Source organism: Aphelocoma coerulescens, chromosome 3 (assembly GCF_041296385.1).
Source record: "Aphelocoma coerulescens isolate FSJ_1873_10779 chromosome 3, UR_Acoe_1.0, whole genome shotgun sequence".
In the NCBI taxonomy this organism is placed as follows: domain Eukaryota; kingdom Metazoa; phylum Chordata; class Aves; order Passeriformes; family Corvidae; genus Aphelocoma; species Aphelocoma coerulescens.
In genome coordinates this window covers 50,681,527-50,811,133 of record NC_091016.1, presented here as the reverse complement: position 1 = coordinate 50,811,133, position 129,607 = coordinate 50,681,527, and the positions used below count along the sequence as shown (strand labels likewise).

Genomic DNA, 129,607 nt, shown 5'->3' with positions numbered 1-129,607 from the left:
TAAGAATTTTATTCCTATCCAAAACTGCCACAGACATAAACCCATAGAATCTGCATTCTCAAAAGTCTCTTTGGTAGAAGATGGCATCTTTGACGTTCTGCTCTTTCCATTGCGTAAGTCCCTAAGGACAGTCTCTGAGAGCTTCTGAAGGAAACAAGTTATATAGAGTTCTGAGAGCATGCCATGGGATTTGCAATTAGCCTGGATGCAAAGATCTTTGTTCTGCATCTGAATTTCAACCTTTGTTAGCAGTGCCTGGGGAAAGGCTTGTATGAGCTTCTGGGTATGCGCACCTGGCACAAAGGGGGTCCTGGTTTAAGGTGAGGCACCCTGGGCTCCATTGCTAGGGAAATTATGACAAAAAGGGCAGGTGGCTTTTGCCCCTGGGAACCCCTGCACTGTGGGATTGGTTGGAACCAGCCCTGCTGGTTTCCTAATGCCAGTACCACGATACTTCTGTGATCCACTTTGTATGGATTAAACACTCTCTGGAAATGAAGCTGAAGACGTGCCCAGTCTGCATGGAGCGGAGCTGAGCCTGGCAGGAGTGACCGGTGCCCTTGCTGCAACAGCCATCGGGTGACTTTCCAGAAAGATTTTTAAAAAATCACTTATATAGACTTGGCCAAATAAAAAGTCATTTCATGGGGTGCACAAAGGGTAGGCCCAAATCCACGTGAGTGGAAGGTGACCTTTTAGCCCGCTTGCTTCAGTTCTGAACACTTGTGTTGGAGGAGGCATCACATCAGCCTCGCTCCCTGTGCCCGCACAGGCCGGAGCAGGAGCAGTCACAAACAGTGTTACTGCTCGTGTTGCGTGAGGAGCTCTGTTACTGTGCTGGTGCTCTCTGCTGGGGCAGGGGAGGTTACCTGCCCCTCACAGGAAAGGTTTGGTGGCGGGGGGAGTGTTGTACGTAAAAAAGAGGCAGTCTGAGCCCAAGGTATTCCCAGAGAAAATGCTTGTCTGTGCAGGATGGTTATTTCTGTGTTCACCTCTGCATCCCACCCCACTGCTGTTTTATCTCTGGGAAATGTCCTTCCCTTTCCCAGCAGATGGACTTGGCTTCTCTTGTGGGTAGGATCAGAGTCATGCATCCTGTTGGCAGCTCTGCTTTCTTTGACTGGGTGCCCTGGAGCACGAATTTCCTTAGGAAAGCCAGAGATGGCAGCAAGACAAGTTTCCTGCCCATTCCCTTGTTCCAGTTTCCTCCTTTTGGCAGAACAGAATTTTATTTTCTTTCTCGCTATTATTATGGGCTGCGAAGAACAGCTCTTAAATTAGCCCCGAGGAGGTGGAAAGGTAAAGGAATCACTGTGGGGAGTTTGGTCTGATGCAAGTAATAAGCACAAGCTCTACCTGATTTGACTGATGAACCCTGTCATATGCACAGCCCTCTCCCCAGTTTGTTTTTGTTGTTTTAATTAACTTTTGGCAGCCATGCCAAATGCAACTCCTGCGCCTTTTCCCAACCACTGCTGCAATGTTACAATGAAGTTCTTTGGCCACAGCTTGGTTTGGGAGGCTTGGGTCCATCCAAGAAGCCTCCTGTGAAACTCAAGGCCTGTGTGAAGGTGCCTAAATATCCCACAATAGTGACCCATTACCCCCCCTTCCTAAAACACTCCTGCTCCATCTTCTCCCCACTGCTTTGAGCAGCTCGGCTGTTCTTGCCATTCTTCTTCACTTCTTCAGGACACTTGAGCACTGCTTGGCCAGAGATGTTCCTGCTGGACATCTGCCAAAGGGAGAACTTGCACAGCACTGCGGGGGGAGCTGGGAAGGGCAGAGTTGGGCTCTTCAGCCATCCCATGTGGATGTGCATCTGTGGAGATACAGAGCTGGCACGTGTGACACTGTGTTACCAGAGCCTCTGAAGGCTGTCCCTCTCTAGGGGATGCTTCTCCTCAGCCTTGGGGACTGTGGAGCAGTTGCACTGCTCCACGTTGAGAGGATGGATGCCCTGGAGCACCTAGCTGCTGGGGAGGGGAGGGAAGGCAGCACACAAACCCCTTCAGTGCCCTGTAGCAGCATTGGGCAAAACGAGATTTAGGTCACCTGCCTGGGGAGCAGTTTGCTCTCTGCTGACTGCCTCTATCACACAGGCCTGAGGTGCTGACAGAAGAGCAGGGCAACTTTTGAACCAGAAGTATAAATTCACTTCAGATCAGGTGTTATGGTTTGCTTTCAATGAGGGAAGGGAGCTTTGCAACCACCCATTTCTACAGAAATCTGCCCTAAGAAGGTAGAGCTGCTCGTATCTTCCTGGGTGCTTCAGCCTTTGCATAGAGCCCCAAAGAACAGCAGCCACATCAAATCTTATCCACCGCTGATTTTCATTATCAACAAGAAAAACTGGGTTAAGCTACCTCAGGCAAAATAATCCTGCAGCCTGCTGCAAGGCTGTCATTGCTAGAGAGGCTCTGTCAGCTGGGAAAGGGCACTGCTTCCGTGCAACAATGAACCTCATCATGTTAGAAATCGCTCCTCGTTGTTAGAAAATAAACAGTCAGAGGAAATCCTTTCTTACTCTCTTTCTGTTGCAGTTTTGTCCCTTTCAGGTAGCACAAAAGCCATTTGGTTTTTTGCAGCACAGAATCAGAGCTGGTTGGGACCAGTGGTCATAAAACCAATGAGACAACAGGTAGGATGAGCACATGGGGAGAAGAGTAAGGTCTGGCTGGTCTGGCACATCTGGTGGCTAAACCTGATACAGAGGCATGAGGCTGGGTCCTACCCACAAAGCTGCAGGACAGCATTTCCAGCTCCCTGGGGTTTGGGCTGTGGCTGGGCAGCTCCCTTGCAGCCCAGTTTTGTTTGGCACCTGCTCTCTCTTGCTAAGAGGGAACCTGGTCATCTCTCCTGTAGGCTGCTCTTTGGGGAAACAATGAGGGAAGGGTCCATCCCAGTGCCCGCAAGATGTTCATGATGCGTGATTTACCACTGGGCTGCTGAACCACCACCCTATACATGTTTCCACTGAAATTTGGTGGTGATGCTACTGGAAAAATCATGAGAGACAGATCATACATGCTGGCCTGTGGGAAAAAGTTCCTGAATTTGTTTTGCTTGTCACATGAGCAATAGAAAGCTATTGCTGGCCCCCACTGAGTCCACTTGAATGTCTGTGCTTGGTGTGTGTTTGTGTGTACTTGCCCCAGGCCAGGGGCTTTTTTTGCTTCAAAAAAGCAGCTTCTAAAATCACTATAGTGCACCATGCCTTGAAATTGGCTGCTGCCATCCCAGGCAAGAGAATGCTGCTGTATATGGATGATTTGTTCAAACCATCTATGGCCAGTTTGTTGCACTGGCCAAGACCCCTGAAAGGGCTACAGATGTTTAACAGCTGGTCTCAGTCCTACTGAATACCGTTCAGATACTCCAGGGTCACACACACACCAAGCCCCTGGCTGCAGTAACAGGTTTTCTTCATTAAAAGTGCAAGTATTTCTTCTGCTTTAGTAAGTTTATTAAACATGACTTGCAGTATTGAGTAGCACTGCTTGCTCAGCCTGCCTGCAAACTGTGGGTGATCAACCATTACCAATTTAGTAAGTACTTGACATTACCTGGTGTCTGGAAAGACAAACTGTGGAACTCTGCAGTGGCACTTTGGAAATTGCTTTATGGAACAGAGAAATGCTCTACCTGCTCAATATTAATCATAGGATAGGAGTGGAAAGAAAAGGTGATTATCTGAACACTGAAACGCTGTGCTGATGTAATGCTAAGCTACTTGTTGGGATGTCTCTCTTCCATCCAGTATCAGAAGTAGCTGTGGGTTTTAGGTGGTGGTGGTTTGTTTGGCACAGTAATGGAGATGACTAAAAAAAGATTAATTGGGATGTCAAGGAGAAGAACAGCACACATACACTGGAGGAACACCAGCAGGTACAGAATTACATTTTTTTTTTACAAGTGTTGGATGGAGTCTTTCCTCTGTGGCTGGGTGAAGATACAATTGCTTATGTTTGCAGACCAGCTTTTCCAGTCCATATGTCCAAGATATAACTATGCCCTTTAATTCACGTGTTTGTCTTTCTCTCCAACAGTTTCAATCTTAAAAGGCTTTGGGATACAGATAGTCTAGTAGGCAATGAACTTTTCCAGTTCCTGAGAGTGATTTGCAATTTATTCTGGTGTGACTGCCCGCAGGTGCTAATCTTATTCACAGCAAATAAATGCCTCTCCCTCCCCACTTTCCCTCAAAACTTTCCATTTGTTGGGGATTATTATTTGGCATCATTGTACCTGACTGTTTGTAAATTGTGTGTGTCCAGGAGAGATGGAAGAGGTTTGCTTTGGTGTTTCCCTAAAGGGGTTGAGACAATGTTGTGATCTTAAATCCTGCCTTGTTGCCCTTGGGGAGTCTGAATCTGGCAGGAGGAATATCTAACCTTTCTTTTAAGGCTGCAATCCAGCCTTGAGTCACGGAAATAGAAAAAGGAGCATATTTTGGCTTGTTGCACCTCGGTGTGCTCACACTGCAGTTGGTACCAGCTGCCTCCAGGCCAGTGCAGGGGGCAATGGCTGCACTGCAGGAGGTGAGACTGTCTGCTCAGGGAAGGTGATTCTCCTCCAAGTTTGTGGATTGCCAATTCCCCATGAAACTGAGAACCTCCTTTGCTGCTGCTCTTGCTTCTTTGATGAAGGACAGACTGCAGATTCCCAGGCAAAACCTGTGACAGGAAACATAACCTGCAAAAAAAGCCCAGGTAAAATACATGAATCCCATGCCAGCATCTCTGGTGCAGGTGTTCCTGTAGAATTCTGTCCAAGCCCTCACCTGGGGAAGTGGGAATATCAGAGAAGCGAGAGAGGTTTCTGGCTTCTCAATTCTCATCAGCTTTTGTGTATTGATTTCTTAAACTCATTCCCAAAGACAAAACTGACTGTGCTGTAGTCTAAGGAAACTGCAGCACGGAGGCTGTGTCTGAAGAGAGGGGAGGTGGCTTTGCCTTGCAGGGTCTGATGAGATGCCGTTCATTACTGCCTGTAAAGTGCTTTGTCAAATCTCAGGTGAGGTGCTTTAGGAGAGTCTGTGCTTTGACTTGGTGACAGCTGGGGGTGTCCTTCTCTGCAGTGTCTGTGAGGTGGCGTTTTTATTCTCTCTGTTCCTCTCTGGGGACAGCGGGACAAGTGGAATAGGATATTAGAAAACACTGCAAAAGGGAATGTTAAATTTGGCCTAATTAAGAAACATCAAGTTGTTGGAATTATTAATTGCAAATTCTCTTGAGAATAATTTCATGGGAAATTGAGTTACTGCAGGCCCTGGACTGATCTGAATGGATGGCAATGTTGTGAATGACAGCACCAACGTAATGCGTGTGTCTGTGTCAATCAGATCCTGGATTTCATAATTTCATAAATTAAATTCCTTCTTTTATTCAATTAGTGTGTTAAAGATGATTTGCATTGCTTATTGTACCTCTGATGGTGTGGCCTGATTAGACACAGTGTCAGCTCTGGTCACAGCACATCCAGGGAACAAAGTGCTGTGCTGCTGGGGCGACTCTCCAACCGTGACAGGGAACAAGGAGAAATTATCACTTGGTTTATGGCACAGCTGAACATCTCATCTGGCGTGTAGCTGGTCTCACTGCAGGGGCTTGTAATCCTCTCCTTAGGTCCCTCCTGTGTGTGCCTATGGAGCGATGCAGGGAGCCACCTGTGTGTGGCTGATCCCGTCTTGGGGAGCCCTGCCACCCGCCAGGGTGTGTTTGTGCCGGTCCATCACCCTGAGGATGCACCTACTTGTTTCCAGCCTCTGCACTCATCTGGGATGAGCCAGCCTCCACTCTGAGCTGCAGGCACGCACTGTGGTTTGATTGCTTCTTGAGCCTGGATGTGACGTCTCAGAGCAGAAACTGTGAGTTCCTCCCCTGCTGCTCAGCAGTGACTGTTGCAGTGCAAAAAGTACACAGCAAAGGAGAAAAGGAGTCTGTTCCTTGTGTGAAGGGTCCAGACTGTCTTTCAGACCAGTGTTAAGGGCTGTCAATGCAGCTGCTTACATGTTGAAAAGATTTCTGAGATCTTGGCTGTGTTGAACAGCCAGAATCTCTTGCGCTCCCCTTTTGTGATACTAAGCGACTTCAGAAAAATAGTCCTCTCCTAGGGAAGGGGTCCATAAAGAGATCAAATAGGTCAAGAGGCTTGTTGCTGGTGGCTTCTGTTAATGTTTTGTTTTCCCCGGAATTCTGGCCTTTTTTTTTGCACAGCTTAGGTGCAAACTAAATTTCTTCATGTGGAAAACACAAGATGCTATGAAGAAACACCCTGAGCAAATCAGCCACGGCAGCCCGACAGATCCCGGCCAGAGGTCAGTGTTGAGCCACACTCACACACCTGGGAGATGCCGGGCAGCCCGGTCCCAGCGGAGCCTTTGCAGCCACGGGGAAATGAGGGACACAGCCCAAGGCGTGGGGGACATCTTTATTGTGGCTGTTGGCAAAGACCGACTGTAACTCCACTCACGTGTTCTCCTGAAAGGCTTCTGCTCCCCTCGTGGAATAAGGTTTAAACCAGGTCCTAGCAACTTGCTGACTTGGAGCTGTGAAGCAGCGGCCATCTGCAGATCACATGTGTCTGGTTTTGCCTGCAAATGCCACTAATTTGGCGTGCAGGTCACGGGTTTGGTGGGTGCCACTGGTGGTACAGGCAATTCTCGCCAGGAAGAGCCAGAGCAGTGACGACAAAGGGCTGGTTCTGTTCAGCAGAGATATTTGAGAGGTGGGACAGCTCTCCCTGTCCTTGTGTCCACCCTGCTCTGCCCTGAGGTGGCTTGGAATAATTGCTTTTTGGGGTCAGGACGACACGGGGCAGACAGTGGTCCCCTTTCCTATGGCTGTGTGCAGACTACACTGAAAGGCTTTTTAAAGTCAATTCTTTCTAAAGAAAATGCCCTTGTCCCCAAGGGCTGGATAAAGATGGTAGGTTTATGATTCTAATGGATTCTTAGAGTGTGAACCTATAATATATCTTGCAGTATATTCTCTACATCCTTCCACTTACACACCCAGAGCATGACCAAACATCTTTCCCACCTATTTCAAAAAAGAACAAGACAGGAAAAGCAACCGGTAATATATCTGACTGTATTTCAAAGTTGTTGGTTGTAAACAAACTTTGTTGAAGAAATAAAATCACATGACAAGATATCAGAGTGATACTATAAATCCATTTTGTTATTGTTGCCACACTTCACATTTTTGGAACTCGGAGTTTAGCTTATGGTGTACAAAACTTGTAAAAATTTATTGCAAGCGTGCCTTTGTGTAGAACAAAACTGGTGTCACAAAAGTAGTTCCCTGTCCCATGCAGAAACACAGTTGTGTGTCTCTTACTGTGAAGAGGTCACACACCTGCATTTCCTGAAAGACTTGGCTGTTATAAAATTGCTCTGAGAAGATTTTTTAAAAGAAAATATAAAGGAAAAAAAAAAAAAAATTGCAGTGTACACTTTACCTCTGGAATTTATGCTTTCGACAGAAATCTTTAGAATTATAAAGAATATGTAACTTTGCAACAGAACCGCAGTTGCTGATGGTGTGAGCACAGCCCAGTGGTCTTGAAAGCACTCAGCTAGCTAGGGCCCATCTTCACTTTTGGAACTGTCACTGCATTTGATGCACACATTGAAAATAAATGAAAACAAAATGTCAAGGGGGAGACTCCTTCTCCGGAATCCCCATTGTTCCTGTTTCTACCGTGGCGCTTCCACAGTCGGTAGCTTCCATGCTGTGCTGACATGCAGCAGTGCTGTGACTCCAAGGCTGATGACTACTGAACATGTATAGTCTAAGGAAAGGCATGGAGTGAGGCCAGGGATGTAGCTAAAGCAGGGTTTATGTTACTAAATCAGCTGCGCAGACTGGTTATGTTAAACATCAGCCTTTTCTTTTAATCCAAAGGCAGCAGGAGAGGGGGGGTATACATGCTGGAATGATGAGAGTTAGAAGGGATCACCTGGCTCCTCTCCCTCCATGTGCCCAACCTCTGAACTTTCCTCTGCCTTCTCAAACCCACTGTTGCCCTTGAACTCTTCCTTGTGTCAGGCCATGCTGATTAGCTTCACCTTTACAGGATCAGAGTAATCTCTGGCATAAACCTGAGTTTTGTTTTCTCTAATATCACCTCCAGACCATGGGATCAAGCTATTTTTTTATTTCAGTACTGAAATGCCAGGCAAAGATTTAGCTTATATCTAGAAGAAAAAAGTAAGTCAGAAAGACCTGCAAACTGTTTTCCACCAAATGAGCAATTATATTTCTAGAGACATGCAAGTTGTTCAGCAGTCACGTTTTGCAAATGCCTTGACACAGAATATTTGAGAACAAGACCACAAAGTTACTTTGACACAAGTGGGTTGGGGTTCTGGACAGCTGAACCTAGTGTACTGTGCTTTGCTTTTCAATTTCTAGGCTTTTCGGGGGGAACTAGTGGAAATAGGTCAAAATGCTCTGAAGTCTAGAGCACGCTGTAAATACTTGAAGCGTGAAAGCATTTGCCAGAGTGTTTATTTTAGAAACACGGTTGCCAGGGCTGGGAGCAAACTGCAAAGGCCTGGCATCTTCCCTTCCCTAGAAAAACTTCTGAGACCAGCTTGACTATGAAGTCTGCTTGTCCAAGGAGCTTGGATTGCAAATTGCAGTCTCGTATCTCCCCAGCTTCTTTTTACAGTCAGGTCCTGCACATCATGGTCCCACAGCACGGCATGACAGTCTTCTCCCACTGGGTTCCTCACCCAGGGCCCCCAGGCATCCAAGGTTGTTCAGATACAGCAAATGATGCTTTCGTGGGTAAGGTTTTTGCACTACACATCACATGGACTACCTTGACATCCAATACAAGCAATTATTACTTCAAAAGAGTGATACAAAAGGGATTTACCACTTAAGGCCTTTTTGTGATACCTAACAGCTGTTCACCAAACCCATCAGAGTTAAGGGGCCTCAAAAAACAAAGCAAAACACAAACAAATCCCCAGACCCTGTCAAAGGTCCCTGTATGACAGCAATCCAGAGCTGAGGAATCTTACAGCCACTCCCATTGGAGCAGTGGGTGTGGTGCTGCTGAAACCTCTTTGGGGTCCATCTGAACCTGCTAGGGGCAGCACAAATGGGGCAAAGCAGACAGCACCTTCACAGTGATTGCAATCAGAACAGGCTTCAGAAACAATACTCTGTTTCATCTGAGATTTGCAAAATAGAAGAAAGGACCAGCAAAGCAATGCTACAAAAGTAAACTGAAGGGCCAACCCTGTGTTGTCAGCTCTTCCAGACTGACCAAGAACCTGCAGGATGCTTTGGATGTGTTCTAAATGCACAGAATGAGGGAAGCAAAGGAAAAGTGTGGGGCAGGAAGCTTCTCCAGGGCTAGATTTCCAGAGGGACAAAGCTGTCACTCAAAAGAAGAGGAAAAGATCCTTTTTACAAAACACAGCTGTTCTCAACTGTTTCCCAACAGTGAAGTGATGATACAGGCATGCTTCGAGTTCATGATGCATCTGGAGTAAGGTAAGTTTAGGAAGAATTGTGACAAGAATGAATATATATCAAGTAGCACTGATGACAGGCTTCCTTTTGAGCAGATGATGTGATGTGTTGGTGCAAGTATCCTAGTTAACAGCAGGCCAAATATATACCTGTTTTGAGCTTAGAGTTCCTTGCCTTTGTGAAACTGTAAACAGGCCTTTGACACTTGAATGTTTTTCTCAGCCAGAGATGAGCTCATTTTACAACCAACCAATCTTACATCAATCCGAGCAGGAAGAAAGTGCCATGGCAAACTCCACAACAGAGGTGGATGGAAGACTTCATATTCCATCTAAGCCTCAGTGATTTTTCTCAACTCAGTAATTATTTGTCTGAATTTCACACTGTTTACTGGACTACTGCAGACCTTCAGATTTTCCATTTATCATTTCTAAATTCCTCTAGGCTAGTTGGGCTCCTATGTTTTATCAAATTTTCTCTTACCTTTAGTGCAACTTGGTTTTGACTCATGCCAGCCTGTATGAAGGAACCTATGCTAAGTCCCACAGCCCTTAGGGGGGAATTATATTTGGCATTCTTTCCTTTCTAGTGTGGAAAAGTGCTTTTGAACAAGAACCAAATCACTGAAAACACCAAACATGGCATTAATCAGCAGGAGTGCAAACTCCACAGTTTCGTCACCCTTATTATCTGTGCTGTGCCTTGGTGTGTGGTAGGAAAGGAGAAGCTTTCATAAGCTAATGCTGTCTCATGAGTGCTGAGGTTGTTACAGCACTTTGCAATCCTTGCTTGGAAAGTACCAGAGATGCACAGAATTATCAGAGCAGCATAATCCCCACCTCGTCAGTGGAATCAGCTCTCGCAGGAGGGGACTAAGGCATGGAAGAATGAGATACTGGAGGCTGCTTTCACTACTTGCCAGCTAAAGACAGACTTCTAAATAAATATTAGAAAAAAAATAACATCTTCAGAAAAAATAAAAGGTCACAGAAATACAGCTGGAGGTAAAAAATGGGAATGCTGTTTTGAGTTGCTAAATTCAATTTTCTTTAGGAATTATCTGAAGAAAACAAAGTTGTACTTCTATATATTATGTTTCCTAGACTACTTGTATGTACATAGAAGGGTTGGGGATAGAGAACAGAAACAGAAAATGGAGATGAGATTTCTTTAAATTGTGCCCTCTTGTTAAGTGTACAGATGGGCTGAAGTAAAAAGTGGCAGAATTCCTGCAAGCCCTTGAAGCATTTTTCAACTGAGACAACAGTGGAAACCACTTCCCAGTGGCTTCTAAGCTCTAGCGAGTGCTGTATTACTCACTGGGAAAAGAAATGTTTTCCAAGAATGGATCGTGGCATGACAGACATTTCCTGAAAGTACTGTGCATAGAAGGTGGTTGGTATGTCTTACTGATGGTCTTGGTTCTTTGAAACAAAGTTTGCATACCATGAACAAGTAATTATCAGTTTTCAGAAGTACATGTCAGTGAAAATTCAAATCAGCAGGAGAGAAAGGAGCTGTGCTGTGCTCCCTTCACTATTTCAGTGTCAAACTTTTTTCCTGAAAAAGTTTAGAGCCATTCCTCTGTGACCTGGTTGGCATCTTGACTGCATTTTACCTACTGCTGAGTTCTTAGATCTCTTACCCAGATTGTCTTAAGGCTACAAACAACCCAAACTATCATTTCACAAGCTATTGCACAATTAGACACACACGCACTATAACGAGCATCCTTGCACTACTTTGAGACTAATGTTTTTCCCCCCTTTAATTAGGGAAAAGCTTTAATGTTACAAGCAGGTGGGGAACCAAATCTGAGTAAGCCAGTTTGCAGTAAAGGAAATAATCCTACACAGGCTGAGCTGCAGTTGACAAACTTTAGCCTTCAAAAAGTTATTCTATATCTTCCTTAATTACTTTGCCCTGGTTGTAGTAACAGAAAAAGTGCAAGATGCTTTTTCAACAAGGAGAAATCTTAACTTTCCCCAACCCTATCCACTTCCAGTCAATAAAAGGAAAAGATGAGGGGGAAGAGTCAGCTGTAGATATAGACTACACTTTGGTGGCTTTTGCTTGTTGGCTTTGAGAGCCAAAATTCAGGCATTTTGTACATATAAATATATATAAATATTTTTGCTTACTTATGGAATGTTAGTGCATGATTAGAATACCAGTTCAAAATGATGAGGGATGGTTAAGGCTAAGAAAATGAAATTCATTGCAAAGCTATAATTTTGTCTTCATTTTTCTCCTTTACAAAGGAGACTAAAGCATCTTCCCTGTAATAGTCAGCCACTGTGTAATCCCCCGTCAACACCAATTCTAGGGAAAACTACTCAGGACCAAGTCCCTGAGGCAAAAAGCTAGGACCTCATGATTTGAGCTCAAGTAATCCACATAATTAACAGCATACATTAGTGAAAAATTAAATATTCTGAGGCCTCAGGCCTACTGTCACCTAAAAAAGAAAAGGCATTTTCTGTATGGGCTGGCCTAGATCCAGGCCTTTAAGCATACCTAGTTATGTAACAATTGGCCAAGGGCTCCAGATTATCCCAGGGGCCTACAACACAGCTGGAGAGCGGTCTGCCTACTCCTCAGAAATGCCAAGTGGCTCCAAGGTGGTCTTGGAAACCATCCCATATCAGCCGGGGCCATGGGTATCCCTGCACATACTCCAGCATGGCATGGGAGTGCAAGGAAGCAGCTACTGCTCATTGAAACCATCCCATCAGCAAAGCTCCAGCCAGACTTTTCCTTACTGCTCCAGTTTTAACTACCATATAAATTTATGGGATATAATGAGCTAGTAGCTACTCTTCCGGATCCAATATAGGCTGGCATTGTCTGAAGCAATGAGAACACTCTGTGAAATTTCCTGAAAAAAGAAAACTGTATGTTTCTATTGCTGGACATTTATTTTTCATGCTTCAGGCTAGCTGCTGTCTCCCTTTGAATACTTACAAGACTGACAAGAACCAGCAATCAAACACACTCAGTCTGAAGAGGGGTGGTCTCAGTTCTCTGCAGGACCAAGAAATTTTGAACGCATCCTTGGGTTCCTGTGCAGATTGGCATTGCCAAGGGCTACATTAATACAAACCCACCCCCTTCTTTTGTGGTTAGGAGGCCTCAGTACACAAAGTTTTGTCCTTTCTCCCATGTTTCCTGGGTAGAGACCATGTGGACTGAGAAGTGAAAAGGATGCTTAGGAATCCTGCTGCTGTTCACTGTGCAGCTGGCAGGCAGAGCAGGATGTGTGGGACAGGCTCCAGGCTGTAGCACAAGCAGAACCACCATGGAGTTAGCCATCCCCTTCTCTCCTTGCAACCAGGTGAGATCTGCCTCAAGGTCTACTCCAAACAGTAAGACTTTGGTGGAAACAGAAAGGTGTCACTGCAAGGATATTCCATGGGCTACTCATTCATTTACTAACCCCTGCTGGATTCTTCCTCTGTTGTTATTTACATGGTATGCATTTGCATGTCACAGAATGATGAAATCTGAGGACTTTCCAAATTCATGTTGGTTACCCTCTATCGCCTCTTGTCAGATAGATACATGTAACCTGGTTAGATTTACAGTGATAAATCAATCATTCACTCCATTCCTCTTGAATCAACTCGAGTCATTCTTTGGGAGTAAAGTAAAAATTTCAGGCTTGGGGTCCTCTAATCAACATGGTTTTCTGCCCTGTAAGTTAATGCAATTCTGTTTGTGTCCATCACTGCTAACCTTCAGAATACAGAGTTTTTGGATGATTGAGTTGTGGACTGAAATCAATAAAGTGTAGAGGGCAGGGTAGTATTTCACCTCAGTATTGATTCCCTTGTTTCAGTCATAACTCTCTCTTGGCATTGTTTTCTGAAACTCTGGTGGCTTTCAGATTCCATGAGCCCCAAAACATGGCCTTGGCCACCAGCTCACGATGATGCTTGTCCTCTACAGTGTCACTCAGAACAGAAGAACTCTTTGGGCTTGCTCTGTTTTAGCAAGGTTTAAGGTTGGTTACAATTGGACTTCTTTCCTTTTGTAGGACACAATGCTACATTATTTTGCTAAACATGTAATCTGCTTAATTGCAACTACTGTGACAAGCCCTGAACTCTACCAAAAAGAATTCCTACAGAACACCCCACAGTGATAATGGGAAACACGTGGCTATTAGTGACTTATTTTTTTTCTGCCAACTGTGTGCCAAACATTCTAAAGTGGACCAAAAAGGTCTTGACAGTTACCAAAGAAAAAGCAAGAAATTATTGTTCTTAAAACCTTAACAGTCCATTACATTAGCTTTTTAAGCAACATTTAAGATACAGTTGAAATCAAGAAAAAATATAGTTGATATATTCTGATTTCTCACCTGTACACTGACCGTGGCAGTTAAGATGTGAGGCAGTATTACTTACTGGTTTACTCACTGTTAATACTTACAGTATTAATCACTGTTTGTGTATAAAATGTTTCATCCTGGTTAAAAAAGAAAATCAATGTAATATATTTGTCATTTTAAATTCACTAATGTATTTGGTTTCTCCTAATTTTCCTGTGTTCTAACTGGGATCAAATTGTTTTATGTTACATTAATAAAAACAAAGGGGAAAAATAAACCACAGAAAGAAAAAAATCATGACTGGTGCTCAGTTGCTGGCTGCCTGCCTGTGAAGGTCGTGTTTGTCAAGATGCCTGCTGCAGTGTTCCTGTGCTGGGCTGCTCCGCCTGTCCCGCCGGAGGACAGCAGCGACGCCTCGCGGGATGGCAGCCGTGCTCAGCCACAGCCCACGGTGCAGCCTCATGGTGCTCGTCCCAGAACTGAGTAACTCCAAGGAAGGTGGAGAGTTTCTTGTAATACCCATCTAGGACTGTTGAGCTGTGCCAGCTTCTGACAAGCCCTTGGCCCAAGAGGAACTTTACAAGATGACCCTGTTCAACAAATAGCACTAAGATGATGGCTAATTTATGTCTGTTTTGGGTGTACAGATTCCCACAGGGCATTCGCATATGCAATTTTGGGTCAGCTTTTCCAGTGGCACTTTCTGCACTATATGTTTACATCCAGCTGATACTAGGAACAAAGTTTGCACCTCTCTAGTGGCATCACTTGGCATTTTTGGATGACAGCACTGGTGGTGTCACAGGTTCCTTGCTTTGTCGCTCCAGGTGTAGTATCTTCTGCTTTCCCTCCAGCCCCTGCCTATGCCACCAAGAGCAAAGCATCAATGGGAGGGTGAGGTGTCCTCCAAGCCCAGGAGCTCCTTTACAAGTCTTTCACCAAACTGTGCACGGCTGTACCTTGTCACGTGGTAGGCCTCTGACATTTTGTAGAGGATGTAGGCATTATTTATAGCGATGCTTATGGCAAACCAGAACACTTGTTGCCAGGTCTTGTTTGGTTTGTGAGAAATGAAATACCTAAAAAGCCAAGAAAGGAGAGAAAAACATTGTTCAGCCAAACAATTGCAGCTGGAATGCAAGAAATCACCCCACACAAAGACCCTGCAGTCCCAAAGGGGAAGCAGACATAGGACTGGATGCCTGGTTCAAGTATTATTTTAAGAAATTTTGTACAATGTGTTTGATAGTCATTTACAGCTGATTTTCACATTTCTGGTAGTGTGTAAAAGAACAGACCTCCTGTCTCTCAGACGCAAACTTCAGCAACACTCTCACCTCTGTATCACTCCATGTAAATAAGAGTACTGATAAAGATTCCTCGAGCTCACCCATGACAAATATCCTTGTGATGGGAGATGTAGGTCTGAATCCCTTCAATTTGTAACTAAAAAAAGCCTCAGTCACATTACATTACAGTTTTGGGAAGCTTGCTGATGCTTCTCCTCATGTTTATTGTGAGCAAAGATGATTGCTGCTGCTGTCAACAGTAGGTGGGAGGATGTGGGGGTAGAGCCATAGCATACACTGCTGGTAGGTGGAGCACAAGGCAGAACTAGAAAGGACTGACATCTTTGTATTTAGGTTCTGACTAATTCTAGGACTGCCAGAATATTCTCTCTTCAGTCATAAGATTTCCCATTTTCCTACTTTCCTACTTTCATTTTTTTAGCAACCATTTAAAACTACTACCTCAGCTCTTTTCTGCATTGATTTCCTCAGATCAGATCCCAACATCGTTCTCCAGCGACCACCTCCTCCTCTTTCGTATGTTCTACTGAATTCTTGCAGCCTTGCCCAGAATCGGCTTGAAAAACCTGTGCTGCTTTTTCTCTCTTTTCAATTTTTAGTTCTTGAAATCTTCTGCACCTCATTGCTATTCCCATAGCCAAGCTTCACCACTGCTATTCTTACTCACTTCTCTTCCTCCCTGCTACATTAAGAGCCAACACTGCTACATTAAGAGCTAACACCAACTGGAATTCAGGAGCTAGAAGTTCTGCATTCTGCTCTCTCAGATCATGTAGATCAGCTTTACATGCACAACTGAAAGTCTTCCTTCTTCTGGCTCCAGGTGACGCAAGTATCACCAGGATGGATTATCAACTAAACACCATCTACTGCTACAGGTGAAGAGCTGAGCCAGCCTGAGAGACTTGTGGGGCTGGTAGACCCTTGTTGAATTCTCTATAAGTATGCTGGCTCATCCTCCCATCACTTCTTAAAAGTCATTTACAAGATGCAAAGGACCTGTGTCTCAACATTTCTTTTTTTTTTTTTTGACTGCTGGATGGGTAGATAGAGCCAAACCAATACCAGCAATGCAGTTCCTGCTTTGTGCAGAGCCAGCATCTGATCTTTGACTTAAACAGAAGTTTTGACAGAGACTCAGTGAAAGCAGCATTGGGCCCTCAGATGGAGCTCAACATGAAGAACTCAAACATTGCAGCAACAGAGAAGGTGTGAAAGAAGTACACACACACATGCACATCTTCTTACTTACTTGCTGTATTTATCATCATATTTGCAGATATAGCTAAGGTGAGCAGCAAAGGCTTCAACTGCCAGTGGGCATGGAATTTCTCCGCTTTTTCTCTTAATTATAACTCCTGCATCAATTAGAAACATAACAGTTTTAAATTGACATCATAAGTCTAGCAATTGAAAAATATGTTTTCTATATATGGCTTATAAAATAAACATTATTGACAATGTTTCCCCTAAAGCTGGAAACTTATCTGTAACAGAGATGCTAATTTGATTTCTTTTCCCACAGGTAGTACATTGAACAAGTGGAAGGGGAAGAAGAGGGATAATTTTTCAGTTGAAAATGACAAAATGTTAGACACAGACATCTTTCCCATACATTCAAAAAAAAGCACACATTGCTGTAGTCCCACAGTAGCCGCCTACAGACAGTATTAGTCTCTCCTCTTTTGGATCACAAGAAGTTGTGGTCTCCTCTAGAGCAGTGACTTGCTGTCATATGCTTTGAATTCTGGAGGTTCCAAATTAGTCCCTTGACATTAAATCCTTTGCTTATCTCCACCCATGGAGGCCAAGAGCATTATTACCTTCTCTTCACTGGGGGCCGACTGACACAGAGAAGAAAATACAGTAAGAAGGAGCCAACTGTCTGAACTCAGTGAAGACAGAAGTGATGCTGCGTCTCTTTGAAATGAAAAGCAGCCTGGCTCCTGCTGTGGGGAGCCAGAGCTCAGAAGTACTCTTAGGTTGCTCACTGGCACTTAGTATACATTTCTCTGCCTGCAAGTGCTGCTTCCTGTCCTGCTTGGTCATCTGGCTTGGTAACTCAGCTCATCGTGGGGGATGGCCACCCTGCCTACTGCAGAAATCTGTGGTAAGGCAACAGGCATCATGCTGCAGCCACCTACCAACCACTCTGCACAGACAAAGATGTGGTGCTAGAGCAGGTTACTCCAAAACCAGGCCCCATTCCCTCATGTGGTCTTTGTTTGACCTGGCTTTATCCAACACTACAGCAGTATTTTTAAGTCAAATGATCTCCTAAGAAACTCCCCTAGCTCTTTTCTCATTTATTGCTCCTATCCTTCTTCCCCCTTCCTGGGGAAAGCTCCATGTAGGAAGGAAGGGTGAGTAAAACAAACTTATAGCATAGGAGTCTGTTCCCTAACTTTTGACCTTTTGCCCCCACATACCTCTCCAGGGTATGGACCACCACTTACTCCACGGCTGTGGCACCCTGACTAGTGTAGCGCCCTTTTCTCTGGTACAGCACTATTTTCTCCAGGTCTAGAGAAGTACAGGCTTGGTTGCATCCTTTCTCAGTACAATTCTGGGCTTTCTCATTTCTCAAGCTTTCAAGAGAACTTTCTTTGCCTTCCTTCTGGCCAACTCTTTTACAATCAGCCCTAAAATGCTACTCACGTTTTGATTACAGACTTCACCATCTCATTCCTCCAGCTGGAAGTCTCATTCCATCCATTATCTCTGTCAAGCCCCCTGTGCTGTCCTAGCTGGCAGGCTCTATTTTGAAGCAAGTATGCAACACATACTAAATGTCATGTTACAGCTGAGCCATGCAGAAATTTATTTGGGGTGTTTAAAGCCTGATTTTTCCAGAATCCAAAATTACATCACTTCTGAATTGTCCCATACACTCTCCTTTCATCTCTGCCTCCTCAAGCTTGGTGGAAATGTAGCCCAAGGAGGGGGGGGAAAACCAATCAAACAAAGAAATTCTTCATTACATTTATGTAATTATTATAGTGTGATTTTGATTCTTTTAATGAGTCCTACAAATATCTGGCCAGCATGAGGTAAAAAGGACTGATACACCACCAGCCTGCTGCATTAGTGCTGCAAAATCACTTGCCATCTCATCAGGGCAGGTCAGGGAAGGGCAAGTATGTTCCTGGTACAAGTGTTACACAAAAAAAAAAAAAATCCCCTTTCTCCTCTTGCTCTCTTCTCTTTCTTCCCCTTCTCTTCCTTTGGAGGATTTGTATCTCCTTTGCAATTTGCTTTGTATTCATAATCTTTAAAAGAATGCATTGAGGTGGCAGAACCATATACTCTCTATCACTTTCTATTATATTCCCCATAACATTCCCCTGTTTTGAGGCTATAAATAGCTTTATAGGCATATTATTTTTAGCCTTTCCAAGCTTGTTTCGTAGCCGTAACCCACCTTCCCCGGAAAGACAAGTGGCAGAGCTGGGTCCTTCCTAGCTGCAGGTCTCTGTGGCATGTGGTCCCGAGCCAGCTGACTCATCAGTACATCCGATGAGCCACTTCCCCTCCTGGTCCTCCCCCAGCACTGCTGTGTTCCCATCCCTGGCAGCACTCCAGGGAACACACCACCTGCACTGCAGCCACAGCCTGCCTTTGCTTCCATGTTGGAAAGCGTGCTGACTGCTAGCCTCCATCCTGTCACCATAGAAAGGCATCAGCTTTTGGGTTTGGGGTTCTTTTAACCCATTTTTCTTTTTAATTTAAATTTTTAAGCTGTATCCTCATCGAGCAAAGCTTGGGAAATACTACCTCAAATGAAACAAGCCAAAAGGCAAAGGTTTATGTGTTTGTTTCCTCAAAGCACTTATTCTAAACCTATCAAGAATCATGCTTTTTTAAAAATGGGAGTCTCATTAATACAAGCACTTGCATCCATCTTGGCAAACCCTGAGATTTCATAACAATATAAAAGAAGGGGCATTGCATGATCCAAGTGCTATATGGCTTTTTATCAGGACTTTGATTTCTTACAGTTCTTTGTCAGAATTGCCAATATTTAGCATTGTGCCAGGTCTGATGATTGAGGTCTTACCATCGGGGTCCTCTGGCCCCATCCCCAATCTCACCATACCTGGACACAACCTCCTCACTGTAGTCTCAAAAAGGACACATGGAAATAATAAGTTGAAACCCTAAGCTTACCCATCCTGAAACATGCTTTTTAACATTATGCTTCTTTCTCCAGACTTTCCAATTCTGGACCAGTCTCCCAAGCTTTTTCAGGAAACTAGACTGTTACCAGTCACCCATCACTGCAGCTTCTCCTGGAGTAAGAACCACACACGGACTCTTACAACTGCTTCATACAATTATGATGGTTCCACAACACCTTCCACCTTCTCACAAAGTCACTTATGAGATGCTAACATGCCATTTGTAGCTCTTTATTCCTTGCATATATGGCCCAAGGTTTGTTTTCTACTCTTAGTTATTGACTGTTTAGCTCCTACGTAGAGCTAGTGAAGAGCACCTGTGAAAGTTCTTCTCAGAAAGAAGCTACTTCTTAAAAAGATCTTGGGTTCAATAGTTTTTTTGCTGAAGATGTTATTCTGGTCTTCCTACTGTGCAGCAAGTGAGGTTGCTGCCTGCTCCATCCTGCTACATGTGAAAGGTAGTAAAGACTGCAGTTATTTCTGGAACACAATAATGGAGATGCTGGGGAAGTGGGCATCAGATCTAGAGTGAAAAAACCAAAATGCAGCCTTGTCCCACAGATGGGGAGATTTGGGCCAGCACATAGATGACCTGCTTGAGAATAAGGTAACTTTTTATTCTATGGGTGTCCCAATCTCTTTTGAATTCTCAGTTCCTCTGTAATACAAGCACAAGGAAAAATTAAAGCTTAAGGACAATTAAAAATCCAACTGGATTTTGTTCTAGGCAGAAACTACATACTTGATAGATAAGTAAGCAGGACATTTTTACAAGACTAAAGGAATGAGACTCATCCTTGAATATCTGAGATGATGCATTATGACATGCTGGTTTAAAACATCCATAATGAATAACATGCTACATCTAAGAACAGTATTCATAGATCTGCTCTGACAAGTGTACTGCCCTCCCGGTGCCTCTGGCCTGGGTGGGATTTGTACTCCAAGTACAAGCAAGATTTCCCTTCTTGACTTTCCTTTAAATTGCAATAAATAACTATGTCCACCTCTTTTCTCATCCTAAGTGTTCTTCTGACCATCTCTTACCTTATGTTTTTACTGTTTTCTCTTCGTGGCCTCCTCCAGCCCGTACACATTTACACTCAGCCAAGTGCAAACACACACTGTGCATCACCAGACAATCCCACTGGCAGCAGTCTCTGTTCAACTACCCCGTGTGGGTTTTAACTCCCTTTGTCCCGACCTCCTCTCCCATGTAACATGTGCTCAGCAGATCTGTGCTCCAGGCCTGCCTCAAGGAGCATAGGTTTCTCCTCTTCCTCCTCTATATTTATATGCCTTAGAGGAAACTGGTGGCCCAGCTTCTCTCAAGTTGGTTTGAACTATCTTTGCTGCACTGACTTTACAAGTGCCAAATCAGAGGCAAGCAATCTGGTCTCTTGCCTTCCCACTGAGCTTCCATCTGTTCCCAGGTCCCTGCTAGAGACTCTTTGCCCAGCATCACTCTTTAAGAAGCCAGTCTCTGTTTTCTGCTGTAATTCACAGTGAACTATGTCAACTGTCCCAGCCAGCATTTGGTGAGCAATGAGCTGGGAAAGTCTTGTCCATCACACACAAAAGTCATAATCAGTGGACGTTAAACTACCTCACACACACCATCTACAATCCCATCTATGCAAAACCAGACCCAAGGTCAATCACAAGCACAACAGCTCACACCTCCATGTGCTGCTTTTAAGGAGGCTGCCAGCACAGTCTGCTTTTGCTCCCCTTTTTAACAGGGCAGTTAACACTGATGTTTACAAACAGAGTATTTTTCTAATATTTATGAATTATAACCATATTCTCTATGCTAGTCTAAAGGAAACAAGTAGTAGTTTGTAGTGATAACTCTTGTCCAGTTAGTGCTGCCAAATAATCTAAATCCACCAAAAACCACAAGGAGAACAGCACAAATCCTAATGGTGAAAGCCCCTCATGGGAAGCTACACTACTCCAGAGACTGGCTTCAGCAGGGTCTCCAAAGTGTCATACTTCCTTCACATACATATTTTAGGCATTTGTGCTCAGACATCAGTCCATCTGAATCACCAAGTCCTCTCTCTGCTGGGATGCCCAGCACAATTCCTCAGGATCAGCCATGCTTTGCTAAGGCAATGAGCCTTCTGGCAAGGCACTGAACACACTAAGTCAGCTTTCTCAGTTTACCATACAGTAATTCTAAGCCTTAAATTTGCTTCTGTAATCTGTACACACGTGTGAGAGTAGCTTGGGATTCAGAAAATGAGTGTAGAAGTTGCCTTTGAACTGATGGCATTATATTTAAATGTTTATTTTATTTTCATTTTTCTCTGGCAGTTATACATAAATCTGAATAATAAAAATTGTAAGAAACTGAAAAAACATTCTCACTAAAAAACTAATTTCAAGAAGTTAGTTAGTCATATTGCATTTTATAGAAGTTTCCAAAGGTTCTTCAAACCACCTGGATACCTTCAAAAAAGAAAGTATTTCAGTAACAAGAAACTCTCTGTAATTATTTGAACTATCCAGATTATCTGTTTTGCTTTCTTTTCCTTGACTGCTAAAAATCAATTTAACATACAACAGGAAACCTTAATCATATTTACTTCTGGCAAAAAGATACTTGTTTGTGACTAAGTTTTTACTAGGTAAGAAAAATTAATTGTAGGATCTGCTTGGAGTTCAAAGTACATCATTATTAATTTTTCCGTAGCAGCAATCCTACAAGATGCTTTGCAAATGGGGCTAATATTGTCTTCTGCAATAATTACCTTCCCTTCTCTGACCATCAGCAAAGATATAATCTTTATACCTGAAAGGATAGTGCCTCCACCAGCTCAGGCAAGGAGGCTGCATTAGCAGTAGGCTTTTAACCTTTGTATGGGAAAAAAGAATAGCTGTACGAAGACACAAAAGGGAAGTAATCACTACAGCTACTGTTTATCTAGGATGTATGATCAGTTACAATCAAGCTCTTTGTTCAGGCTTAATATCAATCTCAGCGACTCATTTTGGCTTGTGACATAAAGCATGTGCACTTTTGAGATGAGAAGTAGGAATATTGCTTACCTTGTTGAACTGGAGAATAGGCGTTGGTCAGAAAACGAAAGTGCCCTTTATTGTACCAGCAGATCAATGACATGTTTCCCTTCATTCTTATTCGGTACTGTCCTCTGGACTGTGGAGTTTCAGAATTGTTCAGCATGGATGGAGGTAGGCCTGTGCAGTCACTCTTCCTGGTGCTCAGCAACCCACAGCAGTAAATCTCTGCAAGTGAACAAACACATTCCCTATCAGCAAGCCATTGCATGGATCCAGAGAGCAAAACCAGCAGAGCAAGCCTGAATGACTTCTGAAAGAACTTGCCCTACAACCTTCTAGTCCAACAGATATGGCAGCTAACTGGTTTTCTTTTGTAATACCAAAGATTTGTGTCCTACATGAATGTCTCTGGAAACAGACAAGTGCAGAAAGTCTGCTCTCTTGTTGAAATATACTGACGCCTCCTGCGCCATTATGATGAAACAACAGGAAAAATAATCCTGGGTATTTTCCAAGCTATAACACCTACAATCTGTGTTTAACATTACAACATGTTTAAAATTGGTCTCAAAAACCTCCCAGTGGTGATATGCATTATGGGACAAATCAGAATTTATGATCCAAGAGAGTCTTTGATGTTTAACTAAAAGAATAAATTGTGGAGGGAACAGGGAGGTAGGGAAAGCTATAGCATCTCTGATGTTAACCAAAATAAATTCTCCTACATGATTCCTATGATGCTTTTAGTCACATTAGTTTAATCTACTGTTTCACTGTGCTGCCACATTCTTCATTTTTAGCTCAATATTCCTTTCACATGCATCATCTGCTAAGGAAATGCTGCTTAAGCAACTAAAAACCACTGAAACCACTGGTTGATTTAAAAAATGCATATGCCAGAAGGATGGAGAAGATAGAAATACAAGTTCAGTGAAAACTGATTTTAGGGCAAGGAGAAAAACCACACAGTGCCCTACCTGAGCGAGCAATGATCTTGTCCTGCACAGACACCAGAGGCTCTGCAGGAGACACAGTCTGCTGCTCACAGTCTCTTGGCCTTTTCATATGTGAAAGAGGCAATGAATAAAATCTAACACCACAAAACGCATCTCAATACAGCCAGGTGGGCACAAACAAGGTTTGCAAACAACACTAATAACAATGCTTGAATTTTTCATGAGGCTGTGAAATACCAGCAGCCTGTTTCTGTTAGTCCAAGAGAAGCAGATTTTCTCAATCCAATTTTTCTGTGACTCAAAGAAATCTTGGACGGAAAATTCCATGGTCTCCCTCAGTTTTGTGTTAACCCATTTGAGTGGAAAAAACCAGTGGGCATGGAAGCAGGTGACATCTGTGCACATCTTGTGGGGGTTTAAAGCTCATCTGTCAGCTAAGTCTGCTTGATCAAATTTTTCATCGTGCTGAATTTTGCATGATATCCTTACAGTGAAAATGCAAAGTCAGAATGCAGTGTCTGGCTTCCCCTAAACATGTTACCTCTGCTCTTGGGTTGCCATAAACATGTTACCTCTATTCTTGGGTTTCCATTTAAGTGGCTCTTCTGTCTCTGTCTTCCTGGAAGTACCTAAGCTCTTGAGTGCAGGTGCAGCCTTTGTCCTTGGTTCATATAGTGACTGGCATGCTGAGCATCCCCATAACAGCTCACAGACACTACAGGAATACTAATAAATTAATTGCATATACTCATGCATTGGTCCAGTTGCTGTGGGCAGATCTACAAGGAGCTACGGCTCTTCCATCAGAAATTTCAACCACTGATGGGAGAAGAAGGTCAACCAATACAGTAATGGGAAATCTTCATTCTCAAGGGGGAAACCTGCAGTCCACTGGTTATTTCTAATGAATTAATCAGTCCCCGGAAATCCGTAAGTTCCTTCCACAAAAGACAACGAGAAAAGCCTGATGGTAACAGGCTTACAATCACTATAGAGGGAACTGCACCTCCATTGGAAAGCTGATCTTTTATTTTTCTTTTTTTAAATTTCTTCTGTTGCTAAGAGGTACCCAAACTGTGTAGGTCACGTAGCTGAAAACTTTGCCATTAACATAGCAAACTTTCATAAAGCTTTCTTCTAGCCAATATTAAGATCTTCCTGCTTTGATAACAAGCAAACCTGTGAAGATTTTTCTTAGCCACCCAGAGTTTATTATTCATTGAAATGTGATACATTTTCCAGGAGGCTGCAATGGAATAAAACCAAGCTAATAACTACATTGTTGTGCTAGAGCTTCAAAACAGCAACAGCCATCTCTGAGATCCCATAATAATTAGTTGTAGCCTTTCCTTTTATTGTAGCAATAAGCCTGCAGAAAGCTTCCAGCAGATGTTCCACTCCTCATGCAGAATAATGGGAACCATTTTCTCTCTAAGGAACACACCATGTTGCCTTCCTGCTGTACAGCCTAGAAAAGTGCAGCACTTCTGGAGATTTACTAGCATCTCTCATCATGGACGACACCCTTAATCTACTGTAGAGGTTTTTAAAACCACCCAGTTACTATAGCAATAGCAGCAATAAAAATTACACCCATCTGGCTCAATGAAGTTTTTGTGTGTAATTAAATCAGAATCACAACAGGTGTTTGCTACACACACAGGAGTCAGTGGAAACAGCTTGTTCTTCTGGTCTTAAACTGTAGGTGCAATATAAATGAATACACCAAAGGTAGTTTAGCAAAGAAGAGGAAATGTAGTGTAGTCACCCAAAACTCATTCCCAGAGTCTCCAGCCTTCAGACAGCTTGTGCTGAAGCCTGTTTCACCACATCTTCACTAGCACAGTTTGCCAAGGCCATGAGGCTCGAGCTAATTCAGGCAAAAATACACATTCTGCAATCACGTATTCTGCATGTAACACTGGGTCAAGTCAGAGCCAGGAAATGGGGGGGTGGGGGGGGCAGTGGCTGTTGTGGGGAGAAGAGAGCTTACTTTGGTCATTGTGCTGGAATTGCAGCATCCTGCAAACCTTGTGGGAATGCCATGGTCAACCAGGTGGGCAGCGCTTGCAGCTTTGCCAACACCAGCCCCTCTGCAGAACCGAGCCAGCTGCTCCTGCTGGTTCACAACATGCAGAAGGGACTTCCAGGGATCATATGTTTAAGGCAAGCATGGAACACAGGGCTTTAGGAGGTTTTGTCCTCTATAAAGGACAATACTAATGCTTAGAGAGGGAAAAAGGGATGTGCACTATGAATGAATGTCACAGCAAATAGCAGTGACAGCTGTCTGCTCACAGAACAGAGAATCTGGGGCATTTCAGTGCAGGTTTCCATTCTATTCAGAGGCCAGAGAAAGAAATTCTTTATATGTCCTCTGAAAAATAAAAAAGAGATCTATTCAGGGTTTTGATTTTGAAAAAGATCAAAGTGTTCTATCTTATTTTCTGAAGTTTTCTCAGTTCTTGGTATCCTCATATAAGCCTTAGAATTATGTTCACCGACATCCCTTTGTATTACAAGGCACATCATTGTCTGCCGTGGTACAGTGAAGGTGCTACACCACAGGCTCCCAATAAAGAGCATTGTGTTTTTAACAATAATGCATGTGTGGGCTAGGGTGAGGAAAAGTGAATGATAGTTAAGATTCCACAAAATTTTTTATAGGATCACAGGATTCTATTGATTAAAGCCTAGTTCAGGCTGAAAAACAACTCAGGAGGTCTCTAGTCCCATCCCCTGTCAGAGCAGGGTCAGCTCTGAGGCCAGACAGTGCTGCTCAGGGCTTTAGGTCATCTGGGCTTGAAAACTTCCAAGGACAGAGACTGCACCACCTGTCTGGGCATCTGCCTTCACTGCCCCCAGGAAAAATCCTGCATCTAGTCTGAACATCTTTTGTTTCAGCCTACATCTGTTGGTTTTTGTCCTTCCACAATGCCCACTGTAAAGAGCCAGCTCCATTCTCATGACAGGGTAGAGTAAGGCTGCTGTTGCATGCCCCCATAGCCTCTTCTCAACCTGAACAAGAACAGTTCCCTCCCCATAGCAGACTATATTTGTATACAGAGTATTCTTGTACTGGGGGCCTGTTGTCTAAAACTGTAGGAGGCTGTAATCACCTCCCTTGATCTACAGGCTACAGTCCTGTTGACACAGCCCAGGACAGTGTTAACCAGCTTGGCATGCTGCTGACTCAGGTTCAGTACACTGGCTACCAAGACCCCAGGTCCTCTTCATCAAGAATTTTGAAAGGAACTAATAGAGTTTTAGTGGGTGACTTTCCAGATTTTCCAGAATTCCCTTTAGTTCCCTTTAAACTTTTTTGTTCCCAGTAAGTTTATGGCTTCCAAGCATGAACTTATTTAAATCTTTCCCTATTTCTCTGTTGATAGTCATGAAACCCCCACACAAAATAAAGCAGTTAAGATCAATACCAATTTTTTTTTGTTTTCAGCTCTCAGTGGGATCTTTCTACTGCTGGTCCTGCTCTAGCCCACAAATTAAATTTTTTTGAACATAAAAAGGTAAATTTATCAGTTTAAGAATGGGTCTTGAACTGCCATGAGTACCTGAGCATAGATGCTTTTGAACAGGCTCTCATGACACTTCCTGGTCATGGTATAGGTCTGTTCAGGTTTAGCTGGCTAAGCCACACATCAAAAAATCCCAACATTGACTTCATTGCTGAAGGAGACTCTGTGGTACATCAGAAGAGATCTCTCCGTCAAGTCCAGGTTTCTTTGCTTGCCTCTCCCCAAATGTACTGCTAATGCAGTAGGATCCCAGCAGGTGCTGGCAGTACACTATCTGCTTTGCAGCAGTCAATAAACACCATCTCCTCCAAGGCTCTTACTGACTTCACCACAGCTTGACATCTCACCTCTCCATGTTTCACAGTCCTTTCAGCTCAACCTCTATCTGCAAAACCTGAGCTAGCCCCTAGCAGCTCATGGCAATTGCAGACAATCCCATCGCCTTATTAAACAGAAACACTTTTCTCCCCATGATCTTCTTTATGTAGGAGTGCCATGCTGTTTTGCAAAGTCAATAAACCTGCTCTCTTAGTGTCCACCCCCCACCTACCTCATAGCTTCACCCCTAGGAGGGTGATAGTATGTACCAGATCTGAAATTTAATTTTGGAGGCAACTGTCAGAGATTATAAAATCTCAAGAAGCTACATAACAAATCATGAACCAAACTGAAATCTCAGTATTGCGTTAGCATATTTGATCAGACAGTAAGTCAAAATTACATGTTTTAAAAAGACATTACTGAATTTCTTACCTGCTATAAACTACTAATTTGAATGATCCGTGCAGTGTAAAGCCTATGAGTAATTCAACCCTGTGAACAATTTGAATTACCCGCAAGTATAAACACTCAACTGGTTTAGTAGCCATGTATCTTTTTCAACCAGGGGTACTAACCAAATGGATCATGCCAGATCATCTTTATCCTTCTCTAGCTTAGCATAAAGGATGAACTCAGTCAGTCTTTACATTTAAACTTTAACATTTCACCTCAGGTACTAAGAGCACGTGTGTTATCCTCTGCATTCTTTTAAACTCACGTTCTGCATCATTGGTTTGGTAATCTTACAAATTTAATGCTTATAATCAGCTGTGAAAAGCCATCTAGCAAAGATCAGTCTCTGCTCAGAGGAAAAACTCCAGTGCACTATAAATACACCTGACTCCTTATCCATTTGGCTGTTCACAGTATTTGGGAAACCATGGCTCTTTTATGAGAATATGCAGCTATTCCACTGTAGTCAGTGAGCTTCCAGCTTGCCTAAATTAATGTAGGAGACAAGTCCTGCATGGAGCTCAACAGATGCAGCTCTCAGTGCCAGCACCATCTGTAGTGCTAAACTACAGCAGTGGTGCAGCTCACTGATGTTCTCATTTTAAATGAGAATCAACATATTGTCTCAATTCCCACACTTTCCTCCTGCTTTGGGCAGTTTTTCATTAATATAATGGTTTACGTGGGTTAATTTTCTGCAATGACAAAAAAGACCCCAACTTGGACAGCAGTGGTGTGTCAGCAAATGGCCTTGTAGCTGTGATGCGTAATGGCAGCCTCCATGCTCACTGCTGGGAAGGATCTATTCTATGCACCACATCACTCTGAAAGGCTGTGCTGACTGAAGAACAAGACCAGAGTTACATGAAATTATTTAGAACTGACTGGCAAGAGTGCAGGATCCTGTAATTGAGGGGGAGTTACAAGTCCTCAGCGTGGCTGAAAGCAAAGCAACACGTGGCTCTACCACGCTCAAGGTGAGGGGGCATTTGACAGAAAGGATGACCTGGCATTGCTCTTTGCACTAGCAAGAGGCTTGCTTGGGAGAGCAAGTCCATGGACATTCTGCTGGAAGTGGGTTTTTGCTAATGGAGAGTTTTATTATTATTTCAAAACCAAAAACTGTCCCATGAAGGTATGTTGATACAAGCAAAAAAACCCCCAAAAACACAACAAAGCAAACTTCTCTAGAGCTTTTGCAAAGGCATAAAATGTCCTCTAGAGAAAACACATCTTTAACAGATATTAAACCAAAAAAAGACTTCTAAGGCGCATCTCTGAGGGTTCATCCCATCCTTCATCTTTCACAAGAGGAACAGAAAAATCACAGGTAGACAGGAAATTCCTTGAAATGTCCCCCAGGTCACATAGGAGATTTGACCTCACACTTCTAAGTCCAAGAACAAAAGGAAGCTCTTTAACTAACCGTATTTAAATTGTTTTTACACCCTCATTTTGAATCTTTAAAAAGGAAGATAGAAACAGCAACTTAGAAAGTCTTCTGCATAGTACCTTCTCATGAATGAGAAGTTTTCTTAGAGATAAACAATTGATCTATACAAGGAATTGAAGTATCAGTTAAGACTTCTGGAAGTTTTTTTAATTCAGTGGCAGGAGGCCCCTAGGTCTGTCACCATTAAAACCCAGTGAGTCACCAGATACACACCTTGCTTCTCAAATTCTTCAAAGAGATTCAGGCTGGTAATGCTTGGGCCTGTGAAGATGATGTAGTTCTTCCCAGAGGCGTTCTGACAAAGGCTTTTGGCCACCATACTGTGAAGCTGTGGTTTGTTCTTCAAAGCATCCAGCCCATCAGCACCACTCCCTTCTTTGAGATGGACATAAATCTTAAATGAGAAATGGTAAGAAAAGTCAGGAGGTTATAAAGAACCCAGAGTGAGCAGATGCAATTCCTGACATACCTGCACAGCTCAAATTGAGACAAGCTGAGAAAGCAGCAGATACTTGTTATAAAATGCTAATTAAAGTTCCTTTCAAAGGGCTGTTGCTTTTAAACCAACTCAGGTTAGCTGGCACAGCTACCAATAAATACAGCATCCTTCACCTCACTTCTGAGGCTCCTGTGATTGTTGTGCAGTTTGAACATTGTTTGTTTGGCAGGAAAAGACTCCAGCCATAACTGGGATTACATGTTGTACTGAATCTGCATAGGCTTCACTGCTGACAGCATAAGGAGAGCATGGGAACTTCAGTTTCAAGAAAGGCCAGTGTAAGATGACCAGAAGGAAATGGCCCATTAGTTTTCTCTGCATTAATATTCAGATTTATTTCCCGTTGGCAGTAACTGTTGGGCTGTGACACAAGTGTGTGTGCACCTCCATAAATGAGCAAAATGCACTCCCAATGCACTCCAGCCAGAACACCCTCATCGAACTCTCCAGGCACAGTGCTAACACTTAGATCCTTTATGTAGATGCTGATTTGGATACAACCCACCAAAACAGTTTGAACCATGTAGAGGAAGAAAACGTGTAACCCTTAGTTTGTACACAAGCCTTCCATTTTATTTCACTGACAGTATTTTACAAGCACAACTTTCACCCAAGTTCAACACTTAATAAGCCAACTAGGCATCCAACCCTCATCTTGTTCTAAGAGCTAGCAGAAATAACCTGCTGGAATGAGAAATGGGAAGAAGCAAACACTGTACTCGGTTACTCAAACACTACTGTAACACCATGGAACTTGCAAAGATTTAATACACAAACAAATGCAAATTTTCAGAGAAACTTGCCCTGGCCTGCCTTTGTGACTTTGGCTCTGAAATACTCAAAACTTTTATGAATTACAGAAAATTTTACCTGCCAAAGAAAAAGCTGAAACTTGTTCAGTATTCAGGGGCATGAAGAAGTAATTTTACCTTGGTTTTTAGAGTGATGTGTCCACAACAACTTCGTTAAATTTGTTTGAGACTTCAACCATGCAAAACATACAGTATTACTTTTCTATATAGCTTATTTCTCTTACCAATGGACACTGTTACAAATGAAAATTCATAGCAATCCTCAGAGAACAAAAATGCTCATGTTTGCAGTAGTGCTCCCAGTAATTTGTAACTCAGTGATCTTAGAGAAGGACAACATTCAATTAAACAGCTTCTCCCTATTTTAGATGGTGCATGCCCCAGCACTGGTATTCTGCGTAATAATCCCTAGCAATTCATGCATCATGAACAGACCTCAACAGGGTGTGTTACGCATGAAATTTCTGGGAAATTAGACATAATTTTGAAGGAACTGACATGCTGAAAACAAAGTTGGTGCGAGGATAAATGCACACTTATTACAAAAAGTAGAGTGTATATTAAATGGAAGTCTTAAATACATCATTTATCATAAAAAAAAAATTAAAACCCCTTTTATTGATAGAAACAGCTTCCAGATGAGGACAAAGGCAGCAATGTTTGCAGACTCCCTGATTCTGCTCCACTTGTTTTTGTAAGCCGTCAAATTTGTGCTTTCTCCAATTCTAAGGCTGAGGACTAGCTAATTATGATAAGTCGTTTAGGTTATTAATCAGAGCTCCAGAGAGCCAGTGGAATGCATTCAAAGAACAGATTGTTCCAAATTTACAGCAAAGGTATTTAACGATTATTGGCAACAAAATTAAGATTAGGTTACTAGTATGTCAGCACGGAGACCACAGATCAAATCCTCAAAATCTACAGACAGGGCAATGGAGACAGAAGATGCAGACAGATTAGTTTTGACCTTGGATTAGCAGATGAGCTGAAAACAAAGCAGGAATCTCTCTAAGTCTATGAAAGTGTCTTACACCTTACCTCCCCGAATCCAGTAAATCTTAGAATCTCTCCTGCTCCACGCTCACTCCGTGTTCGTTGTAGAGTGCTGCCCCTCCAAGGGACAGTCCTCTGGCACTGCTGGTGTGCCAACTGGTCCCTCACTGTGGTCTGGTTTGTGTCTGGAAGCAGCTACTTTAAATAGCATGCCCACCAGGCACCTGTCCACTGAGGTAGCACTACTTTCATATGAGGATGCTACACACTTCAAAGGTTTGGTTAGCAGAATTCCCTGTGCACTTGGCTTTGAATCTCAACCCCCCTTGCTCTGTTCACTTCCCCAGCACCCTTTACTCAAATGTTCATACCCACTGCTGAACCTTTCCTCCTCCAATGTTAAATATAACCCCTTTTTTTTTTCTCCTTGGGCATTTCCTTGCCTATCCAACAACAGCCTTTGTTGTTGGCACAGTGTTCCCTGTTTTGGAGAAGCATCATTCAAAGCTTTATCGTGCCCAGCTCTATTGGGACGATGGGTGACAGCAGCACAATGTTGGAAGGCATTAAGGCTGCTGTGAAGGCATAAAGTGGCTGTGTACAGGTAACTGGCAAAGGTATGGCTTCAAATATTTTTGCAAATGCCTAGGATCCCATATGGCTTTTATTTTCCCCATCCAGCTTATTTCATTCTACCTCAACCCATTAAGATCCTCCCTACTGAAGCCCACAGCATTCACTCCCTTTCTGTAATGCATTAGAAGTGGTATTTAAGAGTCAGGAATCTGCAGAAACAGCACAAATTGCCAGAAATCACAGGCACAGTCAGAAACTGCTCCCCCAAAATGTTTGTTAAACCATTCACTAGACCTTCTGGTTTGTCCTGGGACATTAGAGTTTTGTGCCCTTTCCATATGCACCAACAGCAAAATATCATCAGAAGTAAAGCCTCAACCACTGTTGCTGGATAACAGATGGGAGATGCTGGCAGCAAACATCCTCTGCTTCTGTGCATGACAGCCCAACCAGTGCTTCTTGAATATCTGCAGAGATCTCTTTCACTGTCTATCTTTTCTAATGGCTACTGGTACATTTGATCTATAGCACCAATTGGGATAACCTGTGTAGATGTGACAGCAGCTGTCTTGGGAGGCGACTATGGGCTGAAGATATTTAACATGCAGTGCTTTCTGTATTCATTCCTCAATTATTTGTTGAGTATTTGTTGAATATCTGTTGTTTCTCAGAACAGTGACACACTCAATTCAGCCATCTCTCTATCTGTGGCTGCCCTACTGCACCAGACACTTTGAATCCAGTATGTTTTCATTACCTTCTTGTGGAAAGTTCGTAAGGTCTCACAGAAACTGAGTAAAAAACTGAATGCTTAGGAACAAAAGCTACATCTTGACTGCACATTTAAGAGAATATGCCCTAGAAACTGAAATATTGGTGATTCTGCTCATATTCAAAGCTCAGATGGCATATTGAAAGCACTTGTGAATAGCACATCCCAAATATTCCACCTTCATACATAATTGAAGCACCCCAGGGTATAATTCTCAAATGAAATAGATGACATTTGGAAGAAAAAAAAGGGCAGAGGTAGTAATAAACAGAAGGAAGATTTTGAAAGATATATTGTGCAAAAATGTTTCACAAAGGGCAGATCCTAAACAACCACAAAACAGAAGCCATGTTTTTAGATGACACAGTTATAAAAGCAAGAGAACAAAGTAAAGTAGTCATAATTTTTCGATCCTCAATAGCTATTGAAAAAATAACTTTATTTTTTTCTACAGCCAACCCACAACTGCACATTCCTAGCACTACTTTCTAGATCGCGCCTCAATCCCCTCTCATCCTAAACCCTACCTCTAACTGTTGCCATTACCAACACTGTCGGGAGATTCTCCTCTCCAGTTTCACCCTAAACCTGCTGCACATCATACTCCCTCCTTCTTTAATGATCTCTTCCCAGGCAGCTCTTTTCCAGCAGATGTTGGCACCAGTGGTGGTGCTCTTACCAAGACCAGATCTTTTAATTTGTTTGAGCCTCTCTTCATTTTCTTCCTGCTACTCTAAAGTCTGCTTTCTAAAGCTCTTTGCTTTTCTTTCCATGATTTCTTGTTATTTCTTTGTCACTGTGGGTACTACAACATCTTACCTGCATGGCGGACCGACAACTCATGGACCAACAAATGCAGATTTTGCTCTGTACCTTCTCCCAGGCAGCCACATCTAGGTCAGGCAGATTCGTCATCTCTAACAGCTCCACATAAATCATTTCCTATTCTTTCAAATACTTAAGAACTGCCTGACTTTCCTCCCAATTACTGCAATCATCCTTCTTTTCTTTGGCCTTGCTGAAATGTATTTTGACATCCAGACAGTGCTCCACCCCTTGGATCACTTGTCTAATCCTTTGCTTTGACCACGTCAGCCTTCTGACAGTTCCCTCTTCTTTGCAGCATCAAATGGAAATGGGGCTGGAAAACAGAGACAGGCCTTTATGGTTTAGGCTTCCCTGTTGATCTCTTCCTATACCATGTCAGTATAGTGACTCCTCCCCGCATTTGCCCTGTGAAGCCAAGCATCCAACAACCAGTGTCAAACAAGCCCACATTTGCACCTTTCCATGCTGCTCTTCTGCCTGGTTGGAAATCACCACCATCTCAGCAGAGCTCTTTCCTTTTGCTCTTCAAAACCTTTCCTAGAAAGGATGCAATCCCCACAAGGCAATTGCTAATCAATGCATCGGTCCTGCTGCTTCTTAATGCTGCTTTTTCAGGCTCCCTCTGTGTAACCAGCAGCCCAGCTCAGGTCCATGACTGAGGCTTCACTCTGGTGCCACACAATTGCACAACATTGGCTCAGATTTTCTATGAAAATTACTGTTGAGCTGTGAGAAGGTGTGTAAGTGAGGAGGTGTAAGTGAGAAGGTATATAAGTGACACAAGGCAAGAACAGTATAAACTATCAGAAATGCTGTAACTGTTGAGAGGATAACACATAGCAGCTCAAGGAGGAAAATACTTACATAAAAAGGCCATAAAATCTTAAGATAAATCCAAGAGATGACAAAACACTGACATCAAGGACCCAGTTAATTTCTAAGGAGGAACCATAAGGCTGATGACTGCCTGGCCCATGCAGGCTCACCAGGAGTAGGAGTAGGCTCACCTAGTAGTGTGCTAGTCCCAGATCTCTGCCATGTGCATTAGCCAAGAAACACTGCTGCACTCAGCCTGCTTCCACGGTTCTCTGGGCAGCCAAAATGTGCCTGAACTAAAGAGATTTGCTGTGGGAAGCTTAAGCCTCCTTCTTGCACTTAGATCCTAAACTTTCTAGGGCAAAGATTGCCTTTTTGTTCTGCTCTCCACACCCAGCACAAAGGGATGGGATCCATGAGGGGCACTCCTATGGCAAACCTATGAAGTGCATAAGAGAGGAGACTCTGGTGCTTTTCGTCTGCTTCCCCAGGCAGAGTTGCATTGAGTGAGAACAGCTGCAGAAAGGACACAACTACACAGGTAGTTTTATTGTCATAAACTCCAAGCAGCTCAGTTGGGAACTAAAAAATAACTTTCATTCACACCTGAAAATAGACACTAAGACTATATGCAAACTCTGACAGAGATCTTTGCATTAGATCACATTTAGGTCTGGTTTTCCTATTCATTTAGAAACATGGTAAGATTGTAAACTCCATAAAAATGAATAGGTCTAGCCCAACACACATCTGCAAGAATACCTTTCCATTTAACACTGGTGAGCAAGAGGATAATTCACTTTCAACTGAGATCTGGGATTCTCAGATGCTGACATTACAGAACCACATGCATTAAAAAGCTGGAGCGGGATGGGAGCCAGAGGAAGAAAGTAGACAGGATTTTCCAGCCACCAGTGATTGACAAATGAAGGTGATCAGATTTCCTGGGATCCCCTCCCAGACAAAGCCTGACCTTGAGAACCTCCTCAAAGCACCTGCTAGATCTGTGTGTTCCAGATGCAACTGTTCCAGCAATAGAGGAATTATCAGGACATGGTTTAAAGAAATGCAAGGGCTCAGACTAATCTCTAAACAGAACTTAAATAGGCCGAAACACCAACATTTCTGAGCAGCTTATTTAAACAAGTGCACAGATGGCTAACTCTTCTGCAACTCTGACCTTGAAAACAAAACTGACTCCAGGCTTTTTTACCCCTCCCTTTCCCATTGACTGAATGCACTTATGTGGTGTGTTGCGAAATTATAAATTCTCTGGGGCACAATCTCAGTTTCTCTAAATTCTGGAAGTTCTTACTCTGTAAAGTCAATAGGGTTATGAAGTATTTAAGCTAGCTGTAGCTACCCTGTCTAAAATTAACTACAGCATTTACTGTAGAAGCATGGTGTTTACATTATTTGGGGTTTTTTTCCTGCCACTGAGAGCTCTGCCAATGATCTGTGGAGCAACCTCAGACATCTCCCTTCAGTGAGACTGCTGCTCTTTGGGGAGAGAGCCCTTTCTTACCCTCTCAGGCAGGGGCCACCCCGCTCCAGGTTTCACTCTTTAAACGTGGCTATCATGCAAACTGCTGTTTCTTCAGGACCATGGGAAGACTCAAGCTGCAGAGACACAGTAGTTTTCCTTACTCTGTTCTGACTCATCACTTCATGGGAAATAGTGGAAGGTGGAAACTCAAAGTCAGTCCCAGCACAAGGACCTAAAGGACTTCATAAATCTGAGTAACATTGCACAGGGATATTAATGAAAATGAAATGCATTATTGCAAGAATTTTCTGCCAGGGAATAAAAGCAAGTGCAGAGCCCATATATTTTAGGGGGCAGGGAGGAGGTGTGGGAAGTGAAAACTGTCCAGTATAGCCTCAGAAAGTAAAATTCATCTCAATGACTAGGAAAGTATATACGCATGCATGAAGTAATTTCTTCCTCACCATGATACCAGCTTTTTTAAGCAAATAATTACCTTGATGAGCCAATTCTGTTACTGCCTATCAGAGTGATTAATATTGTCTGATTGTCTCTTTGTCATCTGCTACTGCCTTCCATCTTGTTGATTGATGGCTCTCGGGTCAGGGACTGTCTTAGGGTTACATTTGGACTATGGGTCTGCGCTTCAGGATGAGGCACTATGGGAATACCTTGTTCTGTCAGCTCTCCATGTGCTGGGGTTCACCAGAATCCTGTGCTTTCTTCACCTGCAAATGATCAGACCACTTTCTTGTGCAGGAGGAGTTATGCAAGGACTAGGCATCACTTAGTTACTCATAACCGTGCTCATTCCTTTTGAGCCACACAAGAAATGCAGAGAGCACATGATATGTCCCACCAGGACAAAATAAATAGCCTTGATAAGGTATTTGGGAATTCTCTTCATCATTTTTTGATGAGCTATAATGCTATATCTAAAATAAGAAAGAGCCCTACCAATCATATTTATGAACAATTTTTATAATCAAGTATTCCAGATTTTCAGAGAAAAAGAAATAAGAACTGACTAAAAAACTGACACAGCTGGAGTTTTGATTTACATAGTATGACTTAATATTTAAATATACGCTAAGCAAATAGCCTAAGAAAGATTTCTAAGCTACTTCAATAATTTAAACTGCAATCAAGACATTAAAATATTGGTTTTAAAAGTGTCTCGGTGTTAAGTAGGGAAATAGAAGTGCTAAGCAGTATATAGGGAAATAGATTGGAAAGAAACAAGAAAAGCAAAGAGAAGATGGAACAGAGAGGGACACCTGAAGCCCTGCAAGCTGTGTTTGTTGTCCTCCCTGAATTAGAAAGAAAGAAATTAGAAGGCCCAAGCCCTCTCCCCCAGCAGCTGCTGCCAACCTTGGTGTCCAGTGTCAAGGGCAGATGAAAAAGGCAACAGTATCAGGGCAGTTTTGCCATCCACTCTGCCAAAGTCAGATCTCCTGAAGCCCTTCTGAACTCTCTGAGAGGTTTTGTTCGTGTTCCCAACTGCAGCAGACATATATTTACATTGTTTGAATTATGTGTCCTTCCTGCATGCTCCCACTTGGCCAGCTGACCGTGAAGAGATGCTCAGCAACAAAGCTATTCACTGCAACGAGATGCTCTGCTTGAGATTTTCGGAAGCAGAGATATAATCTGAAATTGTGCATCCATCTTAAAACAAAGACTTAACTGTCAGGGTGCAGTCAAGTTATCTGGAGTACAGAAGATAGAAAAGAAGTCTAATATTCATACATTGTTTCTATTATGAATATATAAGCCTATGCACCTTATGTCCACAAGCAGCACTTGGGTTTTATGCCACTTCTGTTCCATGAATGGCTTACTGGGCTAGATTTTTAACCAAACACCATTTCCTTAAAAAAGTAAATGATGAGCCATCAAACAGAAGTGTTTACTCATACCCAAAAATGTGATTCAGAGTTTTGTTCACAGAACAAGCAGGAACAGGAATTTGAGGAGACAAACAGCTGAAACTCTTAACATTAACAGCCGACCTGTGAGCTGCCAACCAGAGTTCACAGAGTAACTCATCATGTGACATATCCATTTTACATTAGGAAAACAAACCAACCAATCCTTTTCATTGTAGGAAAAGCAGAACACTGGGAAAACTAAGGTGGTTTCCTCAAATGGACATTTTTTTTTTTAACATCAGGCCTATCATTCAAGATTGGAGGACCTTGTTTTTGGCCAGGAGCATCACAATCTTCTTGAGGTTCCTTCCACTCCTGAAAACCAGTCATACATAGCTCCATCCTCTCTTCCGTCTGGGCTGGCTCACCTTTTTATAGATACATATTATTCAGATTTTTGAAACGGCATTATCCTGATTTATGAAGTGTTGATTGTTCTACTTTATCTTGAATAAAAAGACCTCAATGTCATCACTTGGAAGCAGTGAGGGAGGGAATTCACCCGGACAGTATTACAGAATGTCTGCATGTTTTGAAGTAAGTGCTGTAAGGTTTTTCCAACAGTTGGCAGGTGATAGGTCAGTCCTTAACTATCAGACAAGTCTTTTCTTCATGATGGCAGCTTCACAAGAGATGGAAAGGAAGATGTGTACATGAAGGGAAAACATTGGATTTTCTTCTGGTTTAGATCAATTCTCTCCATTTGTTAAACATAGGGAAAGAAACAAAACCTCTGTTTTAAACCCTAAATAAACCAAATAACCACTGAAAAAGTGCTTTGGATTCTGCAAGACCACTTGTAAGCATGACACATAAATGAACATAGCATTTCAAGCATATCATAATTGAACATGCCCATCCTCCCCAGATTAGGTTTTTCCATTTTAGCATGAAGGCATATTCTTTTTCACGGTTCCCTAAAGTCCCTTTCACACAGTCATTTCAGCACGTTGATAATGACAGCCAAGTCATGGAATGAAAATAGAAGGCAGCTGGCAAGATAATCCTGGACATCATCCGGATGCAAGCGAAGCATGAGTATCTAATTCATTAAGGGAGTGGGAGGATTAGGGTGGTGCTGAGCATCTATTCTGTTTAATTTGACATTCCATTAATTTAGTCTCTCAGTGGACAGGACAGGAGGTGCAACATAATTATAGCTCAGAATCTGAAACCTCTGGTTTGTCTGAAGACTTATTAGTTTTGTGGCAGTTGGCTGGGGGGGAGCATGGCAAGAGAATTGAGCAGACTTTGTGCTCGCTGTACCCAATACGCTTCAGTAATAAACTGCGTGTGGGACTGGTGAAGTTCTCCTTGGAGATCAAAGACACTGCCTCTATATAGCAAATGACTTTCTAAGAGTCTTGAGAGCAGAAACTTCCAAGGATGCTTCACAAGGTGATCTATTTTGTATCAGAGAAAACAGCTGCTTTAAAATTTAGATGGAAGATGTAGAATCCTAAGTTTCTTCTCAGAGTGAACAGCATTGCTGAAAACACAAACCTCTGCTCCCAGTGAGCCTCTTTTCCTGCACAGCTAGTCAAACAGTCATAATGATTCACCAACTAAATTCTGCTCTGAACAAATGTTCAACTGCAGCAAATCCACAGGCCCTGTTCTGACATGCATTCAGTTTGAGCAAGCAGTGTGCACATCCTACCTCTGAACCACCACTCTGGAACATGCGGGGGACAACCTTTTCACAGGAGCTCTTGGGAAAAAGAAATATTAGAAAACATCTGCCCCCTCACCTCTAAGTATCAAAATAAATGACCAGATTTTTCAAGGACTCTCAAAATACATCAGCAATTGGGGAAGCTGAGAATTTGAAAAGAAGTTCCCAATGCCTTATGACAATAAAAACAAACCCTTCAACATGTCTCTCACTCCAGCTTACATCTCACCTTGAAGTCACACCAGATTTTATTTCTTTGATAGAGAGGTAGATGTGTGGAAAGATAGGTAATAGGAACCCCCACTAATATATTTCTCACAGGAAAATTGACATCTTGATACCATATTGATATAGTCTATTGGACACCACTGGCTATCACAGTTGCAGTGTCATACTTAGAGAGAGAAAGAAAAGCTGATTCATAAAAAAATGACGTAAGTCACAGTACTCAGACATTTAGATAAACTTAGGATATACAAACAGACAGACCTTTTAACTGCATTTCAATGTAATTAGATGAGGGCTGGCAGCCAGATGGACATTATCAGAGACAGAAACTCTCAGTTAAATCATACAGCAAACAAAGTATCAGGAACTTGTCATCACTGTCCGTTGGGTCTCGTATCCGCAGGAATCAGAGGCCTCCGGCATGCAGATTGTAGCCCCCGGCAGGGTAACGAAGAGAAGTGACTGTTACCCTTGGTCCTGCAATACATTTAAGGGCCTGCTGGAACTGAATCATGACATTTGAAGAGGTAAAACCCACCTGGCAGATGAAACCAGTGGATGAGCACTGCCGAACCCAAAGACTGAATTTCCTCTTTTTCCTCTTGCGCAGCTCCCTCTCTGTGCAGGTAGCAATGAAAACTGGATCCTCATCAATCAGGGGCTCATGTAGTACCTGCAAGTGGCAAGAAAAGAGGCAGGGAAAGAAATAGAAGAACACGAGATTGCTAAAAAAAAGGTGCTTTAACTTCTTTCAAGGAAATACAACTCTTGCACTGTGCTTGTGTGCATCACTCCAAACAAAGAAGCAAACTCACTTTTGTTTGATGCTACCACCCAACAAAAACCAAAGCCTGGCCAAGCACACTCCCTTATGGATAGCTGCTCTACATGTGGTTTGGAAACATTGCAAGGCACAGCTCTCATTTCTTAGTATCAGCTACAGTTCAGCATCCCTCCAAAACAATGCAGGGGATGGGGCAGGGAGAGTGGATTGTTGGCAGCATCCTTCTCCAAGCTTCATCATAAGCTTCATCTTGTTTGGCAGAATGTCTTCCACCCAAACATCCCCTACAATATGTTGTAAAGTATGTTCCTTGGTTACAGCAAAGGAAAACACATAATAAAGAGAAAGAGAAGTTAAGGGAGAAAAATGCTGCCATTTAAAGAGGTGGTGAAGAGACAGAAAATATTTTTCCTGGCAGCAGCAGCAGCTTCAGGGAAGTCTCTCTTGCCTCAGGAGCTGAAAAATTTGACAAAAGGAAACAAGGATAAAGCACCAGAGGCAGGAATAGAAAAAGGTAAGGCAGACTGGAGCAAGTAACAAAGACCTGTTAAAGTGAAGCAGTTTCTGCATTCTGCATCCAGATGCTGTAAGTGGTTCTTATAACTGTTTTGTTACACTTCTCTCCATTAATTCACCAGCAAAACTAATAGGTGTCACACTGTGGAACTCACCTACAGAAAAGTACTAGTAGCTCCCCACAGCTCACAGGCATCTGTGCATAGTATACACATATCTGACTGAACGATGTGTAAGTTGCCTAGCAAGCCACTTGTGAAAGTACAAAGACTTGCAAACTGTTGAAAGGTCACAGCTGATAAATGCCGACCAAATTCAGACATGTACATCTAAATCAGAGCAAGTCACTGCAGGCTCCCCTCCTTGTACATGAGGAGAAAGCAGTCCCAGCAGGTCATAGTTCATACCCTTGTAAAGATGTGCAAAATAGTCAGATGGGTTATAATCTAAAGGAGTCTGTTCTTTTCCAGTGACCATCCCTCCAGGAAGCAGGCTCAGATACAGGTATGAAGAGGCTCCCATCCTCAGATGAAGCCTTTCCACGCCTGCATGTGTGCTACTTTTGTGCACATCCATGCAGTCAGTGGCAGAAATGAGAACAAAGATGCACTAAACCTGGGAGCAATGCTCGTAGGAGAGATGTGGTGGGTGAGCAGTTAAGCAGCAGAGATGAACAGCTGCTGGCCTCATGAATACGTTTGCTGAACATCACTCTGTCAGCCCAAAATAGGCATCCATGCCCTCCCCACACAGTGATGGCTGCACACTGTCATTTATACACACTCCACTTCTTAACGACTCATGAAACATTCACAGGACCATCTGAAAGCACTCCTGTGAAATGTTCAAATTATATACCAAAACACAGATGTGAGCAAGGAGAGCTGCACACAAAGATATTTGTTCTTCCAGCTGCAGCTGCCCTGAAGCCAAATCTTCCTCTCTCAAGGTCCACACAGAACACAGCCCTTCCTATCTAAAGACCATCTGGGGCATTTCCCACTTCCACCTCAGAGGATTCTGACAGTATTTTGCAAATATTAAACGTGCCCTCATTCACTTTTGCCTTTCTGCCTCTCATGTGCAGAGGGAAGGAGCACATCCTTTGGGATAGGGTTGGATACATAGTTAAGAATTTCTCAGCTTCTGGAAAGGCTCTCTTACCTGCCAGATCCCACTGAGTGGTGTGGTTCCACTGTTATAATCTCCCCTGCTGTAGGATGGAGAGCAGCAGAAAGAAAAGACTGTATAAGCATCACCTTAGGACATCTTTTACCCTCTGTCATTAGCTCCTTTCCCTCTGCACCACAGCATCAACTCTCCTCACAGCAGCTCTACTGCATCCTGTTTACCCTTCACACTCTTTCTGCCTCCTATGACACAGTAAGGCCTGTCAGCCTTACATTTAGAAAGCAAATCTGAATATTTAAAACCTCTCTCCATCTTCCTTTTCTCCCTGCCCATGCTCAGCCCTGCCTTCCCCTAGGAACCTAGCTTTCCCTCCTTTGTTCCCCTGTACTGAATGTAAGTAATTTCTCTGTAAGTTCCTACTCAACTTCTGTGAAGAAGGAATAAAAATGTGAACAGACTGTTCTGACTGACTAGAACTGACTAGGGCTGTTTGCTGTTGCTGCAAAGAAAAAATGTGGACAGGCAAGGAAAATGAACTGAAAACCCTGGAGCTTGTTCTTCCTGCCTCCTTCAGAAAGTAGGGGACAAGTGTTGTCATCCCTCCATATGCAGCCACTGCTTCAACAGCTGTAAAGAACTTTGCAAACAGGGCACTGTATGGGCTGTGCCTGCTGGTAGAACTGCTGATCCCTACCTTGTTTTCAAAGCAAGCAATTTGTTGCTCCTGGCACTGACATGGTGTTTTTAGGACAAAAGTTAGCCCTGGTGCTACTGGCCCACCCTATTAGTTTGTTCACCCTCCTGCATTCTCAGTCTCCTTGCTGTTCCTGTATCTCAAATCCATCTATTTGCCAAATCCTCATGCAAAGTGATATTTCCTCCCTCCCTATTCCCTATTCTTGCTGTTGCTGCAATATACGCTTTTACAGGAGTGAGCTTAGTGCCCCCATGGCATATTCTTTCCTGCTTCTCATCTTCCTTGATAAAAATCTACTTTCAGGCTTAATTGACTCCTACACATATTCCTGGCCGCCTCTTCACAATCTTTTTCTCAGTCCCCAAGTGCTGCCCTCTTCCTATTCTGACTTCCTTTGATGCAAGATAGCTTGTGGATTTCTTCATAGAAATCATCCCCATTTTTTTCTCTCAGGGTCTAAGAAGCTCCTCATCTAGTTGCTTTGCTCCCCCACTGCCATCACACTCCCTTTCCTTTCCTTTCCTTTCCTTTCCTTTCCTTTCCTTTCCTTTCCTTTCCTTTCCTTTCCTTTCCTTCCCTTTCCTTCCCTTTCCTTCCCTTTCCTTCCCTTTCCTTCCCTTTCCTTCCCTTTCCTTCCCTTTCCTTCCCTTTCCTTCCCTTTCCTTCCCTTTCCTTCCCTTTCCTTCCCTTTCCTTCCCTTTCCTTCCCTTCCCTTTCCCTTTCCTTTCCCCTTTCCTTTCCCCTTTCCTTTCCTTTCCTTTCCTTTCCTTTCCTTTCCTTTCCTTTCCTTTCCTTTCCTTTCCTTTCCTTTCCTTTCCTTTCCTTTCCTTTCCTTTCCTTTCCTTTCCTTTCCTTTCCTTTCCTTTCCTTTCCTTTCCTTTCCTTTCCTTTCCTTTCCTTTCCTTTCCTTTCCTTTCTTTTCCTTATAGTAATACTTATCCCTGCGACAGCTACCTGCCAAACTTTCACTCTTTTTCACACACATTTGCTTTCCCCTCAACACGTATTTGCACTCCAAATGTTGCAAAGGCAAGACTCCAAGATGGGACTCTATCAACTGCTCCATCACACAGTATCTTTCACTCACAGAACAAAACAGATAGCCACTGCCAGGAGTGCCTTTCTTTCTTCTCCATTTTAGATCATTTCCAGTGCTTTTTCCATGCCAGAATTCCACCCATCCTGCTTTCACCAGAGCCCAAACAGGCTTGTAGACAAATCCCCAAATCACTATGTCTTTTGTACATGGAATTCCTGGACTCCATACACTTAGATAATGAACCAACATATCCATGAGACATCTCCCCCTTAGATCCATGGCCATCCACAACACAGGCTGTCTCTTCAGCCTGTCTCCTGAAGAAGCTGCCTCAGCTTGCCTTGTCTCTGGCTTTTGGCGGGTACAACGCAGTTGCAGAGTCCCCAGGTAACTGCACCTTTATGCACACAGTCATTCCTCCAGCTCATGCTTCTGCCTCTTTGCTCCAAAGCTCCTCCTGTCTAATCTAAATTCTCTTGCTGGTGTCTGACATCTCTGCTTGCATATCTAGCTGTCAGTTCTGATTTCATTATGCTGCATTTGAGAGCATCTCCCTTCTCTTAAGAAACCCTTAGTATCTCCTTTTTTGGTCATTGCAGACGTCCCTCTCCTCCTGCTGCAGATATCACTGGCTAGTGAATCTGAATGTCAGCCTTTACCTCCTACTTGCAAAATCTTCTCAGCTAGGCAATGCCTGCATTTTCCATGCTTCCTGAGTAAGAGCTCTAAAATGGCACTCATTTTAGAGTAACAACCCACCCACCCAGACAAGTTTACATCCAAAACCCACAACCATCCTGCAACAGTTTTACTTCTACTCAGCATAAGGCAATCTTGTCCAATGGACTACTGCTGGAAAGCCATTTTCCAAGTCTATCACACTGACCACATCACTTTACTTCTCTCTGATAGTTTTTCTCCACTATATCAGACAGATTCTTTCTCTTCTCATTTTCAAAGTCCTGATTGGCCAATCCACGTTTTACAGATCCTCTTTGCCATCATTCAAAGGTTAACTCTGACCTCCAATGGAGCCATGATTCCATGCTCCTCTGCCCAATCAATCCTCTTGAAAACAAAAAGCCAGTACTTACAGCACTCCATTGCCATTAGGTAATTTAAAAATACCAATGAAGTTCCATCATGTTCTGTTGCCAAACTCTCCCTAAAATCTGGCTTCACCAAAGGATCAACTGGCCAAGAGTTACAGGACATCAGAAATTTACCTTGCTGTTCAATACTCTTATTGCTCCTCTGTCTGTCTTTCTCTTGCTCAACGTCTTATACTTGGCCAGTGTTCTCTCAATATTTATGTATTTGTGTCACACTCAAAGAAGCCCTAAGACAAAATGGTTCTGGTTTGGGACCAGCACCCTTAACTCCTAAAGAATCATTTTGAGAACAGGAAGTCTGAAATATAGAGGTAAAACACGATTAAGATCTTATAATTTGGAAATACCCAATATCAAATGAATATTTAATCATGAGGACACAAAAGCAAGTTGACCAGCCTGTTTTTGTCCCTCTGTGTTTCCAAAGAGGCTGCCATCTAAAGCTGTGAGCTGGTTTGTAAGAGCTATGTTGAAACTGCCTAGCTGTACCCTATGATACCACCAAGAGTGAAACACTAACAAGTTGCCTAGTAATTGGCCAAAGTTTAACACTGTGCCCTTGGAGCAAGAGATTGGACTTACATCTGTCTTTTTGCCAGGGGGGTTCACTCCTGCTGGAGATAAGAAGACGACTGTTCCCAGCTGACATTCCACTGGGTAGATGCAAAATTGTTTGGTTCCAAGACACCAAAGAGAAGGTACTTTAGAGGCAGAGGGAAGCAGAGAGTACCTGGAGTTCTGCTCCTGACCTCTCCCACACCAGTCAGGGGCAGCCAGACACAGCAATGCTGTCTAGTCACATCCTGCTGACAAGCATGTAAATACTCAGCAGGCACAGAAGGGTATTTGAGCAGTGATGTTATTTTCACTGAACTCCTCAGGTTCTGGAATTCAGTGCATATCCTTGGCAGGTGAGTACCCTTGAATTTGTCACTCTATACCTCCTGAGCGCAGGCAGGGCATCCTCCCTGCCTTCAGGCTTGCAGACAGTAGCACAGCTCCAAAGCTAAATAGCGAAGAAACAACACTGCTTACAAGAACAGGCCCAAACCTCCACCTCTTGTTGCTCAGGTAGAGGCAGTGCTTATTTATACAGATGATGCTGAGGAGGGATAAGATGCAGAGAATATTCCTGTCTTTTTTTTTTTACCAATCTAGGTCAGAACATCATTTTTTTAACTTCAGAAACTACAGCTAGCACTGCTGATACACAAAATGTTCTGGGCTTTCAATTCCTTCATAAGCTGGAGAGTAATTATTTCCTTTTGTTTGCTCAGTATATTTAGCAAAATAGTTATAATTCACTAGATTGTTTTCTTTGGTTTGGTGTATCGGCATAGTTCTTTCTCCCTGTTTCCTTTCATAGCAACTATGGTGTTATTTTTACAGGCAAATTTGGGCAGGGGGAGGGGTTACAAATGAGAAAAAAAACCCCAAGTATTTTCTGACAGAAGTTCCACTTGAAGAATCTTTTCTAGCTCTTCAAAAAGAAAAGATCAAATCTATAAAAGAAATAACTGTAATGGCAGATGTTGTACCGCCTGCTGGATGCAGATTGTCCCTGCTTGGTCCATAGGGGTGAGTTAAATATGGCATCTTCCTAACCTGTGTTCTGAGTCCACACTGCCAGAGGAAGAAAGTCAGTAACAAGCCTACCCATAAGCCCAAACAGCCCTGCTGCATCCAACAGGAGCTGTGATTCAGCTGTTTGATGCCACTTACAAGAAGGTAGCATAAAGCTCATGGGTCAGCCACAAGCCACCCAGGTACCACAAGTCTCATGTTTAAGATACAGATGTACCTTAAGCAACAAATCCAGTCTGAACTTGGGATTTCAGGTATCCCTGATTACAGAAACTCGGCCCCCCCTTTCCAACTGGCTTTCACAGGCAGAACTTCCAAAAGCCCATCTAAATGGCTCTTTCCCCTCATCTTTTCATTTGTTTCTGTGCAACTAGGTTATTATTTTCAATTATTTCTGGTATTTTTCACTGGGCGTTCTGGGTTTGATGTTTACTGCAGTCTGCACTCAAGACAATTTGCAGGGAGAGGTCTTTCCTCCTGTTTTGAGCAGATGGGGTCCTCATCTCTTGAGACAGGTAGTGTGCAGCCCTGACTGATGGCACCCAGGAGGATGTTACGCACAAGGCTCCATTCAGGAGGAGGCCTGGAACAGCCCCCAGTAGGCTACCAGAGGTACACTAAGGTATTTTTAACAACAGATTCAAAACCTTATTCTTTCTCACAGGGTTATTTTTGAAGCTGTATTTTAGTGCTTTTTGTTCCATGCAAAATCACTGAAACATGCTGCATAGAAATCACTGACGTAAACACTGACAAAGGAGCAGAGAAGTGGAGGGGGAGGGAATTGAGCTGTGTCTACTTCTTCCCCCCTATTTTTTTTAAGTAGCATCTCCTTACCAAGCTCAGAATAAGAATACATTTTGCTTGTGAAGATTTAGATGTTTTGCCACTGCAAACAGGGTGCTGTGACTTTTTAAATTCAGTTCTCAAGCCTTGCTCGGGATGGGGAATGGGAGAAGGGATATACATGCAAATCAAATCTTATCCTTTAATGGACTTGCACTCAGAGTGTGTGCCACAGCATACCATTATAAGCACTCACATTAGACACAGTGATCACATTTCTGAAGCCTTTATCTTCTGCCCATTGAACTCAGCAGCCATAAGGACTAGATTTCATACCTTAGTAAGAGCTCAGTCCCAACAATTCTGTGTTTTTCACTGCCTGTTTTGTCTTAATGGAAACACACTTTGCATGGCTTAGTGAGAACACTCCTCCCTCCTCCCTTCTCCACCTTAACAGCTTTTTAGGCAGCTGTGTTCTCCTGAGTTATATAGGTATGATTTTTATTGTCTATAAAATAGAAGAAACTGTAATCACTCGCCATTTATTTTAGGCACACTTCAATGGATGCGATGCATCTATGTCTGCATTAATTTTGTGCAGAAGGCAAAAATGTGATGCTTCAGAAGGGAAACAGGAAGAAAAAGAGGACTATGGGCACAACACCCTTTCCAAATGTCTAAGTGAAATATTTATATTCTGGAAACAGAGAATTGATTGAAAAGTTATGTCAAATAGTAACTTATTTCATGCTTACTCCTTTTTCTTTCCAGAGTTCTGAACACGACCAGCAACAGCTTCAAAAGCAGATCATTTATTTTGAACAAAGTTTAAATAGAGTATGATGAATATTAAAAGATTTTCACCTGTACCCCTTTCCAGTTGTGAGGAAGCAGCTGTGTTACTGGACCATAAAGCAAGCACCCATTGCTAAGGTCAGGGACAGTCACACAGCAAACTCAACTCCTCCATCCAACTCATCCTGCAGCGGGAGCAGCTACTGGTCTTCCCTCCGGGCCAGCTGCACCAGCTCTGCCTTTTCTGCCCTTGCACAACCTGCAACCTCCCATCCTCAGGACAGCAAAACCTACTGGTGCCAGCCTCACTGAGAAGACTCCAGGTGTGTTTAGGCCACTAAAGCAAACAGCTCCAGCTCAGAGAGCACCATTTCCACTGAAACAGGCTTGGTGCCTGCACTGACAGACACTGATGAGCATTCACACAGGACAGTGCTGCTTTCTCTCTTGTTCCATGGAGGTACCACAGCAGAGCTTCACACTGTGAAGCCCCAGCTCTTTCCCCAGGCAGCTGTGCTGTGCACTTTTTGTCACAGTGAGACAAACAGAACGCACAGGTCAGATGTTCCCTGCCGACAGATTAATTCTTACCTGGGCTTGTGAAGGTCTGAAAGCAGAGTCAAAGCCATTCTGCAGAGAGTCCAGAAAAGGCTGAATTTTGTAGAGGCTATGCGTTGTCTGGCTCGAGCGGAAGGCCACAATGTGGAAGTACTTCAGAATCTTCTCAAACCGTGATTGTGTCATGATAAGTGCAATGCTCTTGTTGCTGTAGAAGCCACTGCTCCAGATGCTGAGAACAGACTCACAGTGGTGGATGCTGGTTGATATCATGTAGCCTAAAAAGGCCTTCATTTCTGTCAAGGTGACGTCAATCCAGGCATCGTCACTACCAAACCTCTCCTGGTATTTCTTGGCATACATGTTGGTTTGGACCACCATATTCTTTAGTACATTGTCAGGGACAAAGAGCTGAAAAAAGTCCATGGCACTGGCAGTCAGGGGCATTTTTCGTGTTGGACCTAGGATAAAAGCGAGAAGGGAAGATAGGCACACTCCTGATCACCACAAGGCATGTCCAACACCAGAAATTAAAAGCATGATTAATTTTTCTAATGCAAATGACGGCACGTACCCACTGTCTGACAGACTTCATCAGGAAACTTGCCCTCCCTCCCCCATATTCTTCCTCCTATATGATACTATACACTCTGAAAAGTTTCTTCCTCTGCTCTGCACACTCATTAGTTTGTAGCATGCAGGCCTATGAGACAAGCATGTATTTTATTTCTCCACTTACACATTATCTGCAACTTTTATCCTCAGCAGCTGTTTTGGCCTTTTTCCGGATTGTCTTTTATTTGTCTGTATGTGTGTCAAAGCAGTACCTCCCTCCAAACAGCCCAGAAGGACAGTGTAAGTCCTCCAAAGACAGTGCTGCCCTCATTCCAGATGACATGATTCCTAGGCTCTAGAACCTGATCCTACCATTTCTCTTGTACCTCTAATTCCTGCCTAGTTCATTGTCATAAATTCTATGACTTTCAGATCTGCCTCTGCTCCACACAGAATCACATACAGGTCATGTCTATGTGTTTTGGAGTTTTGTGTCTCTGCCACCACACTGGAGTTTTATCCTGCACTCTGACATCCCCAAGGAAGCACATTACCAGAACAAGTCACAGTTACCATGTGGCTAGTGTCACTGTCCCATGTCACAGGGAATACTTTTAGCACTACAATGCATGCAGTGGTCCTCTTCCTCCCATAATGTAATAAGCCTTGCAGTCCCATGCTGTCATTACTCTAGCATTTCACTCATCTTGCACCTTCTCTGCCAGTTTCAACTATTCCATAAGAGGAGGGCAAAAAAACCCCAAAAAGGAGGCTCTAAGGGCTGGCAGCACTGTATCAGTGTTACAAGGTTAGCCAGTCAGACACCAGATTATATTAAACCAAATTAGGAATGTCAAACCTGCAATAACAGGGATTTAGAGCCCCCAGTCTTTAGAGCCCCCTCTCCTCTAATCCCGCCCACAAACTAACCAAGCTCCATTCTAAAAGTAGTAGGTTTCACGCTTGCACCTCGTGGTAGTGTTTTAGTCACCAGGTAAGGGCAGGGGACACTCTCTATTCCACAGAAGCAGTGAAAACCAATACCCTGAGAGGAGCAGCCTCTCCAAACCCAGCACACAAGGGAGTACTTAAAAGCAGCTCTACAGCCCTGTGATAAAAGACAGTGTCACAAGTATAATCCCAAACCAAGAGTTGGATCCAAGAAATACTGCACCTTAGTCCAGCAGCCTTCAGCCTTGGGATTGTCTAAAACACTCTTCCTAATCAAAAGGAGACAGCACACAGCTTCTCATCTGGAGTTCTGCCTAACAAGAGCAAGTCCTTCTCGCACTACAAGGCTGCTTGGATCTCAGCATCAGCTCTCCCAGCTAGATCAGAGCATGAGATTGACCATTCCACAACCAGGCTCTGCAAAGATCCACAACCATGTTGGTCATGTCGCATTCTCCAGACCTCTGTATCTCAGTTCACATTCCTAGTTACAACAATAACTACAGCTTCCAAAAATTTTCCATGAAACAGAACTACAAGGAATTATGCAAATACTGTGGTTGGACTTGCTCTTAAGCCTTAAAGTTTGGGTGAACTCAAGCTACTAAAAGGACAGCAAAAATAGCATCAAGACTTTGAAACAGTAAACCTTCAGATTGCAAAGAATGCCAAAAAACCAAACAAAACTGGATTTTTTTTATAAGTGCAGTGGGAAAAAAACATCTATTTAAAGATTACTTTCCAATTTTAATTTGTGATATTGAGAAACTTTCAGTTGAAAGCACATTCCTCTATATTTGTAAGGCCAGAGGAAAGAGCCCCACACAAACCATGTTTTGGTAAGGACAGAAGAGAAAATTTCAGTTTAAATGATAAAAGGTTTTCATTATCAAGTGAAAACTATGGGGCTAGAATAGATACATTTACTTAACCTAAACTGCTAGTGCAATAATAAAGCCATTTAACAAAAAGTTTACTTCTTTTGATCAGGAAGTTTATTTTTGCTAGCACTGGATTGACTGTTACAGCTCACAAAAGATGCTCTACTCTACAGCAGGTATGGTTTTCTGATAACAACACATGGAACAGAGTGTATTCCTAATTATATATGAAATCCTGAGTAGCTATTGAACTCAACTCCAGTGCTCAAGCAACCTTCCAGGGAGCACACAGAGATAGTTTTTAAATTCTTGTCTTCAGAAGCAGAAGCTGGGATTAGGGGTAGTATTTTAAATCTTGTCTACAGCAAACAAGAATTCATAAAGCATTAAGTCATACAAAGTGAAATAGGTTTGTCTTGAGACTTGTGGATATGGACAACAGGTACACACTGGACTCCATCGTTAGAGAGGTGAGGGCAGTCAGAAGCACAAAAATGTAATTTTGGTGTAATGAAATTTTCAGTATTTGTGTAAGTTTACCTTGGTAAGTGATTATGGAAACCTGACAGGTATACTGGAATTGGCAATTCTTTCTTACCCAATAGTCCTGCTCCAGCCACGGAGAACCTGCTACCTCCTCTCCTTCCTGAAATAAATATGCAAGCTTTGTATCTCATTGGTCATGCAGAACCCACACAGCTCTAAAAAAACAAGCTGAATCACTTTCTGACTCAAACATCAACATAACTGTTGATTAAATAAAATTATGAAAGCCCCTGTATAATCTCATTGTCTTAAAAAACAGCCTTTATTAGCAAAGTGAGCACAACTGATTCATAATTTACTGATACACAATATAACAAGAGCAACATCGAATTTCAGCAGGAAAAGAACTGAATTTTTAACATGAATTGAGTTTTGCATAGTTAATGACCAGCCTAAAATATTTAAATATGACTTTCTAAGTACACAAATATATCCCATGGAGAGAGCCAACTGTCTGCATAACTTAAATAGCTAATTTGTACTTTTTAAGGATTTTTACATCGACTTAAATGGCACTTACCCAGAAAATACTGATACGGAAAGTGTTCAGTGTTTCATACATACACTGTTTACCTTTCAAAGCTTTACTCACTCAGATGAAAGAATGGCTCTGCCCAGTTGTCCATTCTCAGAATGATTATACAATTAGGACTTGTATGTAAAATTCAGATTGTTCTCTCTCCTCTGCTATAGAGTGTTTGCATGGAGAATATATTTACTTTCATAGGGTTTTTTGCTTTAAAAGCCAATCAGGGCTTCCAATACAAATTGCAGAGACAGAGCGCAAAAGCACTCTTGGAGTGTCCAAACGTGCAGCCAGATCCAGTATTCCATGCACAGTCAGGACAGAGACAGAGCTCTACTGAGTGAAGTTCTGACTGGGCAGCACAGATGCCAGCAGCAGAACTTTGGGCTTGCTCTGAGTGACCTTGTAGGATGTGGAAAATAAAAAACAACTTCCATTATGGTACAACATACACACACAAGCTCTTCTTCCTTCTCACCCTGTCTGCCAGCAAAAACTTGCACGTGCTCTCCACAGCAACCACCTTGCAAGTAAGTCATTACTGCTGTTTTGACTAGTTGGTTCCATTTTCTATTTTGCACTCAGAGGGAACGTCTCCCACAGAGAGACATTTCCATTTGTAGAATAGTCTCAAAATAAATGAAAAAAAACTAAGCAGGAACAGCCATTTGTGTGTCCATACTGGGGATCTGATTGTGAAGCAGAGGCTAGAGGCTGGCACCTCGCCCTCAGGAGTGTGTGCATTGCAGAGCCCATTTTGGCTCAACTTGGCTCAGGGCAAACTGCAGCTGCCTTGCTGGCTCTGATGGCTAGCAAGAGAGCAGGCTGCACACTCAACTTCTCAGCAAATATATCCACTGCAGAACACCCAGAAAGATTTAAGAAAAAGTTCAGGTGGAACTTCAGGCAGCCTCTGCATGTCCTCCTACAATCTCTGGTTTTCTCTCTTGGATGGATCCCCACTGGTCACATTCTTCCCCCTGCTTCATTCCCTTTCTAGTATTCCTCACTGGGCAACACATTAGGAAAAAAAAAAGAACTCCAAGTAAATTAAATGTTTTTTCCTTACTTAACTGGTTTGCAAAATTAAGTAATTTGAGAGCATTTTTAACAGGTTCATGCATCCTTTCCCATTTTTTCTGTTCTGATCACCAACCTGTAATTTAGTAGCTCAGAGTTCACAAACTCAGAATAAAGTCTGAAACACAAACTCAGAATAAATTGGCAAAAGATTGAAAGTTTCAAAACATACTGTAACCTATCAGTGCTTACAACATAGCATCCAAATCTTAAGAAGGTCAGTCATTTTGGGCAGGATAAATCAGATATGTAAGAAGAAAATGCAGTCAAAGAAAGTTCTTTTGCTCTGTGGTGCAAACGACTCTGTTCTCATTCAAAGAGCAGTTGAGGTCTGTGATAAAATATCCCATTACGCTGACAGGCCCAGGTGTCACCACATGTATGATAACCCAAATTGCGTGGTTTGTAAACAAACCTTGTGCAGAGCCAACCATGGCTGACTTTGGAATTAATGCAACTTCATTTAACAGTTTGGCAAACTCCCGAATCAGGAACAGGAGTGGTAGAAGTATCAGTTCAAGAATTTAGAAGTAATTTTATTGTTTTGAGGAGAAATCTAACAATTTATAGCCACCCATGAGAATAGCACATGAACTGTATTATATACAGATACCTACCTACAAAAAATCAATCCAGAAACTATTTTTTTTGGCCGTTGGGAAGTACTTTCTCCTCCAACATATGGTACAGCCTTCAAAAACCAGGGTTTGAAAAGCCAATTAATTCCCTTTTCCTAAGTCTAAGCGGTTAGAGACTCTTATATTCCTGACAAGTTACCTTTGCAAAAGTGCACAACATGATTTTTGGGTCTTATTTAGAGAACATCAAAAAATGCTGACAAAAGCCTTTTGTCAGAAAATATACGTCCATCAAAAAAATCATGATGTCTTCATGGAAGGTGTCAATTCATAAAATATGACAGACAGTTAAAACAATTTCTCACCTTTTTCAATGTGTAGAGAGCAATACAAAGAGATTTAAAAAAAGGCAAGGAAACAAAAAATGATGTTTTATTATTTCCCAAGTGAGATTTTTCAGAATTTCTGTTTACATTAAGTTTCCTCATGTAACCTCTGGAAGCATTGGAGCTTATCTGGCTTGCCAGAATATCAGTTTTCATTTCAGCTCTATTCTTAATGGCCTGGAAATGTACATCAGACCATCCTCAAACCATGGCGAGTTTGACGGCCTTACGACAAGCCTGTCAAGACAGCTTGAACTATGTTCACGTAACACTTCTTTTCTGAAGTTTATTTCAGAGACCGCTCTCCTGTAGGAATTGGGCAGCAAATATCCAGGTCTTTAGGATATTGTGCTGCATGTTTTTATTCATCTTCATTAGAAAAAGCTACCAAAGCTTCAGTGACAGGCCTCCTTTGCTAAGCCAAAGGCATCATCCTAATTTATACCAGCTGTGGTTCTGACCAGTATTTTGGGCAAGTAGATGTCTGCATCTGTTATTTTGGTAAACAAATCTTAGTTTCCTTTAATGACTGCCTTGCACAAGAATTCAATATAAATGATGAAAACATGATCCACACTGTGGCATTGCTTGGAGCTGAGAGGCAGCCTAGGAGGAGGCAGTTAAAAAAAGCCAACAGCTCCCAATCAGACACTCTTGGTTTAGAAAGAAGAAACTGGACATAGTCCTTTCAAAGATGGTCTCTTCTTAGACTATAAGGGCTCATTCTCAGCAGTCCAGGCTTCTGGGTAAGTTTTTGCAAGGTCACCTTCACAGAAACTTACTTTATACCCTTGCACGGGTGCTAAGTAGCCGTACTTTTGCTCTACATTTAGTTTCAGTAAGTTTATTCCAAGCTATTTAGCAAAGATCTGACTGCACTCTTCCAACCTTATAAATAAGCCTTTGACAGTGCCTCCACGCCTGCACATAATAACCATAGCCAAAATATTGTTCCAAACAGCTTCAGTGAAAGGCCACTTTCTCTTCCCTCCCTGGCATTAAAAAGGATTGTTTTCTTCAGAGCGTCAGCAATAAAGCGATCCACAGACTGCAGTCTGACTTCTATCCATGGAGAGCACTAAGAACTGTGTCTAGAAGCAATCCAAGGACAAATGAAAGTGGACTGAAAACCAGCACACAGCTGCTCCATGCTGACTCTGGTCCTAAGAGTCCCTGGCCTCCACAGCAAGCAGCACTGAGTTAATGATAAATTAAATAAAGAACTTATTTAGTAAATAAAAGAGTAAAATTTAAATTAACAAGTAAAATTAATGAAGTATTTAGCAAACTAAGGAAATTCCTGCAATTTAGCTTGTTTCCATGCTGTGTACCGGATCCAGACTGTCATTCAATTTTTTTAAGCATTATAGCAAAACCCTTGAGCATTAAGTGTAGCAGGGCAAGCTGGCATAGGTCAGGGACAAGTAATGCACCTGTTCCACCAAACACAAGACAGTCTCCTCCCCTGATGTGATGGTGACTGACTTTGCAAAGACTGGGGTGATAACCAAGGCACCCTGTCCATTACCTCCTCCATACTGTGTGCTGGCAGTTCAGCCTGGAAAAGGTGAAGAACTTCAGTGGGGCATTGAGACTGGAATACCAAGGGTAAATAATTTTGACTGTCACTCAATAAATTACCTTGTATGATAAGACACTGTAGAAGAACAATTAAATTTTGGGGCATTTTCAAGAGACAAGCATGCAGGTCTTACACCTTTCCCATTGACCAAATATATGTTGTACCACCAACAGCACTGGTCTGAAAATGAGAACATGCCAGACATGTTGTGGCAGTCTTCCATGGAAGTGTGCCTTGCTGCAGATTTAAGCCATGGCAAAAAATTGTTTAATTAAGAGAGTATTTCTTTGTGTTTGCCACCATGTTTTAAAGCTACAAAGCTTTCAAGCTGTGACAAGTACAAAGAATAAAAAGCCCACTGCAGCTGATGTTGACACCTTTAATTATACACTTAATTTCTGTGGTGAGATCTTGCAACCTACCAATCACCATTTTCCCAACACCCAACAGAACCTCTCAAAACACTGGTACAAGGTCTTATGGTTAAAATAATTTCCAAAAGCCAAAGACCTTAAAGCAGCAGAGTCAATGCTGAAGCAGTACCGTATTGTGTCAGTTTACATAATTCTTTGCACATTATTTAGCTGTGGGACTGCATATACTCCTCAGGGGAATTCCTGCTGCAGCAGCTTCCATGGCAATAGTCCATTGCGCTCTTTTGCCACTGTAGTTTTCTATTAGCATTTTACTGCACTGCTCCTGGCAGACCAGATGACACTGGGCATATCTTAGCAGATTAGAGACAACCATCGATATGCTGACTTCATACACCATCTGTAATACAGCTTTTAGTAGATCACATAGCAGCTACACATCTGTCTGTAGGCACAGCTGTGCACATTTATGAAATAACTGTACAAAGCAGCATGGATAGTTTTATGTCAGCACAACATCCATTACCAGCAGGGTGACCTACATAACTATCCCAAAAGACTGCTTTGGGGTGGTTCCATGGGGGGACCCCTCCTCTGCACAGGCAACTCTTGCAGGTGCAATCGCACCATCCCATCTTTCTGTCCCAGGCTCCTGGTCTGTTCTAGTGCACACTGTTCACAAATACCACTACCCACATGCAACTTGCTCCTTTCTAGAAATTTGAAATAAAAATCCACCTGTATAAGCATCAGCAATATTGGATGTGAGAACCCTGCCTTGAAAGGTAGGGCTTTTGTGTTTGAAGGAGGAAAAATAGCCTGGTATGTTTTCCAAGCAAACCATCAGAATATTTACTCAATCTTTTGTAAATAGAAGTCAATAAGCAAATGACCCAACTAACGAGATGCTGAAAGCCTTCACGTCAACTCCTGCCATTTAAACACAACACACACAAGCCATTTAAAAATGAACCTCCAGTTTTTGAGCAAGTCTCACAAAGAAATGGCTTTCAGGTTCAAATATTAGTTATTAAAAAAAAAGAAAAAAAGAAAAAAAAAGAATAAAAAAAAGAATATAGCAACCAGAAATCCAGACAGGCTTTTTCAAACCTGTTTGTTTTAGGTTGTACCAGCCTACCTTGGATTTGACTGCTCTCTGTAGAAAAGTGTGCATTTGCATTTGTAGGTGAGTTTCATCAACTGCCCAGTAAGAAAAGTTTTCTCTACTGTCGTCACTGCAGACTAGGAGGCAAAGGAGCTCTCATCACTCCATATTGCATCTGCACTTACACACCTGCTTTTAAACTTGTAATTCCCTCGCTTTATATTCTCCATGTTCCTCCCAAATACCCTCAAAAATCTTGGGACAAGCCACATGTTCTCTGCTGGTGCATTAGGCTTAGAGGCAGATGAAAGTCTTAATGTTTTCTTAGGACACCTAAGATGCAAAGTGGAGGTCATGTATTTTCAATCCTTACTAGGGTCAGGACTCCTTTACACATGCACAGTATCACTTTGTGTGCTTTTTGTTTCTTTTTGCTCTTTTAGTCCTGCCCCGGTTGTTAGACTGGTTTTTTCCATCCTTGTTCTGCCTGCCCTAAGAAGTGACCAGTGCTGCAGGCTGTCTGAACACCTCAACTCAAAACAGGCAAGCAGCTGGAAAGTTCAATAAATGACTTCTATACACCATGTACATCAACATCCCTAATCCTCTTACCACATGCAGGATACATGACACACTCCACAGCATTGCAAGTGCTTAGGCTTCCTAATAACTCTTATAAACCCACAACTTGCCAGTTTTAAGAAGTCAGTGCACTTCTTCAACAATTAAGAGTGAAAAAAAAAAGACAGTCACCTGTGAAAAAGATGGGATTTATTACTTGTACTGCCTGTGTTAACTTCAGGGTGACACAAATATATTTACAAGCCACTGTACCCCAGGGGAAAGTTTTCAGGGAGTTGCATCTGCAGAGAGCAAGCCAGAAACACAACTCAGAGCTAAACAGTGCATAAAGTCCGAGTGGGATCCTCAGTGGCACAGCACTGCTCACCCTCAGCAGCAGTCCCTCAGGAACACAGCATCACTCCCACAACCTCTGCTCCGCTCCTGCGCACAGCCTGCGGAACTGCCTGGCTCCTGGCAGCCAGCTCCCACCACAGCCCACGCCGTGCTGTGCGGCTGTCGCGCACAAGCGGAGCAGGAACCAGCCCACGGAACTAGGTTTGCAGAGAAAAGCATTGTGTACTTTTCCCCCACAGCCTTTCAGGCGAGATGCTTTGTCACTCTGGAGCCAGTGTCCACCTCTTCAAACACAGGCTTAGTGTGCTGTATTTTGAGATCAGGCAGGGAAAAGACTGGAGGTCGCCAGACAGGCATTGCTTCCTAGTAGCCACCCAGAACACCAGATCACAGCTACACTTAGAGGTCAGCTTGTCCAGGCTTCTTGGGGACTGCCAACATACGAACCAGTAAAAGCTGAAGGATCTCATAAGAATGAATCACTCTAAGAACATACTTTAGATTATAAAAGGAGAAAGTCGCTTGTATTTCTCATGATGGACCTAGCAGCAACAGAGATTTCAAACAGCAGAGATTTTCAAAGAAGTTCATGGTGTGTTCACATTAAATAAAAAAAAAAAGGTTGTTGGTGATGAAATCTGGGTCATACTAAGTAGTGGAGTGGAAGATAAAGCAAATAAATCTCTCTGCTATAAAAAACCCACACTCAAACACCAGTTTTTTGAATCTGCAGGTATAATGATACAGGATGCACCTGCAGGGTAAATTTAAATTAGGAACACGGGAATAACTACTGCAAAGCGTGTCCTTCTGTTTGCAAAGCGTCAAGCACTTCACATTACGGATTTCTACAGAAGCTTCTGGGCATTATCATAACAGAAGTAACAGCTTCCCACTCTGTAACCACAGATTAGGACATTTATAGCTGGAGACCTCACTGACTGGAGCTTCACATTTGCTAGGTATAGCCTTCTTCTTATAGAAGCATGCAGTCTTCACAGCAGGGTTCAGAACAGATCTTTAGATGACTATACCAGAGCAAAATCCTTCACAATTTGAAGAAAACTGCCTGGAACAAAAGCCAATGACCGATCAGAGCCCCTAGGCAAAGTCAATTTGCATGCTTAAGGTAAAGTTTTACTAACCTAGTAATATGGAAGTTTCCATTATGTTTTTTTTGCTGTGTAAACCCTAGCCCATGTCCTGTCCTGCATGCTCTTACATACTTTCAGACTAATTTTCTTAAAGTGAAAATATGTAAGCTGCTGTTTTCATATCAGGCTGGCTTACAATTTAATATGATGGAGTGTATTTACTTGGTGACAAGTAACTGGAAACGTTTTCATTCAAAGAAAGGCTTGCGGCTTTTGGCTGCTGCTCAGAGAGAAGTGGTACTTCCCTTCCAAACTGTCTGCCCATCAAGCTATAGCAACTATTTCCTGAGTTCAGGAACTGAAAGTCAGCCTCCCTGAATATTTGACTCTGTGACTGATATGCTCTACTATGTCCAGCTAACCATATCATCAGTTTTTCTGGTGTATCATGTCTCAGGCTGTCACTAGGACCTATGGCCTGCTCTCCTTTGCTCCATTCTGCAAATTCTCAGCCTTCCCCAACTGCTCACTCTTATCTGACCTCAACCTTCCCTAGGGTCCACTTTTCTGCTACTTTCCCCACCCTTCCTCCTGCGTTTTTGAGACAGTGTCATACCTCAGTTTCCCATTCCACTGGCAATTCATTAAAGTGATGAGATGAAGCATATGTTAGTATGAATTTTTCAAGTCTACAAGTGCTGTTTCCAAGGTCACATGTTCTGAGACAAGGAATAGCTGTCAGATAGCACAGGCAGCTCGGCCAGCACTGGTTAGCAGTGTGTCCATCTGTACGGTATTCAGCTGTAAGTCACAGAATAAAGATCTGCACCTATGCTTGGCCAGCCTGTGGCTGTTCAAAAAGCAAAATTAGATGTTCCCCCCTCTGGGTCCTGTTCCACTTCTCTCCCTTGCTCCCAAGCACTGACTCACGTGAATTAACACAGTATTGGCATCTACAGTCACACTTTCTCCTTTTGTCAAGGAATACCTAATTAGCAGGTAAACACAGATCAAATGCCATAACCACTGGGGAGGGAGGTCTGCTGCTCTTCTCTTTCATTTTGAAGACAGTGTAATGTTACATGAAAGTGTTGGAACTTGTATTCCCTGCTCTTTTTGTACAATCCACAGGTATGAGCATGCCACACCTACACCTTCCTCAATCATTATCAACATAATGGAAGAGGCATTCAAAATCTTAAAGTATGGATTCAAATCTATGGGCTTAAAATCAAACCACCAGTAAGGAGACATACACATTTCTGTGTGTGCAAAAGGCAGAAACAGAATCTTCCATACAGCCCAGTCAGCCAGGCCATCAAAATCAACTGAATTACACAGCAGATGTGAAACAATTCACATAGAGCTGCTCTTGCAAGTTGCTTTCTTGCCTTGGACACTCCCCATTGGCAAGGAAGTGCCCAACATCTGTGTGAGGTACACTGGTGTTTATCCAGTACCACAACGTTTTCTACAAGGAAAATTCAATTCTCTAGCTGTCTTACAGTCTCTACTTGTATAACAACTGAGAGTTATTTAAGCAAGTCACTGTTCTCACAAGGCAAAATTCTTTTTCCTTTCATTGTTACTGACATCCAAGCATCTCTGCCTCTTTACCACTGTGTTTTATAGAAAGCTGAGATCTTCCTTCATGCCCTTACTGAGATGATGCCTCAGGCAGAGTTCATCCATCAGAAATCCTAGTGTCAACTTGCTTTCTGGGAGAAATCAGCACATGGTGCTGCTCCAGTCAGGGTAACAGCATTGCAGCTCCAGTATCAAGCATGCTTATATGTTTCCAAAACTTCTTTCATTTTCTGATTTGGTTTTTAAGCACTCTTTGAGTATGGAATCCCCCAGGGAAAGGGGTATTTGAGAGCCTCCAGTTTTCACTGCTGTCTTGCACTGCTCTCTTGGCTCTGTGAGCAGAAAAAGTAAGGCAAATATAGAAGAACATACATCTCCACAGGGAGCCTCCCACTTCCTATGCTTTCTGGACCTAACTGCTAAAGCTGGTTTTACATTATAGATGGATTTGCTTCTTTACATGGCCCTTCCAGCTCCTCAGCCATTTGTTGCTACGTTCACAAAGCTCTCATTTAAACAACATTTATTTCCATTCATTCTTTATGTTGGCTGCCTCATAAAAAGAAAAGTAAAAGACCTACTGTGAAACTCCATCAGCTTCTTTCATCATCACTGATGGAGCTCCTTTCCTGCTCACTGTGAATGGCCCTGAATAGGTAGCAGTTTACCTTCCACATCAAGAATTTATTACGTGCCACCCTTAAGGTCCAAATTCTACTAGGTCTGAAATGCTATAACCCCCATTGATGTTTTGCTGGGAGGGGCGCAGGGAAGCCTTCAGATTATTAGCCTTGTGTGATCAAAACCCTGAGCCTGCTAGGCAAATCAGAATGTTATTTATTTGGGGAGGAGAGAGAATACAGAGAAAGCAGGTGAACATACAGCTTTTCATCACAGCTACATCTGGGTCTGGTAGCATCCCTGGCAGGGAGATTCAAACCACTTTACAAAAATTCTCTTTCTGGGCCTGGACTGAAGCAGTTTGGCTGGACACAAATGACCACAGCCCTCCTTGCTGAGATCCAGGCACCATCTGCTTGGTCATACATGAACTTAGCACAGTGCTTTCCAACATGGGGTGCTGCACAAGACAATCTACTGGGGTGCTGGAAGGAAACATTTTTCTGTATTGTTAACAAAGTAAAAAAATTAAATAGTGTTAGTTTTGTCTTTATCCCATCCTGGTTTTAATTATGGTTTTGTGTATGCTTTATAATGTACATAGTATATTAGTACAGTAGTGCAAGTATATAATCTATAAATAAATATACATGGATTGAGATTTCCTGTTGAAAAAGCTTCTACTGATAGGGGTGAATGATCAAAAATGATTGGGGAACACTGCCCTTGAGTTCTCCAGTAACTGCATTCAGGACTAAAGCAGCCTAGCAGATACAGTTCACGTTCTCTTTAGCAGAGAGCTGAATGCGTGCTCAAATCTTACAAGCTTCAGCAGATCTACTCATAGGTTTTATACCAATATAAAAAGGAGTCATTTCCCTTTGTCCTCCTAGAAAACTGTCTTCTTGTAAGAACAGGGGAGTGGTGGTATCAGTGAGAGGTCCTTCTGCATTGGTATAACACTTTTCATGCCACTACAGAAATACATATCATTCAAGTCATATGTCACGTATCATTAAAGTAGTACCACCTATGCACATGCTTACATGCATTTCTGGATTCAAAGAATAATGCACTATATTTACATCCCTTGACACTTCCCTTTGAATTTCAATTTGCGTCACTCACAAATCAAAAGGATGTGTAAGAGCCTTGTGTTTTTTCTCTAGGAGAAATAGGTTTCCAGAGCAGACACTCATTTTGCAGTCAGCCACGCAAATTATTAATCCTAAAAGCAAGACTGAGGTTGCAATATGTGCAGTGGTAGGAAAAAAGGGGAATGTCTTTTGACTATGAAAATTCTGTGCAGTCTATCCTGCAGCCCCTTTGTCCTCCCTCCTAGGCCTTATGACTGCTACAGATTTTGGTCACTCTTCGCAAACCTTAGCAAGCAAATTGGAAACCACGTTCTTCAGGAAGCATGCAATTTTCCTTTTGATCAGGGGATTTCATGTTGAGAGCCACTCAGAGCTGACACCAAACTTTCTGTTGTTGTCAGGATATGAAGCAAAAAGGTTGTACTTTCAATAAACTTCAAAAGGGATCTCTTTTAAGAAATTTTTGAGGCTACAGTTTGACACCAGTAACCTCTTCTAGGGTCTTTTCAGATCCAGCCCAGCAGAAAGCATTTGAGGCAGATAAGTTACAGTGACTAAATTATTCTTAGATATCACTGCAACACTACACTGAAGTGCATGTTTTTGAAGTGAGATTAAACATATTTCTTCTAGCCTAGGACTGCTCCAAACAAATGACTTAGTGGTATAAGTATTACAATATCAAGTGACACAGTCCATAATAAAACACAGAAATAACTGCAAAAGAGTAAGTATTGGCAAGTATAGTACACAGTCCTTGAAGACACAGCAAATGAGGTGCTTAAAACTCTGCTTAGAAAAATTTTTTTTTTTTTTTGCTTCAGTTTAAAAGCTTGCTTCCTTTCTCCTCCCTCTTCTAAATTACAAACAAGGCAACTAACAATGACTCTCTACAGCAGTAGTCAGAGAAAGCAAAACTTAAAAGAAATCTTTGTGTCTCCTTTCTTTAGGAAGCATTCAAGCTCCACCAGCATGCAGAACATTGAGTTCAGCTAGTCTCAAAGACGAAAAGAAAAGCAATAGCTACACCAAAACTGCTTATAAAAACCGTAATATTTTGCTTTCTTTATAGAAATTATTGCTTGATTCTGGTCACATCCTCCTGCCTCTAGAACCAATGTCTGGCAGATGATGGACTACAGGGTACACTTCGCAAAGTGAGGGAAGAACCAGACAGGAGACGCAATTCCCAATCCTGCCAATACAGGTGAGGGAGAAGGGAGAATATTCCTTAAATCCTTGCTATAAAGAATTGGACCCGTTACTCAGTGCATTAGCCTGTAGAACTGCACTGGTCTCTTCTATTAGGTAGCAGGAGCATAGATGCATTCAAAACTCAAGACAAAATAAAACGCTAATTCAAAACTCCACGCGGGGGCAGTTGACACTCCTGAAGTGCAACCTTCATCCAAAAAGATTGAATAATCATGGAATAACCAAATCCATAAATAAACATCACTATTAGATCTGAACTCAAGTCTTGTTGAGGTGCATACTGCGTTCCTCCCAGCTTTTTAATGCTATGTTTGATGTTGTGGTGGGTGCGACAGTTCACATTTTGTATCTCCCACAAAAGCAGATCTGGAACATCAGCTGCACCAGGCTGGGTGAGCAATGTGGTCAGGAGCACCTGGCCATAATTTTGGTATGTCCAAAGTACCAGCTGTTACCTTTATGATACGCTGTGTGAGGCAAGAACAGGCAGAGACTTGTTTCATATGACCTCACTTCTCGACACCAACCTGCTTTTTCATCACAGGATATGCTGTTGGAGCCTACAGGCTCTTCTCACTGCAAATGTGCTGTACAATAAGGATTGTACTCAAGCAAGCCATCTTTCAGCAAGGGCAATTCAAAAGGCTGTCACCCTATCAGCTATCTTCCCATAAGTTAGGTGAGAAGTCGGTATCTGGAAGACCTTTACCTTCTCCTCCCACAAGAATGGACTTGGGCACAGGGGCAGAGCAAAATCGCACAAAGCCTGGCTTACTAAGAAGCAAAATTTGATGAACTCTTGCCCCTGACTATCTACAATTTTAATAGGAACAATGGAGCCATGGCATCCGGCAGAGCCCAGAGAATAAAAAAAAAAGGAAGTTTCATAATGACTAAGAACAAGATGTTAAAATGCGAATTATTGGAATATTAAGATATAAGAGTAACGTCATTTTTATGACAGGAGAAGATTCTAGGAAGCAAAATACAATTAGAGAAACTAAATTCTGTAGCACAGAGGGCAGGTTAGAAAGAGGTTATAGTACAGATTAAAAGGATTCAGTAGAAACTGAAAACTTGAAAGTAAAGTTTTGAGCAGCTTTTGTTATACTTATTTCTTGTTCCTTTTCTGATTAAAGTATTGTGCTGAAGGAGTCTCCCTTTAGCTGCCCATTTCAGCTTTAAAAAAAAAAAGAATTCCACTGCCCTTTTACCTTAGGAAGAAAGCTGACATTCGAACAATTGGCAGTGCACTACTCTATGTCAAGCTGCTCCAGGTCAATAGTCAGACCCCTCCCTTCTGAGTCAACCTTTCCGAAAAAGACCTGAAGAAAAGGCACGGTTTTTATTTTAACACCTTGCTCACTCTACTGCAATATATGTCCATAAAATGCTATCAAGCATTTCTGCTTCATCATTTGATACAAATGGCTACTTTTAGAAAAAAACTGATGCTCACGTAGCTTCTTTTCATTGATTCAGGGAGAGACAGCCAGCAGCCAAAAAAAAAAAAAAAAAAACAAAACAAAAGAGAAAAGAGAGTTGCAAACTGGTACAATGTCAACAACAGCATTAACAGTGTCAAGCCCATTTCATACTTCTAGAACCATTTTATATTCAATTGGTACTTTGACGGTACCAATTCAAAACTATCCATAGCTGAATACTTTACACCCACCATCTGTCCCAGAAAGCAGTTAGGTGCCTGCACTACTATTTGAACTTAACATCCTTCAATGTATTTTGAATTTACCTGAGTCTAGTGGGATTATCAGTTCTGGTACTGCTGGCTGTACTCACACCCACAGAAGTGTGTGTACTCACACTTAACCCAACACAGCCATGTCTTGTACAGAAAGATCGAAAATGCTCTTCAATAAAATAAAAGGGGCATGAAGGGGAAGAAGGAGGAAGTGAAGCCAGAGCAATTTTCATGACACAGAGATTCATGACAACCTAGGCGTGTTTCAGCTGTTAGGGCAAGGATTTTGGCTTCATTCTCAAGGCAACTAACAAGGTTTATAACAGAGTAAGTTTCAAGAGTCTGAGGACAGGACACCAGAAACTGCAATACCTGTGACAAAGACAGAAAAAATTTTGAATCTTGCCATTTAGTATATACTTTTGTTTCTAATCTTCAAATACTCAAATAGGAGCCCCATAAGAAGAACCTAAGCGAATCCAAGTTCAAGGTAAGATGTTAAGCTGGGAAAACAAAGACTTCCAAAAAGAATAAGAGCCTTGGTGGCTTTAGCTTGTTGCTCTGATCCCAATACTCCTTAAACACTGAATAGATTTTGAAGGAAAGACTCATTAAAGACATCAAGACAAATGCAGACATTTGTATCATAGACAGGTCACCTTAAAATCATTTTCAGTGGGTAAGCTTCTAAGATGTTACTTACAGGAAAGTTGAATTTATCAGTTCTGTTTCAAGCTAGATACTTGTTAATTGGCAGCAGCACAGATAAGTAAGAGTATTAATGTGTCCTCCTTACCCAGATCCTTGACTGAGAAAGAAATTGTCTGGATGAAGGGAGGTGACTTTGGGAAAGGCATTATTTTGTTTTTCACCAGGACATGGAACTAGAACCAATTTTATGCTCAAAACACTATCAGAAAATACTGGGCTGACCATCCCACTAGATAGTATCTGAATTTATTGGCCAAAATAAATCTCAAAAACCCATACTGAAAGTTTTTTCTCTAATTATCAGACACAATCTCTTATTCTGCAGAAAAGTGATACACAACTGACTTCTAGAACAGTCATTTTTCGGGTAGCATAAAGCAGGTTATCTTTAGTGGAGATAGTGATGCATTAGTACCGTTGAACAAGGAACTGTAAGACCTTACTTGGACACCTGTGCAATTTGTCAACAAAGAGTTGATCCTACACTGGAAAAGGCAGAGAACTACTACTAGAAGTAGGGGTGTATTCTTGCAAGGAAAGATTGTGAAGAAATATGACACTTTCTTATTTTTAGCCTAGGAGGAAAAAAAAAGACAGAAAAAGAAAAAAGAGGAGAAAAAAGAGCAAGAGAAAAAACCACAAGAAAACTAAACAGCAAATCTCTTTAAATATACTTGAGGTACATATCAGGAAAAAAGAAAACCTAAGTGCCAAAAAGTAGTCTTTGAAGATGAAACAATATTGCAATGCTCACAAAAAAGTCAAGAAACAACGTTCTGATACCCAGTCCACAAACTAAAAATCATGGAGTAGACATTCTGTTGTTTTTTCTTGCCAGGACACTTGTTACATGATCATGAGTTATTGCAAGTGTCTGCACTATGACTTAGCTGGGCCTCTTCCAGACCTGCGCTCGTCTTCCTCCATGTATCCATCCTTAACATCTACAGAGCGTTGTGTTGGGATTCAGTTGCAAGGAAGCTCTTTATACCTCAAAAAGTGTCATGAACAAAGGCAAGTACAAACCCAGGCACCACTGGATGATGCACTGCCTCCAGAGTGTAGCACCGCTAATCTCACAAGTATTTGGGTAGTGTCTTATCAGATGTCCCCAACATAAGCAGATTAGTGCTTTGAACATAAAGGAGTCTCAGAGTAAGTCATTTGAGTAGAGATACAAGATTCATGGACACACAACTCATTACCATAGAAATGAGTGTGGAAACAACACACTAAATAACCATCAAGTGTGCCAGGGCCACTTTCCAGGACAAAGAGAAGGAGGGAGTTTCCCCTTAACAGATCAGGCAGCCTTCTAAGAGCACACAGCTCTTTCCCACACGCTGCACAGCCTTTTCCCTGCTCCGAAAGTTGACATGGGATATGCAAGTAGCAAGCCCTTTGCATAACACTACAACATTTAACTTGCCACTAAGCAGCTTGATAGTTTATCTTAACCAATCTAAAACAAAGGAAAAGAGCACTGGAAGGAACCTCAGAAGTCCTTCAGTCCAAGGCCTCCATCCCCATTCAGCACACATACTGGGTGTCAGTCTGTTACAACAGATATAACAGGTTAATGACACTTGTTCTTAGGTTTTCAGTGACACATTTGTCTTCTGCACCACTGCACTGTCTGAGAGTTTCTATCATGTCTGATTAAATGATCCATCAATTTATACCCATTATTCCTCATATTTAGTTTTCAGAGCAGGTAAGGCAGGTAATTCCCTCTCCTACAATAGCTCTTTTACTTACCCATATGGCCCTTTGGCTTAAAAACGGAATACTAAAAGGCAGCCAAGTTAGTATATTTTCCAGTTCTGTCCTTTATCTTCATATTTAATTACGTGCTTCTCACCTGGACTCTCTCTCCTAAGTGGCCAAACAGTCTCATTTCAAGTCTTGTATGCTCTGTTTGGATGTTTGCCTTTTCACAACAGCATGACACTGAGTTGCACTTGTCTGGTGTTCAGCTTCAACCACCAGTTCCTTTTCCACCCAGACAGTTCTTCCCCTCCATTTTCCACTTCTGCTGTTACTCAGTGCTGCCTTCACACTAAGCTTTTCCCTCTTGCACCATGCCATTGTGTTCCCTGCACCAGACTATTTCAGGCTATCAAGAACCTTGGAAATTCTCAGCTTGCTCTTCCGTGTACATGGAATCACTCCCAACTTCATGTTATCTAAAGGTTTAATAAACAAATTCAAGAAGTCCAGCTCCATTCAGGAATGCGCTTTCAAGTTCTTATTAAATTTTAAAAAAACCAACTTAAATGAAATTAAATAAAAATAAAAGTAAAAATGTCCCATCAGAACATTTAAGCTTTTGACAGATCTTTATGCTACACATTTTTGGAGATGCTGGGCCAGACCTATCCAATTCAAATGGAGACAAACAGGAATTTTCACTAACGACAATTTTAGTGAGAATACCTTGGGGATTAGATGGTATTTATCCAATCAGATATTTCTGCATCTGTCTGCTTCACCCCGCTACATATTTTAATGTCTGTAAGATTTGTTGCAACAGATGCAGTGTAATGCAAAGCACATAGTGAAACTCAGAGCCAGTACTGCGGAGATGGTTCCAACCTCAATCGCTTGCCTCCAACTCACTGCAGAGAACAAGGCCGTAAGTCTGTCATGGAACACAGTGACCATGGTGGGCCTCCACAAGGATCAGCTAACTCCTAACTTCACACAACTGCTCTGTGCACCAAAACCCCCACAGGGTTTGTTTCATACACAAGACATAAACACTGAAGGTAATCTGAACCGAAAGAACTTGCAGGGCACCCATGAAACAAAGGTAATGACAAGACAGCACTACCTCCCAGTCACTCTGTGGCAGCAGCCAGGCTCTCCATGGCTGACAGGAGGGCTGTCTACCAACAGCCTGAGCTGTAGGGATAGGGTACAGAGAACCACAACTGTTGGGAATGGGCTGGAACAGTGGTTGAACTGAACACTGACAAATTCCTTCTGAACACTTTTTTGTGGAAGAGCCATTATAGAAAGTCATGGCTTTTGCCAAGGAGCTTGTTTCAAGGAGCTGCTGCCAGTGCCCCACGGTCACCACCACCACCCCACGGACCCTCCTGGCCCAGGGCTCCACATCAGCTGCCCAGAGCCATCAGCCCCCACCCCAGCAGGGCCAGGCTCGAGCTTGGCACAGCCCTGTCCTGCCATGGGCCCACCCACACGCCCACATCCCGACCCAGCCTCAGCCTGTCCCCCCAGTGCCCAGGGCTGCCTCAGGGTCCTCAGCTGCAACTGTCCTGGCTGGGGTGGCAGGACAGCCCTGGCTGCCAAGCCCTGCTTTGACAGACCCCCAGGGGGCCAATGGCAGGGGGCTGCTGTAGAGATTGGACAATCTCTTAGACCATCTCTGATGTCATTTTAAGTGTGAGTCATTACCCTGTAGTACAGAAGCAGATGAAGAAAGGCCTTTTTTGAGAGGTCATTCTTTATTCATTAACTACAACCTCATCAAGTGGAAAGACCAAGATGTCATTTACTCTAAAACCCTATCACTCTTTTCCCAATGGGACAGGTTTGTGATACACTTAAATCCACACCCTTAAAAGAAAGAACTAAAACTACTTGCAACAATGTTCGCACCATGAAAATAGCTATAGATCACTCAACCGCACTCCAAGTCTTACAGCGTAATTTCATCTCAGTGACAAGAGGGAACTAATGCAGATCTCCATGTGTAAACCTTCAAACATTGTATTTTTCTTCATGTCAAAACAACCACTAACTACATAAAAGGGTAAGTTTATGAGTAAGGAAGAACTATAATGGCCAAAAAATGAGAAAGTGTTCAGTTTAAGAAGGTCTTCTCATCTAGTGATCCTTTTCAAGAATACAGTCCAGAATGCTAGAAGCCCTTTGAAAGGCTAAATAAAAATTTATATCCACATATGTATTTATATCCATAATGCAACATATCCAGCGAGATGGAGGTAAGAGCATCTTACATTTTTCAAGATCATCCTGGGAATCCCTTACCCCAAACCCAAGGTGGTTCATTTTCAGTTGGCTGCTGCAGCAAAAGGTTTATGAACTGCCACCCTGCCCTCTGGGGAGGGCTGGCCACCTCTTGTGTTATAGTCCACTTGATCTATTTACTCTGTACTGGGGCAGAATAAGTAAAACTAGACCCCATATTCCAAATGCCATAAGCCACATGGATTTATGAAAAGCAGGTCCTGCTTGACCAACCTGATCTCATGAGGTGATGTGCTTAATGAATGAGAGAAAGGCTCTGAATGTAATCTACCTAGATTTTAGTAAATCCTTTACAACTGTTTCCCACTGCATTCTCCTGGAGGAATTGTCTTCCAATGGTGTGGATGCATGTACTCTTTGCTGGGGAGAAACCTGGCTGAATGACAGGGCCAGGGAATGGTGTTCCCTGGGACTCAGTACTGGAGCCAGGCCTGTTCAGTATCTTCACTGATAACCTGAATTCACAGATGACACCAAGCAGGGTGGGAGTGTTGTTCTGCAGTAGGAAGGCTCTGCAGAGGGATCTGGACAGGCTGGATCCATAGGCTGAGGCCAACTGTGTGAGGTTCATGAAAAGCAAAGTGCTGGGTCCTGCCCTTGGGTCACAACAACCCCATGCAGTCCTACAGGCTGGGGGCAGAGTGGTTGGAAATCTATCCTGCATCCTTTCTCCAGAAGAAAAGGGGTGCTGATCAACAGCAGCTGAACATAAGCCAGCGTGAGCAAGGGTGGACAAGAAGTCCAGTGGCACCCTGGCTTGTATCAGCAATAGTGTGGCAAGCAGGACCAGGGCAGTGATTGTACTTGGCACTGGCAAGGCTGCCCCTCAAATCCTGTGTTCAATTTTATGCTCCTGACGACAAGAAAGACATCGAGGTTCTGGAGGGAGTCCAGAAAAGAACAGTGGAGTCGGTGAAGTGCCTGGAGCACAAGTCTTATGAGGAGCAGCTGAGAGAGCTGGGGTTGTCTAGTCTGGAGAAAAGGAGGCTCAAGGTGGACAGTACTGCTCTCTACAACTACCTGACAGGGTTGGCTTCTTCTCTCAAGTAACAGGACAAGAATAAACAGCCTCAAGTAGTGCCAGGGGAGGTTTGGATTGGCTATAAGAAATTTTTTTTTCACTGAAAGTGTTCAAAAGCATTGGAATAGATGGCCCAGGGAAGCAGTGGAGCCACCATCCTTGTAAGTGTTCAAAACACCTATGAATATGGCACTTGAGAACGTGGCTTAGTCATGAACATTGTGGTGGTGCTGGGTTGACAGTTGGACTTGATCATCTTTAATGTCTTTTCCAACCTTAATGATTCTATGATTCTGAATGTGTAACTGCACACATGTATGAGTTTCAATACATGTAGCCTCTTCCAAGCAGTGTCCCTGGGCACAAACTGACAAGATTACCATTGTCCAAGCCCTCTGTCAACAGGGTGCATCTGGCAGCAGGCAGCACCATGACATCAATGGGAACAGCCACACCCACAGCTACATGCTGACCCCTAGCACTGCACAACTACAGGTGCTCCCCACTCAGAAGTTAACCAGCATCTACCTTTCCAAAAAAAGCAGAGATGACTACATGCACTGGATAGTCAGACTTTCCACAACAGTGAATTTTGTAACTAAAAAAGATATTCTCATTTTTGCTTGAATGTAATCTTTCATACACACCCACCTCCCTGCCATATGTAATCAGAAATGAATCACAGCTATAACAGCAGCTGCTTTAGGTCTTTTTCTGCTTTTTCTTCACTAGAAATAACACCTTCATTTGTGCCCACCGATGGGCTTGCTGTATCTTTTATGTCAGTCCAATAATCTTCCTGTCCAACACACAGCTAATTGCCCCAATCCATACAGACACATACACAGTATTCTTCTTCTGTGTCTCCTGGGTATCCCTCTCCAACATGATTTTGGCATCCTTACAATGTGCCTCATCAACTACACTTCAACTTGCCCAGTTTGCAGCTGCATAGTTACAGCTTTTTATTGCTTGCTGAATAGAAGTTGCTTGGTTTTGTTCTTTGTCCTTAACACCACGTATGGTTTGTCCATACAGGTCATGTGAATTCCTCATGATATCCAAGAAAGCATAATCAAAAGCATGCTTTCTATCATGTTACATGAATACCAGTTGTTTTCATAGAAAATAAGAAGATAGTCCAGGAGTAACTTAGAGACAAAATCATCTGTGGAGCTTTCCAAGCCTGTTTTCCTGCAGTCTGTCAATCAAGGAACTCTGGCTTAGTTTTTAAATGACCTACTCAGGTATGAGTTCATTCATTTTCACCCAGAGCTGGTGACTGGTTAACATCCTGTTCTTTAAAGAATATGAAGGGGGAGCTTGGATAAGCTCCTAGAAATGATGGCTTGCTACAAGAAAGTGAGACGTCAAATGATAGTATCCTCATGCATTTGTTCTAGCCATGCCTTCCTTTTGAGTCCATCTGTTCTGTTTTCTAGTAACATGCCCAATTTTTGGCAGTACTTTAAAGAATGAGATATTTCAGTGATTACACTCCACTGACCTCTAGTCAGGATGTGTAACTATATCCATGATTACCTTCCCTTTGGGAAATATCTTGTATTTCCAAACTGCTAAATCCATCTACTCCAAAAATTCTGAAGCTTGAGTACAGGAGGGAAGCAAAACTCTTATATGAACATGAACATCTAAGAGGCATTTCCAGTTTCTTTTAAGTCTGTGGCATCCAGGACAACTTCCTGTGACCTAGCAGTCAGTACAGAGTTTGCAAGTCAACTCCACCATTAGCATCCTCATTGGACTGAACAGAGAGGCTGATTTCCTCTCTAGGCTGACTTAAAGGTATGCAGACATGGAAACTGTTTGCTGTACTGTTTGTGAGATGTTGACTAAAGGACATGAGTAGCTGTAGGAACTGATCTACTTTAAATAACCCCATCAATAGCTGCAAGGAGAAGATTCATTTTATGCCTAACAGATCTAGGAGGAAATATGCTTTTTCTCTGTAAAAGGCTAGATAGAGTCTATGGAGAAGACCTTAATCTGCAGTGTTTATAGACTTGTCTCGAGTACTGACCAAAACAGATTCTCTTTATAAAAGCAGAAAAAAACAGTGTTTTTTTTTTCCCCTGTAAAGTCTATCTAAATACTAGGTTGTTCCTCAAATGCATGTTTAATGCAGAGGTATGGGCAAAAGAGGCAAGGGAACACAGATAGCTAAGGTGCACTAAATTTTTTAATCAATAAGGCTGTCATATGCACTTTGTTCTCTTCAGTGACGATGGAAGCAGGAAAATGTGCTCTAAAGCCATTAAAACCTCCTGAAAAGCACATCTAGATTTTCTAATATGTATGAGATACTAAGCCTTTGCACAATTCACTTATTTAGCAAAACTTCAATACTTTAAGTCATCCTATAAAGGCTTTGCAAAGTAGTAATGTACATCTTTGAGATGTATTGATTATATCTTCCTGAAAGTGTTGTGATACTGTCATTATAAGTAATTTCTACCTAGAATGCAAGAACAGATTATATAAATACACATTTTTCCCAATATTGTCCATGGTTATGCAAGTCAAAAGCAGCTAAGTTCTCTGATGACATAAATAAGAACAAATCATATCAACATCACTTTATCCACTTACAGCCAGAAAATTTGGGCCAGATATTTCTGAAGCAGAATCTGACATAAGTGACTAAGTAGCTTTCATACTTTTGTTACTCTAGCATCTTCAAATATTGACATCAATCTAGTAAGACTAAAGTCTTCAGATTCTATTCTTGAACTTGAACCAAGAGCTCCTGCCCTGTTAGGTGGTAGCATGTATATGGCCCTCTTTTATGGCCCAGCCTGACCCAAGAGCTCTTCCTCCAGGCTCCCTGCTGCTGGAACGCTGCCTTCCCATCTGCCTGTCCACACTCTTGGGAACAGAAAATATTAAAAACTACTTTAAATATTTGCTTAAACTTCTTCAAGGCAACAAGATCGCTAAACATGGTCCTAGCAGCTTCTTCCTGAGAGCATGCTGTTATACAGCAGCATGTTCTTCAAAGATGGCAACTTATGGCACATTAAGTGTTCCAGAGAAACACTCTGGAAATCCATAAAAGATATTTTCACTGTCTAAATGCAACTCAAAGAGGACCTGCTATGCTCTTTCAGCAAGGAACATTCTTAATATTTTGTCCTTAGGTCTAGGCTTAAGAATAGGGTTTGGAGGGCATAGAAAATGAAGGAAACAGTAGCACTAACTGCCCGTATCTTTGAAGACTTCAACATTAACTTTTGCTTACATTTCCCTGCTATTGCTGCCACCCTAAAACATAACTATAACACAGCATCTTAACAGTAAGAAGTGCTCTTACATCCGAGGTCAAATTTTCTGGTTGCTGAACTACACTGATATAGGACGCATTGGATCCTAGGAAGAAAATGCCAGCTACCCCAAATCAGGAACATCAAGCTGCAGCAATACCAGGATATTCGCACCTCCAAAGACCCCACAAGAAGCAAGAGCAGAAGCAATAGTGCCTCTATATATCACAGAACAGTTGCTGGCTACATTACTGAGGTAACAACGGAAAGCACCATTCAGAGCCACCCCACTCCTAAAGAAAGGAAGAGCACATCAATTAAGTCTGAGGCAGGAGCGACCAAAAATGAAGGGCTTATGTTGAGTTACTGGCACACACTGGCTTGTAATAGTAGTTGCTTGCTCTCTCTCCTTTTCAATTATTCTTTCCCTATCCTAGCAGCAATTTGTTCTCTTATTCTTTCCACACTCTATAACTAGGTCAAAAAGCTTGTGACCAGCATTTGACCATGGATGACATCATCCTTTTAAACACAGATGTTGACCTACCCATGGACCTGCTGTAGCCAGGTGCTCTTTGTGAAGGAAAGGCATTTCAGCAACTTCCCCAAGACCTCCTATCCATTACTCACATCCCAGTACCTCAGAACTTACATTGCTGCTTTAATATTTGTGGCAGACACTTGTTTCCTCAACCTGATTTAATTAGAACTACACAGTGCCACAAGTTACCAGTTTATAAATCAGGGTATCAAATCATACGGTTGGGAATTTTCTCACCAACTAAAAGAGTGATTTGCAAAATAGTTTAACAGGAAGTAACATGAAGTGCCAGCAAGCCATCTGTTCTAACCTCTATGTTAAAGTTAACAGCTATTTTGGATTTCAACAAAGGAAGTCAGCTAAAGCTATTAACGTTGGGGTTTTTTTTCCCCCAGGGAATCTAAGCACCCACTATTTTTATTATATGGAACAGGAACAACAGGAACTGGAGATCCCTGAAGAAGGGGCAGAAAACAAAAATCTGGGACACAAACAGCACCATGTTGCATAGCAATGCACTTATCTCCTCACACATAAGTCAAGCCAGACCTTTCCCAGTTTGTCAGAACCTGACACACAAGCAAGGCAGGCATCACCATGCATACATGCGGTGACTGACTGCAGACTGAGGACATACTCAACCATCTAACACACTGCCAGCAGCCCCCAGCACATCTGGGTCTTGAGTGTATTTCTGGGATGAAGTATCAGCCTGTCTGTGCTCAAGATTAATTCTAGGGATGGGTACAATACTTTTTAAAGACGTAAGTTCAATATTGAGGCTGGGAAGGGAAAGGTAGTAATAAGTAATTCATTCAAAAGAAAAAAGGGAAGTGATAGTATTTTCTACTTGTAGTTAAAAAGACCACAAGCTTTATAAGTGGCTCTTTATTCTTCCTCTTGGGAGCTCTAGCTCATTCTCATTAACTAACTCAAACCTTTTCCTCCTCCACACAATCCCTTTCATGAAGGAGCAGTCTCCCAAACCAAAGAGCTTGACAGTAGGTTTGATCCTAGTCTGTTTCAAGAATTTATCTCCAGCATCAATGAGGCTGAAGTCTCATGAGACATTTGTCTTCTGACACCAGATGATGTCAAGTACCTGCCCCTAACCAAACCTTGAGATTTTGACCAAAACGCTGCACTCTGAAGTTTTGGTGCTAACCAAAGGTAATTTTTATCTCAGTGTCATGTAAACCTACTCCTTTTAATCTCAGAACCTAGAGAGAAAGGATCTTACATACATTTGAACCAAGAATACAGTTTTCTTGGTGCTCTGTCTAACCCTGTATTTCTTGCTGTACGCCATAAGGGAGTGAAAGACATGCTGTCACTGCAAGGGAGCTCAGTGAAGACCTCTTCCTCAGCAGGTATAGATACAAACTTTTGGGTCAGAATGCTGTCCCATGAAGCAACAATGGTGCCAGCACAAGTACATTTAGCATGACTCCGATGATGATACCTGCCTAAAGTCAGTCAATCTACAAACTAGATTTATAAGAGCTTAGTTATATACAATGCAGTAGTTTCCATAGCTTGGAATTTGAGTAGTCAAAAATAAAAATATCACAGACGGTAAATGTCTCCCACATATCAAATCACTACACTACCTGAACTTTGCCAAACCAAATCACCATTCTATGAAGAGCATGCAGCATCTATCATCATCATCACAATCAACAGAATGAAAGGGCAGAAGTATCCTCTTCTGCATCTATTAGTGGAAGAAAATATTCACAGCAATATCCATACAAGGCCTTCCTCAAGAGACATCTGCATTGTCCCTGTCAACCATTAATCAGACTCCTTTATATCAAAGGAAATATGAATTCCTGAATTAACAGTTCATCAACTCAATTCCTTTCCAAACCAGTATTAAAGCACTAATCCCAGTTCTGTGTTAAAAAGGATATTACTATAAAGTAATGATATGATGAAATAAGCCATCAAAGGCAGAGAAATTAGATGACAATCAATGCTGAAATACCATCACATCATGAAGTTTATAGTCCAGAATGTCATCTTAGATATGTTTATGAATAAGAACCTTCAATAAAACTCAGGAGTTATTTATAGAGGCACATAACAGTGATTTTTAAACATTTTACAAGGTTCAGATATTTCTAGAAGCAAACACAGCTTCTATCTGCACATTTGTCAGAAGCAGAACTGAACTTTCTCTGGGCTTCAGTGCTAGCTCCACCTTCCTCTCCAACCATCCCAAGCTGCTTCCTCAGATAGGTTTCTGCCTGCCCCACTGCACAAATTTCAGCACACTACACCGAGTGCAGCAGCATTCTTGGCCATTTACTTTTAACAGCCAAATGAAGGAATTAAACACTACCAAAAAAAAGCAAAGAGAAGCAACCTTAAGACAGGCAAACTGTCCACTCAATTGACAGCAATCATCCCATCCTATTCTGAGATGCACATGTTGAATTTCACATCCCAGCTTTTCATAACCATTACTCTTTTTTTGCAATGCCTTGCTGGTCTGCTACACAGTCAACTTGGCTGTCGAGGCCTGCAGATATATGTTATAATGGCTCCCTCGGCAAACCAATGGTGCAACTTGCTACACAAGCCATTCCACGGAGATCTCCGTGCAGCGCACTGCTGCTGTAGGTCGCGCTGTGTCATTTCACCACTCTCTTGGTATGCGCTCTGGCCAAAAGCCACACAAGGAGGGTTAAGTTTAGGGATGGCTGCACAGGAAACCTTGCAGCCAGGGGGAATCCCAGTCCCAATCCCAGAGCCCTACTGCACAGCGCAGGGCAGGTGACCCGCAGTGCCCTGACCAGCGGCTTTCCCCACCTATGAGTGCGAACGAGGAGCCAGCCGCACACCGGAGCGGAGCCACGGCGGGGGCCTAGGCACCCACCCTGCTCGGGGCAGCGCCTGTCCTCATTCCATGGGGAACCTTGCTGCCCGCTGGGGAGGGGATGCCTGTGACTAAGCACACGCGGCCTCTCCTCACCCTCCCGCTGACCGCCGCGCCCAGCCCTGGGCACCTGCGGCCAGGCAGCGGGGCCGCTCCCGGGAAGGGGCCTGCCAAGAGGCACCTGCCGTGCCCCCGCCCGTGAGGCCCGGCGCCGGGCAGCAGCCCAAGCGGCAACTGAGCCCGTGTAGGGGTTTCCCTCTCGTGGCTGCGCCGCGACCCGAGCGTGGGGGCCGCGCTCCGGGCACCCCCGCAGGCATCCCCACGACCGCCCGAGCCCGCCGCCCCCGGCCCCGGCAGCCCGCTCTCCTCGTACCGCTGCCATCCTTGAAATGAGGGGGTGGGACGTCTCGCAGCGACCGGGTCCAGCCCCCCTTCTCCGCTTCCTCCTCCTCCTCCTCCACAGGGCCGGGGCCGCCTGGGACGGCGCTGCCGCCGCAGACCTGCCGCTGCCGCCGCCGCTCCGCCGGGGTGGCCGCCGCCCGGGGAGCGCGGCGCCGGGCCGCCCTGCCCCGCGGGCTCGGCACCCCCGGGCGCCCCTCGTCTTCCTCGTCATCCTCCTCGTCCTGGGAAGAGGCGGCGGAGCGGGAGTCGGCCGAGGTGCTGTAGAAGGGGTTCCCACTGCTGTCCTGGCCCGACTCCCCGAAGACGTCGTCGGAGATCTGCAGGCTCTCGTAGCGGGATCGGGCCGCCTCCAGCAGCGATAGTGCCTTCCTGCGCGCCGGCCCGCCGCCGCCCTCCGCCATCATCTCGGCCGCCGCCAGCAGCCGCCCGCGCTCCCCTCCGCCCGGCTCGGCCGGGTCCTGCGGCCGCAGGCAGCAGCCCAGCAGCAGGAGCGGCTCGGGCACGGCGGCGGGCAGGCAGCGAGGAGGGGAAGCCCCGCCGCCGCCGCCACCGGGGCTGAGCCCTGCCTCCCGCTCCCGCCCGCACCACCCGCCCCTGTGTGTGTGCAGGGACATGGGGGGAAGGAGCCAGCTCAACATCTCCAAGTACCACATCCAGCCAATTGCCGCGGCACTCCGCGCTCGGGAGGTGGGGTTATATGGGCGCCGCGGGCCAGCGCGGGCCGCCCACCGTCCGCCCCGCCGCTCGCCGCCGCTCGCCGCCGCTCCGCCCATTTAAAATCACAGCGCCGGCTACCGTGGGGCTGCCGCTGCATTCCGACGCCGGGAGGGGGGTCCTTGCCCCCAGCACCGCTCCAGCCCCCGGTCCCGGCCCCCGATCCCGGCCCCCGATCCCGGCCCCCGATCCCGGCCCCCGATCCCGGCCCCCGATCCCGGCCCCCGGTCTCGGCCGGAGCTGTTCTCCGCCACGGTGCTGGAGCTGGTGCAGGCGGAGGCAGGAGCGCTGGCCTCGGTGCCTGCGGGTCCCCCAGTACCGCCCGCCGTGCGGGGAGAGGGTGAAGGGCTCCCGCGGACTGGGAGGAGAAAGGCGCCGAGGTGTTAACCCGGTGGGTCCGAGCCCCGACAGCGTGGCCGGGGCCACACAGCTCGTCATTGAGGACAGCGTGAGCAGGGGGAGCCCTCGTGTCGCTGCCCCATAGCAGGACACAGAGCTCCAGCGCCGGGGCAGCCCTTGGAGGAAAGTGGGGAAGGTGCTGGAGCACAGGGCCGTGGGACACCTGGCACTTGGCAGGCCCTACCACCCGGCTCGGGCTCCGTGGAGGCTTTGCACTGGCCGTGGGACATAACGCGCTCCTGCCTGTCCAGCTCTCTTCAGGGTGTGGGGCTCAGCGCCTCCAGCGCATGGGTTGGTTTCTCAAGTGAAGTAACCATTCTTCCAAAATTGCCGCTGATTTAAAAGCAATATCGTGGCACGAGAAAAACGAGGCAAGTGAAAACACCCGTGCCGTGACTGGGTTAGTTAAACATGACTCAGAAGTATCCCTGGAGTAATCTAAGGATTTCATACAGCAGCTGATGTCCCTGGTTGTGCAGCAGTCAGAATGATCTGTCTGATGTTACAAGAATGTTTGAAATCTCTGATCAGGGTTAATATTTGTGATTTGGCATACCGCTGTGCTGGTTACTGTACAAACACTCATTAGAACGACAGTCCTTTACTCCCTTGTCAACAGCAATAGCAGCTATCGAGCCTACCCTTTCACAGCAGTGCTTTCAAAATAAGCAGTAGTCGGGTTCTGTGGACTGATTGTATGGAACTGGGGTAGAGGGCATATTATTTGCATTTTTTGATGCAAACTTTCAGTTTAGGTTGGTCTGAAGATCTGTTAGTGCTACAGATTTAACAAATTTTATAGCACTGAATGTTTCTGTCTTTAAAAAAGGAAGATTAATGACCTTCTGATGATTCTCAAGGACTATAGCACAACATGGAAAATTATAAAAGCTGGATTGTGTAGGTATTTAAAAGATTAATCTTACGTCCTATTCAGTTTTTTTTTAATTGCAAACTTTAAAGTTCTATATAATGTATACAGGCAAATCCAGAGAAAAGAATCCATCTTCTGTGCATCTTTAAGTAAACAGGAAAGCCCAGTGTATTTTGAAGGCTGAGATTTAAGTTGCATTTCTACTTTCAAAAATGTCAAGTGTCTTATTGATGATATTAAAAAATTACTAAGTTGATATACAAATGGATTTTTTTTTTAGTTGCAAGCTCTGCCAATGTAGCCTGTCATCTGAGCATTGCACTGGTTTCCTTTCGTCTCACTGGTCACCAGAAATCAGAGCTCTGTAGGCCAAGCTATCATTTTAATTGATCTTTGCTACCCTGTGTCTTCAGAGTACCGTGATGGGAAGACATGACTTTTTTTGCTGGTAGTGAGTGACCGGCTTGAACATCATGAATCCAGTTTGCTGGGTTGGCATGTAGAAAACCACAGACTCTTCTTCACAAATGTTGTCTGTTTTATATGCTGCTCTCGCAAAACAAAAAAATAGGGATGCCCTTTGTGGATCTTCTCACACAATGGTTAAGACTGGAAAAAAAGCCATTTCAAATATGTTGACAGGTTCTTTGTATAGGGACACTGAAATACACTTTTGATTTTTGGAAGGATGGAGGTGTCCATCCAGGTGTCCATCCAGGTGATGTAGAATTCACCTTAGCACCCAGCTTCTATGAAAGTGTCCATGGACACTCAAATGTCTTCAATTTGCTGCTTCTTTTCTGTGAAACACAACAGCTACAAGGACTGCTCTGAAGCCCAGGACAGAAAGAGAAGTTTATCAGAATGGGCTCCCAGTAAAAGAATTCATGGGAACAGTCCAGAGACTGAAGAAACCCACAGAGCCCTCTCTGTCCATGGGTTGCAGCGATGACAATGTCTCCCAACTCTTAGCATGCTTTGTGCCAAAAACAGGCTCCCATCACAGCTGGCTGATGCACACTGCCAGGACCCTCCCTCCTAATGGCCAAAACTTCAGTTTTCATTTCTTTAAGAGAGTGATGGACATGAGAGCTCTGGGAGGAGACCACTGCATCGATGGAGAGAGATGGGACTGATCCTTTCACCTACCAATCCAACATGACATTTTAATGATGGAGTCTGCTGCCATACACACACATGCAGTTTATATTGATGGAAATTTCTCCTCTTTCAGCTTAGTGTATAAAATGACAAGTCCCTCTTCTGCCTGTCCCACAAGCAGAGAAACTGCTTTAGTCTCTCATGCGTGTATGGGAAGATTACTTTTAGGAGGCAGGACTGTAGAGGCTCCCACACAGGGCTGCATGCCTAAGGTTTTGGCTTGCCTTATGGTCTAAGAATTAGCTTTTCTTGTGTACCCCTCCAACCATCCACAGAAGCTGCCAACTGGATTACTGTAACCCAGAATGAGTGTTCTGGATTCTGAAAATTGCCATGTATGACATGCTAGTAGTCATTTGATCCCAAATGATTGCAGAGGTGCAGAAATACAATGGATGGTTCTAAAAATGGTTATATCAGTCCACTGGGCTTTTATGAACAGTCAAGAAAACCGTCAGCAGCGGTGGTTTGCAGTTGAAAGATCTAATTATATAAACCTAATGGAATGTTATAAACATCGCTGTGTTTTCTCCTTAATCACTTAAACTTGTGTTTAGCTGCTAGAAAACACTACTACAGTAAATGGACTTTTGTAGCCATGGTAACCTCTGGATTCACTTTTAATTTGTCTACAGAGGAAATGTTTGGTGTTTTTTTTCCTTGAAGTTTTCTGGTTTTATTGCAACAGCAAAGATGCCTTCTGTACACTCCTTCTGACCATGAAAATCTTCATGGTTAAGACTATGATAGTGGGAAATCTCTTGTTTCTCACTTCTCAGTAACTTATTTTTCATAGTTAGCTCTTTGTGGAAGGATCTTGTGCCATCTTCCACCATATTTACACTGTCAAGCCTTGGCCTAGATCCAACAGAATATTGACATTTCTGTCTCAGCTTCCTCACTTCCTATTGATTTCATGGAGTTTGTAGAAGTAAGCCCTGGTGTGTGCCTGGTCCTTCCATAGCACAAATACACTGAGATGGAATAATATCTAATTAGATTACAAAATTATTCTTTTCTAATCACTTGTTCTGAAAGTGCACCCTGGAATCTGAATTTCAAACTGTCTTCCATCTCAGTGCCTCACTAAAAGGAGTCTGTAGAGTCAGTCGAGTTGTTTATCCAGTGTTAGGCCAATAGGCTTCAGTTCCCTCTTCCATTATTGCATGGCCTCAGAGGAACAGACGAACTTGGGGAAAAATCTTCATCAAGACTGAAAACAATAATGAATTGGACTGTTTCCTCCCAAGCCCTTGGGAAGGGCGTAGGGAGGGATTCTCCCATCCCTGGGAGAGATCATGGCTCAGGCTGGTTCTCAAGCACATCACCATTTGATGTCCCTACTTTGCAGGGAAGAAATCTATATGACCACAACCTGTCCTGTTACAGTGCTCTGCACACCCTTCCACAGAGGCTTCTGTTACGTGTCTTGCTGCATGGCACAGGGAAAAGCAGCTCAGTAGGGATTGATTTGCCACTGTTCTGCCCTGCATAATATAGTGCTCTATGCAGGTTGTTGTGGAGCTCTTTGTCATCCTCCCTGCAACTCTCCTGTTGGAAGTAACATTGATAATACATGTGGGTTGTTGTCTTTCTTTTAAATTCGTGAAGTATTTACAGCACGTGGCATGTTGGATACAATAAAAATGCTTGTCTAGGTATTTCCTTTTTGCTTTCTCTTTTCCAACTGCTTTGTATTGTTTGAACCCTGTATTTCTTGCATTGATGTTTAACATTTCCCAAGTATGATCTTGACCCAAAAATCAAGGGAAAAAGCAAGCTGCTGTTTTCAAATGAGAGATATGGAACAAGTATGTTTTTTTTCTTATAGCATGAGAGGGAGGGGTGATTTTTGACTCTTCTAATACTGAAGCAAAAGTGGACTGCAATTTAAAATCTAGGAGAGAAATTTCAGTGCTTCAGTGATGAGCACTTGATTTTCAGATTAAGAGCCCTTGGAAATCATGTTTCATACATGCCCAGTACATTTTTAGCAAAAGCTGTATTATGAACATCTCACCTAAGCTCCAAAGGGAAAGATAGGTGTGTTTCTCATGCATGCATGGAAAATCAGCTATTTAATCAATAATTTATGGAGGGTCCATAGGGTGTCCTGCAATGGTCTGCGAAAGCCCTTCCTTCCTCTCTGGTATGGGTGTGAAGCAGAAGCTAAGTGCAGTAGGCTAGAAGCACAGAGCTGTGCTGTCACTCAAAAATCAGAGTGCTGTAGGGCTGCACTTACTTTTCCATTGAAAACCATGCAGTTTTGAAATGGCCTTTTAGAAGGGCTGACCCCACGCACGCACTTCACAGTAAGACCTGAGCCAGTAAGGCAGAGCCTCAGGGGAGCCCTGTTAAAGGCTGCAGTCCTTAAGGCAATGCTCTACAACAGCCTGTGTGCCCTGCGGTGTAGATCAAGTTTCACTTTTGATCAATATGGGAGTTGAACCTAGAAAGTCCCTGGGACTGGTAGTGTGGTACCATCTGGAAGCTCTTTGTTTAGCTAGTTAATTCTATTAAAACACACTACAGGATTATTAAGTTTGCAGGGCTTGATGCCCAGTTAGAGATAGGAACTTTGCTCCTTGTGACCTACAACTCACAGTCAGGTCTGTGAGAACACTCCTTATCATGCAAATCACACATGCAAACCTACCTGTATTTCTACCATCTACAAGCCTGTTTGCTGCAAATTACAGTTTCAGATTTTATCCTATATTTGTTCATTAGCTCGGTAAAAACATAATAGGATTTTCAGGGAAAGCTGTGTTGTGGCAACACATGAAGGAAGTGACTAGAGAATGGGATCCCAGCCAGGCTGGTTCCTAGTTTGCTGTCTTGCATAGCATTTGCTTTGCCATGGCCATCCTTGCTTTACCACCACTGGTCTGCAGATTCCCAAGTTCACTTTCTTGAGATCTTTCTTGAAGGATGCCTCAGCTGCCAAGTCAGGTGTCTGCCTGCCTGAGTGCATGGGTACAGCCATATTCTATTTGCTCCACAGATTACACTGTCGTCTTCCCATTGCAGCTCAAACTGGAGGGTTCTCCAGCTGCAGAATGTGCTCATTCTTTCTGAGTATCAGCTTGTTAATTTACCTTTCCAACTCAGAAGTGATAAAATCATTAAATAGTGCAAACATTAATCTTCTATAATAAATACTTAATAATTAATTATTAATTTTAAATTACCATATGTATGCTATTATTATTAAACCATTAATGTTTAGAATAATAATATAATAAAATTAGGATATGATGTTATTGAAAAGAGGCCCCAAATATACACTAACATTATGAAGGCCTCTTCTTGGAAACAGAAAACATAATCCATTAGTAGGTAGATGAGCCATAACGCCCAAAACCAGTTCCTCAAGTTGCTAATCTTTGTCATCTACCATCACTTTCATTTTCTACAGGGAAATGCATTCTGGTTTCTAGCATGTTTTTGTAATATGCCCTTTAAAGCCACCAGGAAATACAGTACCCCATCTGGCAGTTGCCAAGATGCATTGATTAACATTATCTAACTAGGCTCCAACCCATTGATAACCTGTGCTAAACCTTCTCATAACTTGACAGACAATTTTAAACCTATTGAAATGGGTAGTCCTTGCAAAGCAGTACAGGTTGGCAAAGTAAGTTTAGACTTACGTTCTGTTGCATTTCATCAGACACCAAACAGATTAATTTATGTTTTGGTTAAGAGCAGCCCCCTTCATCACATTTTTATGGGATCCAGTTTCTTTCCAGAGAGGAAAAAAAAGGCTGAAAAGGCAAAATATCTTCTGTATAGGGTGGTTTGAATCGCTTAAAGATCTGAAATGGAATCACATCTTCCCACAAAAACAGAGTAATGTTAGTCATAGACTGTGGCAGATGTCTGTTAGTCACCATTAAATTAGGAGAGTTTACCCACTCTGTTCAACTAGTGCAAACAGGAAGTAGATCAGGTCCCAGTTAGCTGTAGCAAAAGGAGGCTTTCAGAAGTCAAACTTTGATCATAAAAGGGGGCAATACTGAAAATGTGTGAGGGAGCAGCGAAGAAGAGTGACAGTCTATTTTCATTAACAAAAATAATTGTTAATCTCAAAAATACCTTCTGTTTGACATCTGCCCCCACCATGGGAGATACTTTCTTTTTCCAAGCAAAGGGTGAATGTACAGCCATCACAAAATAAGTGGGTTTTGCTCTTGAAGGTAATTGAACAGCTGCAGCAGTGAATGAAATGTACAAACACTTCCCAGCTCTCAGGATTTGGCCCATCAAGTGGTCCTTTCAGGGCATGGAACTGGCTGCTGGCTCAGCACACTCAGAATTTCTATTCTGAGATGCACCACTGAAAGCTACCAATTCCAGAAGCTGAGGTCTCTAAATAGCTTGTAATGTTGTTAGAAATAGGATATTTAAAAGACATCTGGAAAAAAAATGTTTGTGATCTTCTGTCAGAAATGGCTTATTTGCATGCCAGTTTTTCTCCAGATATGCAGTTGCAATTCAAAAGAGGAACATTTCCAAAGAGTGCTGTCAAGATAAAAATCAGATTTTTTGGTACTGCAAGATGGAGAAAATTATTAATTGAAATGCATTTTTAGAAGTTCCCTCCAAGTAATGCTGAAAATAATTTTACAAAACCAAAAGAAATAATGCAAATTGGTTTTTGTGTCAGATTTATGTTCTCCCTTCGGCATTTGTGTAGCTTAGTTTGGTGAATGACTGTCACTTTCATTCAGATGGGCATGCCCTGGCAAATTCCCTCGTTCCTTCATCGTTCGGTGACCTTGTTGTGTGTTGGGTTGATTAGATTTCAAAAGAAGCTTAACATTTTGTTTAAAACGCCTGTTCCAGCTGACTTAAGAAAATGTGAGAACATTGTTATGTGATGGAATCCTACTCTGACCCCTTTTTTTTTTTTGCAGGGAAATGATGTAGTCTGAGAGGCATTAAAGCAGTGCTGGTGACCAGATGCAGCAACCTCAAGCTGGAAGGCCACTCTTCCATGTGTGCCGTGTCACTGCTACATGGTGGATCACTGAATGGATCACCATTGCAGAGAGCTGCCAGCAATGCCCCAGTTACTGCATTGTCTTCTTCCTGACAGTACCAACCTAGAGGTTAAATCCAACATATGAGCTAGAAAGCCACTGTTTCTTGTTGTATCTCAGTCGTCCCATGGTGGGGAGCTACTTCCTGCTCACTGAGGCTTCATGGCAGAGCAGTCCATTTCTCAGACCTTGGAACATCCCCTAGTGGCTTTCCATGGGGGTTGCTCTTCTTAAATAATCAGACTACTTGTAGAGATCAATTCTGTCTTTGTGCTTATTCTGTCACTGGTCAAACACTCAAGTTGTAGTTTGTCTGGAGATTTACCATGGTTTTTCCATCAGGGCATTGTCCAGCTATCAGAAATCTACAAAAATCAGGCAGAGCACATTGGCCTGGATTGAAATAGGCACCTTTTATGTCATCAGGGTATCAGCCTTCCGCATTGTCTGCTTTCTCCAAAAAGGGACAAAGAAAACACAACATTTTCATTTTCTTTTTTGTATATATGCAAAAACAACCCTGCTAGGAGACCACTTTTTTCCTGAGATTGTTTTTTTTTGGCAAAGCTATGTATGCTTAAAGCAGCAGAATATTCATGGAAATTCAGCTATGGCTATAAATCTGTCAGTGCTTCATGTGTTATGTCCTAGTCTGCTTAATTTCATGAGGTAGATGAAAAACCACAGTGGGTAAAGGCTTTACTAAATTTTGGAGGAAATTTTACTAAATTTTGGAGGGACATTGATATTTGTCTGGTACTTAATTATTACTCTTTCAAAGTTACTCTGTAACATGGAGTCTAGTATAAAAGAAAGAGAAAGAAGAGAAACACTTCTGAATGCCAGTTGAGTTATTGAAGCTTAAGATAGGTATTACACAAAATATTCCGTCTGCTCGCTGTCAAACTGTTCATTTGCGCACTGCAGTGTCTGCTTAACTTTTCCTCACTTGGGCCACCTGCCTTTTCAAAGTGTTTTATGTATAAGATAAATCCCTGGAGGAGATTGCACAAACAACCTGAGGAAATACGGTGTTATTCTCCTGATTTATACAACAGCTTCATTTTCCTTCATCTTCTCCATTTTGCACAGCTATTGTCTGGGAAATCTGCTGTCGTGGATGAGAGCTTCCTTTGCTGACTGTAGGCTGAGGACACACTGGTTCCCTGCATTTCCTTTACACACAGCCCTGAATTATTTTGTCTCCCATTTGGCCCACCTGTCTCATCCAGACCAGTATGGGTTTTTGTCACTAATTCAACTAAGCATAGGCTCATGGACTTAATCTTCCTTGTAAGGTTTCCCTGGTAGGATATTTGATTTTAGGAGTCTTTCCCCGTGGTCGCTTGCTCTTTCTGTTTTGTTTTGTTGGAGTTTTTTAAAAATCCTCTTCCCCATGCCATGCTCAAAATATAGAAAAATATTACAAATCAATATCACTCCCTGGTGTGTGTTTGCGGAGCGATGAGGAATCATGAACTGACTGACTTAGATGACACGAAAATATCTTGTAGGTTTTTGGATTTATAGTAATTACTCTTAAAAAAAAATATTGCATGGCTTGATTTCCCCTCTGGTCGTCCTTATTAGTGGGTTGCTACAATTGCAGTGGGAACATTCTCTTCTGACTGTGATTCCTTACCCGTTAAAGAGGGGAAATCATGTTGCTCTGTAAACTCAGCCTTCCTTCTCAAGCTGTACTGTGCTTACAGGCATGGTCTGAATAGCCATTGAAACACCAAGGAATGTCCCTGGGTAACTCTGTACCTGTCATTCCTGGGGCTCCATTTTCCTATGTAACCTATGTCATTGCCTTCTAGAAAGAAGGCAAAATCAGGTTCATAATTTTGTCCCATCCTCAGTTACTGCTACTAGGCATCTGACAATTGTCTTCTCCGGGAAAACTTCCCATCCACTTTGGCATCCTGGATATCTTCAACCACTTCAGCACCTACTAACAAGGTGATACCTCAGGAGCACACTGACAGTATTATACCCCTCTCCCAAAGACAATTAGTCTTAGTAGTACTTAAAGACTGGTATGTAAATTACATTACTCTGGAGTCTTGAACTTCTTAGTAAAGTAGGTATTTGCTGCAGGCAGCTGCAGTACAAGTCAAACCAATTTATTAAATGTAGATTAATAATTTGATACAATTATTTTCCAAGGACACTTACTAGGGTTATTTTTGAATGTTCAGTAATTTTGTAGCCCCAAAAATACTGTATGATGAAAGTAGTTGGATTTATACTTTTTAGCCATCTTTGTTTAATTTCAACTCCTCTTGTTCCAAGCAGAGACTCTACAAAGATGAGCAGAGGTCAAATCATCAGCTGTTGGCTGTAACACTGTCCCCTTTCTTCTAGTTCAGCAAGCTCAAATCCCATAAATCTCCTTGATCTTGAAATACACAAAAGCACACTGAAAGCTAAAAGAAAAACTTGAGCACTTAGCTGTCTTGGAAATGTACTTCCAAATATATATTCTGCAAGATTTATCTTACAAAGCTTGTTAAACAGATGTGTTCAGTACTGGGCACCTTTTGTCTGGTTGTTTAAGTAAAGAGACATTGGTTCTGCTGAGAGAAAATAATAAGTAAAGACTACGGACAAAATAGCTGACTGTATATATGTATTTCTTTAGGAATAAGGGCATATTTATTCATTTCTGTAACTGTGGAAAATCACAGAATCACAGAATAGTTAGGGTTGGAAGGCACCTCTGGAGATCATCTGGTCCCACCCCCCTGTCAAGGCAGGGTCACCTTGAGCAGGTGACACAGGAACACTTCCAAGTGGGTTTGAATGTCTCCAGAGAGAGAGACTCCGTGAGCTCCCTGGGCAGCCTGTTCCAGTGCTCTGCCGCTCTCAATGTAAAGAAGTTCTACTTCATGTTGAGGTGAAACTTCTTGAGTTTTAGTTTATGGCCATTGCTCCTCACCCTGTCGCAGGGCACCACTGAAAAGTCTGGCACCAATGTATTCATATATTAAGGAAAATCTGCCTACTTTTTCATGACATAAACATATTTATAATTTGCCTCATCAATGAATGCTTGTTCATGAGGATACATGTTTGCAACAGGTACTGAGATCAATCAATAGGTTAGGCCAGATAATCTGGGGTGGTAAGAGTGATTCAATAATATTCGGTCCTATTAGCCTTATCTGGCCATAAAATATGTACTGAGCATGTTGGAGAAGCCTCCATTTGTCAGTGCTCTCCTCTGCCTTGTGCACAGAATGGGAAGCAGCACAAAAATGCAGGCACACCAGGCTCGCAGCCTGGATCCCATGAGACCTTGACAAGATCCACTTTATCTGTGCCCCTTTTCCTTTCACAAAGGCTTTGCCACATTCTTTCAGAAAGACACCTCAGACACAGCAGAGACCCAGCTGCTGGCTGGATGGTTTGTTCCAGCAGTGACAGCTGGCTCGGAGTGGCTAGATGTACGCCCATCACGTTAATTAAGAGATCAGTGCTGTCACTGGGTGATGGGTGTGTCAGGCTGCTTGACAGAGAGTGCCAGGTGCCACGCTCAGTTGCCACATGATTGTCCTGTCACTAGATAGATGTTGGGCCATATTTTTGCACCCTCCATCAGAAGCATCCCTCTCTGGCATCAGCATGGAGCATCCTTTCCATGAAAGCTCTTCTGATCAGGATTTCAGAAATCTCCATCCTTGTCATACCTTTTCTGCATTAACTCAGAAGCAAAACTCATTCTCTTGATCAATGCTGAATGCAGAGGGCACCCATCCATCTCTTATTTCTTTCTCCTATTTTTGTTTTCATATTGATCTCTGCTGCTACAAGAAAGTCAGCGAGATGTAGGCATGATATTATGAAGCTGGAAGATACAGTCACATTTCTTCATCCCTGGAGGCATTCTTACCAGTGTGCAAATGTTAAAAAATGATGAAACCTTCAGAAAACCAGGTGATGTTTCAGTTCAGGTCATGACATATACACTAAAAGTATAAGTCTTATCATAATGTGTTTTCAGGACAAATCAGTACCCAGGAATTCCATAAAGAGGTGAAGGACGGGGAGGATTGCAGTAGGAATAGTGGCCTGTAGGAGGGGAAGAGGAGAAGAAAAGGAGTCCCAGCAAGAGGGAAGGAAAGAAAATAAGAATGATAATGTTTAGGAATTTTCACAAACAAATTAACTATACCTTTCTGTCTAATGGTCTTAGTAGGCTTTATTTCCAATCATTTTTCTAATTCCTTTTTGAGCAAACTTGTACTTTCAGCTTTCTCAACACCCTTTGCAGCATGCTGTGGCAATGAATTCCACAATTTAAAAACAGCCTGTGAAGTATTTCCTTTTTTTTAACCTGTCACCTGATAATTTCATTTGATGTCCCTCAGTCCTGTGAGATGTACTGAGAGACGTTTGATGTCTCTCAGTACTGTGAAAAACAGTCAATAATTATTCCTCATTCATCTTCTGTGTGGCAATCATAAATTTATATATTTTAAAAATATTATTTGATGTAATTTTGTATTTGTTCTAGTTTCACTGTATCCTTTTAAACATTGATTTATCAAAACTCCTTGCAGTTTTCTAGGTGTGTGTGCATTGCAGACTTTGGCAAAGACTTACTGATGTTTTCTATTTCCTACTCCTTTCTTACTAGTTTTTAGCCTTCTGCTTTCCTATTTCATGGATGCTGAATAGCGAACTGATGTTTTCTGGAATTAGTCAGAAAAATAATCAGTTTCTCTTTCATGGATAATAGTTGCTGATTAGAGCATAATGAGGTGGAGAACTTCAGAACTGAGGTGCTTTAATCTCATGCAAAAACAGAGACAAAAATATGGAAAAGGCCACGAGGGTGCATACATTCATAGGAAAATATGTAATGCAGACTTTTTCTTCCCCAGCTCTTCTTCAGAAAGAACAGGTAGCTGTATGAGAGGAAGCTACAGAGAACCAAGTTGCAGTAAGAGGTGAGAGATGACCAAGATGTGGACCATACAACCTCTCTTTTCACATTTGGATCAAGCAGACATTATCAGTGAGGAATAACAGCATTTATTGTAATTCTTGATGAGGACAGAAAATAATCAAAATGCCACCATTGTGAAAATGGTGGCATTTCAGTCAAGACAGGAGGAGATGGAAAGGTGAGGGAAGAAATGATGTAGCTATTCAGCATGCAACTACACCAGGGACCAGTTATCAAAGGGGCCCAGGTGCAGCCTAAGAAGATGGGGGAAGCACGGGGCGAATGTCAGCAGCTGGCAGGATAAACAGTCTCATTCTGATTATTGCACTGCTGCCTGTATTGAGCACACAGTACCACTAACAACAAATACAAAACTAGAAGACAAGTCCCCAGTTTCCTTTCTGTTATTTTTTAAATTGGGAAAAGATTAAAATAATTATTGTGATTAAAAATTTCCCTGTGTTTGTTGACAGCAAGGTTATTTACATGTAATATATGAATTTATAGCCATTGTTACCTTAAGAGGCTTCCAGCAGCTCTGTCTTAGAATATTTCATGTGAAAATTCATGTGCTCCAAGCATTATTACTCTTTCTTACCCTTATGGGATTATGATGCACACGTTTGCTTTATGCAATCTGAACAGTTTAATCTTTTCAGTCCCTTAGAAGGAGATGACCATTGGTCAGAGAGATATTTATATTTTCCTGTTCACCCCAAGAATGTCTAAATTCACCTGTTTTAGTCTGATTAGATTAATAAAAACTGTTACTAGACAGAATGAAAGCTAGATGGTTTCTCTCTTTTTAGTGATCAATCTTATTTTTCCTCATTTATTATTTTTAATTAAATTATTGATTTAGTTTCAGTTAGTTACTCTTGGTTACTTTGCGCTCTAAGGAAAAAAAATAAATCTTGAAAGCCTGAAGAAAAAGGAACAGTTCTGTGAAAATACATGTCTTTTTCCCCCCCGCACCCCAGATATCTTCGCCTTAAAATAATTGTTTAGTATAATGTGGCAGTTTCCAGAACAGTCAAGTCAGTGAATTACAAAAGAAATATTTGGGAAATGTGATAAATGTACTCAGTAGTGGACTTAAAAGGCGTATTCAAAGCAGACTTAAATGGAGGAAGGGAGCCAGCACCGAAGAAAATAAGAGAATCTTTGGAAACTGGTTTATCCTGTCCTCTTATATAAACAGGTCACAGTGGAAAGAAGCAGCTTCTTCCAAACAAAAACAAACACCACGCTGTTTTCCAGAAAAATGCAGAATTACAGCAGGTTTCTCCAGGGTTTGGAGAGTGTCTGATTTGTCCCAGTACTTCACTGGACGTCTTGCAGAGAGATAATGAATGGCCCTCACAGTCCCCTGGTGGTGTCCTCTGGGCACCAGAGCCAGAAAATTTTAGAAGAGGGAAACCTATTGTGTCTTGCTGGCAATTTTCCCCCTTTCCTCTGGTGAGAACAACAAAGACAACTTAGTGGATCTTGTCCCTAAGCATTGAGAAGCACTAGTCTGCACTGCTGCAGCAGGACATGCTCAGGCCTCAGCAGAGCTCCATGCAGGACAGCTGGACTGGGCTGCTGTGTGCTCAGCCCTGACAGTCCTAGGCAGCACAGTCCACCCAAGGCAGATGTTTGGTACAGGCTAAAGCATCCAGCAAACCTGAGTTTTCCTGCTTCCCATGTATATACATCTGTCTTGGATGAGTCTGATCTGGTAACCCAGCTAGCTTCCATATTTAACAGGTGTTGTAGACAAACTTTTTGATACCTTGGAGCACTAGTCACATGCACACTATTACAAATGGCAGTGAAACAGCAGAAAAAGTCTGCCTCCACTTCCCCCAGTGCCTGAGGTCAGACTCTCTCTGTGTCCAGATCAAGAGGCTGATACGCTTGCAGAAGCTCCCCTGTACAGGCAGAGACTCTGGAGAAATGATGAAGTCTCCTGGGCCTCCATGAATTGGAGTGCATAAAATAAAATGATAGGGAAAATCTAAAGTTCAATGCTTTCTTTTCCTTAAGACAGCTCTGTTTCCACTTCACTTGTTATTTGAATCATTCCTTGACTACTTTTAAAATCACCTCTTGCACAGCAACCTCATCTCATATTCTGATTTCAGTCATCTTCTAAGTCAACTAAAAGCTAGTGACTGCTCTTTCAGGAACTCACAACCCTAATTGCTGTCCCTGCTAGTGTGGAGTTGGCCTTTTTTTCCACATGGATACACTTGCAAATCACAGCACACTTACATAAAATAGTTATTATCTTCAAAAGACATGATCCCTCAAGAAGTCATGTCAAAGACTTAATCAGTGTAAGAAATCACATCATCCTGAATTGCTCTTCAGGGTGGCAAAAGTTTCTTCTAGGCCAGCCCAGCAAAAAATGTCAAATCAGACAAGGGTTGTATTAATTTTATTTGGCAGTTCTCGGCAGTTCTCAGCAGAACATAAGGAGGTAGACCTCAGCTCTATATTTATTTTATTGGAAGGAATAGGAAGCTTGTCACAGATCAAAGTCTTCCAGCTGCACTCTTGGGAAGGCACCACTCCTTCTGCTGGGTCTATGTAGCTGTAAGAGCACTGGGCATACAAGTAAGAATAAATAATATATAATAATTACTTGTGAGTACTTTCAGTATTCATCTGTTTGTACAGTAGAAGCTGAACTTTCAATTGTCATCAGACAGTAAGTAGAGTGTTTTTTAAAAATGTCTGCTGGAAACGTGGCTGCAAAACCATCTGTATACCCATTTTCCCTAAAAATGTGATTTCCCTCTCCATATATTTCACAGAAATATGCCATTTTTTTCACATGTTCAATAGGGAACAGACTTAAATAGCTTGGGTTTGTCTTGTTTTGATAATTTAATTTAGGTTGCATTGTTTTCATTCACATAATTTTGACTAAGTAAAATATTAATAATATGTTATATTTATCAGTACATGTACTAAATATATTTATATTTTATGTTTAGACTTTATTAAGTGTTTCACTAGAAGCAGAATACAGTATTTAACATATTAATTAATTTAAATTCAGAATTTTAGCTTTTATTATTTTAAGCAAATTTCATTTTTTGATACAAAATACAACCTCTTTTTGCAACTTTTTACTACCCACCGAGATATATGGAAGACCAGGCCAATTTTTATCATGCATCCTTTCTGCAAATATTTGGAACTGTCTGAAAAACTGCTTCTTCCAAGCTAAGTCTTTACATTTAGGCCCTCATCTGCTGAGGAGCATCTGCCTGTGGCTGAGAGGCCCCTTCTAAGCTAAAGCCACTTATAGTCACAAAAAGCAGCTAGTGTTTATTTTTTATTTGTTCATTGCAAATCTCTTTGACTTGCATGTCTGTCAATCTAGAGATGGGGCTCAGATACATCTAATAATAAAGAGAAGTACAATCTCTTATACCTGCAGTTGTCTGTTTCCCTCTCCAACATTGGTGATGTTTTCCACATTCCAAAAGTTATCATACACCACAGAACAAAATATTGAATTTCCAGTCCCCGTGCTCCCTACAGCATCTCTGTTAGTCCATTTATTTTTAAAATTATTTCCACTTCTATTCAATTTCAGATTTGAGTACAGCTAGAGCCTTTATTTCCTGTTCTTTTCTATGCTTATAACTGAAAATCAGAACTAACTTCTTTGTTCAACTCCAGGAATTCTGTAGCCTGAAAGAATGGAAATTAAACTGCAAAGAAATTTCTGCATATGATCACCTTATTTAACAGGGATTCAGCTTTTTAATGATCCATAGTGTGATTAGATAATTAAGGAGCAAGGAAAATGTGAAAGAGCAAACAAAAAATGATAGATACCAATTACCAAAATGAAACAGACAAATGCACCCTAAGATGAATGATGCTCACTTAAAAATGGTATTTTATTGAATCAGGCAGAACTTGACCTATATTGGAAACAGAAGGAATTATAGTGATTATGTTGGGATAATGTCAGAAAGCAGCTTGGCTGCATTATTAAGCTTGGAAGAATCGGCTGCCACTATAAAATGCATCACTAAACAGACAAGGACAGTAACAAATTATCCAAAGGAAAGTGAGGGAGTTGAGAGGCCATTTTGTCACTGCACTGTCGTTGTGCAGGCATTGATCATCCGTCTTGAGGACAGTCCAGGGAGGTGGGGAATACCTGTACTCTCAGGACACCAGACCAAGCCTTGGCACAAGGACAGTGTGGAAGGATCGTATCTGATCCTATTGAAACCCAGGCAGCAGCTCAAAAATCAATGCAGGTAACAGGATACTGCAGCTGGATCCAGGTCCTTTGGGAAGAGGCAAGTCCTTTTCACCTGCAGGGACAGTCTCGTGTTGTGCTGTTTGCCGTCTTGCTGTTTCTAACAAAGCAAACAGTTGAATGCAGATGTTGTTTGTTAAACATGCTGAGAATACAAATATACAAATATACTCATAATACAAAATATACTCACATAAGGTGCCAGGGTGAGAAGGGCAATTACAAATGAAGATTGTTTCAGTCTTGGTTATGCCTTTCTTACCCCTGCAATGCTAGTGGAGTTGCTCAGTTGTGACTAAAATTAGTTTTTAAGCTAAGGGAAATGAAGGTCATAGCAGGAGCATATATGTCACTGTCATCTATGCTTGCCATATACGTGTCTGTATTTTAAAACTTAGTATTCTCAGGACCAAGAGATGCTAAACCAATAAACAACAATGGAAGAACATGCCCCAGGCCACTTTTTGCTTCAGGAAGACAGATGCAAATTATGATAACTAGTTCATGGGGGATTTAATGTGACAGTGTGCATGAGGGGGTGAAAGTGACCTGATACTACCTTGGAACAGAAGATGTTGAACGACACAAACTTGTCCCCTAATTACCCAGATGAGGCTGCAGGCCAACATAAAAAATAAGTTGTTATTGATGGATCATATCTATTCAGTGAGAGATCTTCTGGAGTTTCTACACAATATAAGCACAGATGCTAACATTTAATAGTAGAACTTGAGATTGGTGTTGAGGCTTTCAACTGCAGAAATTTCCCTGGTGCTAATTTTTGCTGGAGGGCTGAGAACAGCCTATGGAATTCACACTGGAATTTTTAGACCTTTTTTGTGTTTTCATAACTACAGGCCCATTCCCTTCTGTTAGTGAGGCTCTCATGGGCTTGATGCACCATCTGTAATTTCCTCATGGTGCTGAACTTTAAGACATTGGTTTCTTTCACAACTTAATCAGGGTCTTTTGGAAAAAAAAAAAAAGAAACAGTACAAATATTAGTCAGTGTTTTGAAACGAACTTATGTGCTAAATGTAGATATATTGACCCAGATTTTTTAGGAAAAACCAAGCAAATAAAATAACTTAATTTAGCTAGGGACCAAGAGGTGAAATCCTGGGGTTTGGTGGGCTTTGGGGGTTGCTTATTTACTTCTTTTGTTTTTTTAAGAAAGAAATTTAAGAAAGAAATTTAATTTGTGCCAATTTTTTGTTTCAAAACCTTTGAAATATTTCACCAATTTTCATAATTATATTACTCAAACCATGGACAGTGTTTCAACATGGGGAAATTCTGTAAACATGATAGAAATATGCTGTAATTAGAAAAATAGTTTCATTGAAACTTTTTTATCACATTTGAAAATTTTTAAGGGTAAAAGTAAATGTCAGAATTGACACTTTCCTACAAAAACTTTTATCTTGAATGAATCAGCCTTATTCCTTAAGAAATCAGCTTGCTGAAAATTGATGGTCCAAAGCTTCATTCAAAGCTGATGATTATGCATCACAGGTGTCATCCAACATGACCCTTTGATGCAAAATAGTTTTATCATCTTCAATAATGAGTAAATTTGGCCTGAGAACTCTTTAGGAGAGTTTACTTCCACATAGTCCCTTACCTAAATACATATATTTTCACTGATAAAAAACTTTCTAAGGAACTGCATTATATGTTGCAAATTTTTTTTCTTACTTAACTCAAGCAAGCACAATTTGGATCAACTAATTTGATGGGGGGAGAGGTGTTGAAATCTGATTTCTCAATCTCATCCCAATTTGACTTTTTGATTGTAAACAAACATAATTTCTTTGTCTTGCTGACTTCCTCAGCTGTATGTAATTCAAGAGAAATCAATTTAGAAATTAGATGCATTAATTACTCAGCAGTGGTAAGAAAAAACTTGCTTTTTTATAGTTGCTTGAGTCCAAATATCTGTCTTAAGTACTAAAGCATTAATTCCACTTGGAGGTGAATTAGATCAGTTTTTAGAAAATGCCAGTAGTTTTCAGTGGAAACATTCCAATTGAAAAAAGCTGGTTTTTAATGATTTTAGGTTGATCCAAATCTGGACTGATCAGGCACTCAGCTCTGTGAAATGCTAGACATGAAGGGGATCCCTCTTTTGACGAAAAATGTCCCTGGGATCACAGCAGCATGCCGGAAGACAAATAGGAAGGGAGGAAAGGGAGGCACTCAGGAATCACAACCAGAGCTGCTCCTTCCACTGGCTCTGGCACATTCAGGATCCAGAAACACAGAATGATTCTTCTGTTCCTTGGGTAAGTGCTGAGGTTAGTTTATGTGCATTTATTAAACATTTAGAGTTCTCCAGTGGAGGGACTGCTATAGTTCAATGTTCTATAAATCTACAGACAAGGGTTGCTGCAAGGTAACATAATCTTCATCAGTGGCAGTATTTTAAGAAAAATAATTCATTAATATCAAGAGTCAAAATCAAGAACAAGAATCCTTTAATTTTGCACGTCAGTGGGCTTTACAGGTAGTGTTTTGCTAGATAATATATCTAAAAGTGGAACATTTGAAACTCCCTAACCAGAACTTTGCCTGTGTTGACTTTTTGTTCATCTCTTTGAAGGGGTACATGGCATATTGTAAAGTGTTAGGTCAAAGCTGTAATGGAAGTTGTAGTCTGTGATAGTCTCTAGTGCATTACTCAAAAATGTGTGGGAAAGTGAGTTGGCCATGTCCTGTAAGCAAACAGACCGGTGTTGTCTTTGGGTTACAATGAAATTAGTTTGATCATCTGCAGATGTGGCCCTTTGTTTTGAATCACATGCTAACCAGGAGACTGAGCTCTGCACCTCTGCACACCTTTAATGCTCCTTACCAATTGCTTTAGCTGGACACTGCCCTGTCTGTACTTGTTAAAGCGCCCGAGTCATTCCGTGTAGGGTAAGCAAAGAAGATGTCCTTCAGTCATTTTAAGATCAGAAATCTCTTCCTCCCTTCAAGATGCAATACAAAGGCAAAGCTGATTTCACCTCAGTTTGATGTCAGGCATATTTGACGTGTCTGTCAAGCGTACTTGTCCTATTTAATTACTTTGCTCCTTCAGCTTCTCCCTTAAATGTGCATGTTTAAGGAGAACAAGGAGGACAAACTCAGTTCACTAGGTCTTATAAATTCTTTGCTTCTAAGCAATTTTGAGGACTGTGAGAAAACTGATCATGCTGAGCTATAGATCTACGTTTTTTTCATTTGAGGAACCAAGAAAAGAAGCCTCTGAAAAAAACCACCCCTGGATCAACTGTTTGGTATCTGTCTGAAAACCACTGATGCTGTGAATGGATGAAAGGCATTACAGCATGAGGTGTACACCAGGTGGATTTGTATTGCATAACTTGGAGTTGTTTGTCAATAATTTCCTGCATGACAGAGACAGTGCTAGAAAATGTTAGGAACGGTGTCATGTTTGTCTCTGGCACACAGAGGGAACTTAGGCATTTTTGCTTCAAACAAGGATTCAGATATCACTGTTGCTCCCCATCAGTCTGCCGACCTAGTATGATTTATGCTCAGGTTCAGTTCAAGTGCTGATCCCAAGAACCACCCCCCTCCTGTACCAGCCATGCATGGGCAATACAGCACATAACCTAACCCAGAGCCTGTTTCCTTCGGGAAACAGTAGCTTGGGAATGGCTGGCAGTGTGGCTGTTTGTGGGTGGAGCTGTCAGTCCCAATGTCAGTGGTGGTCGCAAAGTCTCCCCTGGAAGTTTGTTATTGAAAACTGGGCAAGGCACTTCCAAAAATGACACCAATTAATTGCGTTCCCAGGGGCACAGAGAAGGCTGGGTCCTGCAGCGAGTTCTGTGCCAGTAGCAGAGTAGGAGGCTCCTACAGAGTTAGAGGCCCTGCCAACAGGCTCTCAGCCAGCCTTGGGGACGGGCAGGGGCCTTTTCAGGCTGCTCTTGTAGCTCTCGGACTTTTCCTCCCCAACTGCTTCACATGAATCAGACCCAGAGCATCAAACAGAGCAGCAGCAGCTTTTTCCTCCCCAGCTAGATGATGACAGTTTCCACCTCTCAGTGGCCTCTATAGGGGCAGGAGCATACCTACATTTTCAACAGATAACAAGAAAAATGCCTGAGAAATATTCCATGAGAAGTGTTCAGAATATTTGTCTGCATATAGGGACCAAAATGATGACAGAGTCATGATTACCAAAATCTGGATGGTTTCTTTACCTTCTTACATAGCTAACTTTTGCTCCTAGTCCCTTGTATTCTTAGGAGATGTTGCTGCAGAAACATTAATACCAAAGCAAATGCTAGCTATAAATGTTGGACAGTATCCCTGAGTGCAGCAACTAAGGCAGGGAGAAAGGGGCTTTTACAACCTTCACCCACTGTTTCCCTGGTGCTGAAGTGGCCATGGGTGTGCTCAGTGCCCCACATAATTCAGAGCAGCTGATGGGCTGCCCCACCTTTCCCCATCTTTGGATCATCCCTGTCCTCCTGTGGGCGTCACTCCTTCACTGACCAGCCCTGGCAGAGGCATCCTTTGCTGAGAGCCACTCCTGGCCATCACAAGGGGAATGGCTTGGCTCCCTCCAGTCCGAAAGGCAAGTCCCCAGCTCAGCTGCAGTGGCTGCAGCCCCCAGGATGCCATTATTGGCCTGTCTGTCATGCTGCTATTAGTGTGACTAAGAGGAACGATTCCAGCCAGTAAAAAGCATTTACAGAGGTCATTAATGAAAGGTTCTGGGTATTCTTAGAAAATTGCAGCATTACTGGGATGATTTGAAATATTTATTAACGTGGGGAATTATTTCAGTTTGCAGATTTCTCTCATTATCTTACATTTATATTTTTTTAGCTTGTTGCAAGGCTACCAAGCAGCCTTGTGAGGAATCCAGCAGTGGTCTCTTCAATCATGGAAAGTGCTTTTAGAAAACATTATGGTAATACTCAGCTAAATGCTGTTTGTCCCCCCCAGAAAAGGAAAAATAACCATGAAGAAAGCGAGAAAGTAGCACAGAGAGAAGAGTGTTCACTGCAGGAAACAGTCTTCTTTGCTCCATCTGTGAATGTTTTTCAAATACAAAATCAAGATGGCTTTGAGCAACAAAATTCTGATGGTGAGCAGTCCCCAGGCTTGAAAATAAGTATGGGCTAGGCACACAAGAAGGCAAAAATCATTGTTTTCATTGAGTTTCCTATTACTTGCCAGGGATGTTTCAAAAGAAAGCATGCAATCATAGTTAAGGAACTGTTATTTGGGGCAAATTTTGACCTAGTTTTCAAGATAAATATCTAATATTCATTTGCAGTTCCTTTGTAGGTGCTGATGAGTGGATGTCACAACATTTGAATACTCTCTTTAGAGACAGTAAACTGATTTTCAAATGCTCTTCCTAACTACTTTATCTCACATCATTTGGAGTCATGACATCCTCTGTAGACACTAATGATGCCTGCCTACAACTGTAGGCTGGAAAAGTACAGAAGATATACAGAACCAAGTTAGAGGAGGGGTTTTCAATCTATGTCTCATAGTCCATGTAGAATGTGACTCACAGAGGAGAACTGCTACCAGAAAAATCATCTTTGAGACTTACATACCCACTCACACCTCCAGCTGAGCACTAGCTCACGCAAAGTGAGTCTGAGCGCTGATGGGTGAGCATTCGTGTTTAAATTGTTGTTGCAGCAGTGGAGAGGTTGTTAAAGTTACCTGATGAAAGGGAAAATGATTATAGCCTTCAAAGTGGTGAGAAGAACATAGGTGATTGGCATAAACAGGCAAAAGAGCATTTGTCATTTGTGTACTATGCTGGGCAGAAATTGCTGCGTGGGTGTGTAGCTTTGCATATGCTTGTTGTGGTTGACTTAAGCTAAGTCAATGATTCTGCTGAGATAAGTATACCTGAAATGAGAGAGGAAAATCAATGAAGAAAAAGGCAGGTATATAAACTCCAGAATGGAAATAAATCCCCAGTGTAATACCTCACAGTTACAATCTAGAAAGAAACTGGCAGTTACTTTTGAACAGAATGTGACTTACACTGAAAAAAATCATAAAAATGTAAGAATTTACTGCACAATAAAAACAATCAAAGGATTTTGATGTAATTGTTGTTAACAATCAACTTTATGATTGTTTACTTTCCCTCTATCTGAGAAAAGAAAGGGTGAGAGGGAGTGAAGAGAGATGTGAATAATTCTATAAGCATGGACTTTAGAAATTTTCTCTTAAACCTGACGCATTCATTCTTTTTGTCAGTGGGGGAGCTCATTGAAGAAGGCAATATATCTGGTAATAATAACAACAATAATATTTTAAAAAATTTAATTAAGGGACACAGAATCTAAAACATATATTGACCATTTGAATCATTAAGGGAACTCTAAGGGGCTCAAAGCCAGAGGAAAAATGTAGACTCAGGATTATACCATGCAAATCTGATACTACACGGCAGCTTCCCACTAGTGCAAGGGAAAGCATTTCATTATTGATAAGCAGAATGCATACTATGTTAGTAGCTGGAGTCAACACAAGGACTTAATTAACATTCATGTTTACCATGCACATCCCAAAACTGGATCAAAACAAATAGCAAGTGACTTTAAAACCTTAATTTCAGGCACTGTTTACAAATCTGTATATGTGACTTATAAATGTTTTGCTCAGCCACCCCCTTCAGTTAGAGAAGGAACAAAGACAGCATTGATAAGATTTCTTCCCAAAGTTATGTGTAATTATCTACAGAGGTGCAGAAGTTTCACACTATTCTCTCGTTCATTTAACTAGGATTCCTCATGTGACTAAGGGCTCCTTGGCAGGAAAAAACATTAATAAAACTTGCCCCTGAAAGATCTTCATGCTATTGACAGATGGATTTTATTCTTGCACAGCTTATTAAAAATATCAGATACATGAAACTGAAGCATGGTTGCCTAGATTTCATTAGATACATATGTAACATGATAAGTGCATGTCCCTTGAAGAATATCACTTTTGGTAGCAAATTTCTAGATAAATTATTCCTTTGTATAAATGCAAAACGTATATCTTCTTTTTTGCTATCATTATTATTATTACTTTTCTTCTTGTTAATGAAAATGCTCTCCAGAGAGTTTCTTACTGAAGTATTCGTAAGTATTCATGCACAAGGAAACTATTACACTTTTATCCTTTTTTTTTTAATTGTACTTTTTTGTGCTATTGTCCCACTGCAGACTTTTACAGGGTATGAGGAATTAGGGAGTTTTTTGATGCTAAAGAAATTAGTCATAGGGTACCTTGCTTTCATATTAAGGGGAGAGCTGAGAGACACCACTGTGGAAAATGCAGAGTAAAAGTGAAGCTCACTGTAGGAACCCAGAGTGCCGAGAATATTTCTCTGCCTGTTTTGAAGGGTTCTTACCCCCCTGAACAACGCTGTTTTAACCTCCAACCTTGGAAAACACTGCCTACGATCAGACAAGAACTAGAAAATACAGTGGTGTGAATTAAGTGATAGACTACTATGTAAGATTGTCACAGGGTAAAAAATTTAGAGGTTTTTAGGCTTCTCTTTGTAGTAAATAGATGAGAGCAAAAAACATCAAAATGGAGGATTGTTGTTGTTCTCCAAACCTTCTTCTTCTTCTTCTACTACTCCATATTCTGCAGTAAAAGTAGTTTGGAATGACTGGATAGAGAATTCCGCAGTTCCTGCCTGTGTTACTGAACAATTGGTAGGAAAGTGAAAATAATATATGTTTTTAGTAACCATTGGTTAAATTATCTTTAAAAGGCTGTGTAAATCTTGATAATTAGACTTTTCTCCTGCATTCTCTGCTCTGTGTTATGCCTGGGTCACACTAGTGACTCTGTTTCTCTGATAAGACTTAATAAACAACTATCTGGCAGCAGTGAAACTCCAGGAAAGTCTCCGTTTGTCTCTCGAAATCCTTGCAAGGACTTTTAAAACACCCTCTCCCATCAGGAGAGATTTGATTTACGGCACGGTTTGGTGTCAGCTCACCACTTCTTTCAGGGAGCTCTGGAAATGGGTTCTTAACGCTTTCTTCAGCTGGAAATGTGAAAGGTTTCTCAGGTTTTCTCCTTTCTTTGGTTAAAATTTTATTTTTATTCCTTGTGCCAAAAAAATATATTTCAAACCCGCTGTTTCTCTTGTCCTTCTGTTGTCCTATGGCCTTAGGAGGACCTTTCTCTGAGTGGTCTCTGGGAACAACACTCAGGTGTCTCAATAGAGTTCGACTGAAATTAATCTTAAAATGCCCACAACTTTCAAGGAAAAATGATGCCTTCCTCACCATTTTAAAATGCTACAGAAAGCACACCAACTCATCTGAAAAACTGTACATTTCCACCTCTTAAAGGGCTAGACAGCAACAACAAACATTCCCCCAAATGAATGTTTTCTGAAGCCCCAGACAGCGACAATGCTATTTTGAGGAAGTGTGAGCAGTTGCAAAGGTGAAGCTGGGCCCTGACAGTCAGGTTACTGCTCTGAGGAACGTGTGGGTGCTGAAGAAGCTCTGTCTAAAGGCAGCTGCTGCCTGTCCTGCCTTGGACGGCCCCTGCGGCTTTTCATGTGTGTCCAGTGAAACGCTGGTGACATGGAAGATCATGGTTCCCAGAATTCCAGCAAGAGAAAAGAGACTTACAGCTGCGCTCCTGAAATGAAACTGCAGCTGAGGCAAGAGGAAAAGTGCAGTGAGAAATGAGGACAAGTTATAAGCTCTCAGAAGCTAATTGGCACCACAGCCAACTTCATTCACTAAGGCATGGGCATAAAACCAAATTGCTTTCTCACCATGAAAATACTGAGGGCTTTTTAATACCATTCTTCTAGGCTTTAATCCCTTCTATATACTTTTCCTCTGCAGGTCTATTCTTTCCTTCTGTCTGATCATTGGCTTTCTGTTCCCTCTTTCTCTCTTAGTTCAAGCATTTTTTGCTTTTCTCGGCTCCTTTTTTCAAACAAACACTTCAACTCAACATTTATTTTCCCCCCTTTAAATAGTCACTGTTTCAAGCATCCTTTCTCCCTCAGCTAGTTTGACTTTCTCACCTTCTGCCTTCTCCACTAATTCACACCCTCCTACACTCACCCAAACAAAAAGATTTTGCCTGGAAATTGTGAATGAATGGGTGATGGGTGGGAATGAAAGGGTATTCCCAGAATGGGTGTCTTCAACTTCAGCCATCAAATTCCCAATGAAAACTGACCAGCAAATAAACGGATAAAGGCACAGAAGGTGGCAAGAAGGTTTATGGAGGTCTGTTTACTAAACTGGAAAGCTGGGGACAAAGATGGTCAAGACAAAGGTTTTGCATTGGAAATACAACTAACTTTTCCAGTGTCTAACTTTTCAAGCTAATAACCCTCTGGGAGTTTAAAACAGTTTGAGCAGAAAACAGGCAGACATGTGCTGTACTCTCTCTGACATGGAATTTTTTTCTGTCTTTGTTATCTGAAATTTTAATTAAAGTCATTCAAACTGAAAGAGTTTTTGGCTCTGTGCACAGCATAACAAAAGCTACCACTAGCACAGCATAGCAATGCATCATAACTAACTCTGTCTTTTCATGCAGCAAGAACATTCCTTCAGTGATGAACCAGGTGCATTTCTGTGATGAAACACAAGAAGACTCTACAAAGAAATGCAATCTCTTTTTCCCTGTAATTCTGTTGGTCACAAAACTATACATACAGAAAGAATTTTTTCTGATATGTGGTTAAAGCCCTGTCTCAGTCAACCAAAACGTATATTTTTTAATAAACTCAAGTTCCTAGTTAGCCATTGCTTTGCTTCAAATAGATCATGTAGTATTTTTGCTTCCTTGCGTTTTTAAAAATATATATTAACACTGCAGAAGGAGCAGTTGGAAATGTAAGTTTGGAGAATAAAAATACATTTGATAAAATACCACAATTCTATTACTGAGAAGGAGAACTTGGTGGCACCAAGTTCCATGTACCCTTACAAAGATGGATTGGGCATACAGCACATACAAAAAAACAAGGCTGGGGAATAAAGAAGCAACTCCTAATATTTTTCAAAATAAATTTTCAACCTCTTTCTCAAAATGATGTAATGTATAAATCTGCTGGATCAGAGGTAAGCAGTGGCATAAAGAGAAAATAGGGTAGGCTGAGTGAAAGATCTGACCAAGCAAAATAATGTGTCTTCAGTCGTCAGTGTAAGCCCATTGGAAATGTGTTTGCTGGTGGACTGTGAATGATATTTTCTCCCCTACCCAGTCAGTCTTTGGCTTCTCTGCTGGCACCTTTCATCACTAACAGACTGAAGCAAAACCAGTTTCATGCTCTGTCTTCTCAAAATTTATTGTGGGACAAGCTAAGAGCTATTCCTCCTCTGAATTAATTGCCACCCGAAGAGGAACAGTTTCTAATAGGATATTTTAGGACAAAATGCTATCCATACACACTAGCAGGCTTGGTCATGAGAACTGGTCCACACATGGAGCAGCCACCCAGAGGAAATTCTGTGTTCTACTGCTTGAATGACTGCTTGTAAATAGAGGTTCGTACTGTGCTCAGATGGGCCATGAGATGCTAGCAAGTCTTAAGGAGCACAGCCCTGATCTGGATTTGAAATGACAGTCAAATAGGAATGAGGCATACAGCATCTTCCTCAAGTAATCTAATCCTTTTTCTGTGACATGATTTTAATATAATTCTTTGCATTCACATTGCATGACTTAATCTGAATTAGCTTTCTGAACAAGACCTGACATGGGCTGATCATTTAGACTCTGCAACTGATTTTCTCTCAGACAGACCTCATTTTAGGTTTCCTTAGCATTTCTGCAGCTCTTTTGTCATGACCTTCAGCAGCTCTAGCTCCCTCCAGCTGACCCAGATGCTTTGCTTCTGTAATCTGAATCCCCAGTTTCCAGAGGCTGCTGTTACTCCTCCTTTCTGTGCTTTCAGTAAGCTTTCACAGAAAGCTCTTTGACAAATATAATCATCATGGCATGAAAGAGAAGTCATTCTTTCATTTAAAATCTGCTAATGACATAGGGAAAAGAAGATACAAACAAATGGTCACTTTTCATAAAGAAGGGAAATTACCACTAAAAATCCAAAGATTATGTGCTCAGACTTGGGAAGAAGTTACTGACAGGCAAGGAAGGTACAAGTGCAGGTGAAAAACCTTTTGTAATGATTAAAAATGGTTTAGTAAAATCAATTCTAAAGTAGACTGCAAAAAGTGTCTGAGGGATTTCACAATGTTGAATAGCTGTGAGATAAAATAGCAGGTGAAACATAAGTTTAAGACCATTGTATCACATACAGGAAAAACACTTCTAAGTATACATAAAAGTGAATGGGCTCTAATTTAGCTACTTACTGACGCTGGGGGAAAAAAAGAATGGGAATCACAAATAGAAACCATCATTAATTGGATTAGGACAGTGTGCCCATGCTTTTTATGAGAATTTCTTTTCCCGTAAAAGATGTGGACAAAGGAAAGTCTGTTCAAAGCTAACGGAAATAGCTCAGAGCATTTTAACTTGGAAAAGAGATGACTGAGGGAAAATATGATCAAGGTTTATGAAATGATAATGGTTTGGAAAAGGACAACAGATTTTCACTGCTTCTTATAATGAAAGAATTAAAGTGCACAAAACCAAAATAGCCAGTAGCAAATATAAATAATAAAAATGTGAGTGCTTTTTTGCACAGCATGTAGTTAAACCATGTAACACTTTGCCATAGGTGTTAGGGAGACAAAAGCAAGAATGGGTTAAAAAACGCTGCTAGGTAATATTCATTAATGTGGAAGTAGGACATGGGATATTTAACATAAGCCCAGTTAAATCTTGGAGGTGAAAAAAACCTCCCAGTCCATAAACCTGCAGCTCTTGATGCTGAGGCATCAATAAATAGAAGAAAGATTATTTCATATTTGCCCGTTTTCTCAATTTCTTCTTCTAAGTAGCTGGTATTAGCCAGTATCAGAGACATGATGTTGAGTTAGAGTTGTCTTTATTCTGACTCAGTAGAAGCACCCTCCTGTAATTAAAGTAAAAAGGTTATACAGAAACTGTTGATCAAAAGCATCTTTATGCTGAGAATGGAGACAAGTAAACAAAATCTCCAGCTCACATACTTTCAGTATGCAATTAAAGCAGCCTCCAAAGAGACAATGATATTTTTAAGTGCATAAATTGCATGTCTAGTGCAGAACCACCCAAAAAAAAAAAATCTAGGCAAGGAAGAGTCTTGTTTAGATCTTCTGTTGCCCAGGTATCTGGATGTGGACTTAACATAAGCACCTCTGTGAGCCATCCTGCTCAAGGCAATTTTGTGAACCAGCTTTCATGGTCAAATACTCTGCTGCATGAGGGAGGAGCTGCTGTGATTTCAAATGAGCTATAAATAAACTGAAGGATATTAAATAAACAAGTCACATAGAATCATAGAACAGTTTGGGTTGGAAGGGACCTTTAAAGGTCATCTAGTCCAACCCTCCTGCAATGAGCAGGGACATCTTCAACTAGATCATGTTGTTCAGAACCACATACAATCTGACCTTGAATGTTTCCAGATGTGGGGAATCTACGAGCTCTCTGGGGAAACTTTTCCAGTGTTTACCTCATTGTAAAAAGTGCTCCTTACATCTAATTTAAACTGACCCTCTTTCAGTTTAAAACCATTTTCCCTTGTTCTATCACAACAGGCCCTGCTAAAAAGTCCCTGTCCAGCTCTCCTGTAGGCCATCTCTAGAGACTGTCAGGTTGCTATATGGTATCCCCAGAGCCTTCTCTTCACCAGGCTGAACAGCCCCAACTCTCTCAGCCCTTCTCCACAGCAGAGGTGCTCCAGCCCTAGGACTGTTTTTGTTGCCCTCCTCTGGACCTGCTCCACCAGGCCCATATCCTGTGCTGAGGATCCCAGAGCAGGATGGAGCACTCCAGTGAGTTCTCATAAGAACGGAGCAGGGGGGCAGAATCCCCTCCCTCACCCTGCTGGCCACGCTGCTTTGGATGCACCCCAGGATACAACTGGCTTTTCTGGGCTGCAAGAACACATTGCTGGGCCATGTCCAGCCTCTGATCCACCAGCACCTCTGTCCTTCAGGACCCACCTCCAAGTCCTTGATGGATGTGATTGAGATTAGCAATTCTGAGGAACAATAACAGCTTCTTGTGGAGGAAAAATAGAGCACACACAATGATGATTTTGCAAACAGGCCAGGCTTTGTATCAGGTGTAGAAAGCAGATGGCAACAGAAGAAAATCTGAGCTACATGTAGTTGTTGCCACAGGCAGGCTCTGAATGCAATGAGCCAAAACTGCCATAAGAGACAGGCCAAAAGCTGTTTATATAACTACATGGAAAAGAAAAAGGAAGCAAAAGATGATCTGAACAGGATGCTGCATTTCAGGACATAAGGTGGGAAGTGTTAGTCACAGCATTAGGCATGCATGTGTTTAATCCAACAAGAGGAACTGTCTGTGTAAATGCATTGGCTTTACTTTCTAAAACTGTCTGGTACACTGTGTTTTGAAAGGGTGCAGGGAAAGTTCATTAAATGAGACTTTGAATGGTGGGGTATGTCATGTCAGATGGAAATGTTAATCATTCCCTTTGCTACTGAATCACAGTGAACAATCTCTCTGAAGTTCTGCAGTGTGGAAATTTCATCAACTACACTCTTATGAAAACAACATCCAGTTCAATTTTATTCACCCAAAGTGGTAGGAAGCCACAACTTCTCCTGGTAGCAATGCTACCAGAAGCTTGGAAATTGATGAGGTTTGCAAGTGCTCAATAATAATAATAATAAAATATCTAACAAAATGCAAAAGTATGTGACAGGTAAATTCAGTCAATCAAAGTAACAGATTCAAGGTTTTAAGTTTTAAAATATTTTATTTCCCAAATTCAAGTAGGAAATCAAGATTTGAAGGCAAGAACTACAAAAATTGTTCATAATCTGACAACTCTTACCAATCCTATTGATAACAAAAATTTCATCTTGGGTGTATTTATAGACCAGCATTCTGAATCCAGCTACAACTGACTAATTTTTCAGCTTTCTTTAGCTGATTGGTAGAACTGGCAATGGCATGTATACAACCAATGACCTGCTGCAAGTCATATTAAAAATGTGCCTTTGACCAGGATATCAGAACTCAAAAAGAAAATATTTTCTACCTCATACAAGGACAAACCTTGGGGTTTTGACTTCCAATTGTTGCAGAAGAATGCCCACAGAATGCAAAAAAAAAAAGAGAGAGAGAAAAGCTCAGCACCTCTTCAGCTTCAGAAGTCATACTTAGAAAAAGTATTGCTTTAGTGAGTTTGTTTGTGTATGTGTTGACTATTTCCCTCTTTTAATAAAATTGAGATGTGAGTGTCCCTTCCAAAGGCAGTGTGCCCTTTACCCACTTATATAATTCATTGTGCTGGTTCTGACTGTGGTAGAGTTAATTTTCTTCACAGCGGCTAGTACAGGGCTGTGTTTTGGATTTGTGCAGAACACAGGGTTCATAATACAGAGATGTTTTTGTTATTGCAGAGCAGGGCTTACACAGAGCCAAGGCCTTCTCTGCTTTTTCTGTTGCTGTGCTGTCAAGGAGGCTGGGGGTGAATGGGCGTCTGGGAGGAGACACAGGCGGGACAGGTGACCCCAGCTGACCAAAGGGATATTGCAGACCATATGACATCAAGGTCAGTATATAAAGTGGGAGAAGAATGAGAAGGAGGATCCAGGAGATGGCTGAACACCTGCCTGCCCATGCGAAGCAGTGAATTAATTCCTTGCTTTGCTTTGCTTGCATGCATGGCTTTTGCTTTTCGTATTAAACTGTCTTCATCTCAGCCCACAAGTTTTTTAGCTTTTACCCTTCCTGTTCTCTCCCCAGTCCCACTGGTGGGGGAGTGAGTGAGTGAGTGAGTGAGTGAGTGAGTGAGTGAGTGAGTGAGTGAGTGACTCACTGACTGACTGACTGACTGACCGCATGGGGCTTAGTGGCTGGCAGGAGTTAAACCATGGCACCCATAAACATTTCAGAGAAGTGAGGACCAGTCCCTAAAACCGTTGTGGCTTTTCTCTGGGTTGTGTGCCTCAGACTGATCAATCAGGTGCTCTCTGTTCACTGGAAATGAGGTCCAAGTCTGTCATAAGTTGCAGAGCTGAAGTTACCCAGCTAAAGAAGGTCACTGATCACAGACCCCAGGGGAAGGTATTGTTATTTGCTTTCTGCAGAGGGAGCTGAAGCTAAAGGATGTGGGCAGCATTTACAGAAGCAGGAGTCATCCATCCTTCACAACAAAGAGTGGACACGACTGAACTGAAGGACAAGCATGAGCCTCAATGAACTTAAACACACATAGGGTTGAGGGCTGAGGAAAGGGACGGAGAAGCTCAGGGTAGAGTGACAGTTTTTACACAACTCATCCTTTTACACAGGAGAGATGGGATCTGAGCCATTGACAGGTGAAGTCATAAGGCACTTTTGGAGCACTGGTCTCAAAGCACAAAGGAACAGTCATCTTGTGAAGTTAACATGCAAAGACTGGCTGCCTCCTCACCGAAGGATGTGCCACTGCATTTGCAGCTCCCAACATAGACTACAGCTGCCTCTTGCAAGAATCAAAATACATACAGAGGTTTAGTCTCTCCTCTTCATTACCAGCAAAGCTGTTCACCTTTGCTGTCCTCAGTGTAAGAAAAATAGATCTGATGTATTGCACTGCCTTGCAAAACTGAGAAGTTGTCACATCCCATCACAGAAGCACTGGGCTCTCAAAACAGATAGGTCACTGAATAAGACTGAGGTTTCCAAGGACGGAGAATTGCTACCTAGGTTAAAGAAGCAGGCAGGGTTTTTAATTTGTTTATGTCAATAGCAACATATATCATAATCCATTAAAAAGGCTTTTCTGGATGGCCCTGGTTTGTAAGATGCCATTCTGGAATTTACTGTTCCAGATGGTGAACATCAGAGAAAGCTTCCCTGGGGTTTCTTTTCTGTTATTGAGTATTTGGCTGGCTTAAAAAAAAAAAAATTAAAGAAATCTATTTGTGGCAGTCACCCAGCAAGGCATGTTTCATCCTAAACAGCTAAAGAGTTATATAATTACAGTCAACAGAAAGCAGTCTTATCTGGGAAGTGTCAGGCAGACTTACTTACAGGCAGTGATAGGAACTCAGTCCCTGCCACAATATGCTTTTTCATGTTTCTTCTCCTTTTCATTGTTTTTTCTGTGTAACTTTGTGCCCTGATTTTACACGGGTTGGATTAGTTCAGTATTAGTCTTCTGTAAAATCAGTGTAGCTTCTGAATTAAAAATACAGATTAAAACGAAAAATAAGAGGTTTGCCAACATAATATCAATGACTTGTCAGGACAGCTAAACTTGGCATATGAAGGCAGCTTTCTTTGGCTATTCAAAATAATTTCTACAGTAATTGGCTTCTTTCTCACATTTTTGAAGGCTGTATCCCCAGTACAGTGCTATACAACGATGATTTATGCTTCTCATAAAAGAGAGGTAACTACAGGAAAAATAGTGCCTAAGCCACACTGGGGAAAAAAAAATGGCTATAACATATCTACCAGAACTTTCCTAGGTCACTTCATTAAAAATAAAGATGTGTGGATACTGTAACAAATCTTTCAAATCAGTAAAGCCTAGGCCTCTCACAAACTGCAAAGTCATTGCAATAGGCAATGAATGAAGAATATATTTCCCTAGGTGAGTGTAAAATTACTTACACAATACAATCTTTAGCGATCGGGGAGGAGGTGTTTGTAGCAGCTACATTGTCCCAAAGGGACACCCCAGCTCTGGATTTTGGCATGCTACCTTTTGGACTCGGGCCTGTGTGTGTGTTGACTTGGAAGGTTATGCCCTCTGCCTTTGAGACGAGTGCGAAATTGTAACAACCAGAACAGGGGTTCTGGTATTTCCTCAGCTCTTTTTCTATGTGGCTTTGTGAGGGATTACTCGACTAGACAGGGCAGAGCATGGCTGGTGGAAGTGCCTGTGCAAGTGAGCTTGGCCCAGGCAGCTGCTGGTGTCATCTGAACCTCTGCACACCTTCACTGTTGAGTCCTGGGTACAGAGCAGCTGTTCAAGGCAGAAACACCTGCACACGCAAAAGTTATGCCCTTACCCCCCTCCCATGCAATGAGAGGAGCCTAGGTCCTAGGAAATAGAGGAACTATAAGGCAAACAATCATACACCTTTCTCTCTCTGTGAAACAGAATGAAGTTCATACCATTTTCTATTCTGGTGGTCAAAGATACCACCTCTTAAGGACTTATAGCTAAAGCACAGAATCTGTATCATAGATAAGAAGACATGGTTTTTCCATCACAACACAGTTTATCACATAAAAGAGAGGAAAAAATAAAAGAAATAGTACTGGGTAATGATTTCTTGTAGTAAAATTTTGCTAAGACAATAGAAGATACAGGTGTAAGAAACTGCTATCTTAGCAATGAATGGATGAATAATCCCCACAGCTGTGCTTTCAAAAAACTCCCTATCCATTTATTTTACAAAAGCCTTTATAAGGACACAGAAACCTGTTCTGGGTGATGTAGCAGTCCTAGGGTAGTATGACAGCTTACAACAGCCACAGGACCAAAGCTACCACCAAAACAACAGGGCAGTCACACACTGTCTGTGATACTCTTCTGGGGTCAGCTTATGGGCCCTGCTTTCCTCAACATCTATCGGCATTATGGCTTGCTACTCTGCTCAGAGCTGCTAGACATTAAGCCTTAGTTTAAGGAGAGGAGAGAAGGAAAGACCGCGGCCTTTATCATCCAGAGATGAACAGTGTTCTCCATGGAACTGCCTCATGCTGGGAATCAATTAAAAGTTTGTGATTTTGAGGAATGTGGTGAAAGAAGAGATTGAGAAAGTGGACGACAAGCCAATCAACCTCTCACATTCCCTCACATCTGGTGGGATCTCCAATCCCTTTCATGCCTGCAGAAGTCAGTCATTTTGACTTGTGCTGACACCTTGGAGTGATATCTCCCAATGGTCTGTTGTTGGCAGACTTCTTCAGAGTGGCTGGAGTGTCCTCCTAGCTTGTTGACTGGCTTCTACATTGTGCTCTCTGCAGCTTAATCACATGCTGTCAGACACTAATGGGGATGCTAATGAACTAATTATCATCTATTGGTAGCTGATCTTCCTGGGAATGCAAGTGGAGCTGCTCTTCACATATGTCACTAGAACAGTCACTGCTCCCAACCTAACCAGAGATTTTCACCTGTTGTTTTTGTCTTTTGGGCAAAAATGAAACTGGGAAGAGATACACTACACAATCCTTCGCACATCACAGATCCCAAGAATGTGCATCCATCAGTGGGACAGGCACCTGTGGGGAAGAGAAATAGAGGATCAACCATTTGAGTACAGCCATGCATATTCCATAAATCGTTCTAAGAAGCTGGGCTCGATCCCTGTGGTAACAAGAGTTAGAGGAATTCCTCTTGTCTACTGGCCACAGCAAGAATAAGGAACTAAATGCCTCATACATTAGATACAACAGACAAATCAATTGAGTGGAAAAGGACATTTTTAAAAATTGATTCTGGGTTTTAGGTTTTAGGCAAGATGCAGCTTGTCCAAAAAAGCAAAAATGGAAACAGATATTACCTTCAAGGTAATACTGGTACTGCTGTAATAACACATGTTTACGAGAGAGTCTGGATGTTAAAATTAAAAGAGCTCTGGCTAATTCAGAAATTAAGAAACATGCACAAGGCCTACGAATGAACTGTATCATTGCAAAGTTAAAAATCAGCATATGGGACAGAGCAGCCAAATTCCAATGTGTGATCTGTGCTGTGGAAGAAGACACCAGATATGCCAGCCTCCAGTTCCTGATATGTTATTTCTTTCCACAGCAGAAATGGAGATATTTCCCTTGGTTAAAATGGATTTTAAATCTGTCCCAGGATCCATTGGGATATCTAGGATATTCTCCTATGAATGTTAAAATGAAGAATTGGAATGGAAGAGCAGAGAGAACAGGGAGAAAAAATGGTTGGAAAACACATGAAAAGGGAGGCGGGAAGAGACAGTTAGTGCATCTCACAATATGTATGTAGGCAAGAGATACAATTCAAAAAAATAAGTGAAAAAAGGCTACATAAGAAGAAAACATTTCTATTCACCTCTCTCTCTGCTTTCTGAGACTATCAGAGATACAAGGCATTAGTCCTTTTAAAACTGTCTTCTGGTTGTAGAATGGAAGCATGTTGTATATATGTCCCCACTTCAGGGAACAGTCAAAGAATGACTGTGTGGGCTTTGCACAGTTTGAACAACTGATGGTTTGATAAGAAACACTGGAGATACCCATCCAGCTATCAGGTATGGGGAGACAGAAAAAAAGTGATGTGTTTTGGTGTAGCAGCCACTTCTTTTGAGTGTTAGGCAGTTCTGCATAACAGTCCTGGACAGGAGTGCAATTTGTTAAAAATGTGCTCCTGTCTCCTGTGTCGCAGTGTCCTATCAATCTTCATGGCAGTTTGGATTTCTGTGTGCAGGTACAACACTGCCATGTCAGAGGTTTGCCATATGACTTTGAGGAAAGGACAGTCCCAAAACAAGGGTATTTTTGAGATTTTACATAAACTTCAGGAACTGTTACTTTAAAATCAACCCTACTTACCTGCAAAGAAGGGGTACAAATAAAATGAAAATAGTAAATAATATTTTAAACAGTAGATTTCAATATTATTAAATAAATTCTATTTTTTCCATGTGATTAGATTTTTTACCGATTTACTTTTTTACTGGAATAAAATGGGGAGGTAGGGAATTGGTACTGCATGATACTAGAGGTCAGTTCTTCAGTCTATCATTTACTTTATGCACAGCCATACACAAACAACATTACAATTTCTGTGCTTTGGTTTTCCTATTGGGTAAGTAATAGGTATTTCTATTAATAACATAATGATTTCTTTACAGGAGTGAGGTGAGGCTTAAATAAAACTAAGAATTTTAAGATCTACTGAGAGTAAAGGCTAAAAAAATCTCAAGGGTTGTTTTTACAGTAAATGGGTTTTCAGAAAAGACAGTAAACAAGCTGAGAGAAAACAGTAAATTATAAGCCTCTTGAAGGAATGGCCTGACTTCTCTAGATACAATTCCATCCAAATAAGTTAGGACTATTTATTTGCTTTCTCTTGAGTTAGGATCACATCTCATCTTTGCTGTTGCACATGTTGTACCCAGAGTCCATTAGCTGCACTGACAAAAGGGTGGGGGGAGCAGGGGAGCTGCGCTGCCTCATCCCATGTCACACAAGCCAGCTACATGCCAGCTGAGCTATCTGAGCAGCTGATGCCCTTTCACCTGCAATGGGAAATCTGTGTTTCCTCTCTGCGTTGAAGCTGCGGGGAGAAACAACTGGGGAAAAGTTCTAAAGGGCAGGATTGTGTAGCTTTTATTCCCTTGTTGCATAACACGTTATGTGAGCATCTGAAACACCAAGTTAAGACTTATCTTGAATTTAATGATGCAATTGCCCCATTCCATAGCAAACTGCAGGAATCACTAATTACATCTCTTAGAGGCCAAGCTATTCAGCTTACATCAAAAGAGAGACTGGAAAAAATAATTACTGTTAACAAGCGAACTGAAACTATTATGCAAACTTCCCCAGTGAGCAAAAGCTGCAAGCCATAATCTGAATGAGATGGAGGATAATAAACAGCAAATGTTGTTAGAGCATGTGGAACTTCCTGTGCCCTCTTTTAAAAACAACAACAAGAAGAAAATCTGAGAGGTCGATGCAAGAAATGCAAGCATTTCTGTCCTAGGGTCACAAAGACAAATTGGGATGCTGATGAGACACCGCTCTCTGCAAAGCCTCTGAGTTGAAGGAACAAATTACATTATTGCTATCATCCAAGCTGGTTGAAGACCAGTTCAAAGTCTGCTAATGCTTTTCCACTCTATCTGCTTCCAGCTGGCCCTGTCAGCTCAGATGTTGTGAAGAAAATTCTCCTCATTCTCTGGTGAGGAGTGAATGTGTGCTGTAAAGACTGGCCTGAAATAAAACTGGGCCATCTGCCAAACTTGAATTCAGAGCTCTAAGTTGTCCTAAAATATGCACATTTATCTTTACCCACATGGTGAGAGCCCATCCCATGACTGTTTTCATCCTTTCCACCTCACCCATGTTCTCTTTACTCACCTCCAGTGCCTCACTCCCCACTGTACCCTGCTTCCCAAGCCTTCTCAGGACTTTTGCAGGGCAGTGCTGATCCTAACATGGGCTCAGTGTTTGCATGGGGCACTGCAGAAGAGATCTGGAAGCTGCAAACCCACCACCTCCCACAAGAACACATCTGTTGCTCCAGCATCACTACTAACTTGTGCTACAGTACATATCAAGCTGTCTTTCCTTCAAAGGGGAGGATATCTTCAATCACCTTCAGTTAAATCCTCCAAGCAGTGGTTGCTGCAGAGGGCCAGCTTGATGGGATGCAGGGTCTGGCATACGGCAGGGTCCTTAAAAGCACAAGGCTATGACAGTCACTGGATCTGGCTGAGGCTGGATCTAACTGTAAGCATAAGTCTTGGTCTTTTGTTTCCTTAATGAGGCTATTGCAATCAATTTTTGGGATAAGAAGAGATTTTTTTGACATCTCAAGTTGCTAATTTGCTTTGAGGCATCTGAGTCCCTTTGAGTATTATCCAGGGAGAGATTTCAGTGGAGTATCTTGCAGGGATTTAATAAATATTTTTTGGTTTTTTTAGGCACCATCAAAGACAAAATGTGAGGCCAGCTGAGCTGTCAATCAGACTTTCTGTAGAAGCTGCTATCATCTTAAAAAACCCCAAAACTTGAATTAGAAACATTTTTAATTTAAAGAGGGAACTAGAAAAAACATTTAAGGAGATGGATGTTGCAGAATGGGAGAGAGCTGGAACAGCAAAGCAGAACTGAAATTTCACCTGCCATACTTTATGAGACAATGGGAGAAAATAGTAGTGAGTTTTATTTGTAGCAAGGTGACCCACGGTGCTTTCACGGCTGAACTCACAACTTGCATGAAATAGTCATGGTTTAGGGTCTATGAGGCAGAAATAAATTTAAACCATGTATTTTTTATACTGCCAGCAGCACTCGTTTCTTTCTTCTGTATTCTCCTGTCCTTGCTGAGTGTGACACTTAGAGCTTGTGATCTGCAGGATTTTAGAGAAGAGCGGCAGGTGTGATGATAGCTTTAGTCTATTTATATCTACTCAAAATGTACCTCAACCTTGAAAATTCTCCTGGGCTCTTTCTTCTCTTTATCAAACAATGTCATTGATGTGGATGGCAACAACATACCCAGTTGGGAATCACTTACTATAACCATGTGAAATGCAGCTTATGAGACTTCAGCTGTGTACAAAACCAATCAGGGAACGGAGGTAGATCTAGAGGTACCTGGTCAAGCAGAATCAAGCTGTGAACAGCGAGGGAAATTGTCATCGCAGAGCACCAGATGACTCAGCACTGCCAAGAATTTTGAAGGCAACAATTTAGACGTGAGCTTCAGAAAGACTTAAAGCATTACAGCCTCATTGTTTTCCTCATGAGTATCTCCCATAACTAAAGCAGGATCTATTCCTTCCCTTGAGTTCAATCCACTTTCTTTGGCAGTTCCAGATGTCCTGTAATTCTTCCAGGTTCATTTCCTGTGATTCCATTACTTCAAATGCTTCACACAGCACTCTTGGACATCTTAGCAGCATCTGTGTACAGGTTTATTTAGTAAGATCAGACTACTCTGGCTCCTTCATTATTTTTCTTCCTCTGTTTTTGCTCTCTTGCTCTCCTTACCTGAGATGCAAGTATTCCAAAATGCAAAGTAGCACTTTGTACACTCTGGGGCTTTCCTCAATGCCACAACCTTTTAAAGACAGCAACCCAAAGAACACTCTCAAAAACACCTGTCAGCCAATCTCTGTGTTGCATTCTGTATCTGGGAGGTGTGAAACTCTGATCTCAGCCTGAGAAATTCTCCTAATTTCTCTGCTGTCAATTAAATACATACACCTCATCCCCTGTACGTGGCCCCAAGGATTCATCCAACTACTGAAAAACAGTTGTTGTCCACTCTGCCATTTGGGTATGAGAAAGAGAAATGAAAGAGGAACTCAAGGAAACAAGTGCTGCCTTGTGAGACTTTTAATGAAAATAACCAGCAAGCAGCACATGTGAGCACAGCTGACATAAATGCCTCCCTCACAGTGGCAGTCCCCCCACAGTGGGGTGACCCAGGGGTAGTTGGCTCTGTCAGTTCAGAGAAAGGCCACAGGTAATATTATGGGCACCCCAGAACCCTGCCTTCCATCTTTACATTTAGCGTGGGTCTGGGGAACCCCAGCAGAAAACTCCATATATCCAGTGTCCCTCATGCAAGGTTTGCAAGACCACACGTATTTTCTCAGAAAGTGAAGAATGCCAGGAACTTTGATCAGTAAGGGAGGAATAGGAGTTCCTCACAGCAAAAGATACTTATCACTCCCATTTCTAATCAATCTCCATTGCACATCTTTTCCATATCTCACAGGAACTCTATACTCAAAGACACTGGAAAAGATGAAAACACAGTTTTTGCATTTGAAGAACTGGGTCAGGCTGGGAATTGCCTTTCTGGCACAAAGATTTTTTTTTTACAACAAATGATGATGATTTCATCAAGACAAGTCCTTTTAATCTGTATAAAGAAGTCATATCTTGCCTTTAGTCTTCCCCATGACAAATTTAAGCTTATTGGAGCAATTTGTGTTGTTTATTGCACAGCAATTATCCTGCTGTGAAGGGACGGACTTAACGACCAATCAGGTAATTTCTATTGCCAATTTCTTTGCTTGTATCTTGAGAGGGTGCATGCTAAAAATTCTTTTTAATAAAAAGAACTTTCTTAACCTAGTGCATATAATTACACCACTGGTAAAGCACAGATATGTCCTACTTTTTTAATAAATGACTCATGATTGTGCCTGCCTTGCTTTTCAGATGCTGAATGTGGTCCATTTTGTAGGGATCTGATTCATAAGAAGCCTCAAGCATGGCTTTTAAATATGCAGTCCCTTCAAAATGTTATAAGTTATCTAAACCAAAAGCTCCATAAAACCAGTTGATTGAAAATTTCATCTGCAATTACAATATCTTTCTGTATTGCAGCTGAGGCCAGAGGAAAAGTTTTTTTATCAAAGGCACTTGGCTGCACAAGTGTCCTGACAAGACCCATTTGTTAAGATTAGATGGCAGAGGACAAGCAGAAAATGGTGGAATCAACAGAAAATAAGATCTCATGTCCAATCATTTATTGCTGTGTGTAAATTATTTGGTAGCCTAAGTGAGAGTCTGACAAAACTAGCCTAAGGGCAGAATGAGGATTGAAAATCATAGTCTTGTGGTTTGAGTTTTTTCCCCCTCTCTATCTGTCCAGCATTAGACAAAGGCAGTGAATCACAGCCCTATGTGTAGTTCAGGGTACCACATGTCTCAGGTATGGTCTCTTTCCACTCAAATTTTTTTCTTGGGTAGAATGAATGAAAGGATCTCTCACATTTCCTATGACTTCTGGGCAGCTGGCATTATTTCTCACTAGCTCCAACTAGCCTACTGTATGTCTAGAACACAGGGATATTTCCTCAGAGCATCAGTAGATGCTCTGTAGAGCTTGGCCTGCAGGACCAACACGTGGCCATATGGATGGTGTAGCATGTGTGATCATGACCTGTGCCCTTCTCAGGAGCACCAGCTGATGAGCACATCTATATACACTCAGGAGAGCATGATGTATCACAGAAGCATTGAATATTCTATATGGCTTTCAGTATTTATCTGAGTCTTAAAACTTAAGGAGCATCACCAGTGTTAATTTACCAAATCCACTACAGAGCCAGTAAAATTTTGTGAGCAGATTAAAAAAGGTTGGGTTCCTGTGACTAATCACACTAACACTCACCTACCTGCACGTTAACTGGAAACCATAGTATGACAAATACAAAAAAGGAATGACACAAACATTATTTCTATGAGCTCTTGAAACTGTCAAGATGTGCAGGTTTTTCCACAAATATTTGAATAAAGAGCAGAGAGAACTTTCCCCTGGTAGTGAGTCAAACTTGAGTCCTTTAACTACAAGTGTATTTTTGGTGACTTGAGGGCAAATATAACATCTCCTTATATATCTCCTTATAGTTGCATCAGAAAGATGCTTTAAATAACTTTGAAAGACCATGGATTTTTATCTTCTAGGAATGCATATGAATCTGTGATCTGCACAGTACTTGAATTAACAGCTGCCTGAAACTGGTCAAGACACTGTGAACATTACTAACAGACAAAGTCCATCAGACACAGTGTAAAATAATGGAAAAAACCAGACCATTCTCTTTCAAAATCACCTTGTCGTGGTACAGGAGAGCTTTGTGTGGAGAGATGTCATGCCAAGTTAATGAGAAGTGTCTGCTCCAACACCTGCTGTTCTAAACAAGTTGACATGGTGTAATCATGGAGCAGTCCTGGGGTGGAGCTGGGGAGAAGAAGGCTGACAGGTGGCTGGGGAGGCAAACAGCACCCACGGGGCAGCCGAGTCAGGGAACGGGTTCTGCCAGGGGAAGCCAGGTAGAGTGTTTCATTGGCCCTCTTCCCTGTGAGCTCTGCCAGCAGCAGACAGCTTTAAATCCACTCTCAGCTGATACATAGCCCTCCCCTGATGATCCCATTTACTTCTTGGGCTGGCTCCCAGCACCTAGCAGTCATGAGAGATTGCCAGTGCTTCATGATGCTGCTCCCACTCCCACAGGAGAAGCTGGGAGCCAGAGGGAGATGGGGTGATGAGCAGATCTTGGCCTCTTTAACATACAGCAATAAACTGTGGGGTTGTCAGGGACAGGAAGGATCTTTCCAGGAGGGGACTAAGAAAGGTTTTTAATTTCTTATTTCCACTTTGTTTCTGATCACTTGCTCTGTTACAGGCTGAAGTGCCAGTGTGTACTTCGGCACTGAAAATGGGAGGCTGAGACACAGCCTGATCTCACTCGTTGCTAAGAGAGTAACCTAATTTGCAGCAGATGGTGTTTATTGTTACTTCCCATCTGCATGAGGATTAAGAATTCTTCTCAGAAAAAAATGATGCAGCCTGACAGCATCCTAGTAAGAACAGGCAAACTTAATTCCAATCAAATACAACTTTTTTCCTAAAAGACAGGTTTTTCTGAACCTTTGGGTAAGCTTAATTTAAATAAATCTTAGGATTATTATTTTTTAGATTTTTTTTTACTTAATTTCCTTTTTTTTTTTTTTAGTTTAGGATTTTTTTAAAAAATAATGTCACAAAGTTGTGCAGTCATTTTAAAGAATGTAAAGGAATAGAGACAAGTAAAGAATAAGTACATTGCCTCTGATCAAAAAATGACTTAATGTCAGAGCTGAGATTTTAAGTTTCAGCTCCCCAAGCCCTTAAACCAGGATACAGTCCCACAAAGGAACTAATAGCACATCTTGTAGTATCTGTCTTTGGCCTCTAGCACTGATAAAAGAGAGCTGGGGGTATGCTGTCTGCGAATCATCAGTCCCTTAAAAGCACAGATGTCTCTCTTATGTTCAGGGCCCATTGACTCATGGCTCAGAATGTCGTTTTGTACACACTAAGAGAGGAAAATTTTATTCAATTCATATAATCCATCTGAAGTCATAGGAGTTGTACCAAGGTGGTTAGTACATTGAGCCTCATTAAAGTCTGTCTGAGGTTTTTTGTAACCCATACTATAAAACTGTCACCTTGAATATACTGCTACCATCACTTTCAATTGTGCCTGGGCTTTAATAAGCACAAAAACACTCACATGACTGCAGCTTAGAAACCAGGATGAAACTTTAAAATGGAAATGGAAGGAACTGATAATGGACAAACCAAAAAATAATAGTATTCAAAACAGAGATAGAAAAAAAAAAAAAAAAGACTGAAATGACAAATTTGATCAAGTATGTGTTTATGAATAAGGGCAACTTGCTTTAACATGTGGGCCACGCCCCAGACTGAAATGGTTCTACTGTGTTTATAGTATTGTTGCCTAAATGTATAGTAAAATCTCTCTGAATTCTTGCTCATAAATTCATTTTTGATCAGCATGCCCTCTTTTCCTTCCTGCATTTTATGTCCTAGAAGAAAAAGCAGAGTCTGGTTATTTTTCTGCAATTTCTAGAAATCAGGCATCCCTAGCAGACGGCTGGTGGTGCATGAGAAGATTGACTGCGTATGTCAGGAAATTCGTGGCATTCCAGTCAAAAGGAATGTGTCTGAGGCCAGTGGACCTGACCAAACACCTGCCTGGACTACAGCAGAGAGTGTCCCTTGCACAGCAGCTGCACAGTTGATCTGTACATTCACAGCAAGTCTGAAGCAGCGGGGATATGTCTGATATCTGGCATGAGCGCTGCATAAATAGAAATCTCTCTCTAGGATTTCTTGAAGAGAATTCTAGAAGCCCTAGTTTAGAAGCCTCTCAAGTACTCCTGAGACTTGCAGTGCAAAAGGCACAGCAGTGGTGGCACTTACATGAGGATGTTGGCCAGAAGATGGTTTGCCATCCTAAAGCACATTTATTAAAATCCTCAGATGTGTATTTTTACTCTTAATTGGTTTATACAGTAATGGCACATCTGAGTCTTTTTCATAATTTCCTCTCTTGTGGTGTTGCTAGGTGGGCTCCATGTGTGTAAGTACACGGTTACATGGAATATCTGTGATATGCACTGCAACTCACACATACATTTTCCCATGCAGAGTTTTTCTTCCAGCTTGGTTAGCTCATGCCTCTTAAATGAGCTGTGCAAGAGACTTTGCAGGCTTTGTTCCTCAGAATCTTATAACAGAGGACCTGTTTGCCACCTAAAAGGTCATCAAGTTCAACAGAACTTGGCAAGCCCAACCAGATCTCTGCTTATTGCATGCTAATAAAGTTTGCTCCCATTTCAGAGAGAAATGCTTCTCCTCCAAATCTTGTACTCTTTAAATAATTTTTTACCCTTTGGAAAAAGTGCACAGATTTCTATGTTTTTGTGAATCATTAGTGACATCCAGTGGCTAAAATGCTAAAAATTCATAATTCCTATTGTCAAGGGACACCTAAATTTTCATCTCTTTCTCTAAGAGATACCTATTAGAAAAAGGAGAAAGGTGAAAAATTGTGTTCCCCAGCTCTTCCACAACACTTTGTGGACTTAATTAAATCCCACTGAACTTGCAACATACAACTGTTATCTTTCCTTTGTGATAACTGTAAGAAACTATAAAGGTCCCCTAAAGAACCATAGAGCTCCCTTAAGAAATCAAATGGCTGAAACCATGCCACCTCCAATCAAAACTCATACATATTACAATGCAAAACAAGCAAACAAACATATGAAAATGCTGAGAAATATAAACCAAATATAGATAAGGGTTTCACTAGGTAGTGTTCCAGGCAGGTATGTGCCTGGCAGAATGAGACATGCTGAAGATACAATACAGAATGAAACAGAAGGAACAGCAGTGATCTTCTGGTCAGTCACAGCACTGCAGAACCACAGCACTAAAGAATGGTTTGGGTTGGAAAAGACCTTTAAAGACCACCTAATTCAACTTCCCTGCCATAGGCTGGGACACCTTTTACTAGCCCAGGTTGCTCAAAGCCCCATCCAGCCTGACCTTCCAGTGCTGGGGCATCCACACCTTATCTGGACAGCCTGTTCCAGTATCTCACCACCCTCACTGTAAAAAATTTTCTTTATATCCAATCTAAATCAACCTTCTTTCAGTTTAAAATCTTTGCTCCTTGTCCTGAAACTACAGGCCTCTCCATCTTTCTTGTAAGCCCTCTTTGCATACCAAAAGGCTGAAATAAGGTATCACGGACCTTTCTCTTCTTCAGGCTCAAAATTCTCAGTTCTCTTCAGCCTTCATAAGAGAGGTGTCCAAGCCCTATGATGATTTCATGGCCCTGCTTGTGAATAATGTAACCTTGATCACGAGCTTAACAGATATTTTTGGGCAAAGCACTGACTAAAGGAGATCTGGCTGTATAAACCAACACATTGAGCTGTTGTTTGAATGTTCATGTCTTTAAGAGGTAGCCTTTTGTAATTTCTTGCACATTATCAAAGTAATAAACAACTCTGCCATTTGTTTCCTCTCCTGATGGAAATAAATTGATAATCCCTGAATTTTGGGTAAGAGTCTGCTGAATCAGGTATATACAGTTATCTCATCTCCAGTCTTGCTATTTCTATAATGCCTGGGATATCACTGAACTCCAATTAGCCAGCTAACTCAACAACTGAGAAGAAATTTTCAAGTTAACTCAAAATAATTAAGTTCCACTTTGAGAGCTTTCCTAACTTTCATTGAGAGCATGCCAGGAGGAGCTGAAAGTGGAAAACCACAGCCTTTTTTTCAGCTATGTGGGGCCCTGAGGCAGGATGTCATAAGCTAAGCAGCTCCTTTATGCTATGCATTTTTTGGGTGTGGCAACTCAAGCATGAGAGAACTGAAACCTCCTCCTTCCCTTCTCTCTCCTTCTGCCTCTCTCTCATGTCACTGCACTCAAAAAATCTTTGATGTAAAGTATCAGTCTGTACTTAGTCCATCAGGGCAGGGGGTCTAAATTCAATTTAAGACATTTTAAGATGATGTATGCTCAAAACTGGTTTTAAGCTGGCATACTTTCATACTGCAGTTCTACATTTTACATACATTCACTATAGATCTTGTTGTGTGTGCCACAGAAGCATAGGATAGCCCAGGTTGGAAAAGACCTCCAGAGATCATCTGGTCCAACCTTTCATGAGAAGGGTAGCCTAGATGAAGTTATTTAGCAATTTGTTATTTTGAAAACTGTTACAGTGAGGGCAACAGAAAACCTCCAGTGATGCAGTCATGGGCACTCTTCCATGTCCCTGGGAAGGTTGTTCCGGTGGATGATTGTTTCAGAAATGTCTTTTTTTTATGTCAAGATGCACCTTTATATCATACATATAAATTCATACTTTGACATATCCACATAGCAATGTCATTACTGCAATGTTATAGTTGGCTTCCAAGACCCATCACGTGAGGAATTTCCAAACGTCTTCTTCAGCTTGTTTATTTAGGACCAAGCCTTTTTAAATCTACTTACCGACATTAAGCATGACCAGACCCTCACCAGCTCAGTAGGATTATTAACACCTCTGGAATTGGGTGACTGACAGTTTACCATAGAAGTCAGCAGGATTCACTCACTGACTTTGGTGTTCAGAGCTGGAGTCAGGTATATAAACTTTTCTAGACTTTTTCATGTATTTGATTCAATTTCCAAAATTGAACAAAATAAAGGCACTTAGTAAGATGTCAATATTAGGAAAATATCCTTTTTTGCCTTCTGAGCTTCTGTTTATTAACTGATGCTCTTTGTTTTTAACATCTACTGAAAGCAGCTAACACAGAATATTTCTTACACAGTTTTGCTGGAGGGCCAAAAGATACATTGATGGAGGTGTTCTTGTTGGAAGGCAAGATACTCAAAATAACACATTAACACTGGCACCTCAGTTTGCCTAATACTGTCACCTAAACTTTTGAAGGTTCTCAGTACCTGGAGTGTTGTACCACATATTAGCTGTAGTATATTTGTCCCTACATGTTGTACACAGTCACACTTTTCCCATTTATCATAAATGGTAGGTGATGTCTTCAGCTTTTTTAAATAATAAAACCAGAGATGACTTTCAAGAGTGTGATGAAAGGTAAATCTAACTGCTTTCCTTCCCAATTTAACTGGTATATACTGATATTTCCAAGACAGTGGATTAGTCATTGGCAGCCTTCAATATAATGATGATACAATTATCCTAAACATAATTTGTAGTATCATTATTCCTCCCTTGAAATGTTCTTTATTTGAGAATAAGAAAGGGTCCTGGAATCTTTAAAATTCAGCACCCACACAACAGCTAAAAGTAGCTCTTCTACTCTCAGGCACCTACATCATCCTTATTCAGATAATAGCAATAATACTGAGACAGACTTTCAGGTGCTCTTTCTTCATTCATCTAATGGATCCATTAATGATATGTTATTCAAAAACTGCAGATTAAATGGTGATTAAAAGTTTTCAATAAATTTTTAGGTGTCATGTCTTTGTGGTTGGGAAAAAGTGTTTAAAACTGTATTTTCTAAGCCAAGAAATGTTGGCATGACAGTAACAAGAGTCAGGACAGGAAAGGATGAAGGGGCTTTTAGTGCAAATGGACTAAGTAACCTTAGCACAAAAATGACGGAAGTAAAGGGAGCTTTCTATGACTCTTTGGAATTGCTAGCTCCCTAACTGCTCTGCCTGTCTCTTCCGCCTTGCAGAAACTTCACTTTGTGCACCACTACCCCAGCTGAAGACATCTGTATGGGGACAAAGGGCATGTGGAAATAACCTATGACTCCTAATTCTGGTTTTAGTGTTTACTTACTGAAGGTGCCATATTGCAGTCCGTGCTAGTAAATTATTAAATTCCACAAACTTCATATTTGAATTTACAATTACATCAATAAATATGAAGAGTGGAAGAGCTCATCAATAAACAAATTCAAGTTTTAAGCATATTTTTTATTTCCTCAAAGCACTTCATAATTAGAGCTTTGTAAACAAAACCATAAATGGCAACAGCAATTCTTTTTGGAGCAAGATTTGTCCTAGCTAGTATGTAAGACCTTAGAAGAAGTAGGTGTAACTCCTTGTTAAGAAGTTAACATTAAAAGCTGGTTAGAATTTTAATTTCAAGCATCCAATTCATTGAATTAAAATATGGCTAAGCAAAAATGTGGCTTTGTTCCTGTACCAGAATATAGACATTTAAATATCACAATGTAAGAAACCTGACACACACAGTCATAGCTATTGCAAAAAAGTGCAGTGTAGATTTGTCTGGTGGGTGTATTTTTTTCTGCTCTCTAGCTGACAACACATGACAGTTATAGATCATGCCTGCCAACCTCTGAGATCTCTGAGAGGGTTGGACACTGTGAAATATGTCAGTCTTGAAGAGCTTTCCAAAGGGACAGGGTGAAAGCAAGTAGGGACAGTGAGCACACAAGGAGCCAGCCAGCAGGTGCACATGTCCACCATGTTCACCACTGACCCTCTTGGCTCTTCATACTCCTAGTAACACAGGGAAGTCCTGAGAAACTCCGTGCCAGCCGTGAATCACTGGCACGAATCATTGCTGGGTACAGGCCAGCCAGGCTCTGTGGCAGTGCTGAAGGAGTTAGGAGGGTAGGTACGTGTTGGTGTATCAACATGTTGGCTGCCCAAGAGGTCTGGGGTTTTCCAGCCCAGTGTACCACTGAGCCCACATTCATCCAGGCCTGGGGAATCTTCTCTATTGTTATCCATAGAACAACAGGCAGAGAAACCATTGTACAGGATGCACCTTTACAACTCTGGTAAGGCACTGGGCTAGCTCCTCATTTGAGCTCACTGAGAGAAAATTAAATCCATAAAATGCTCACGCAAGGAACAAGATCATTTGCTGTCTTCCATCCTGAGGCGCAAACAGAAATGCAAGTGACAGCAGGGAGGCTTTCTAGAGCTAAATTTGTCTTCGCTAAGGCATCAGCGACCTTGAACAAAAGATTTTCAAGGAAACAAGAGCCTAAGAGGAAAGTTTGCTGAAAAGAAGGATGGGGGAAGTAAATTATGCTCTGACTCAGTTCCTGTTACTCAGGATCACATGGGCACAGACTACAATAAATTTAAACATGAGAATAAGTTTATTTTGCTTTAAAGAATGGTAAAATGCTGGCATATTCTTGCCTGTAGAGGCTGGGGGTTCTCCACCCCTGGTAATACTCAAACCCTGAGGGAACGTGGCTGTGGGCTACCAGATCTGGGTGATCCTGCTCAGGTTCCATCCCCTGGAGCCCCTTTCCTCCTCTGCAGCCCTGGGACTCCATGGCTTGTGCCATGGGCCCTGATGGCTGGGCTCTGCAGCTTTACATGACTGGGTCAGTTTGATGCAGTCAGTGCCCACTGTGGGGGACACACCAGGCACCCACACCAGGAGCACAGCTCAGCTACCCTGACATCTCAGGGTGGCAAGAACCATAGGTTTAGATTAGATATCAGGAAGAAAGTCTTTCTGTCAGGGTCGTGAAGCACTGGAACAGATTGCCCAGACAAACTGTGGATGTCCCAACACTGGAAGTGCTCAAGGCCAGCTTGGATGGGGCTCTGAGCAACCTGGTCTAGTGGAAGGTGTCCCTGCCCATGGCATGAGTGTTGAAGTTAGGTGAACTTTAGGGTCCCTTCCAACCTAACCCATTCAAGGACATTGTCCTTTCCAACCTAAACCATTCAAGGACGCTGAGGTGCTGGAGCATGTCCAGAAAAGGGCAACAAGGCTTGCGAAGCATCGAGAAACGTGTCTTAGGAGGAATGGCCAAGGGAGCTGAGTTTGTTTAGTTGAAAGAAGAGGTGGCCCAGGGGGGACCTCATGGTTTTCTAAAACTACCTGAAAGGAGGTTGTAGTGAGGTGGGGACTGGTCTCTTCTCCTATGCCTGCACTGAGAGAACTAGGGGAAATGGCCTTAAGCTGAGCCAGGAGAGATTCAGATTGGATATTAGAAAAAAAATTACTGGTAGAGTGGTCAGGCACTGGAATAGGTTGCCCAGGGAGGTGGTGGAATCAAGCTGGATCTGGCTCTGGGTGAAATGGTTTAGTGGTTTAGAGGTTACAGTGGTAGTGCTACTGGATGATCTGGATGAGGGGATTGAGTCTACCCTTTTTAAATCCACAGGACACAAAGTTGGGTGCAAGTACTGAGTGCTGCATCCTA

General features: G+C 42.1%; 1 protein-coding gene and 2 long non-coding RNA genes across 3 annotated transcripts; 1 reads left to right on the top strand and 2 right to left on the bottom strand.

The window, feature by feature from the left end:
* Positions 1-14,596: 14,596 nt before the first annotated feature.
* Positions 14,597-78,981, bottom strand: PGBD5 (piggyBac transposable element derived 5). Its single transcript, XM_069010249.1, has 7 exons — positions 78,300-78,981; positions 48,710-49,137; positions 40,213-40,347; positions 29,272-29,452; positions 22,370-22,567; positions 16,390-16,495; positions 14,597-14,906 (listed from the first exon to the last, which is right to left on the bottom strand). Exons 1-7 carry the CDS (start codon positions 78,979-78,981, stop codon positions 14,711-14,713), a joined length of 1,926 nt encoding a protein of 641 aa, XP_068866350.1. The 3' UTR covers positions 14,597-14,710.
* Positions 78,982-98,861: 19,880 nt separating this feature from the next.
* LOC138107229 (uncharacterized) lies at positions 98,862-100,123 on the bottom strand. Its single transcript, XR_011149333.1, has 2 exons — positions 99,960-100,123; positions 98,862-99,827 (listed from the first exon to the last, which is right to left on the bottom strand). It is a non-coding gene; the product is annotated as an uncharacterized lncRNA (long non-coding RNA).
* Positions 100,124-100,229: 106 nt separating this feature from the next.
* LOC138107228 (uncharacterized) lies at positions 100,230-101,817 on the top strand. Its single transcript, XR_011149332.1, has 3 exons — positions 100,230-100,336; positions 100,591-100,852; positions 101,045-101,817. It is a non-coding gene; the product is annotated as an uncharacterized lncRNA (long non-coding RNA).
* The last annotated feature ends 27,790 nt before the right edge of the window (positions 101,818-129,607 follow it).

Bases quoted from the DNA above. Each gene is read 5' to 3' on its own strand.
- PGBD5 (XM_069010249.1), bottom strand. From the start codon at position 78,981: ATGTGGTACTTGGAGATGTTGAGCTGGCTCCTTCCCCCCATGTCCCTG. The intron at 49,138-78,299 runs GTACGAGGAGAG...CTTTTATCCTAG, and splicing joins TCATTTCAAGGATGGCAGCG to GTCCAACACGAAAAATGCCC. The intron at 14,907-16,389 runs GTAAGTAAGAAG...TTGGCTTTTTAG, and splicing joins TATGATGATAAATACAGCAA to GTATTTCATTTCTCACAAAC.